At 62.9% G+C, this 121,896-nt stretch overlaps 10 protein-coding genes and 1 long non-coding RNA gene across 15 annotated transcripts in view; 5 read left to right on the top strand and 6 right to left on the bottom strand.

Annotated features, from left to right (window-relative positions):
* Positions 1–455: 455 nt before the first annotated feature.
* USHBP1 (USH1 protein network component harmonin binding protein 1) lies at positions 456–10,910 on the bottom strand. The gene is made up of 15 exons (XM_068997054.1): positions 10,858–10,910; positions 9,981–10,347; positions 9,576–9,856; positions 9,395–9,489; positions 9,175–9,305; positions 8,604–8,813; positions 8,230–8,520; positions 7,763–7,929; positions 7,536–7,676; positions 6,658–6,737; positions 5,998–6,431; positions 5,232–5,423; positions 5,061–5,182; positions 4,460–4,582; positions 456–706 (listed from the first exon to the last, which is right to left on the bottom strand). The coding sequence occupies exons 2-15, from the start codon at positions 9,987–9,989 to the stop codon at positions 544–546; spliced, it is 2,439 nt and encodes an 812-aa protein (XP_068853155.1). The 5' UTR covers positions 9,990–10,347; positions 10,858–10,910; the 3' UTR covers positions 456–543.
* A 2,676-nt stretch (positions 10,911–13,586) lies between these two features.
* On the top strand, positions 13,587–26,490 carry BABAM1 (BRISC and BRCA1 A complex member 1). Of its 3 annotated transcripts, XM_068997276.1 has the most exons (10): positions 13,607–13,627; positions 15,663–15,676; positions 16,261–16,605; positions 17,678–17,736; positions 18,496–18,616; positions 19,777–19,855; positions 20,662–20,686; positions 21,594–21,723; positions 23,568–23,654; positions 25,429–26,490. In XM_068997276.1, the coding sequence occupies exons 3-10, from the start codon at positions 16,285–16,287 to the stop codon at positions 25,627–25,629; spliced, it is 1,023 nt and encodes a 340-aa protein (XP_068853377.1). In that variant the 5' UTR covers positions 13,607–13,627; positions 15,663–15,676; positions 16,261–16,284; the 3' UTR covers positions 25,630–26,490. The 3 variants fall into 3 exon arrangements, with proteins under 3 accessions (XP_068853378.1, XP_068853376.1, XP_068853377.1); XM_068997277.1 differs by lacking the exon at positions 15,663–15,676 and having other exon boundaries at positions 13,587–13,627; positions 23,571–23,654; XM_068997275.1 differs by lacking the exon at positions 15,663–15,676 and having other exon boundaries at positions 13,587–13,627.
* Positions 26,491–30,142: 3,652 nt separating this feature from the next.
* Positions 30,143–33,752, top strand: ANKLE1 (ankyrin repeat and LEM domain containing 1). Its single transcript, XM_068996815.1, has 5 exons — positions 30,143–31,001; positions 31,643–31,805; positions 31,890–32,049; positions 32,817–32,946; positions 33,580–33,752. Exons 1-5 carry the CDS (start codon positions 30,143–30,145, stop codon positions 33,750–33,752), a joined length of 1,485 nt encoding a protein of 494 aa, XP_068852916.1.
* Positions 33,753–37,952: 4,200 nt separating this feature from the next.
* Positions 37,953–50,659, bottom strand: ABHD8 (abhydrolase domain containing 8). 3 transcript variants are annotated; one of them, XM_068997098.1, is made up of 5 exons: positions 50,426–50,659; positions 43,989–44,706; positions 41,133–41,303; positions 38,977–39,193; positions 37,953–38,197 (listed from the first exon to the last, which is right to left on the bottom strand). In XM_068997098.1, exons 2-5 carry the CDS (start codon positions 44,696–44,698, stop codon positions 38,078–38,080), a joined length of 1,218 nt encoding a protein of 405 aa, XP_068853199.1. In that variant the 5' UTR covers positions 44,699–44,706; positions 50,426–50,659; the 3' UTR covers positions 37,953–38,077. The 3 variants fall into 3 exon arrangements, with proteins under 3 accessions (XP_068853199.1, XP_068853200.1, XP_068853198.1); XM_068997097.1 differs by having other exon boundaries at positions 37,956–38,221; XM_068997099.1 differs by lacking the exon at positions 50,426–50,659 and having other exon boundaries at positions 37,955–38,221; positions 43,989–44,702.
* Positions 50,660–53,694: 3,035 nt separating this feature from the next.
* On the top strand, positions 53,695–54,354 carry MRPL34 (mitochondrial ribosomal protein L34). Its single transcript, XM_068996999.1, has 2 exons — positions 53,695–53,759; positions 53,867–54,354. The coding sequence occupies exons 1-2, from the start codon at positions 53,695–53,697 to the stop codon at positions 54,135–54,137; spliced, it is 336 nt and encodes a 111-aa protein (XP_068853100.1). The 3' UTR covers positions 54,138–54,354.
* Positions 54,355–54,811: 457 nt separating this feature from the next.
* Positions 54,812–62,894, top strand: DDA1 (DET1 and DDB1 associated 1). Its single transcript, XM_068997001.1, has 5 exons — positions 54,812–54,910; positions 56,320–56,400; positions 58,073–58,124; positions 60,409–60,470; positions 62,407–62,894. Exons 1-5 carry the CDS (start codon positions 54,908–54,910, stop codon positions 62,515–62,517), a joined length of 309 nt encoding a protein of 102 aa, XP_068853102.1. The 5' UTR covers positions 54,812–54,907; the 3' UTR covers positions 62,518–62,894.
* A 5,707-nt stretch (positions 62,895–68,601) lies between these two features.
* ANO8 (anoctamin 8) lies at positions 68,602–91,811 on the bottom strand. The gene is made up of 18 exons (XM_068997046.1): positions 91,712–91,811; positions 88,343–88,453; positions 86,530–86,662; positions 85,105–85,243; positions 83,878–83,974; positions 82,000–82,116; positions 80,593–80,720; positions 79,230–79,391; positions 78,068–78,220; positions 77,191–77,317; positions 77,036–77,091; positions 76,206–76,280; positions 75,819–75,962; positions 74,226–74,885; positions 72,829–73,020; positions 72,617–72,748; positions 71,442–71,552; positions 68,602–70,643 (listed from the first exon to the last, which is right to left on the bottom strand). The coding sequence occupies exons 1-18, from the start codon at positions 91,809–91,811 to the stop codon at positions 69,981–69,983; spliced, it is 3,300 nt and encodes a 1,099-aa protein (XP_068853147.1). The 3' UTR covers positions 68,602–69,980.
* Positions 91,812–94,417: 2,606 nt separating this feature from the next.
* Positions 94,418–98,935, top strand: GTPBP3 (GTP binding protein 3, mitochondrial). The gene is made up of 9 exons (XM_068997227.1): positions 94,418–94,479; positions 94,778–95,013; positions 95,297–95,383; positions 96,368–96,570; positions 96,686–96,758; positions 96,974–97,117; positions 98,004–98,169; positions 98,255–98,533; positions 98,621–98,935. The coding sequence occupies exons 1-9, from the start codon at positions 94,442–94,444 to the stop codon at positions 98,850–98,852; spliced, it is 1,458 nt and encodes a 485-aa protein (XP_068853328.1). The 5' UTR covers positions 94,418–94,441; the 3' UTR covers positions 98,853–98,935.
* Positions 98,936–99,937: 1,002 nt separating this feature from the next.
* PLVAP (plasmalemma vesicle associated protein) lies at positions 99,938–104,385 on the bottom strand. The gene is made up of 6 exons (XM_068997228.1): positions 103,963–104,385; positions 102,438–102,516; positions 101,374–101,966; positions 100,426–100,546; positions 100,227–100,302; positions 99,938–100,137 (listed from the first exon to the last, which is right to left on the bottom strand). Exons 1-6 carry the CDS (start codon positions 104,338–104,340, stop codon positions 100,131–100,133), a joined length of 1,254 nt encoding a protein of 417 aa, XP_068853329.1. The 5' UTR covers positions 104,341–104,385; the 3' UTR covers positions 99,938–100,130.
* A 2,871-nt stretch (positions 104,386–107,256) lies between these two features.
* On the bottom strand, positions 107,257–109,282 carry LOC138099794 (uncharacterized). The gene is made up of 3 exons (XR_011146767.1): positions 109,204–109,282; positions 108,396–108,476; positions 107,257–107,883 (listed from the first exon to the last, which is right to left on the bottom strand). It is a non-coding gene; the product is annotated as an uncharacterized lncRNA (long non-coding RNA).
* Positions 109,283–121,113: 11,831 nt separating this feature from the next.
* The window catches only part of CILP2 (cartilage intermediate layer protein 2), a 6,522-nt gene continuing 5,739 nt past the window's right edge, over positions 121,114–121,896 (bottom strand). Inside the window, exon 9 of the mRNA XM_068997334.1 lies at positions 121,114–121,896. This exon is cut by the window's right edge and continues 1,610 nt beyond it. Coding sequence (XP_068853435.1) covers positions 121,114–121,896 — 783 coding nt within the window.

Below are 121,896 nucleotides of genomic sequence, written 5' to 3'. Positions count from 1 at the left end.
GGGTTTCTCATGGGGTTTTATTGGGTTCTCCGGGAATTTTTATGCATTCTCCAGGGAGTTTTTGTGGGTCCTCTGTGGTTTCTTTGGGGGGGCTTCTCCTGGTTTTTTTGGGAGTTCTCCTGGGTTTTTTTGGGTTCTCCTGGGATTTTTGTGGGTTCTCCAGGAGTTCTTTAAGTTCTCCTGGGATTTTTTGGTTCTCATGGGGTTTTATTGGGTTCTCCAGGAATTTTTATGCATTCTCCAGGGAGTTTTTGTGGGTCCTCTGTGGTTTCTTGGGGGGGGCTTCTCCTGTTTTTTTTGGGAGTTCTCCTGGGTTTTTTTGGGTTCTCCTGGGATTTTTGTGGGTTCTCCAGGAGTTCTTTAAGTTCTCCTGGGATTTTTTGGTTCTCATGGGGTTTTATTGGGTTCTCCAGGAATTTTTATGCATTCTCCAGGGAATTTTTGTATGTCCTCTGTGGTTTCTTGGGGGGGGGGCTTCTCCAGGTGTTTTTGTGGGTTCTCCAGGGATCTTCCCGGCGTTCTCCAGGAGGTTTTTGGGGGTCTCTAGATGCAGGTCTCGCCGCCCTGCTGGAGGCCGCGCAGTTTGCGGGCCAGCGCCTGCTCCCTCCGGCCGTGCTGCCTCCGCAGCGCTCCCGCCTGCGCCTCCAGGCGCCGCAGCTGCTCCGCCTGCCTGCGCCGGGCCCCGCGGTGCGCCAGGGCCAGCGAGCTGCGGGGACACGGCGGGGTGCGGGGGTTCAGGGATCCAGGGATTCGGGGAGTCGGGGATTCAGGGATTCGGGGGTTCAGGGAGCTGCGGGGACACGGCGGGGTGCGGGGGTTCAGGGATCCAAGGATTCGGGGAGTCGGGGATTTAGGGAGTCGGGGATTCAGGGATTCGGGGGTTTAGGGAGCTGCGGGGACACGAGGGGGGAGCCGGGGACTCAGGGATCATGGGATTCAGGGAGTCGGGGAGTCGGGGATTTAGGGATTCGGGGATTTAGGGAGCTGCGGGGACAAGGCCGGGTGCGGGGGTTCAGGGATCATGGGATTCAGGGGTTCAGGGATTCAGGGATTCAGGGATTCAGGGATTCAGGGGTTTAGGGAGCTGCGGGGACACGGCGGGGATGCGGGGGTTCAGGGATTTAGGGATTCGGGGGTTTAGGGAGCTGCGGGGACACGGCGGGGATGCGGGGGTTCAGGGATTTAGGGATTCGGGGGTTTAGGGAGCTGCGGGGACACGGCGGGGATGCCGGGGTTCAGGGATTTAGGGATTCGGGGAGTCGGGGATTTAGGGAGTCGTGGAGTCGGGGATTCAGGGATTCGGGGGTTCAGGGAGCTGCGGGGACACAGCGGGGATGCCGGGGTTCAGGGGTCATGGGATTCAGGGAGTCGAGGATTCAGGGATTTAGGGAGCTGCGGGGACACGGTGGGATGCGGGGGTTCAGGGATTCAGGGATTCGGGGAGTCGGGGATTTAGGGATTCGGGGATTTAGGGAGCTGCGGGGACACGGCGGGGTGCGGGGGTTCAGGGATCATGGGATTCAGGGGTTCAGGGATTCAGGGATTCAGGGATTCAGGGATTCAGGGGTTTAGGGAGCTGCGGGGACACGGCGGGGATGCGGGGGTTCAGGGATTTAGGGATTCGGGGGTTTAGGGAGCTGCGGGGACACGGCGGGGATGCGGGGGTTCAGGGATTTAGGGATTCGGGGGTTTAGGGAGCTGCGGGGACACGGCGGGGGTGCCGGGGTTCAGGGATTCAGGGATTCAGGGATTTAGGAGCTGCGGGGACACAGCGGGGATGCCGGGGTTCAGGGATTTAGGGATTCGGGGAGTCGGGGATTTAGGGAGTCGGGGAGTCGGGGATTCAGGGATTCGGGGGTTCAGGGAGCTGCGGGGACACGGCGGGGTGCGGGGGTTCAGGGGTCATGGGATTCAGGGATTTAGGGAGCTGCGGGGACACGGTGGGATCCGGGGGTTCAGGGATCCAGGGATTCGGGGGTTTAGGGAGCTGCGGGGACACGGCGGGGTGCCGGGGTTCAGGGGTCATGGGATTCAGGGATTTAGGGAGCTGCGGGGACACGGCGGGGATGCGGGGGTTCAGGGATCCAGGGATTCGGGGAGTCGGGGATTTAGGGAGTCGGGGATTCAGGGATTCGGGGGTTTAGGGAGCTGCGGGGACACGAGGGGGGAGCCGGGGACTCAGGGATCATGGGATTCAGGGAGTCGGGGATTCAGGGATTTAGGGAGCTGCGGGCACACGGTGGGATGCGGGGGTTCAGGGATTCAGGGATTCGGGGAGTCGGGGATTTAGGGAGTCGGGGAGTCGGGGATTCAGGGATTCGGGGATTTAGGGAGCTGCGGGGACACGGCGGGGTGCGGGGGTTCAGGGGTCATGGGATTCAGGGATTTAGGGAGCTGCGGGGACACGGTGGGATCCGGGGGTTCAGGGATCCAGGGATTCGGGGGTTTAGGGAGCTGCGGGGACACAGCGGGGATGCCGGGGTTCAGGGATCCAGGGATTCGGGGAGTCGGGGATTTAGGGAGTCGGGGATTCAGGGATTCGGGGGTTTAGGGAGCTGCGGGGACACGAGGGGGGAGCCGGGGACTCAGGGATCATGGGATTCAGGGAGTCGCGGAGTCGGGGATTTAGGAATTCGGGGATTTAGGGAGCTGCGGGGACACGGCGGGGTGCCGGGGTTCAGGGGCCATGGGATTCAGGGATTTAGGGAGCTGCGGGGACACGGCGGGGTGCGGGGGTTCAGGGATTCAGGGGTTCAGGGATTCAGGGATTCAGGGATTCAGGGGTTTAGGGAGCTGCGGGGACACGGCGGGGATGCCGGGGTTCAGGGATTTAGGGATTCGGGGAGTCGGGGATTCAGGGATTCGGGGGTTCAGGGAGCTGCGGGGACACAGCGGGGATGCCGGGGTTCAGGGGTCATGGGATTCAGGGAGTCGGGGATTCAGGGATTTAGGGAGCTGCGGGGACACGGCGGGGTGCGGGGGTTCAGGGATTTAGGGATTCGGGGAGTCGGGGATTCAGGGATTCGGGGATTTAGGGAGCTGCGGGGACACGGCGGGGATGCGGGGGTTCAGGGATTTAGGGATTCGGGGAGTCGGGGATTTAGGGATTTAGGGAGCTGCGGGGACACGGCAGGGATGCCGGGTTTCAGGGATTCAGGGATCATGGGATTCAGGGAGTCGGGGAGTCGGGGATTCAGGGAGTCGGGGATTTAGGGATTCGGGGGTTCAGGGAGCTGCGAGGGACACGGGGGGATGCGGGGGTTCAGGGGTCATGGGAGTCGAGGAGTCGGGGATTCAGGGATTCAGCGATTTAGGGATTCAGGGGGTCGGGGATTCAGGGATTCAGGGATCATGGGATTCAGGGAGTCGGGGATTTAGGGAGCTGCGGGGACACGGTGGGATGTGGGGGTTCAGGGATTTAGGGATTCGGGGAGTCGGGGATTTAGGGATTCGGGGGTTTAGGGAGCTGCGGGGACACGGCGGGGTGCGGGGGTTCAGGGATTCAGGGATCATGGGATTCAAGGAGTCGGGAATTCAGGAAGTCGGGGATTCAGGGAGCTGCAGGGGACACGGGGGGTTGCGGGGGTTCAGGGATCATGGGATTCAGGAATTCGGGGATTTGGGGGTCTAGGGATTCAAGGAGTCGGGGATTCAGGGATTCAGGGATTTAGGGAGCTGCGGGGGACACGGGGGGATGCGGGGTTCAGGGATCATGGGATTCAGGGATTCAGGGAGTCGGGGATTCAGGGATTCGGAGAGTCAGGGGTTCAGGGAGCTGCGGGGGACACGGGGAGATGGGGATTCGGGGATTTAAGGATTTAGGGAGTCGGGGGATCCAGGGGTTCAGGGATTTAGGGAGTCGAGGGATTCGGGGGATTCAGGGAGTCGGGGGAGGCAGGGAAGCAGGGATTTAGGGAGTCGGGGTATTCATGGATTTAGGGAGCCAGGGGATTCAGGGGATTCAGGGATATAGGGAATCGGGGGATTCGGGGATTTAGGGAGCCAGGGGATTCAGGGGATTCAGGGATTTAGGGAATCGGGGGATTCGGGGATTTAGGGAGTCGGGGGATTCAGGGATCTAGGAGTTTGGGGATTTAGGGAGTCAGGGGATCGAGGGGAGTCAGGGGACTGAGGGGACCCAGCGCATCCGGGTGACACAGGGGACATCGGATCTCCAGAGGACCCAGAGCACCCAGGGGACCCAGGGGATCCAGGGAATGTGGGATATCCAAAGGATCCAGAGCACCCAGGGGACACAGGGGACCCAGAGCACCCAGGGGATCCAGGGAATGTGGGATATCCAAAGGATCCAGGGCACCCACAGGATCCAAGGGACCCAGGGCGCAGAGGGGACATAGGATATCCATGGGATCCAAGGGACACGGGGCACCCATGGCACCCATGGCACCCAGGGGACCCAAGGGGACCCAGGGGACCCCGACGCCCACGCGGTGCCCACCGGTGCGCCTGGCAGAGCTCGGCGGCGGCCGCGCCGCTCTGGGCCCGCTGGGCTCGGCCGGCAGCGCTGCCCCGCTCCAGGGCCAGCGCCAGGTCCTGCGCCCGGCGCCGCAGCTGCTCCGTCCTGGCCACCGCGGGTCAGCGGGGCCACCGCGGGTCAGCGGGGCCACCGAGCGGCCCTGCCCGGCCCCACAGCATTCCCGGCCCCACAACATTCCCGGCCCCACAGAATTCCCAATCCCCCACAATTTCCAGGCTCACACCATTCCCAACCCCACAGAATTCCCAACCCCACACCATTCCCAACCCCACACCATTCCCAGTCTTCCACAATTTCCAACCCCACACCATTCCTGATCCCACACCATTCCCAGCCCCAAAGAATTCCCAATCCCACACCATTCCCAGCCCCACACCATTCCCAGCCCCACAGAATTCCCGATCCCACACCATTCCCAATCCCACACCATTCCCGATCCCACACCATTCCCAATCCCACAGAATTCCCAGCCCCACACCATTCCCAGCCCCACAGAATTCCCAATCCCACACCATTCCCAACCCCACAGAATTCCCGATCCCACACCATTCCCAGCCCTCACCGGGCCCGGATCCGGAGCAGCTCCTCCCTGGTTCTCTCCGCATCCGGAGGGTTCCGTGGAGCCATCGCTGCCCCCCGGCCCATCTGGGCACCCCACAGAGAATTTGGGGGTTTCTCCCACCCCTCGGGAACCCCCAAATCCCGGGGAATGTCCCATGGGAGCCATCCCTACCTCGTCAGAGCTGCTGGAGCTGCCGGAGCTGCTGGAGGGCTCATCCCGATCCCGATCCCGCTCCCACTGCCGGTACTGGAGCACCAGGCGCAGGGCGGCTTCCTGGGGTCCCTGCGTGGCCACCAGCAGGTCCAGGGCCCGCTTCTCCCACTGCGCCAACTGCAGCCGCGTCCGCAGCTCGGCCAGAGCCTCCTGGGCACCGCGGGGGCATCACCGTGGGCCGGGGAAACTGAGGCACGGCCGGGGGGAGCCCGGGAGGGAGCCAGGGGGGAGCCAGGGAGGAGCCAGGGGAGGGATCCAGGATGGGATTCAGGGAGGGAACAAGGGAAGGATCCAGGGAGGGATTCAGGGCAGGATCCAGGGAAGGATCCAGGGAGGGATCCAAGGAAGGATACAGGGAAGGGATCCAGGGAGGGAGCCAGGGTGGGATCCTGGGGGGGGATCCAAGGAAGGATTCAGGGCGGGATCCAGGCAAGGATCCAGGGAAGTATCCAGGGAGGGACCCAGGGAGAGATCCTGGGGGGGATTCAGGGCGGGATCCAGGGAAGGACCCAGGGAGGGATCCAGGGCGGGATCCAGGGAAGGATCCAGGGAGGGACCCAGGGAAGGACCCAGGGAAGGATCCGGGGCGGGATCCAAGGAAGGATCCAGGGAGGGATCCAGGGAGGGATCCAGGGAAGGACCCAGGGAGGGATCCAGGGCAGGACCCAGGGAAGGATCCAGGGCGGGATCCAGGGCGGGATCCAGGGCAGGATCCCAATCCCACCTTGAGCACCACCAGCTCCCGCAGCAGCTCCGCCTTCTCGGGCCGCCTCCAGCCGGGCAGCAGCAGCAGCGCCCGCGCGTCCCGCAGCGCCCGCTCCGCCCGAGCTCGGGGGTCCCGACCCCGGGGGGGCTCGGCGGGTTCGGGGGTGTCCAGCAGGGACCCCTCCACCACCGCCTGCTCGGCGCGGAGCCGCCGGATATGTTCCCGCAGCGCTCCCTCCTCCATGCCCCGGGCGCTGCGGGGTGGGCACGAGGCGGGGTGGGCACGGGGGTACCCCGGGGGTGGCTCAGGGAGGGGACCCAGCGAGCCCCGGTACCTGTGCGCGCTGTCCGCGGTGTCCCCCCCCGGCTTGTCCGGCTCCGGTGGCTCCGGTGGCTCCGGTGTGGCGGGGCCCGGTCCCGGTGCGTGCCCCGGGCTCGGCTCGGTCGCGGTTCCTGGGCACGGGGTGGGCACGGTGCGGGGCTGTCCCCCTGCCCAGGGGTGGCCGCAGGGGCCGTGCGGGGCATTGGGGTCCCCACGCCCTCCCTGCATCCCCTCCTGCGTCCCCCGGTATCCCTCCGAGATAATACCCCAGTGCCCTCCCAGCATCCTCCCCAGCACTCCCAGTATCCCCCAGTTTCCCCCCCGGTCCCGCCGGGCCCTTCCCCCACTGTCACTCACCCCCACGGGTGCCGTCCTCCGGTGTCCCCTTTGCCCGCACCAGCTCCAGGAGGGCGGCGTAGGCCCCCCCGCAGCGCTCGCTGGGGGACGGGGGGCTCAGGGGGGACTGTCCCCATCCCTGTCCCCATCCCCATCCCTGTCCCCATCCCTGTCCCCATCCCTGTCCCCATCCCCATCCCTGTCCCCATCCCTGTCCTCATCTTGTCCCCATCCCAAGGGTCTCAGGGAGACTGTCCCCATCCCCTCCCTGTCCCCATCCCCATCCCCGTCCCGGGGGGCTCGGGGGGACTGCCCCCATCCCCATCCCTGTCCCCATCCCATCCCATCCCTGTCCCTGTCCCAGTCCCTGTTCCCATCCCTGTCCCTGTCCCGGTCCCTGTCCCAGTCCCTGTTCCCATCCCAAGGGTCTCAGGGGGACTGTCCCCATCCCTGTCCCCATCCCCATCCCCATCCCCTCCCTGTCCCATCCCCTCCCTGTCCCCTTCCTGTCCCATCCCTGTCCCCTTCACGTCGCCATCCCGATCCCTCCCATCCCCGTCCCCATCCCCTCCCTGTCCCACACCTGTCCCCATCCCCACCCCATCCCCATTCCATTCCTGTCCCCATCCCCTCCCTGTCCCCATCTCTGTCCCCTCCCTGTCCCCACCCCTCTCCCCATCCCATCCCTGTCCTCATCCCATCCCTGTCCCCATCCCATCCCTGTCCCACCCCTGTGCCCTCCCTGTCCCCATCCCATCCCATCCCATCCCACCCCACCCCACCCCATCCCATCCCATCCCATCCCATCCCATCCCATCCCATCCCATCCCATCCCATCCCATCCCCTCCCATCCCCTCCCCTCCCCTCCCCATCCCCTCCCGTCCCCTCCCGGTCCCACCTGCAGCGCAGCGCCAGGCGCAGGGCGGTGCAGCGGGACTCGCGCTGTCCCAGCTCCATGCTCAGCCGCTCCGCCTCGCCCTTGCACTCGCCGAACGCGGCCGCCAGCTCCCGGTTCTGCTCCTGCAGCCGCGCCAGGCACCTGCGGCCCGCCCAACCCCGCCGTCACCGCCGCCGTGCCTCAGTTTCCCCACCGGAGAGGGCACGGGGGGTGTGGGGGGGACTCACTCCTCCAGCTGCTGCACCCGCTCCTCCTGCTCCCGGCTGCTTCCCGCCGAGGCTTGTGGGGAGAGCGCGGTGTGGGGCTGCATCCCGAGGGGTTGGACATCGAGGGGCTGCGTCCCGTGGGGTTTTATCCCGTGGGGCTGCGTCCCGTGGGGCTGGGAGCCGTGGGGCTGCATCCCGTGGGGTTTTATCCCTCAGGACTGCATCCCGTGGGGTTTTATCCCGTGGGGTTTTATCCCTTGGGGCTGCATCCCGTGGGGCTGGGAGCCGTGGGGTTTTATCCCATGGGGTTCAGAGCCAAGGGGCTGCATCTCATGGGGTTTTATCCCGTGGGGTTTTATCCCTTGGGGTTTTATCCCGTGGGGCCGAGCATCGTCACCACCGCGGGTCACATCCTGCAGAGGGCACAGCCAGAGCCCCGTGCCAGGGCAGGATCCCCCAAAACCCCCGTGCCCCAGCCCCGCACTCACCCGGTGCCCCGGGGGGCTGCTGGGCCCGGGGCTGTCACCGATCCCGGGGCTGTCACGGATCCCGGGGCTGTCACCGATCCCGGGGCTGTCACCGATCCCGGGGGTGTCACCGACCCCGGGGCTGTCACGGATCCCGGGGGTGTCACCGATCCCGGGGGTGTCACCGATCCCCGGGCTGTCACCGATCCCGGGGCTGTCACCGATCCCGGGGGTGCCACCGATCCCGGGGGTGCCACTTCCAGACCCCCCCGGCTCCTCCAGCCTGGCCAGAGCCTCCCGCAGGTCCCGCACCTGAACCGGACACCGGGTTCAGCACCGGGGCCGCCCCGCTGGCACCCCGGAGGTGGCACCCGGTGTCCCCCCCCCTCACCCACCTTGCCCTGCAGGCGATCCCGGTCGCCCCGCAGCGCTCGCAGCGCGGCCGTGGCCTGGCCCAGCTCCTCGTCCCGGTGCCCCAGGGCCGCCCGCAGGCTCGCGTTCCTCGCCGCCTCTGTCGCCACCTCCGCCGGTAGCCCCTGACCCGCCGCCACCTCCGGCCACCACCGGCGGGCCCAGCCCGGTGTCCGGCTCAGCTCGTCCAGGCTCTGGGAATACCAGGCTGGTCGGGCAGTGCCCATCTGCTCGCTGTGGGCACTGCGGGGGTGGTTTTGGGGTCACAGCCACACCGGGAGTCCTCGGGTTTTGGGGTCACAGCCACAGCGGGAGTCCCCCGGGTTTTGGAGTCACAGCCATGCCAGGATCGCCCCCCAGTTTTGGGGTCACAGCCACACCGGGAATCCCCGGGTTTTGGGGTCACAGCCATGCCAGGATCGCCCCTGAATCCCCGGTTTTGGGGTCGCAGCCACACCGGGAGTCCCCGGGTTTTGGGGTCACAGCCACACCGGGAGTCCCCCGGGTTTTGGGGTCACAGCCACAGCGGGACCCCCAGAGCCCCTCCAGGCTCACCTTGACCACTCGGTGCCAAGCCTCTCTGGGCAGTGGCCACGCTGCCGGCGGCTGCCGGTGCCGGGAGAACACGGCGCGTTCCAGGGAGCTCACGGCGTGCTGGAGGTCCTCGAAGGGATCCGGGCCGCGCTCTGGGGACAGGGACAGGGCCGGGATCCGCGCTGGCACGGCACGGAACGGCACCCGCGGGCCGGCGGCACGGGCGGAACGCAGCGCTCACCGTCCTGCCCGGTGCCACCGCGGTGTCGCGGGGCTGAGCTGGCAGCGGGGCCAGCGGGGCCAGCGGCGGTGGCTTGCCAGCCGTGCTCGTGGTCGCTGTGGGGTGATGAACGGCGGAGTGAGGGGGTGGCACCGTCGCGGTGTCCCCGCGGTGTCGCCGGGGGCGGTGCCGGTGCCGGTACCTGGCGGGGCGGGGCTGTGGCCGCTGTTGTGGCCGGGTCACCGCGGCCAGTAGCCCCAGCTCGTAGCGCAGGATGTGCTCGGCGTCACCTGCCACGTCCTCGTCGTCGTCATCCTCATCTTCATCATCATCATCCTCATCCTCATCCTCATCCTCATCACCATCCTCATCCCTCTCCTCCTCCTCCTCCCGTGGGGACCCGCGCGGGGTGTCCGTGCCCTGGCCAGCAGCGGGGTCGCAGCGGGTGGCACCCGCCGGGCTTTCCTGGCATAAGGATGAGCTCTGGCCACCAGCCCGCTCGGCCACGGCCTCACCCCGCTGTCCAGACCGGGAATTCCAGCCGGGAGCCCCGCGCGAGGAGCCCCACGGCCACCAGGGTGGGGTCAGCCCTGCGGTGCCCACTCACCTTCTCCATGCCGGGATGGTCCTGCCCGGAATTCGCTGTGCCCGCCGGGCTCTCGGCACGTCCCGGTGCCACTCGGAGGGTCCCAAGAGGTGCCGGTGCCACTCGGAGGGTCCTGGCACGTCCCAGTTCCACGCTGGGGGTTCCAACACGTCCTGGCTGCACACAAAAAGTCCCAGGACGTCCCAGTTCCACCGCGAAGGTCCTGGTACCTCCTGGTTCCAAACTGGGAGTCCCAGTATGTCCCAGTTGCGCGCCGGGGTTCCAGCAGGTCCTGGTTCCACCCTGGTGTCCGGGCACGTCCCAGTTCCACACCGAAGGTCCCGCTCTATCCCAGTTCCATCCCCTGGGATCCCAGCAGCTCCCAGTTCTGCACAGACAGTCCCATTCTGTCCCAGTCCCACACCGAGCGTCCCAGCACAGCCCAGTTCCACCCCGGGGGTTCCCGTTCTATCCCAGTTCCATCCCTGGGTTCCTGTTCTATCCCAGTTCCACCCCAGGGTTCCTGTTCTATCCCGGTTCCACCCCCGGGCTCCCAGCAGCTCCCAGTCCCACCCCAGGGTTCCTGTTCTACCCCAGTCCCACCCCAAGGGTCCCATTCTATCCCAGTTCCATCCCTGGGTTCCTGTTCCATCCCAATCCCACCCCGGGGTTCCCGTTCTATCCCAGTTCCATCCCTGGGTTCCATCCCAATCCCACCCCAGGGTTCCCGTTCTATCCTGTTTCCACCCCCGGGCTCCCAGCAGCTCCCAGTCCCACCCCGAGGGTCCCATTCTACCCCAATCCCACCCCGGGGCTCCCAGCCCGCCCCGGTTCCACCCCCGGGCTCCCAGCAGCTCCCAGTCCCACCCCGAGGGGTCCCGTTCTACCCCATTCCCACCTGTAGGATCCCGTTCTACCCCATTCCCACCCTGGCGCTCCCAGGTCCGCCCCGGCTCCCCGGCCAAAGGCTCCGGCACCTCCCGGCGCGTTCCGGCCGCGCCTGCGGCCGCTGCCCTCGGCCTCCCCCCGGCCTTGTTCCTGCCGAGATTTCCTCTTCCTTTAACCGTTCAGCTGCCCCGGGCTCGGGGCCACCCTGAGGGGCCCTTTTGGGGTGCTCTGCCCCCCCAAAAATCCCCCCCACAACCCCCCCAGACCCCCACGAGCCCCCCCGCTTTGCCAGGAGGGAGGATGCTCCCAACCCCCCCCCCCCCCCCCCTGGAGCATCCCTGGAACACTTTGGGGGTGCGCAGGGGAATTTGAGGGGGCCGGGAGGGATTTGGGGTGGAGGGAGAGGGTTCGGGGGGGGCTGGGAGAAGTGTGGGGTGCGCAGGGAGGGGTTTTGGGGTGCTGAGGGTGTGTTTGGGGTGCGGGGGTGGGGTGGGGTGGAGCGGGAGGATTTGGGGTGCGGGAGGCGGTGCAGGGGGTGCAGGTGGGTATTCGGGGTGCAGGTGGATATTTGGGGTGCACAGGGTGATGCACACGGGTATTCGGGGTGCAGGTGGATATTTGGGGTGCACAGGGTGATGCACACGGGTATTCGGGGTGCAGGTGGATATTCGGGGTGCAGAGGGCGATGCACACGGATATTTGGGGTGCAGGTGGATATTTGGGGTGCAGAGGGCGATGCACACGGATATTCGGGGTGCAGGTGGATATTTGGGGTGCACAGGGTGATGCACACGGATATTTGGGGTGCAGGTGGATATTCGGGGTGCAGAGGGCGATGCACACGGATATTTGGGGTGTAGGTGGATATTTGGGGTGCAGGTGGATATTTGGGGTGCAGAGGGCGATGCACACGGATATTCGGGGTGCAGGTGGATATTCGGGGTGCAGAGGGTGATGCACACGGGTATTCGGGGTGCAGGTGGATATTTGGGGTGCAGGTGGATATTTGGGGTGCAGAGGGCGATGCACACGGGTATTCGGGGTGCAGGTGGATATTTGGGGTTCAGAGGGTGATGCACACGGATATTTGGGGTGCAGGTGGATATTCGGGGTTCAGAGGGCGATGCACACGGATATTTGGGGTGCAGGTGGATATTTGGGGTTCAGAGGGCGATGCACACGGATATTTGGGGTGCAGGTGGATATTTGGGGTGCAGAGGGTGATGCACACGGATATTTGGGGTGCAGGTGGATATTTGGGGTGCACAGGGTGATGCACACGGGTATTTGGGGTGCAGGTGGATATTTGGGGTGCAGAGGGTGATGCACACGGATATTTGGGGTGCAGGTGGATATTTGGGGTGCAGAGGGTGATGCACACGGATATTTGGGGTGCAGGTGGATATTTGGGGTGCAGAGGGCGATGCACACGGATATTTGGGGTGCAGGTGGATATTTGGGGTGCAGAGGGTGATGCACACGGATATTTGGGGTGCAGGTGGATATTCGGGGTGCAGAGGGCGATGCACACGGATATTTGGGGTGCAGGTGGATATTTGGGGTGCAGAGGGTGATGCACACGGATATTTGGGGTGCAGGTGGATATTTGGGGTGCACAGGGTGATGCACACGGATATTTGGGGTGCAGGTGGATATTCGGGGTGCAGAGGGTGATGCACACGGATATTTGGGGTGCAGGTGGATATTTGGGGTGCAGAGGGTGATGCACACGGGTATTCGGGGTGCAGGTGGATATTTGGGGTGCACAGGGTGATGCACACGGGTATTTGGGGTGCAGGTGGATATTTGGGGTGCAGAGGGCGATGCACACGGATATTTGGGGTGCAGGTGGATATTTGGGGTGCACAGGGTGATGCACACGGGTATTCGGGGTGCAGGTGGATATTCGGGGTGCAGAGGGTGATGCACACGGGTATTTGGGGTGCAGGTGGATATTTGGGGTGCACAGGGTGATGCACACGGGTATTCGGGGTGCAGGTGGATATTTGGGGTGCAGAGGGTGATGCACACGGATATTTGGGGTGCAGGTGGATATTTGGGGTGCACAGGGTGATGCACACGGGTATTCGGGGTGCAGGTGGATATTTGGGGTGCAGGTGGATATTTGGGGTGCAGAGGGTGATGCACACGGGTATTCGGGGTGCAGGTGGATATTTGGGGTGCAGGTGGATATTCGGGGTTCAGAGGGCGATGCACACGGATATTTGGGGTGCAGGTGGATATTTGGGGTGCAGAGGGCGATGCACACAGATATTCGGGGTGCAGGTGGATATTCGGGGTGCAGAGGGTGATGCACACGGGTATTTGGGGTGCAGGTGGATATTTGGGGTGCAGAGGGTGATGCACACAGATATTTGGGGTGCAGGTGGATATTTGGGGTGCAGAGGGTGATGCACACGGATATTTGGGGTGCAGGTGGATATTTGGGGTGCAGAGGGTGATGCACACGGATATTTGGGGTTCACACGGATATTTGGGGTTCACACGGATATTCGGGGTGCACACGGATATTCGGGGTGCAGGAAGCCCTTGCTGAGGGGTACACACCATTTTCGGGGTCCGGGAGAGGCGCAGCGCGCTTTAGAGCAGCATTTATGGGGCGGGGGGCGGCGTTTGGGGGTCTCGGGCTTTGCCGGGGGGGGGGGGATCTCTCCCCACCCCGTGGTGGCCGCCGGGCTGTGCAGGGACTACAACTCCCAGCAGCCCCCGCGCGGCGCCACTTCCGGCGGGACGGGGCGGGGCCAGAGCGGTGGCGAGCGGTGAGCGCGGGGGGCGAGCGGGGGGCGAGCGGGGGCTCAGCGGGTTTTGGGGGGCTCAGGGGGGTCGGGGGGGGCGACACGAGTGGGGGAGGGGGCGTGGGGAAGGGGGAAATGGGGCAGGGGGTGCGGATTGGGGGGGCGGGGCGTGGGAAAAGGGGTCCGCGGAGTGGGGGGGGGGTGGGGAGGGGGCTACGAGGGGCGGGGGGTCCGGGGCCGGGTGGGGGGGGGGCAGAGAGAGACCCCAGAGGGTTTTGGGGTCACGGGCACATCGGGACACCCCCCTGAACCCCCCCGGTTTTGGGGTCACAGGCACAGCGGGATCGCCCTGAGCCTCCCGGGTTTGGGGTCCCGGTTTTGGGGTCACAGTTTTGGGGTCCCAGGCACACCGAACCCCCCTGCCCCCCCAATTTTGGGCTCCCGGACACACAATGACCCCCGTGCCCCCCCAGTTTTGGGCTCCCAGACACACAATGACCCCCGTGCCCCCCCAATTTCGGGGTCCCAGGCCCCCCGAACCCCCCTGCCCCCCCCAATTTTGGGCTCACAGACACACAACGACCCCCGTGCCCCCCAGTTTTGGGGTCCCAGGCCCCCCGAACCCCCCTGAACCCCCCAATTTTGGGCTCCCAGACACACAATGACCCCCGTGCCCCCCCAATTTTGGGGTCCCAGGCACACCGAGTCCCCCTGAACCCCCCAATTTTGGGGTCCCAGGCACACCGAACCCCCCTGAACTCCCCAATTTTGGGGTCCCAGACACACAATGACCCCCGTGCCCCCCCAGTTTTGGGGTCCCAGGCCCCCCGAACCCCCCTGAACCCCCCGATTTTGGGGTCCCAGACACACAATGACCCCCATGCCCCCCCAATTTTGGGGTCCCAGACACACAATGACCCCCGTGCCCCCCCAGTTTTGGGGTCCCAGGCCCCCCGAACCCCCCTGAACCCCCAATTTTGGGCTCCCGGACACACAATGACCCCCGTGCCCCCCCAGTTTTGGGGTCCCAGACACACAATGACCCCCGTGCCCCCCCAGTTTTGGGGTCCCAGACACACAATGACCCCCGTGCCCCCCAATTTTGGGCTCCCGGACACACAATGACCCCCGTGCCCCCCCAGTTTTGGGCTCCCAGACACACAATGACCCCCGTGCCCCCCCAATTTCGGGGTCCCAGGCCCCCCGAACCCCCCTGCCCCCCCAATTTTGGGCTCACAGACACACAACGACCCCCGTGCCCCCCAGTTTTGGGGTCCCAGGCACACCGAGTCCCCCTGAACCCCCCAATTTTGGGGTCCCAGGCACACCGAGTCCCCCTGAACCCCCCAATTTTGGGGTCCCAGGCACACCGAACCCCCCTGCCCCCCCAATTTTGGGCTCACAGACACACAACGACCCCCGTGCCCCCCAGTTTTGGGGTCCCAGGCCCCCCGAACCCCCCTGAACCCCCCAATTTTGGGCTCCCAGCCACACAATGACCCCCGTGCCCCCCCAATTTCGGGGTCCCAGGCCCCCCGAACCCCCCTGCCCCCCCAATTTTGGGTTCCCGGACACACAATGACCCCCGTGCCCCCCCAATTTTGGGGTCCCAGGCACACCGAGTCCCCCTGAACCCCCCAATTTTGGGGTCCCAGGCACACCGAACCCCCCTGAACCCCCCAATTTTGGGGTCCCAGACACACAATGACCCCCGTGCCCCCCCAGTTTTGGGGTCCCAGGCCCCCCGAACCCCCCCTGCCCCCCCAATTTTGGGCTCCCAGACACACAATGACCCCCATGCCCCCCCAATTTTGGGGTCCCAGACACACAATGACCCCCGTGCCCCCCCAGTTTTGGGGTCCCAGGCCCCCCGAACCCCCCTGCCCCCCCAATTTTGGGCTCCCGGACACACAATGACCCCCGTGCCCCCCAATTTTGGGCTCCCAGGCCCCCCGAACCCCCCTGAACCCCCCAATTTTGGGCTCCCAGACACACAATGACCCCCGTGCCCCCCCAATTTTGGGGTCCCAGACACACAATGACCCCCGTGCCCCCCCAGTTTTGGGCTCCCAGGCCCCCCGAACCCCCCTGAACCCCCCAATTTTGGGCTCCCAGACACACAATGACCCCCGTGCCCCCCCAGTTTTGGGGTCCCAGGCACACCGAGTCCCCCTGAACCCCCCAATTTTGGGGTCCCAGGCACACCGAACCCCCCTGCCCCCCCAATTTTGGGCTCCCAGCCACACAATGACCCCCGTGGCCCCGCAATTTTGGGCTCACAGACACACAACGACCCCCGTGCCCCCCAGTTTTGGGGTCCCAGGCCCCCCGAACCCCCCTGAACCCCCCAATTTTGGGCTCACAGACACACAACGACCCCCATGCCCCCCAGTTTTGGGGTCCCAGGCCCCCCGAACCCCCCTGAACCCCCCAATTTTGGGCTCCCAGCCACACAATGACCCCCGTGCCCCCCCATTTTGGGGTCCCAGGCCCCCCGAACCCCCCTGAACCCCCCAATTTTGGGCTCCCAGCCACACAATGACCCCCGTGCCCCCCCAGTTTTGGGGTCCCAGGCCCCCCGAACCCCCCTGAACCCCCCAATTTTGGGCTCCCGGACACACAATGACCCCCGTGCCCCCCCAATTTTGGGGTCCCAGGCCCCCCGAACCCCCCGCCCCGCCATGGACACGTCGGAGCCGGGCAGCGCGGCCGAGGATGAGGAGGAGAAGGCGCCGGAGCCGCGGCCCCGGACCCGCTCGAACCCCGAGGGGGCCGAGGACCGGGGGGCTCTGGGTGCCCGGGGGGCTCTGGGTGCCCGGGGGGCTCTGGGTGCCCAGGCGGCCGTGGGCAACCGCAGCGAGGGCGAGGGCGAGGCGGCCAGCGCTGAGCACAGCCCCCAGCTGGCCACGCCGGGCCACCAGGCCACCCCCTGGGCTGGCCCCGGCGCCCCCCCCGCGGAGGTGCAGGTGAAAACCCCGCGGGTGAACTGCCCCGAGAAGGTGGTGAGTGAGGGACTGGGGGGGACTGGGAGGGACTGGGAGGGAGTTGGGGGGCTCTGGGGGGACTGGGAGGGGGCTGGGAGGGAGTGGGGGGGAGTTGGGGGGGAGTGGGAGGGACTGGAGGGGGAGTGGGGGGGAGTTGGGGGGGCTGGGAGGGAGTGGGAGGGACTGGGGGGGGAGTTGGGGGGACTGGGAGGGGACTGGGGGGGAGTGGGAGGGATTTGGGGGGGCTGGGAGGGAGTGGAGGGGACTGGGAGGGACTGGGGGGGAGTGGGGAGTTATAGGGGAGGGTGCTGGGGGGATACTGGGGGATACTGGGGGATACTGGGGGAATACTGGGATGTTATCATGGAGGATACTGGGGGGATACTGGGGGGATACTGGGATGTTATCATGGAGGATACTGGGGGGATACTGGGGGATACTGGGGGGATACTGGGATGTTATCATGGAGGATACTGGGGGGATACTGGGGGATACTGGGGGGATACTGGGATGTTATCATGGAGGGTACTGGGGGGATACTGGGGGATACTGGGGGGATACTGGGATGTTATCATGGAGGATACTGGGGGGATACTGGGGGATACTGGGGGAATACTGGGATGTTATCATGGAGGATACTGGGGGGATACTGGGGGATACTGGGGGGATACTGGGATGTTATCATGGAGGATACTGGGGGGGTACTGGGGGATACTGGGGGAATACTGGGATGTTATCAGGGAGGATACTGGGGGCTTATCAGGGGGGATGCTGGGAGGATACTGGGGGGTTATCGGGGGGGTACTGGGAGGATACTGGGATATCATTTAGGGGGATACTGGGGTGTTATTCGGGGGGATAGTGGGGATACTGGGCGGATACTGGGGGGATACTGGGGGGTTATCAGGGGGGATACTGGGAAGGATACTGGGGGGATCCTGGGCATACTGGGAGCATACTGGGGATACTGGGGAGTCACCGAGGGGGTGCAGGGGGGTCTGGGGGATATTTTGGGGGTGCAGGGGGATATTTTGGGGGGTCTGGGGGATATTTGGGGGTTTTTGGGGTCCCAGCTGTGCCCCCTGCCCAGATCATCTGCCTGGACCTGGCCGAGGAGATGGCACTGCCCAAGCTGGAGTCCTTCAACGGGTGAGGCCGGGGGGTTTGGGGTGCCAGGGGGGTTTTTGGGGTGCCAGGGGTGGTGTTTGTGATACCAGGGGTGGTGTTTGGGGTGCCAGGGGTGGTGTTTGGGGTGCCAGGGGTGGTTTTTGGGGTGCCAGAGGTGGGGTTTGGGGTGCCAGGGGTGGTGTTTGGGGTGCCAGGGGTGGGGTTTGGGGTGCCGGGGGGGGTTTTTGGGGTGCCGGGGGGGGGTTTTGGGGTGCCAGGGGTGGTTTTTGGGGTGCCAGGGGTGGTGTTTGGGGTGCCAGGGGTGGGGTTTGGGGTGCCAGGGGTGGTGTTTGGGGGTGCCAGGGGGGGTTTTGGGGTGCCAGGGTGGTGTTTGTGATACCAGGGGTGGTTTTTGGGGTGTCAGGGGGGTTTTTGGGGTGCCAGTGGTGGTGTTTGGGGTGCCAGGGGGGTGTTTGTGATACCAGGGGTGGTTTTTGGGGTGCCAGGGGTGGTTTTTGGGGTGTCAGGGGGGTTTTTGGGGTGCCAGGGGTGGTTTTTGGGGTGCCAGGGTGGTGTTTGTGATACCAGGGGTGGTGTTTGGGGCGCCAGGAGGGTGTTTGTGATACCAGGGGTGGTGTTTGGGGTGCCAGGGTGGTTTTTGGGGTGCCAGGGTGGTGTTTGGGGTGCCAGGGTGGTGTTTGGGGTGCCAGGGGGGTGTTTGTGATACCGGGGGTGGTGTTTGGGGTGCCAGGGTGGTTTTTGGGGTGCCGGGGTGGCTGAGGCCGTGCCCGCCGGTGCCAGGTCCCGGAGCAATGCCCTGACGGTGTCGCAGAAAATGATCGAGATGTTCGTGAGGACCAAACACAAAATCGACAAAAGCCACGAGTTCGCCCTGGTGGTGGTGAACAACGATGCCACCTGGGTGGGCACAGGGACAGGGGACAGGGTGGGCACAGGGACAGGGCACAGGGACAGGGGACAGGGACAGGGGACAGGGAGGGCACAGGGACAGGGAGGGGATAGGGAGGGCACAGGGGACAGGGGACAGGGATGGGGACAGGGATGGGTACAGGGACAGGGCGGGGATGGGCACAGGGAGGGCACAGGGTGGGCACAGGGACAGGGGACAGGGACAGGGGACAGGGATGGGCACAGGGAGGGCACAGGGACAGGGGACAGGGTGGGCACAGGGACAGGGACAGGGAGGGCACAGGGACAGGGGACAGGGACACGGTGGGCACAGGGATGGGCACAGGGTGGGCACAGGGACAGGGATGGGCACAGGGTGGGCACAGGGGGACAGGGAGGGGAACAGGGACAGGGGACAGGGAGGGCACAGGGATGGGTACAGGGACAGGGCGGGGATGGGCACAGGGAGGGCACAGGGACAGGGATGGGCACAGGGAGGGCACAGGGACAGGGATGGGGACACGGTGGGCACAGGGATGGGCACAGGGTGGGCACAGGGACAGGGAGGGCACAGGGAGGGCACAGGGGGACAGGGAGGGGATAGGGACAGGGATGGGAATGGGATGGGGGACAGGGGGACAGGGATGGGCACACGGGTGGGCACAGGGATGGGCACAGGGAACAGGGACAGGGAGGGCACAGGGACAGGGACAGGGTGGGGATGGGGACAGGGTGGGCACAGGGAGGGCACAGGGAACAGGGAGGGCACAGGGACAGGGAGGGCACGGGGACAGGGGACAGGGTGGGCACAGGGACAGGGTGGGCACAGGGATGGGCACAGGGACAGGGCGGGGATGGGGACAGGGAGGGCACAGGGACAGGGGACAGGGACACGGTGGGCACAGGGATGGGCACAGGGACAGGGAGGGCACAGGGAAGAAGGAGGGCACAGGGGGACAGGGATGAGCACAGGGACAGGGTGGGCACAGGGACAGGGTGGGCACAGGGACAGGATGGGCACAGGGATGGGCACAGGGATGGGCACAGGGATGGGTACAGGGATGGGATGGGGGCACAGGGGGACGGGGATGGGAATGGGATGGGGGCCACAGGGCCGGTGCCAGCCCGATGCCAGCCCGATGCCAACCCGGTGCCCGCCCGGTGCCCTCTCAGCTGTCGGGCTTCACCTCGGACCCCCGCGAGGTTTGCAGCTGCCTCTACGACCTGGACACCGTCGTGTGCCAGTCCTTCAGTATCCTCCAGCCCCGCGGGTGCCGCCGGCGTGCCCTGGGTGCCACCCTGGGTGGCAGCGACCCAGCGGAGCCGCTGAGGGTGCCCCCTCCCCTCCGTCCCCACCCCCACCCATCAAACCCCCGAGTTTGGGGGGGTTTTGCCCCATTTTCCGCCTCCTGGGAGGGTGCCAGGGTGCCCCTGGGGGTGGCATCGGGGTGACATTGGGGTGCCCTGGGGGTGGCATTGGGGTGTCCCTGGGGGTGGCATTGGGGTGGCATTGGGGTGTCCCTGGGGGTGGCATCGGGGTGGCATTGGGGTGCCCCTGGGGGTGACACTGGGGTGTCCCTGGAGGTGGCATTGGGGTGTCCCTGCCCCTGGGGGTGGCATTGGGGTGTCCTAGGGGGTGACATTGGGGTGGTATTGGGGTGTCCTTGGGGGTGTCCCTGGGGGGGGCATTGGGGTGTCCCTGGGGGTGGCATTGGGGTGTCCTTGGGGTGCCCCTGGGGGTGGCATTGGGGTGTCCTTGGGGGTGGCATTGGGGGTGGCATTGGGGTGCCCCTGGGGGTGGCATTGGGGTGGCATTGGGGGGTGACATTGGGGTGCCCCTGGGGGTGGCATTGGGGTGGCATTGGGGGTGACATTGGGGTGCCCCTGGGGGTGGCATTGGGGTGTCCCTGGGGGTGGCATTGGGGTGTCCCTGGCCCTGGGGATGACACTGGGGTGCCCCTGGCCCTGGGGGTGGCATTGGGGTGTCCCTGGGGATGACATTGGGGTGCCCCTGGGGGTGGCAGCGGTGCCAGGATCAGGCCTTGACTTGGAATTCAGACCTGGAAGGGCTCTTCAACCTCATGTGAGCACGGCCTGGGGGGCAAGGGGGGCACTCTGGGGGTGCCAGGAGGGGTCTGGGGGTGCCAGGAGGGGTTTTGGGGGTGCCAGGAGGGGTGTGGGGGTGCCAGGAGGGGTCTGAGGGTGCCAGAAGGGGTCTGAGGGTGCCAGGAGAGGTTTTAGGGGTGCCAGGAGGGGTTTTGGGGGTGCCAGGAGGGGTCTGGGGGTGCCAGGAGAGGTTTTAGGGGTGCCAGGAGAGGTTTTGGGTGTTCCAGAGAGGTTCTGGGGGTGCCAGAAGGGGTCTGGGGATACCAGGAGGGGTCTGGGAGGTGCCAGGAGAGGTTTTGGGGCTACCAGAAGAGCCTTTGGGCATCCCAAAAGAGCTCCAAGCCGGCCAAAAATCCCTTTTCACCCTCCAAACCCCCCCAAAAAAAGCTCCTTGCTGGGGCTGGGGGTGGCACCCTGAGCCCAGGGGGTGCCAGGAGAGATTTTAGGGGTGCCAGGAGGGGTTTTAGGGATACCAGGAGGGGTTTTGGGGGTGCCAGGAGGGGTTTTGGGGGTGCCAGGAGAGATTTTAGGGGTGCCAGGAAAGGTTTTAGAGGTGCCAGGAGGGGCTTTTTGGGTTCCAGGAGAGATTTTGGGGGTGCCAGGAGGGGTCTGGGGGTACCAGGAGGGGTTTTAGAGGTGCCAGAAGGAGTTTTGGGGATACCAGGAGGGGTTCTGGGGGTGCCAGCAGGGGTCTGGGGATACCAGGAGGGGTCTGGAGAGGTTTTGGGGCTACCAGAAGAGCCTTTGGGCATCCCAAAAGAGCTCCAAGCCGGCCAAAAATCCCTTTTCACCCTCCAAACCCCCCCAAAAAAAGCTCCTTGCTGGGGCTGGGGGTGGCACCCCGAGCCCAGGGGTGCCAGCCCGTGTCCCTTGCCCGGGCACAGCCAGCAGAAGATCGAGTTGCCCGTGACCGACAACGTCCAGACCATCCCCCCCCCCTACGTGGTCAGGACCATCCTGGTGTTCGGGCGCCCGGGCTGCCAGCCCCAGTTCTGTGGGGGTGAGCACGTCAAGGTGGGTGCCACCCTACAAATGCCCGCCCCACCCTAAAATTCTCCACGTTTTCCACCCCAAAATCCCGTTTTCCCCTCCAAAATCCCATTTTCCCAACCCCAAAATCCTCCCCATTTCCCTCCCCAAAATCCTCCCATTTCCCTCCCAAAATCCCATTTTCCCAACTCTAAAATCCTCCCCGTTTCCACCCCAAAATCCCATTTTCCCCTCAAAAATCCCATTTTCCTTCCCAAAATCCTCCCCATTTTCCACCCCCAAAATCCTCCCCATTTTCCCAACCCCAAAATCCTCCACGTTTTCCTTTCCAAAATCCCGTTTTCTTCTCAAAAATCCCATTTCCCACCCCAAATCCTCCCCATTTCCCCCCCAAAATTCTCCCCATTATCCCCTCCAAAATCCCGTTTTCCCCTCAAAAATCCCATTTTCCCAACCCCAAAATCCTCCCCATTTTCCACCCCAAATCCTCCCCATTTCCCTGCCCCAAAATCCTCCCAATTCCCTCCCAAAATCCTCCCCGTTTTCCCCTCCAAAATCCCATTTTCCTCTCAAAAATCCCATTTTCCCAACCCCAAAATTCTCCCCCTTTTCCCCTCAAAAATCCCATTTTCCCAACCCCAAATCCTCCCCGTTTCCCCCCCAAAATCCTCCCCATTTCCCTCCCAAAATCCCATTTCCTTCCCCCAAAATTCTCCCTGTTTTCCCCTCCAAAATCCCATTTTCTTCTCAAAAATCCCATTTTCCCAACCCCAAAATCCTCCCCATTTCCCTCCCCAAAATCCTCCCTGTTTTCCTCTCCAAAACCCCGTTTTCCACCCCAAAATCCTCCCATTTCCCTCCCAAAATCCCATTTTCCCAACTCTAAAATCCTCCCTGTTTCCACCCCAAAATCCCATTTTCCCAACCCCAAATCCTCCCTATTTTCCACCCCCAAAATCCTCCCCATTTCACCACAAAATCCTCTCATTTCCCTCCCAAAATCCCATTTCCTTCCCCCAAAACCCTCCTTGTTTTCCTCTCCAAAATCCCATTTTCCCAACCCTAAAATCCTCCCCGTTTCCACCCCAAAATCCCATTTTCCCCTCAAAAATCCCATTTTCCTTCCCAAAATCCTCCCCATTTTCCACCCCAAATCCTCCCCATTTCCCTGCCCCAAAATCCTCCCAATTCCCTCCCAAAATCCTCCCCGTTTTCCCCTCCAAAATCCCATTTTCCTCTCAAAAATCCCATTTTCCCAACCCCAAAATTCTCCCCCTTTTCCCCTCAAAAATCCCATTTTCCCAACCCCAAATCCTCCCCGTTTCCCTCCCAAAATCCCATTTTCCCAACTCTAAAATCCTCCCCGTTTCCACTCCAAAATCCCGTTTTCCCCTCCAAAATCCCATTCTCCCCCCAAAATCCTCCCTATTTTCCTCCCTCAAAAATCCCATTTTCCACCCCAAAATCCCATTTCCACCCCAAAATCCCGTTTTTCCCCCCAAAATCCCATTTCCCCCCCAAAATCCTCCCCATTTTCCCCTCAAAAATCCCATTTCCCCACCCCCAAAATCCTCCTCATTTCCACCCCAAAATCCCATTTTCCCCCCAAAATCCCCCCTTTTTCCCCCAAATCCCCCTTTTCCCCACCTTTTCCCCCCCTTTTCCCCCTTTTTTCCCCCCAAATTCCCCCTTTTTTCCCCCCAAATTCCCCCTTTTTCCCCCTTTTTTCCCCCATTTCTCCCCCAAATCTCCCTTTTTGCCCCCAAATCCCCCCTTTTTTCCCACTTTTTTTTCCCTTCTCCCCCCCTTTTTCCCCCTTTTTCCCCCTTTTTCCCCCTTTTTCCCCAAATCCCCCTTTTTTCCCCCAGAAGCTCCTGCAGTGCCCCTATTTCTTCTTCGACGTCGTTTACATCCACAACGGCCTGGAGGAGAAGGAGGACGAGAGCAGCTGGAAGGTGAAGGGGACCCTTTTCCCCAAAATTCCCCCAAATTCCCCCTTTTCCCCAAAATTCCCCCGTTTCCCCCAAAATTCCCCCTTTCCCCTCCCCAAAATTCCCATTTTCCCCCATTTTCCCCCCCAAATTCCCATTTTTTCCCCCCCAAATTCCCCCTTTTCCCCTCCATTTCTTCCCATTTCCCCCCAAAATTCCCATTTTCCCCCAAATTCCCCCTTTTCCCCCTCCAAAATTCCCATTTTCCCCCCAAAATTCCCTCATTTCCCCCCCAAAATTCCCATTTCTCCCCCAAATTCCCCCTTTTCCCCCCAAAATTCCCATTTCTCCCCCCCCAAAATTCCCATTTCCCCCCCCAAATTCCCCCTTTTCTCCCCCAAAACTCCCATTTCTCCCCCAAAATTCCCATTTCCCCCCCAAAATTCCCATTTCTCCCCCATATTCCCCCATTTCCCCCCCAAATTCCCAAATGTGGAGGGGAAATGGGGGGAATTTGGGGGAAGTTGGGGGGATTTGGGGGAAAAAGGGGGAATTTGGGGGAAATGGGAGCCGAAAGGAGGGGATTTGGGGGGGATTTTGGGGGGATTTTGGGGAATTTTGGGGTGGGAATAGGGGGGGTTTGGAGGGGAAATGGGGAGAATTTGGGGGAAAAAGGGGAGAAATGAGGGGCAAAAGGAGGGGATTTGTGGGGGATTTGGGGGGGATTTTGGGGTGGGAATTTGGGGGATTTGGAGGGGAAATGGGGAGCAAAAGGAGGGGATTTGTGGGGGATTTGTGGGAATTTTGGGGTGGGAATAGAAAGGATTTGGAGGGGAAATGGGGAGAATTTGAGGGAAAAAGGGGAGAAATGAGGGGCAAAAAGAGGGGATTTGTGGGGGATTTTGGGGGGATTTTGGGGAATTTTGGGGTGGGAATAGGGGGATTTGGGGTGGGAAATGGGGGCTGAAAGGATGGGATTTGTGGGGGATTTGTGGGGGATTTTGGGGTGGGAATAGGGGGGATTAGGAGGGGAAATGGGGGGAATTTGGGGGAAATGGGGGGCAAAAGGAGGGGATTTGGGGGGGATTTTGTGGGGGATTTTGGGGTGGGAATAGGGGGAATTTGGAGGGGAAATGAGGAGAATTTGGGGGAAAAAGGGGGGAAATGGGGGGCAAAAGGAGGGGATTTGTGGGGGATTTGTGGGGAATTTTGGGGCTGGGAATAGGGGGGATTTGGAGGGGAAAGGGGGAGAATTTGGGGGAAATGGGGGGCAAAAGGAGGGGATTTGTGGGATGTTTGTGGGGGATTTGTGGGGATTTTGGGGTGGGAATAGGGGGGATTCGGAGGGGAAAGGGCGGGAATTTGGGGGAAATGGGGGGCAAAAGGAGGGGATTTCTGGGGGATTTGTGGGGGATTTGTGGGAATTTTGGGGGTGGGAATAGAAAGGATTTGGAGGGGAAATGGGGAGCAAAAGGAGGGGATTTGTGGGGGATTTCTAGGGGATTTGTGGGGAATTTTGGGGTGGGAATAGAAGGGATTTGGAGGGGAAATGGGGAGCAAAAGGAGGGGATTTGTGGGGGATTTGTGGGGAATTTTGGGGCTGGGAATAGGGGGAATTTGGAGGGGAAATGAGGAGAATTTGAGGGAAAAAGGGGAGAAACGAGGGCCGAAAAGAGGGGATTTGTGGGAAGAAAACAGGCTGGGATTTGGGGCTGGCATTTGTCGGGGATTTTCACCTCCGGCACCACCCCCTCGCCCCCTCCCTCACGGTGGCCACCCTCCTTTGTCCCCTGGCCAGGACATGTTTGGCTTTTTCGGCAGCCTGGACACCAAAGGCACCAACTACAAGTACGAGGTGCCGCTGGCAGGGCCTGCGCTGGAGCTGCACAACTGCATGGCCAAGCTGCTGGCGCATCCCCTGCAGCGGCCCTGCCAGAGCCACGCCGCCTACGGGCTGCTGGATGGCCCCGACAGCCCCGACAGCGAGGCCACCGTCTGAGGGGCCAGCGCTAGCCCGGCCCCGCTGGCCACCCGAGGCTGCCCGGGGCCGCCCCGGCACTGCCCGGGGCTGCGGAGGGGGGTGGGGAGAGGGAGGGAGGAGATCTCGTGGTGTGGGGGGGCGTGGGCTCAGCGCTTGTGGGCCTGGGTCACCTCTGCTGGGCCTGGGTCATCTCTGCTGGTTCTCGGTCACCTCTTGTGGTCCTTTGTCACCTCTCGTGGCCCTGGGTCACCTCTGCTGGTCCTGGGTCACCTCTCCTGGTCCTGGGTCACCTCTCGTGGTCCTGGGTCACCTCTTGTGGTCCTTTGTCACCTCTCGTGGTCCTTTGTCACCTCTCGTGGTCCTGGGTCATCTCTTGTGGTCCTGGGTCACCTCTTGTGGTCCTGGGTCACCTCTGCTGGCCCTGGGTCACCTCTGCTGGTCCTTTGTCACCTCTGTGGTCATTTGTCACCTCTCGTGGTCCTGGGTCACCTCTTGTGGTCCTTTGTCCCCTCTCGTGGTCCTGGGTCACCTCTGCTGGTCCTGGGTCACCTCTCCTGGTCCTTTGTCACCTCTTGTAGTCATTTGTCACCTCTCGTGGTCATGTGTCCCCTCTCCCAGCCCTGTGTCACCCCCAGGTCTCGGGGATGGACATCGTGGTGTCCCCGGGGTGTCCCCGGGGTGTCCCTGGGGGTGTCCCCAAGGTGTCCCTGGGGGTGTCCCTGGGGTGTCCCCGGGGTGTTTGGGGGTGTCCCTGGGGTGTTTGGGGGTGTCCCTGGGGGTGTCCCCGGGGTGTTTGGGGGTGTCCCCGGGGTGTTTGGGGGTGTCCCTGGGCACACGCGCTGGTGGTGGCTCTGTGGGGAAAGAGAAGACTTTTCCTGACTTGTGGGGTCTGTGGTGTTTGGGGGTCCCCTCTGCCGGCCCTGGGTCGGGTCATGGGGATGGGGGTCCAGTGGGGAGCACTGGGAGCACTGGGTGGCACTGGGAGCACTGGGCAGTGCCAGTTGGTGGCACTGGGAGCACTGGGTGGCACTGATGGCACTGGGAGCCCTGGTGGCACTGGTGGCACTGGGAGCACTGGGTGGCACTGGTGGCACTGGGTGGCACTGGTGGCACTGGGAGCACTGGTGGCACTGGGAGCACTGGGTGGCACTGGTGGCACTGGGAGCACTGGGAGCACTGGTGACACTGGGAGCACTGGTGACACTGGGTGGCACTGGGAGCCCTGGTGGCACTGGTGGCACTGGTGGCACTGGGAGCCCTGGTGGCACTGGTGGCACTGGTGGCACTGGGAGCCCTGGTGACACTGGGTGGCACTGGTGGCACTGGTGGCACTGGTGGCACTGGGAGCCCTGGTGGCACTGGGAGTACTGGGTGGCACTGGGAGCCCTGGTGGCACTGGTGGCACTGGGAGCACTGGGTGGCACTGGTGGCACTGGTGGCACTGGGAGCCCTGGTGGCACTGGGAGTACTGGGTGGCACTGGGTGGCACTGGTGGCACTGGTGGCACTGGGAGCACTGGGTGGCACTGGGAGCCCTGGTGGCACTGGTGGCACTGGTGGCACTGGGAGCCCTGGTGGCACTGGTGACACTGGGTGGCACTGGTGGCACTGGGAGCCCTGGTGGCACTGGGAGCACTGGGAGCCCTGGTGGCACTGGTGGCACTGGGAGCACTGGTGGCACTGGGAGCCCTGGTGACACTGGGAGCCCTGGTGGCACTGGGTGGCACTGGGAGCACTGGTGGCACTGGGAGCACTGGGTGGCACTGGGTGGCACTGGTGGCACTGGTGGCACTGGGAGCCCCGGTGCCGTTACTGGGCGATACCAGCTCGGGCCACTGGGGGGAGCTGAAGGTCCTGGCCCCGCCCCTCTGCGTCTGACGTCACCCGGCGCGGTGGGCGTGGCCGCCCAGGCCGCCTCCTATTGGCGCATTTTCAGCCAATCAGCGGCGGCGCGCGGCGTTTGAACGGGCGGGATGAGCGGAGCGTGAGCGGGGGGGAACCGGGACCGGGATATCGGGATAGGGACACCGGGATATCGGGATATCGGGATTGGGACACCGGGATATCGGGATATCGGGATATCGGGCTTGGGACACCGGGATACCGGGATATCGGGATATCGGGATAGGGACACCGGGATATCGGGATATCGGGATATCGGGATTGGGACACCGGGATACCGGGATATCGGGATAGGGACACCGGGATATCGGGATATCGGGATTGGGACACCGGGATATCGGGATATCGGGATATCGGGATTGGAACACCGGGATATCGGGATATCGGGATTGGGACACCGGGATATCGGGATAGGGACACCAGGATATCGGGATTGGGAAACGGGGATCGAGATCGGGATAGGGATACCGGGATATCGGGATTGGGACACCGGGATACCGGGATATCGGGATTGGGACACCGGGATATGGACACCGGGTTATCGGGATAGGGATACCGGGACACCGGGATATCGGGACACCGGGATATCGGGATATCGGGGTTGGGACACCGGGATATCGGGGTTGGGACACGGGGATATGGACACCGGGAGATCGGGATTGGGAAACCGGGAGATCGGGATATCGCGATAGGGACACTGGGATCGAGATTGGGATTTGGATACCGGGATCGAGATCGGGATTGGGATACCGGGATATCGGGATAGGGAAACGGGGATATCGGGATTGGGATACCAGCACTGGGATTGGGATATCGGGATTCAGGCCGGGGGTCACAGGGACCGGGGAGGAAACCGGGACCGGGGCCACGACACCGGGGCTGTGGAGGGACAGCGGGACCGGGAGGGGACAGCGGGGACACGGAGGGACCGGGAGGGGTCACGGGGGACACAGCGGGACCGGGGGCACTGGGACCGGAACAGGGCCGCCAGCACCGGGGGGGGACACACGGGCACTGCCGGGGGACACCGGGACCGGACTGGGGGACACAACGCGACCCGGGGGGACACCAGCGCTGCCGAGGGGACCCTGGCACCGGGGGTGGCACCGGGGGTGGCACCGGGACCGAGGGCGTCGCACGCGGCCCGCAGGGGGGCTGGGGTGAGGGGGCTGCTGCACGACACTGGAGACCCCAACCCCGTGTCCCGGGCACGCGGTGTCCCCCCGGGTGGTGCCGGTGGCCCCGAGGGGTGGCCGTGGCCCCGGGGAGGTGACCTCTGTCCCCGACGTGGCCGCAGCTGTGCCCGGGAGCTGCCAGCGCTGGACGTGGCCGCGGCCCGGGGGTGCCAGCGCTGCCTCGGGCTCCTGCTGCGGGCACGGGTGAGCGGGGCCAGCGCTGGGGACAAGGCTGGGGACAGCCGTGGGTGCGGGGACAGCCGTGGGTGCGGGGACAGCCGTGGGTGCGGCTGTGGCACCCCGTGGTGGCCCCGGCAGCGGTGACAGCGCTGTCCCCTCCCCGCAGGAGCCGCTGGCACTGGAGAGGGGCGGGACCCCCACCCAGGGTGAGGTCCCCAAAGTGTCCCCTCCTCAGCGGGGACAGTCCCGCGGGGGGAAGCAGAGCCGGGCGCTGACCCCGTCTGTGTCCCCCCAGAGCCGGGCTGGCCCAGGAGGGCTCTGTCCTTCCTGTCCGAGGATGGCACCGATGGCAGCGACTCCTCCGTGTCCCTCGGGGACAGCCCCGAGGCCGGACCCCTCAGCAGCACCCGCAGGTCCCTCCTGGGCGAGCCGGGCGACCGCTGTGTCACCGCGCTGTGGCCCGGCTGGCCCCAAGAGCCCCGCGGGCACCCAGCTGTCCTCCCGCCGCCCCTCGCCTCCAGCACGCTGCTCTCAGAGCGGGACCCCGCCCAGGAGCCACCCCCGAGCGGCATTTTAGGGGCACGGACGGGGGGTCGCAGCCTTGGGGACATGGCTGTCCCCTGTCCCCAGCTGGCTCCCGGTGTGTCCCTCAGGCAGCACCAGCGCGGGGTGTTGGGGACGCGCGCGGTGTCCCCGAGGTCGCCCCTGCTCCGCGGTGGCCTCGGCAGCTGCTCGGTGGCACCTCAGAGCTCCGGTGGCATCCCGGGTGACATCCCGGCTGGCATCCCGGCTGCGGCGGCTCAGCGCTGTCCCTTTGTCCCCATCACGGCGGTGCCAGAGCCGGGGGACGGGGACGCCGCTGGCTTTGGGGACAGCAGCAGCCTTGGGGACAGCACCGAGTGCTTCGTCAGCGCCTTGGAGTCCCCGGAGCGCAGCGAGGCCGGGGGGGCTCAGCCCGGGGGTCCCCAGGGGGGTGCAGCCCCTTCCCCACCGGGGGAGGATTCCGGGGCTACCGACGATATCGGGGGGCTCCTTGCCCGGCTCGGGGGTTGCAGCCTCCGGGGGTCCCCGCCCTGCTCCCCGCGGTGCCTTGGCGACCCTGGCGATGTCACCGCGAGGGGCCGGGACACCCTTGGCGACCGTCACGTCACCCCCAGGAGCCGGAGTCGCCTGCGGGCGGTGGCAGCGCGGCTGCGCTTGGCCTCCTCCTCCTCCTCTTCCTCCTCCTCCTCCTCCTCCTCTTCCTCCTCCTCCCTCTTCCCCGAGTCGCTCCCGATGCCCCGGAGACCCCCGAGGCTCAGAGTCCCCAGGGCTGCTGTCACCTCCCCCTTGGGTCGCCGTGTCAGCCCAGGGGACGGGGATTTGGCCGCTGGGGAGGCGGAGGGGACCGGCGGCTCTTGGGGTGACACCCAGATCCTCCCCGGAGCCCCCGGGTTGTTCCCAGGGGATGGAAGCGCCCCCACATCCGGTCCCACGCTCCTGCTGGGATTTGGGGACAAGGGACACCCCCAAAACTCCTCAGGGTCGGGTCCCACGCTCCTGCTGGGATTTGGGGACAAGGGACACCCCCAGGGCTCTCTGTCACTCGCCCGGGGCTCCCCCAAACCCAGCCCCAAGGTCCGGCTGCTCGCGGGGACCCGGGGACACCCCCAGAAGTCCCCGTTGGTCACTCGGGGTCCCCTCAGTGCCACCGGGATGCTGGAAGGTGGCTCCGGGTGGCAGCAGCGCCCCTCGCCCTTGGGGACATCCCGGTCCCGGTGGCCCCACGGGAGTCTCAAGCACCCCCTGGCCCCGCGGCAACCTGGCAGTGCCAGTGGCGAGCTGGGGACACTCTCCGTGCCACCATCACCCAGTGGCGAGTTGGGGACACCCTGGGTGCCACCGTCACCCGCCGGCTGTGCCACCCCGCGCTCCGAGGGGCACCGGGAGGACGTGGCACGGGCACAGACACCCGCGGACTGTCACAGCCCTGGCGACACAGATGCCACCAGCAGCCCCGAGGGTGGCACCGGGCGCGGTGGTGGCGTGGCCGCGGTGGCCGCGCTGTCGCCCTCCGTCACCGGGCAGACGCGGCCGCTCCAGCGGCGGTGGCTCGAGCGCCCGGCCCGGGGCCACCGCCCGGAGTGGCCCGAGGGTGAGTCCGGGGGGGGGTGACAGGAGAGCCCCGGGTGGCACCGCAGGGATCCCCCCCGGCACCGGCCGGGGATGGGTTTGGGGTCATTGGGATGGGAATGGGGCTGCTCCAGGGGGTTTGGGGTCATGGAGATGGGAATCGGGCTGTGCCAGGGGGGTTGGGGTCATTGGGATGGGAATGGGGTTTTGGGGGCTGTGCTGGGGGGGGGTTGGGGTCATTGGGATGGGAATGGGAGCTTTGGGGTCATTGGGATGGGAATGGGGCTGGGCCAGGGGGTTTGGGGTCATTGGGATGGGAATGGGGCTGCTCCAGGGGGTTTGGGGTCATGGGGATGGGAATGGGAGCTTTGGGGTCATTGGGATGGGAATGGGGCTGCTCCAGGGGGTTTGGGGTCATTGGGGATGGGCAGGGATGGCCACTGGGCTATCTGGGCCCGCAGGGATGGCCACTGGGCTATCTGGGCCCACAGAGATGGGCTATTTGGGGTCTGGGGGCTGCGGGACGGGCATGGGGAGCCGCGCTGGGCGTTTTGGGGTCGCGCTGCCGGGCACGGCCCAACGGGGCCACCGCGGGGCTCCGGGGGCCGCGCTGCCGGGCACAGGGCACTCCCAGCTGTCCCCACAGCTGGCACTGCCCCACAGGCCACAGCCCCGAGCTGGTGGCCGCGCTGAGGACCGGCCACATCCCCGACTGTGCCCAGGACGAGCTGGCGCTGACCAGGGCGTTCGAGCGGCCGGAGAGCGGCCGGCCCTGGCGCGAGGGGCGGCTCAAGTGCAGCTTCAATTACCTGCTGCTGGACCCCAGGTGCGGGCACCCCGCTGGCACCCCGTGCCAGGGCTCAGAGAGGCTCAGACACCCCAAAAATTAACGGGGGTTTCGTCCTTTTAGGGTCACTCGGGACCTGCCCCGGCGCAGCCCCGGCCTGAGCGCGGCCGAGCGCTTCCGGAGCTTCGTGGGCGCCGTGTTCTACGTGGGCAAGGGCACGCGGGGCAGGGCCTGCTGGCACCTGCGGCAAGCGCGGGCACAGCTCCGCCGCGGCACGGCCAGGGTGGGCACGCACGGGGCAACCGCGGGGCAGCAACGGGGCAACCACGGGGTGGGAGTGGGGAACGGGAATGGGGGAGTGGGGGCTGGGAACGGGGGCTGTGGGGTTGGGAATGGGGGAATGGGGGAGTGGGAATGGGGGAATGGGGGATTGGGGGCTGGGAATGGGGGCTGTGGGGTTGGGAATGGGGTTGGGAATGGGGGAGTGGGGTTGGGAATGGGGCTGGGAATGGGGGATTGGGGGATTGGGAATAGGGGAACGGGAATGGGGGAATGGGGGATTGGGGGCTGGGAATGGGGGAATGGGAATAGGGGAATGGGAATGGGGGATTGGGGGCTGGGAATGGGGGCTGTGGGGTTGGGAATGGGGTTGGGAATGGGGGAATGGGGGCTGGGAGTGGGGGATTGGGGGAATGCGAATGGGGGATTGGGGGAATGGGGGGATTGGGGACTATGGGGTTGGGGATTGGGGCTGTGGGGTTGGGAATGAGGGGCTGCACTGGGGGCTGGAGGTCAAGGGAGTGGGAATGAGGGGTTTGGGGCCGCGGTGCCGGGCACGGGGCTGTGCCAGGGATTTGGGGCCGCGGTGCTGGGCACGGGGCTGTGCCCAGGGGATTTGGGGCCGCGGTGCCGGGCACGGGGCTGTGCCCAGGGGATTTGGGGCCGCGGTGCCGGGCACGGGGCTGTGCCCAGGGGATTTGGGGCCGCGGTGCCGGGCACGGGGCCGTGCCGGGGGCTTTGGGGCCGCGGTGACGGTGCCGCTGTGCCCAGGGCTGCCCCAAGGTGCGGCGCATCCTGGAGATCTGGGCGGGCGGGCACGGCGTGGTGCCCCTGCAGTGCTTCCAGCACCGCGTGCCCGCCGAGGCCTTCACCCGCGAGAGCTGCATGCTCGAGGCGCTGGGTGAGCCCCGCTCCCAACCCCACAGAGCCCATCCCAACCCCACAGACCCCATCCCAACCCACAGACCCCATCCCAACCCCACAGACCCCATCCCAACCCACAGAGCCCATCCCAACCCCACAGAGCCCATCCCAACCCCACAGACCCCATTCCCACCCCCCAGCACAGCTCAGGGGGTCCTGGGGCTGACCCCAATCCCCCTGGGTGCTATCCCTGACCCCACGGGTGCTGCCCCTGACCCCACGGGTGCAATCCCTGACCCCACGGGTGCTGTCCATCCCCACGGGTGCTGTCCCTGACCCCACAGGTGCTGCCCTTTGACCCCACGGGTGCTGTCCCTGACCCCACGGGTGCTATCCCTGACCCCACGGGTGCTGTCCCTGACCCCACGGGTGCTGTCCCTGACCCCACGGGTGCTATCCCTGACCCCACGGGTGCTGTCCCTGACCCCCTGGGTGCTGTCCCTGACCCCACGGGTGCTGTCCATCCCCACGGGTGCTGTCCCTGACCCCACGGGTGCTGTCCATCCCCACGGGTGCTATCCCTGACCCCACGGGTGCTGTCCCTGACCCCACGGGTGCTGTCCCTGACCCCATGGGTGCTGTCCCTGACCCCACGGGTGCTGTCCCCCAGGCCTGCAGCCGCTGACCAACGCCCGCCGGGGGCCGTGCTACGGCGTGGCCGCGGCCTGGGCGGCCGAGAGGCGCCGGCGCCTGGGCGTCCTCCTGCTGCACCGCGCCATGGGCGTCCTGCTGGCCGAGGGCGAGCGCCAGCTGCGGCCTGAGGACATCGCCGGGGCACCCTGAGCACCCCAGGGGGACGCTGAGCACCCCAGGGGAGCACCAAGGACATCAGAGTGACACTGAGCACCCCAGGGGGACGCTGAGCACCCCAGAGGAGCACTGAGGACCTCAGGGGGACACCGAGGACTCCATGGGGACACCAAGGACCTCAGAGTGACACTGAGGACCTCAGGGTGACACTGAGCACCCCAGGGGAGCACTGAGGACCTCAGGGGGGCACTGAGGACCTCAGGGTGACACCGAGGACTCCATGGGGACACCGAGGACATCAGAGTGACACTGAGCACCCCAGGGGGACACTGAGCACCCCAGGGGGGCACTGAGGACCTCAGGGTGACATCGAGGACCCCATGGGGACACCGAGGACATCAGAGTGACACTGAGCACCCCAGGGGGACATTGAGGACCTCAGGGGGACACTGAGCACCCCAGGGGGGCGCTGAGCACCCCATGGGGACATTGAGGACACCTGGGTGACACTGAGGACCCCATGGGGACACCAAGGACCTCAGGGTGACACTGAGCACCCCAGGGATGACACTGAGCACCCCAGGGGGGCACTGAGCACCCCAGGGGGGCATTGAGGACCTCAGGGTGACATCGAGGACCCCATGGGGACACCGAGGACATCAGAGTGACACTGAGCACCCCAGGGGGGCACTGAGGACCTCAGGGGGACACCGAGGACCTCAGGGTGACACCAAGGACTCCATGGGGCCACCAAGGACCTCAGGGTGACACTGAGCACACCTGGGTGACACTGAGGACCTCAGAGTGGCACCAAGCAACCCAGGGGACACTGAGCACCCCAGGGGGGCACTGAGGACCTCAGGATGACATTGACGACACCAGGGTGCCACCAAGCACCCCCAGGGTGCCACTGAGGTCCCCAGGGTGACACCGAGCACCCCAGGGTGACACTGAGCATCCCACGGTGACACTGAGGACCTCAGGGTGACACTGAGCACCCCAGGGGGGCGCTGAGCACCCCATGGGGACATTGAGGACACCTGGGTGACACTGAGGACCCCATGGGGACACCAAGGACCTCAGGGTGACACTGAGCACCCCAGGGATGACACTGAGCACCCCAGGGGGGCACTGAGCACCCCAGGGGGGCATTGAGGACCTCAGGGTGACATCGAGGACCCCATGGGGACACCGAGGACATCAGAGTGACACTGAGCACCCCAGGGGGGCACTGAGGACCTCAGGGGGACACCGAGGACCTCAGGGTGACACCAAGGACTCCATGGGGCCACCAAGGACCTCAGGGTGACACTGAGCACACCTGGGTGACACTGAGGACCTCAGAGTGGCACCAAGCAACCCAGGGGACACTGAGCACCCCAGGGGGGCACTGAGGACCTCAGGATGACATTGACGACACCAGGGTGCCACCAAGCACCCCCAGGGTGCCACTGAGGTCCCCAGGGTGACACCGAGCACCCCAGGGTGACACTGAGCATCCCACGGTGACACTGAGGACCTCAGGGTGACACTGAGCACCCCACGGGGACACCAAGGACCTCAGGGTGACACTCAGCACCCCAGGGTGACGCTGAGCACCCCCAGCATGACAGTGAGGACCCCATGGGGACACCGAGCACCCCAGGGTGACACTGAGGTCCCCAGAGTGACACCAAGGACCTCAGGGTGACACCGAGCACCCCAGGGTACCGCTTTTAAGGCCGAATATTCCGATTTTTTTCCTCAATAAATCTTCACCGGGCCGGATCCTCCCGGGAATTTTGGGATCCCGGCCCGGCTCCGACGCGCTCCCGGCGCTCCCAGCAGGGAACTGGACACGGCTGGGATACAGCACGGCTTTACTGGGTGCGGTGGCACGAACACGCGGCGGTGGTGGCAGCGGCGGGGGCACAAGCGGAAGGTGGCTCCCGGTGGGCACAGAGCTGTGACCCCCCCAGCCGGCTGGCGACAAGGGCGGGGGGCACAGCCCTGGTGGCATTTTTGGGGGGCGCGGTGGCGTTTTTGGGGTGCTGGGAGGGGGTGGGTTGAGGCCAGGGAGGGGTAAAATTCTCATTATGAGACAGCAGCGGGCGCGGCTGGCACGGGGACACCTCGGGGACCCCCTGAGCCCCCTCGGTGCGGTGCCAGCCCCGTTTGGGGCGCGGGGACGGGGTGGGGACGAGGGACGGGGGTGGAGGTTTCCATGGGGGCGGCGCTTTCTTTGGTTTAAATGTCGGGAATTTGGGAGCGGGGGGCAAAGCGGGGTGAGGGGGCACGGGGCCACACGGCGGGTGGCACCCGGGACACGCTCAGGTGGCTCCTGGAGCCGTGGAAGCGCGGAAATGATGGGATGCGGACGGGAGGGATGGGATTGGGATCCCGGGAAGGGACGGTGCTGTCCGCCGGTGTCCCAGGGAAAAAGGGACGCGGGGGTGACCCTAAAAGCGATGGTGGCACCGGGCACGCGGCCGTGCCCGCGGTGGCACTGGGGACACGCGGGATGGTGGCATCCCATCATCCCGGCCGTTCTCTCCTCATCCTCCTCATCCTCCTCATCCCTGCCGAATCCCACAAGGAACCCCACAAATCCCGGCTGTCCCACCCTCCAGATGCAAATCCCAAAAACGCGGAGGAACCTCTGGATTCTCCTTAAAAAAAAAAAATAAAAACCACAAAAAAAAACCCCAAATCCCTGCGGGGACACTCCGAGTCCTCCCCGGGTCGCCACCTCCTCTCTGGGTCCCCGGAGCTGTCGCTGCGTGCGGGGGTGGCAGCGATGGGCACAGAAATACACCCGGCGTGGAGCCGGGGCAGCGCCCGCGGGTGGGCACCGCGGCTGGCCGGGGGTGGCCGGGGGTGGCCGGGGGTGAAGTGTCCAGGGGTGGCCGGGGACCGGGGGTGAAGTGTCCAGGGGTGGCCGAGAACCGGGGGTGAAGTGGCCGGGGGTGGCCGGTGGTGGCCGGGGACCGGGGGTGAAGTGTCCAGGGGTGGCCGGGGGTGGCCGGGGACCGGGGGTGAAGTGTCCAGGGGTGGCCGGGGGTGGCCGAGAACCGGGGGTGAAGTGGCCGGGGGTGTCCAGGGGTGACCGGGGGTGAAGTGTCCCCGCTGTCCTGCCGGGCTTGGGAACCGGGGGTGAAGTGGCCAGGGGTGTCCGGGGGTGGCCAGGGACCGGGGGTGAAGTGTCCAGGGGTGGCCGAGAACCGGGGCTGAAGTGGCCGGGGGTGGCCGGGGGTGGCCGGGGACCGGGGGTGAAGTGTCCAAGGGTGTCCAGGGGTGGCCGGGGGTGGCCAGGGACAGGGGGTGAAGTGTCCAGGGGTGTCCAGGGATGGCCGGGGGTGGCCGGGGACCGGGGGTGAAGTGGCTGGGGGTGGCCGGGGGTGGCCGGGGACCGGGGGTGAAGTGGCTGGGGGTGGCCGGGGGTGGCCAGGGACCGGGGGTGAAGTGTCCCCGCTGTCCTGCCGGGCTTGGGGACCGGGGGTGAAGTGTCCGGGGCTGGCCGGGGCTGGCCGGGGGTGGCCAGGGACCGGGGCTGGCTGGGGACCACCTGTGGCATGTCGGGGGCTGGCTGGGGACCAGCTGCGATGTGTCCCCGTTGTCCTGCCGGGATGAGGAACCGGCTGTGCCGTGTCCCCGCTGTCCCCCCGGTGTCACGGACCGGCTGTGCCGTGTCCCCGCTGTCCCCCCGGTATCACGGACGGGCTGTGCCGTGTCCCCGCTGTCCCCCGGTATCACGGACCGGCTGTGCCGTGTCCCCGCTGTCCCCCCGGTATCGCGCACCGGCTGTGCCGTGTCCCCGCTGTCCCCCGGTATCACGGACGGGCTGTGCCGTGTCCCCGCTGTCCCCCCGGTATCCGGGACCGGCTGTGCCGTGTCCCCGCTGTCCCCCCGGTATCGCGCACCGCCTGTGCCGTGTCCCCGCTGTGCCCCCGGTATCCGGGACCGGCTGTGCCGTGTCCCCGCTGTGCCCCCGGTATCCGGGACCGGCTGTGCCGTGTCCCCGCTGTCCCCCGGTATCCGGGACCGGCTGTGCCGTGTCCCCGCTGTCCCCCCGGTATCACGGACCGGCTGTGCCGTGTCCCCGCTGTCCCCCCGGTATCACGGACCGGCTGTGCCGTGTCCCCGCTGTCCCCCCGGTATCGCGGACGGGCTGTGCCGTGTCCCCGCTGTCCCCCCGGTATCGCGGACCGTCTCCGCCGCCTTGCCGAGCTCCTTCTCCCGGCCCTGCACATCCCAACCTGGGGGAGCCTCCTCGCTCCATCCCCAGGGAAACAAACGGGGCTCGGTGGCTCCGGCCGAGCCCTCTCCGCGCTCCGCCGCTCCCGAGGGAGCAGCCCGGTGTCCCGGCGTGGCGCTGGCCTTTATTTGGTGTCGCCGTCGCCTGCGGCCGTGTCGGGCTCCCACAGGACGAACTCGTGCAGCAGCGTGTTCACGGTGTCGGGACACTCCAGCATCACCATGTGGCTGCCCTCGTCGATCACCTTCAGGAAGGCGATCAGCAGGATCTGGGGGTGGGCACGGCTGGCGTGAGCCCCCCTGGGGGGTGCCAGGAGACCCCAGCCCCTCAAAAGTTATTTTTCCCCCTCCCTCAGTGGTGGCAGTGCCAGGATGAACCCCTTGAGTGATGCCAGGAGACCCCAGCGCCTCAAAATGTCCCTCTGTCCTCTCCCTCAGCAGTGGCAGTGCCAGGATGAGCCCCCTGGGTGGTGCCAGGAAACCCCAGCCCTCAAAAAGTCCCTTTACCCCCTCCCTCGGATCCGAAATGCCAGGATGAACACCGTGGGTGGTGCCAGGAGACCCCAGCCCCTCAAAAGCCACCACCTGTCCCCCTCCCTCAGCGGTGGCAGTGCCAGGATGAGCCCCCTGAGTGGTGCCAGGAGACCCCAGCCCACAAAAGTCACTTTGCCCCCCTCCCTCACTGGTGGCAGTGCCAGGATGAGCCCCCTGAGTGGTGCCAGGAGACCCCAGCCCTCAAAAGTCCCTTTGCCCCTCTCTCTCAGCAGTGGCAGTGCCAGGATGAACCCCGTGGGTGGTGCCAGGAGACCCCAGCCCCAGAAAAAGTCCCTTTACCCCCTCCCTCAGATCCGAAATGCCAGGATGAGCCCCCTGAGTGGTGCCAGCAGACCCCAGCCCCACAAAAGCCACTTTGCCCCCCTCCCTCACTGGTGGCAGTGCCAACATGACCCCTTGAGTGGTACCACAAAGCCCCCAACCCCCCCCCCCCCCCCCAAAACCCCCTTGCCCGCGCTGTGCCCCCTACCTCGGCCATCCTCTGGTCCTCCTCGACGGGCACGAACTTGTCGTGCATGCCATGGACCAGCAGCACGGGCACGGCCAGCTCGGCGTGGTACACCTCGTCGCCCTCGGGCCAGTACTGGCCGCTCATCATGGCCCGCAGCACGAAGGACGAGACGTTGAAGGCGTTGCCCTCCTTCAGCAGCTGCTTCTCTTTGGCACCTTGGCGGGCAAAGCCGGCCCTGGCACGGGGAGAAGGGGTGAGCCCAAAATCCGGGGAGAGGGTGAACACCCCATTCCCTCTGTCCACTCCCTTGGCAGTGGCAGTGCCAGGGTGAGCCCTCTGAGGGGTGGCAGGAGACCCCAGAACCCCAAAAATCCATCCCCTGTCCCCTCCCTCAGCTGTGCCAATGCCACCATGACCCCCTGGGTGGTACCAGGAGACCCCAAACCCCCCAAAACCCATCCCCAGTCCCCTCCCTCAGCCGTGCCAATGCCACCATGACCCTCCTGGGGGGCACCAGGAGACCCCAAACCCCCCAAAATCCACCCCAGGAGTGGCCCAGGATGATCCCCAGCCCTCCAACCTCCCCCAAATCCACCCCCTGTCCCCTCCTTCGGGTGTGGCAGTGCCAGGGTGAGCCCTCTGAGGGGTGGCAGGAGACCCCAGAACCCCAAAAATCCATCCCAGTTCCCTTCTTCAGGTGTGGCAGTGCCAGGGTGAGCCCTCTGAGGGGTGGCAGGAGACCCCAGACCCCCAAAAATCCACCCCAGTCCCCTCCCTCAACCGTGCCAATGCCAGCATGACCCCCTGGGTGGTACCAGGAGACCCCAAACCCCCCAAAACCCATCCCCAGTCCCCTCCCTCAGCCGTGCCAATGCCAGCATGACCCTCCTGGGGGGCACCAGGAGACCCCAGCCACCCAAAATCCACCCCAGGAGTGGCCCAGGATGATCCCCAGCCCTCCAACCTCCCCCAAATCCACCCCCTGTCCCCTCCTTCGGGTGTGGCAGTGCCAGGATGAGCCCTCTGAGGGGTGGCGGGAGATTCAAGGCCCCCAAAATCCACCCCAGTCCCCTCCCTTGGCAGTGGCAATGCCACCATGACCCTACTGAGGGGTACCAGGAGACCCCAGGCCCCCAAAAATCCATCCCCAGCCGTGCCAATGCCACCATGACCCCTCTGAGGGGTACCAACCCCCCCAAAACCCATCCCAATCCCCTCCTTCAGCCATGCCAATGCCACCATGCCCCCCTAGGAGGTACCAGGAGACCCCAAACCCCCCAAAACCCACCCCAATCCCCTCCCTCAGAGTGCCAATGCCACCATGACCCCTCTGAGGGATACCGGGAGACCCCAAACCCCCCCAAAACCCACCCCAATCCCCTCCCTCAGCCGTGCCAATGCCACCATGACCCTCCTGGGGGGCACCAGGAGACCCCAAACCCCCCAAAATCCACCCCAGTCCCCTCCCTCAGCCGTGCCAATGCCACCACGCCCCCGCGGGTGGTACCAGGAGACCCCAAACCCCCCAAAACCCACCCCCAGTCCCCTCCCTCAGAGTGCCAATGCCACCATGCCCCCCTGGGTGGTACCAACCCCCCCAAAACCCACCCCCAGTCCCCTCCCTCAGAGTGCCAATGCCACCATGCCCCCCTGGGTGGTACCAACCCCCCCAAAACCCACTCCCAATCCCCTCCCTCAGAGTGCCAATGTCACCATGCCCCCCTGGGTGGTACCAACCCCCCCAAAACCCACCCCCAGTCCCCTCCCTCAGAGTGCCAATGCCACCATGCCCCCTCTGGGTGGTACCAACCCCCCCAAAACCCACCCCAATCCCCTCCCTCAGCCGTGCCAATGCCACCATGACCCCCTGGGAGGTACCAGGAGACCCCAAACCCCCCCAAAACCCACCCCAATCCCCTCCCTCAGCCGTGCCAATGCCACCATGACCCTCCTGGGGGGCACCAGGAGACCCCAAACCCCCCAAAATCCACCCCAGTCCCCTCCCTCAGCCGTGCCAATGCCACCATGACCCCCTGGGAGGTACCAGGAGACCCCAAACCCCCCCAAAACCCACTCCCAATCCCCTCCCTCAGCCGTGCCAATGCCACCACGCCCCCGCGGGTGGTCCCAGCCTCACGCCCCCCTCCCCGAGCTGCCAGCCCGCGGGCACTCACTTGAGGAAGCTCCATGCCAGGCAGGGGGACAGGCAGTGCAGCACGCAGGGGGGGAGGTTGAAGATGGAGCACAGGCTGGGCTCCAGCGCCGTGGGGCCGCCGCCGTTGATCATGATCACCTTGTGCACCAGCTCCGGGTACTCGTGTGCCAGGAAGGTGCAGAAGGACACCCTGGGGGGACAGCGGGCACAGCGGGGTGATGCCAGGGTGATGGAGGGTGATGGAGGGTGATGGAGGGTGATGGAGGGATGGAGTGGGGGAGGTTGGAGGAAGCTTGGGGAAGGGGTGGTTGTGGTTGGGATAAGGTGTGGCATGGTTCAGTGCCATGTCCATGGTTCTGTGCCATGCTCATGGTTCTGTGCCATGTCCATGGTCCTGTGCCATGCTCATGGTTCTGTGCCATATCCATGGTCCTGTGCCATGTCCAGGGTCCTGTGCCATGCCCATGGTCCTGTGCCATGCTCATGGTTCTGTGCCATGCCCATGGTCCTGTGCCATGTCCCTGTGGCATCCCTGGAAGTGTCCCTGGACAGGGCTTGGAGCACCCTGGGACAGTGGGAGGTGTCTGTGCCCATGCCAAGGTGTCCCTGTCCCATGCCCATGTCCCATCCCTGGCAGTGTCCCTTGGAGCACCCTGGGACAGTGGGAATTGTCCCTGCCCATGTCCCTGTCCCATGCCCATGGGCTTGGAGCACCCTGGGACAGTGGGAGGTGTCTGTGCCCATGTCCCTGCCCATGTCCCTGTCCCATGCCCACGTCCCATCCCTGGAAGTGCCCCTTGGAGCACCCTGGGAAAGTGGGAGGTGTCTGTGCCCATGCCAAGGTGTCCCTGCCCATGCCAAGGTGTCCCATGTCCATGTCCCATCCCTGGAAGTGTCCAGGTTGGAGCACCCTGGCACAGTGGGAAGTGTCCCTGCCCATGCCAAGTTGTCCCATGCCCATGCCCATGTCTCATCCCTGGAAATGCCCCTTGGAGCACCCTGGCACAGTGGAAGGTGTCCTGTGCCCATGTCCCTGCCCATGCCAAGGTGTCCCATGTCCATGTCCCATCCCTGGAAGTGTCCAGGTTGGAGCACCCTGGCACAGTGGGAAGTGTCCCTGCCCATGCCAAGTTGTCCCATGCCCATGCCCATTCCCATGTCCATGTCCCATCTCTGGATATGCCCCTTGGAGCACCCTGGCACAGTGGGAAGCGTCCCACGTCCCATGGTCATGCCCATGTCCCTTTCCCATTCCCACATCCCTCTCCCATCCCTGGCAGTGCCCCCTGGAGCCCTGGCACAGCTGAAGTTCTCCCTGCCCACCCCAGGCCTGGCACCAGAGGATTTTGAATCTCCCTCCCAACCCGACCGCTCCCGGCTCCGGCCATCCCAAGGATCCGTGCCTGGGTGCCCGTTTTTGGGGCAGAGCAGCCAAACCCCATTGCAGAGGAGGGGATTTTGTGCCACCCTGCCCTGCCCAGCCCTACTTGGGCACTCTCCAGGTTGCCCCAGCCTTGTCCCGGGCCAATCCCGCCGGGCTCCGAGCCAATCCCGGCCGGCTCCGAGCCAATCCCGCCCGGCTCCGACTAATTCTCCGCCTAATTGACTTTCCTGGCTTTATCCTATTTATAGTCCCTGCCGTGCCAGCTGCACTCCGGGGTTAGCTGGGCACAGGGGCAACCCCAAGGGCACTCAGAATCCCGGGAAAAATCGCCCAGAACGGGAACCCCACACCCCCAAAACTTGGGATTTGTGGCCATTCCCATCAAGGCGAGGTTTTCTGGGATGATCCCATCCCATTCCCAACCCCAAGGGCACTCAGGGGATCTGAATCCTGGGATAAATCCCCCAAAACTGGAACCCCACACCCCCAAAACTCGGGATTTGTGGCCATTCCCACCAAGGGGGGGCTGGGGGATTTTCTGGGATGATCCCATCCCATTCCCAACCTCCTTTCCCATAGGAATGCCCAATTGGGATATTCATCTTCTTGGGGTAACACTTGAACACACCCCAAGGGCACTCAGGGACTCCAAATAACCCCAAAACTGGAACCCCACACCCCTAAAACTCAGGATTTTTGACCTTTCCCACCATCCCAGTTTTTCTGGGATACCCCCACCCCATTCCCACCCTCCTCACCCGATCGGGATATTCCTCTTCTTGGGGTAAAACTTGAACACCCCGCATTTAGGAGCTCCAAATCCTGGGATAAATGGGATAAATCCCCCAAAATGGGAACCCCACACCCCCAAAACTCAGGATTTTTGACCATTCCCACCATCCCAGTTTTTCTGGGATGCCCCCACCCCATTCCCACCCTCCTCACCCAATTGGGATATTCCTCCTCTTGGTGCAACGCTTGAACACCCCGCATTTAGGAGCTCTAAATCCCGGGATAAATCCCCCAAAACTGGAACCCCACACCCCCAAAACTCAGGATTTTGGGGTGTTCCCTACCAAGGAGAAGCCGGAGTTTTTCCTGGGATGCTCCCACCCCATTCCCACCCTCCTTGCCCAATTGGGATATTCCTCCCCTTGGTGCAACGCTTGAACACACCCCAAGGGCACTCAGGGACTCCAAATAACCCCAAAATGGGAACTCCACACCCCCAAAACTCAGGATTTTTGACCTTTCCCACCATCCCAGTACTTCTGGGATGCTCCCACCCCATTCCCACCCTCCTCACCCATAGGAATGCCCGATCAGGATATTCCTCTTCTTGGGGTAACACTTGAACACACCCCAAGGGCACTCAGGGACTCCGAATAACCCCAAAACTGGAACCCCACACCCCCAAAACTCAGGATTTTTGACTTTTCCCACCATCCCAGTTTTTCTGGGATGCTCCCACCCCCTTCCCACCCTCCTCACCCATAGGAATGCCCGATCAGGATATTCCTCTTCTTGGCATAACGCTTGAACACGGCCCTCATGTCCTCGGCCAGCGCGTAGAACGTGTAGGCGGCCGCGACCGGCGGCGCCGAGCTGCAGCCGTGGCCGGCCAGGTCCGGAGCCACCACCTCATATCCCAGCTTGGAAAAGAATTCCAGCTGCTCCTTCCAGATGTCCAAGGAGCCTCCCACGCCGTGGATGAAGAACAACACCACGTCTCCGTGCGTGCCCTTGCAGCTCGTGATGCGCTTCTTGCAGTCGATGCTCACCACCTTCTTCGCTTTGCGCTTCCGACGCTTCCCCGGCGCCGCCGCCGCCCCGTCCTTGCCCGGCATTCCCGTTGCATCCGACATTTCCAGCTCCACGGCGCTGTTGGCATCGCCGGAGGCGTTGTGGCACTGCGGGAGCTCGGAGCGCACGGCGTCGCCCAGGTTCTCGATGAGCAGCTGCCCGTTGCGGTAGAGCGTGATGCGGCGCTTGCAGCGCACCGTGCCGCGCTCCGTCTCCTCCGGTTCCTCCGGGAATTCCGGACGTTTGGGAACGTTGTGGCGGATCCGGAGGATTCTCCCGGGTTTCACTTCCAGGAAGGTGTAGCCGTCGTCGGATTCAACGCTGTCCAGAGGTCCCACGGCGTTGGGGGTCTTGCCCAGCAGGCAGCACAGGAGGCCGTCGGCGATGCTGGTCAGCATCGTGGTGCCTGGGAAAATGGGGGAAATCGGGGATTCCGCCCCAATTCCGGCAGCGGGAGGAGCGGTGGTGGGGTTTGGTGCTGTCCACTTTTGGTGATGGTGGCGGGGGAATCTGGCTGGGGGTGGGTTTGGGGGGCTGGGGAGGGGCAAAAGGGGAGGTCAAAAGGTGCTGTGCACGATCCAAGAGGGATCCGACATTCCCGATCCCGCTTTTTCTGGGTCACGTCCCTGTCCCTGAGCCCTGAAATCCCTGTCACTCAATCACAGCCCTCGGAGAAGGAATTTGCTCCATTTTAGGGAAAAACATGGAAAAAACCCTTTGGGATTGAGGAGGTGCCCCCAAAAGCAGAGCCCAAAAGCTGCTGTGCCCGATCCCAGATGGATCCGACATTCCCGATCCCGCTTTTTCTGGGTCACATCCCTGTCCCTGAGCCCTGCAGTTCCCATCAGGGAATCCCCAGATTTGGAGCCGGGATCTGCTCTATTTTAGGGAAAAACATGGAAAAAAACCTTTGGGATTGAGGAGGTGCCCCCCAAAAGCACAACCCTGCTGCCGTGCCCGATCCCAGAGGGATCCGACATTCCCGATCCCGCTTTTTCTGGGTCACGTCCCTGTCACTCAACCACAGCCCTTGGAGAAGGAATCTGCTCCATTTTAGGGGAAAACATGGAAAAAAGGCATTTGGGATTGAGGAGGTGCCCCCAAAAGCACAACCCTGCTGCTGTGCCCGATCCCAGAGGGATCTGACATTCCCGATCCCGCTTTTTCTGGGTCACGTCCCTGTCCCTCAACCACAGCCCTTGGGGAAGGAATTTGCTCCATCTGAAGGGAAAAACCTGGGAAAAAAACCCCGTTCCGAACAAAAAATTCCCCTTTTTCCAAGCAAGGTGGAGCTGCAGCCCCGGGAATGTGGGAATTCGGGAATGTGGGAATTCGGGAATGTGGGAATGTGGGAATGAATTATTTATTTCTCCTAATTAAATATGAATGCAGCTCCGGTTGGAAGCAGCGCTCCCGAGGCGGGAATGAGATTTAATATAATGAATTAATTAAATTAATTAAATTAATTGAAATTAATAAATTAATTCGATTCATTTCATTAAAATCCCTGCAGGAAATGAACCAGGGAATGCTGGGGGGATGTGGAATTGTCCCCAGAGCTCCCTGCTGGAGTTTAAATCCTTGGATATCGGGATCATGCCGGGAATGCTGGCGGGAACGGGGGCGTGGAGGTCGGGAAGGGGTTAATGATGGATGAGGGGAAAGGAGGGGAATTGGGGATGGCGGCGGGAAAAGAGCGGGATCCGAGGGCTGATCCCGCAGGGATGGGAAAAGAGTGGGATCCGAGGGCTGATCCTGCAGGGATGGGAACTGGGATCCTGTAGGGATGGGAACTGGGATCCTGCAGGGATGGGAACTGGGATTGGGATCCTGCAGGAATGGGAACTGGGATTGGGATCCTGCAGGGATGGGAATTGGGATCCTGATCCCACAGGAACGGGAATCGGGATTGTGATCCCACAGGAACGGGAATTGGGATCCTGACCCCACAGGAATGGGAATTGGGATCCTGATCCCACAGGAATGGGAATCGGGATTGTGATCCCACAGGAATGGGAATTGGGATCCTGACCCCACAGGAATGGGAATTGGGATCCCACAGGAACGGGAATTGGGATCCTGACCCCGCAGGAACGGGAACTGGGATCCTGCAGGGATGGGAATTGGGATCAGGATCCTGCAGGATGGGAACTGGGATCCCACAGGATGGGAATTGGGATCCTGACCCCACAGGATGGGAATTGGGATCCTGACCCCGCAGGATCCCGGCTGCTCCAGGCTGGCGATGCGGGCACCGATTCCCTGGGCACAGCCGGAATGGTTCATCCCGGGAATGCTGCCAGCTCCGGGGGCAGCCGCCAGGCCTGGCCCCTCCCCGAGACTCCCACGCAAACCCCACAGAGGATCCGGGTGTGCAACGGGATCGGGAACGGGCAGGGAGCTCCTGACCCTATGGGGCTCTCCCGAAACTGGCAATGGCAATGCCAGCTCTGCCCGCATCGGTGCCCGAGCTGGGATCCATGAATTCCCGCTGGATCCCAGCCCAGCCATGCGGGATCCGATCCCTGCTGAGCTGGGGGATCTCGGAGCTGCTCTGTGGGGCCGCAATTCCAGCTGGGATCCCGATCCAAGGAATGGCAGCGGCCCCGGCCGGAGTGTCCAGCTGTCCTTGCTCCAGCACGGACACGGGCAGCTCCCGATCCCAAAGCTCCGAGCTGGGAATGCTGAGCAGAGGGATGGAGCAGCCGGAAAACCCAGTGGGATTTGGGAATCCCAGATCCCGCCCGGCTCAGCCTGGGGAATCGGGATCCTACAAATGCCCGGCCTCCATCGCGCAGGGATCCGGGAATGGCGCGGGAATGGGATTCCCGGAGCTGAAGTGCTCGGGATGAGCTCGACCGGCGCCTCCTGGGAATTCCCAAATGGATTTGTGGGGTGGCTCCGGAGGTGGGAGCTCTGGAGGAAGATCCAGGGAATCTGGAGAGCCTCGGAGCTGCCTCCGGCTCCGGATCCCTCGGGAAGGGCTGGATCCGCTTGGATACACCCAGGTGGGAGATCCCGGTCCGGGATCTGCCCATCCCTGACGGATACTGCACAACCAGCCCCGAAATCCTGGAATGAAGGCCAGGAAATCCCTGTGGGATCCCCAAATCCACCCCTTATCCCTAAAAGCGCCGCATGCCGGTGCCTCTCTGGGATAAATCCCGGCGGGAATTGGAGCTTGAGGGAATTCAGCTCCATCCCAGGCCTCGTTCCCGGGATCGGGATGGGAACGGTTCCCGTCTCCCACCTCCCACGCATCCCATGAGCCCGCTCCGGCGGCAGACGGGAACACCCAGGGGGGAAAAGGGCTGGAAAAGGATCCAGATGGATCCCAGGAAGGTGGGAATGGTGCCGGTTGCCATGGAAACGGGATGGGGGGCGGGGGGGGGACACGACATTATCCCAACCCCCCTTCCCGCCTCATCCCGGCTCCTTCCCAGCCCCGCTGCCGGCGGGATTTCGGGAATGCCCGTTATGGAAGGGTGGGCACGGCGGTGGGATCCGGGCACGGGATCTGGATGAGGGATCCGGCTTTGGGATCCGGCTTTGGGATCCTGACATTGGGATCTGGCTTTGGGATCTGGCCTTGGGATCCTGACTCTGGGATCTGGCTTTGGGATCACTGGGATCTGGCCTTGGGATCCTGACACTGGGATCTGGCCTTGGGATCCGGCTTTGGGATCCTGACACTGGGATCTGGCTTTGGGATCTGGCCTTGGGATCCTGACACTGGGATCCTGACACTGGGATCTGGCCTTGGGATCCTGACATTGGGATCCGGCCTTGGGATCCTGATGTCGGGATCCCAACATTGGGATCCTGGAGCCATCGGGATCCTGCTGAAGGGATGGGACACAGGGACATGGGGTGGCACAGGGGACACGGGGTGGCACAGGGGACACAGAGGTGGCACTGGGGACATATTTTCCAGCCTGGAAAAGCGAAGGATCCACAGGATCCGAGGGGTTTTGTGGGGTTTGTGTGGGGTTTGTGTGGGGTGTGTGGGGGGTTTGTGTGGGGTCAGGGAATGGCGGGGCTGGGAAAGGGGAGAATTCCCAAGGGATGCGGGTGGGAAAGGGAGCGGGGAAAGGGAAGATCTGTAGGGAAAAGGGCTGGGAAAGGGAATTGGGGAAAGGGAATTGGGGAAAGGGAATTGGGGAAAGGGAATTGGGGAAAGGGGAACAGGGAAAGGGGAACAGGGAAAGGGGAACATCCCTAAGGAAAAGGGAACAGGGGAAGGGGAACAGGGAAAGGGGAATATCCCTAAAGGAAAAGGGAGCAGGGAAAGGGAATTATCCCTAAGGAAAAGGGCTGGAAAAGGGTCGGGAAAAGGGAGCAGGGAAAAGGGAGCAGGGAAAAGGGAACATTCCTAAAGGAAAAGGGAGCAGGGAAAGGGAGTTATCCCTAAGGAAAAAGGGTTGGAAAAGGAGGAGGGAAAGGGGAACAGGGAAAGGGGAATATCCCTAAGGAAAAGGGCTGGGAAAGGGGAGCAGGGAAAGGGAATTGGGGAAAGGGAGCAGGGAAAGGGGAACAGGGACAGGGGAGCAGGGAAAGGGGAATATCCCTAAAGGAAAAGGGAGCAGGGAAAGGGAATTGGGGAAAGGGAGCAGGGAAAGGGGAACATTCCTAAAGGAAAAGGGCTGGGAAGAAGAGGAGGGAAAGGGGAACAGGGAAAGGGAGCGGGGAAAGGGAAGATCCGTATGGAAAAGGGTCGGGAAAAGGGAATCGGGGAAAGGGGAGCAGGGAAAGGGGAACAGGGAAAGGGGAACATTCCTAAAGGAAAAGGGCTGGGAAAGGGAGCAGGGAAAGGGAAGATCCATATGGAAAAGGGCTGGGGAAAGGGAATCGGGGAAAGGGGAACAGGGAAACAGGGAAAGGGAATTATCCCTAAGGAAAAGGGCTGGGGAAAGGGAATCGGGGAAAGGGGAACAGGGAAACAGGGAAAGGGAATTATCCCTAAGGAAAAGGGCTGGGAAAGGGGAATCGGGGAAAGGGGAGCAGGGAAAGGGAGCAGGGAAAGGGAGCAGGGAAAGGGGAACATTCCTAAGGAAAAGGGAGCAGGGAAAGGGAATTATCCCTAAGGAAAAGGGCTGGGAAAGGAAGCAGGGAAAGGGGAGCAGGGAAAGGGGGATCATCCCTAAGGAAAAGGGAGCAGGGAAAGGAAGCAGGGAAAAGAGAATTATCCCTATGGAAAAGGGAGCAGGGAAAGGGGAACAGGAAAAGGGAGCAGGGAAAGGGGGATCATCCCTAAGGAAAAGGGAGCGGGGAAGGGAACAGGAAAAAGGAAATTATCCCTAAGGAAAAGGGAGCAGGGAAAAGGGAATAGGGAAAAGGGAATCATCCCTACGGAAAAGGGAATTATCCCTAAGGAAAAGGGAATCATCCCTACGGAAAAGGGAATTATCCCTAAGGAAAAGGGAATTATCCCTACGGAAAAGGGAATTATCCCTACGGAAAAGGGAGCAGGGAAAGGGGATCACCCCCAAGGCCTCCTGTCCCCTTTCCCCCCCCGTTTTTAGGAAGCACGAAAACCTCGGCACACAAAAGATCCCGCAGCTCCCGGCCCTGCCCCGACCCCTCCGAGCCACCAAATCCCCCCTCCCTCGGGAATTCCCACCGGGATCGCTCCCGGTTCCCTGCGCCGAGCCGGATCCCTCCGTGGGAAGGAGCCTCTGGAATGAGGCTTTGGAATCTGGAAGCCTCCCAGCCTCTCCCCACCCCCTCCACGGGCAGGTTTATCCCACCCACCCCACCGGGAAATTCCAGCCGAAATTCCAAGGGGATTTAGGAACCTCGCCCAGCGCCGTTGGATCACGAGGGAATCCATTCCTTCCCTTGGATTTCCAGGATAAATCCCTCCTCCCCTCCTCCTCCTCCTCCTCTCTCCTTTCCCTCCTCCCTTCCCAGCTACCTGGAGAAATCCAGGTTCTTCCCAAACGCCTCCCCTCCGGCCCTACAACATCCCAAAGGCCCGCCGCCATCCCAAATCTATTCCCGATGGGAAGAATTCCCGCATTTTCGGGGTCGTTTTGCACTCTCCCCCCCTTTTCCCCTCCCCCAAAAATCACCTTCGGCGTCAGGACATTCCCGCAGCGCCGCAGAGGGGAAAACGCGCCGCTCACCTCATTTATTGCCGACGCTTGCCAGGGGGTCGGGCTGGGAAGAAAAGCTTGGAATTCCCGCAGAATTCCCGATGGAAAAGCAGAGCAGGCGATGCCCCAGGCGGTGGGAGCAGGATGGTTAAAATCCCGATTTTTTTTTTTGGTTTTTTTGGGGGTTTTTTTTGGGTTTTTTTTTTTGTTCTGCCAAAGGCGGGAGGGAGAAAATCCCTTCAGCTCCGCTCAGCCGCCCCAAAATCCCCCCAAATTCCCCCAATTCCTCCCCTTCCCGCTTGTCCCCGGCTCCATGGGGACTCGGGGGGGTTTGTCCTTGGAGCTGTCGCCATGGAAAGCCCCGAAATCCCTCCTAAGGAGGCGGGACCTGGAGCTGATGGACACCGGGAAGAGCCAATGGCTGCCGGGGGGGACGGGAGAGGGACGGGGATGGGATGGGATGGGATGGGATGGGATGGGATGGGAATGGGAATGGGGAGGGGGATGGGATGGGATGGGATGGGATGGGATGGGATGGGATGGGATGGGATGGGATGGGATGGGATGGGATGGGGTGGGGTGGGGATGGGGTAAAGGATGGGATGGGGATGGGATAGGGGTGGGGATAGGATGGGGATGAGAATGGGGATGGGATGGGGATGGGGACAAGGATGGGATGGGATGGGGGTGGGGATAGGATGGGGATAGGATGGGGAATGGGGATGGGATGGGATGGGGTAAAGGATGGGATGGGGATGGGGATGGGGATGGGGATGAGGGTGGGGGTGGGGATGGGATGGATGGCAATGGGGATGGGGACAAGGATGGGATGGGATGGGATGGGAATGGGATGGGGACAGGGATAGGAATGGGACAGGGACGGGACAGGGATGGGGATGGGATAGGGATGGGACGGGACAGGGACGGGGACAGGAACAGGGCCGGGGGTGGCATTTGGCATGGGGGTGGTGACGGTGCGGTGGCTGTGGGGTGGCAGAGGGCACGAGCGTGGCAGTGCCCTGAGAGTGGCAACGCCACAAACGCAGCAGTGCCACAAACGTGTCACACGTGTGGCGGTGCCAGGGACAGTGCCCGGAACGTGGCAGTGCCAGGAAGGTGTCAGTGCCACAACCATGTCAGTGCCAAGAACGTGGCAGTGCCACGAAGGTGACACACGTGTGGCAGTGCCAGGAACGTGTCAGGGCCACAAAGGTGTCAGTGCCAGGAACGTGTCAGTGCCACGAAGGTGTCACTCGTGTGGCAGTGCCAGGAACGTGGCAGTGCCACAACCACGTCAGTGCCAGGATCGTGTCAGTGCCACAAATGTGTCAGTGCCACAACCACATCAGTGCCAGGATCGTGTCAGTGCGAGGAACGTGGCAGTGCCACAACCACATCAGTGCCACGAAGGTGTCACTCGTGTGGCAGTGCCAGGAACATGGCAGTGCCACAAAGGTGACATTCATGTGGCAGTGCCAGGAACGTGTCAGTGCCACAAAGGCATCACTCGTGTGGCGGTGCCAGGAATGTGGCAGTGCCAGGAACGTGGCAGTGCCAGGAACGTGTCAGTGCCACGAAGGTGACACTCATGTGGCAGTGCCAGGAACGTGGCAGTGCCAGGAACGTGGCAGTGCCACAAAGGCATCACTCGTGTGGCGGTGCCAGGAACGTGTCAGTGCCATGAAGGCATCACTCGTGTGGCGGTGCCAGGAACGTGGCAGTGCCAGGAACGTGGCAGTGCCACGAAGGTGTCACTCGTGTGACAGTGCCAGGAACGTGGCAGTGCCATGAAGGTGTCAGTGCCACGAAGGTGTCAGTGCCACAAAGGCGTCACTCATGTGGCAGTGCCCGGAATGTGTCAGTGCCACAACCACGTCAGTGCCAGGAACGTGGCAGTGCCAGGAACGTGTCAGTGCCACGAAGGTGACACTCATGTGGCAGTGCCAGGAACGTGGCAGTGCCAGGAACGTGGCAGTGCCACGAAGGTGACACTCATGTGGCAGTGCCAGGAACGTGGCAGTGCCAGGAACGTGTCAGTGCCACGAAGGTGACACTCATGTGGCAGTGCCAGGAACGTGGCAGTGCCAGGAACGTGTCAGTGCCACAAAGGCGTCACTCATGTGGCGGTGCCAGGAACGTGTCAGTGCCACGAAGGTGCCACTCGTGTGGCAGTGCCAGGAACGTGGCAGTGCCAGGAACGTGGCAGTGCCAGGAAGGTGACACTCATGTGGCAGTGCCAGGAACGTGGCAGTGCCACAAAGGCATCACTCGTGTGGCGGTGCCAGGAACGTGTCAGTGCCATGAAGGTGACACACGTGTGGCAGTGCCAGGAACGTGGCAGTGCCAGGAATGTGTCAGTGCCACGAAGGTGACACTCATGTGGCAGTGCCAGGAACGTGTCAGTGCCCGGAACGTGGCAGTGCCACAAAGGCATCACTTGTGTGGCAGTGCCAGGAATGTGGCAGTGCCAGGAACGTGGCAGTGCCACAACCACATCAGTGCCACGAAGGTGCCACTCGTGTGGCAGTGCCAGGAACATGTCAGTGCCAGGAACGTGGCAGTGCCACAACCACATCAGTGCCACGAAGGTGCCACTCGTGTGGCGGTGCCACCCAGGCGTCACAACTCGGGTGCACCGAACACCCCCCGGGGCTGGGACAGGAGGACAAACACCGAGCCAGGGCTGAGTTTTGGGTTCATTTTCAGCGAGTTTGGGCTTTGGCAGGGTTGAGCCTCATTCCTGACGGGCCAATTCCTGCTGGGACACAAAACCTGGGAGCTGCTCCTGCTCTTGGGGTAGGGCTGGGATAGGTCCAGGAAAGGAACAGTGGGATCCTGGAATGGTTTGGGTTGGGAGGACCTTAAATCCCATCCACTGTCCCAGGGTGCTCCAGCCTGGCCTTGGACACTTCCAGGGATCCAGGAGCAGCCAGAGATGCTCTGGGAATTCCATCCCAGCCCCTTCCCACCCTCCCAGGCAGGAATTCCCTCCCGATATCCCACCCGAATCTCTCCTTTTCCCATGGGAAGCCATTCCCTGCGTCCTGTCCCTTCATCCCTTATCCCAAGCCCCTCTCCAGCCCTCCGGGAGCCCTTTTAGGCCCTGCGAGCACCTTTGAGGCCTGCGTATCGCGCCGCATGTCGCGACAGCGCTGAGCACAACCCCCATGGCGACAAGGCCGCAGCGGGGCTGTTACCACGGTAACTCCGCCACGACCCCCCCACACACGCGAGGACTACAACCCCCATCAACCCTTGCGGCGCAGCGCAGGCTGTGATTGGCTGGGAGCACGGAGCCAATGGGAAGGGGCGTTGTTGGCGGGCGGAGCGCAATGGCGGCGCTGGGCTCGCTGTGGGGCCGCAGGTACCGGAGGGGGAGCGGGGCGGGGGTGGAATTCCAACTTTAACCATTCCAAATCAACCCCTTCCTTCCCTCTCCTCACTCCTTGTTCTCTTTTCACTCTTCCCAAGGCTCCCCTTGCTGCACCGCGGCCCTTTCCCGCTGCTCCCAAAGCCTCTGGAGCCGCTTCCCAGCGCTTCCAACCCGTCCGTCCTCGGCCGCATCCCGGTCCCAGCGTGGAGTTTCCAGCAAATGCGGGGGAAATCCCGAGGGAACGAGTACCAGCCCAACAACTGGAAGCGGAAGAGGACTCACGGGTGGATCAAGCGGATCAGCTCTGCCGGCGGGATCGCCGTGATCCTGCGCCGCATGCTCAAGGGCAGGAAATCCCTGAGCCACTGAGGGAGCCTCGGGAATCCGCCGGGAATCCGCCGGGAATTCGCCGGGAATTCGGGATGATCCCGCCGAGCCGTGGAGGTGGTGCCCGGCCCTTGCTCCCGGAGGGGTTTGGGACGCGGTTGTTGCTTGAGTTGTGAAATTATCCTGGTTTTTTTTTTTTGTGTGTGTGTTTAAATGCCGAGGGTTTGTGTTTATTCCGAGATAAACGTGGGAGTGTGAAGTGTGCTGGAATCGCGGCGTCTCGCCCGGGGGCTTCCCTGCGTTCGTTGTGATGGGAAGGTTAATGAGGAGGGGGGATCTGGCAGCTGCTGGGGAAGGATCTTTGGGGAGGATGGAAGGATTCAGGGGGTGGAATTAGGGCTGGAATTTAGGGTTGGCGGCGCTCTGTCCGTGTCAGCAGCGCCTCTGCGCCTTCGTTGCTCCATCCTGATCCCAGCACCAGCTCTGGGATGGGATGGACGGGAAGAATTCTCCTCCTCCTCCCCCCGCCGCTTAATGAGCAGCCTCTTAATTAACGCGCGAACCCGCCGCCCAAACTACGACTCCCAGCACGCCCCGCGCCGCTCTCCATCCGGGTCCTCCTGCGCTGCACCCGCCCCACCCTTCCGCGCGGGCACTTCCTGCCTCAACCCAACCTTACTGTCCATGATTGACAGGCGCGGCATCCAATAGAAGAGCAGCGTTTCGCTGTGCTGACCAATAGGCGCGCACGAGGCGGGCGGCCATGACAGTGGGCGGGCCGGGGCGGCTCCTCCCGGCTGGCGGCGGCGAAGATGGTACGTGAGCCCCCCGCCCCAATGGCGGCCCCGGGCCGGCCTCAGCGCCCCGGCCGCAGCCCCCGGGCCCCGCCGCACCGGCCGCGGCCCTCCCGGTACCGCAGGGGCCGAACCGCGCCCTCCTGCGGCCTGCAGGGCCCGCGCCCATCGCGGCCTGGGCGGCGGTGGTGGGGGGTGAGGGGTGAGGGGTGCCCGCCCTCAGGGCTGGGGGTGAGGGTGAGGGGGAGCCTCAGGGCGCGGCGGGGCCGGGCCGGACGATTTGGGGCTGCGGGGGGAGCTCAGGGTGGGGCTGTGGGGTGGTCTTGGGAATTTGGGGGTGCGGGGGGGTGCTGGGACCCCCGGGTGGGGTTGGAAGCACCCTGAGGTGAGCCTGTATGGGTGGGGGGGCACCCTGAGGGGGGCTGAGCTGTTTGTGTTGGGGGGGGGGGGTGAGGGGGGCACCCTGAGGTGAGGGGGATATCCTAAAATTGGGCTGAACCATTTGTTTTAGGGGGGGAGGTTAGGGGGGCACCCTAAGATGAGGGGGGCACCCTAAAGCGGGGCTGAACCATTTGTTATGGGGGGGGGGTCAGGGGGGCACCCTAAGGTGAGGGGGGCACCCTAAAGTTGGGCCGAACCATTTGTTTTATGGGGGAGGTTTAGGGGGGGCACCCTAAAGTGGGGCTGAACCATTTGTTTCATGGGGGGGCACCCTAAAGTTGGGTTGAACCATTTGTTTTGGGGGGGTGAGGGGACACCCTAAGGTTGGGCTGAACCATTTGTTTTATGGGGGAGGTTTAAGGGGGGCACCCTAAAGCGGGGCTGAACCATTTGTTGTGGGGGGGGGTTGAGGGGTGCTGGGTGTTCCCCCTTGGGATATTTGGGGGCAGTTTGGAATATTTTGGGATCCCTCTGGGTTTTGGGAGCTTCTCCGCCCTCAAGTTTTTTGGGAAGTGAGGGATTGGAGCCTTCACAGCCCTGGGACGATCCTTTGGGAATTTTGGGATGGGAATTGAAGGATTGGATCCCAGGAGTGCCCCCCCAGCCCTGGGATGATCCTTTGGGAATTTTGGGGTGGGAATTGAGGGATTGGATCCCAGGAGTGCCCCCCCCAGCCCTGGGATGATCCTTTGGGAATTTTGGGGTGGGAATTATTCCATGGGATTGATTTCGAGCCACCATTCCCAGGTATCCCAAGGGTTGGGAATTGGAGCCTTGGGATCACCCTTGGGAATTTTCCCTGGGAAAGGGAAACTTTGTGCTGCCCAAATCCTGGGAATTCTCGGCTTTCCCGCTCGATCCCCTGGAATTTGGGGCCGGGTGTGGGGTTGGTTGGACGGACACAAATCCCTGGGATCTCCGAGCATTCCTTGGGCTCTCCCTGCTCCTTTCCTGAGGTGGTTTTTTTTTTGGGAATTCTGGCTCTCCAGGCAGATTTCCTGAAGGGGCTCCCGGTGTACAACAAGAGCAACTTCAGCAGATTCCATGCGGATTCCGTCTGCAAGGCTTCCGTGAGTGCTCCCGAGCCCAGCGTTCCCAAATCCCAGCGTTCCCAAATCCCAGCGTTCCCAAATCCCAGCGTTCCCAAATCCCAGCGTTCGCAAATCCCAACCGTCCCAAATCCCGCTGTTCCTGGAAGCCCCCAATTCCCAAATCCCAGCGTTCCCAAATCCCAGTGTTCTCCCATCCCAAACCTCGCAAATCCAAATCCCAGCATTCCCGAATCCCGCTGTTCCTGAAAGCCTGCAATTCCCAAATCCCAACATTCCTAAATCCCAGTGTTCTCCCATCCCAAACCCCGCAGTTCCCAAACCCCGCAGTTCCCAAATCCCAGCGTTCCCAAATCCCAGCGTTCCCAAATCCCAGCGTTCCCAAATCCCAGTGTTCTCCCATCCCAAATCCCGCAATTCCCAAATCCCACACCATTCCCAATCCCCACCATTCCCAATCCCACCATTCCCAACCCCAGTGTTCTCCCATTCCCATTCCCACCATTCCCAATCCTGTAATTCCCAATCCCACCATTCCCAATCCCAGTGTTCTCCCATTCCCAAATCCCACCATTCCCAGTCCCACACCAATCCCACACCATTCCCAATCCCATAATTCCCAATCCCACACCATTCCCATTCCCACCATTCCCAACCCCACAGAATTTCCAATCCCACCATTCCCATTCCCACCATTCCCAATCCTGTAATTCCCAAATCCCACAGAATTCCCATTCCCACCATTCCCAAATCCCAGTGTTCTCCCATTCCCAGCCCCACAGAATTCCCAATCCCACAGAATTCCCAATCTCACAGAATTCCCAGCCCCACACCATTCCCAATCCCACACCGTTCCCAAATCCCAGCATTCCCAAATCCCAGTGTTCTCCCATCCCAAATCCCACCATTCCCATTCCCACCATTCCCAATCCCAGTGTTCTCCCATTCCCAAATTCCACCATTCCCAGCCCCACACCATTCCCATTCCCAATCCTGTAATTCCCAATCCCACCATTCCCATTCCCACCATTCCCAAATCCCAGTGTTCTCCCATTCCCATTCCCACCATTCCCAATCCCGTAATTCCCAATCCCACCATTCCCACCATTCCCATTCCCACCATTCCCAATCCCAGTGTTCTCCCGTTCCCAATCCCACCATTCCCAATCCCATTCCCATTCCCACCATTCCCAATCCCACCAATCCCATTCCCAATCCCATTCCCATTCCCACCATTCCCATTCCCGCCATTCCCAATCCCAGTGTTCTCCCATTCCCAATCCCACCATTCCCAATCCCACCATTCCCAATCCCATTCCCACCATTCCCAATCCCATTCCCACCATTCCCAATCCCACCAATCCCATTCCCAATCCCATTCCCATTCCCACCATTCCCAATCCCACCAATCCCATTCCCAATCCCATTCCCATTCCCACCATTCCCATTCCCACCATTCCCAAATCCCAGTGTTCTCCCATTCCCATTCCCACCATTCCCAATCCCGTAATTCCCAATCCCACCATTCCCATTCCCACCATTCCCAATCCCATAATTCCCAATCCCACCATTCCCATTCCCACCATTCCCAATCCCACCAATCCCATTCCCAATCCCATTCCCACCATTCCCAATCCCACCAATCCCATTCCCATTCCCGTTCCTGACGGATTCCTTGGAATTCCCGTTCCAGAACCGCCGGCCCTCGGTGTATTTGCCCACCAGAGAATTCCCCTCGGAACAGAGTGAGTTTTCCCGGGAAAATCCCGCTTTTTCCATCACTTTATCCGGCTTCACTGAGGAAATCCCCAAATCCCAACTTCCCCCTTCTTTATCCCAATTTCCCCCTTTTAATTCCCATTTTTCCCTTCTTTATTCCCAATTTTCTCCTCATTTATTCCCAACTTTCCCTTGATTTATTCCCATTTTTCCCTTTCTTAATTCCCAATTTCTCCCCTTCTTAATTCCCAATTTTCTCCCCATTTATTCCCAATTTTCCCTTAATTTATTCCCAATTTTCTCCCCTTAATTCCCAATTTTCCCCCCATTTATTCCCAACTTTCCCCTTCTTAATTCCCAATTTTCCCCCCATTTATTCCCAACTTTCCCCTTCTTAATTCCCAACTTTCCCCCCATTTATTCCCAATATTCCCCTTCTTTCTTCCCAATTTCCCCTTAATTTATTCCCAATTTTCCCTTCATTTATTCCCAATTTTTCCCTTTCTTAATTCCCGATTCCCCTTCTTTATTCCCAATATTCCCCTTAATTTATTCCCAACTTTCCCCTTCTTAATTCCCAACTTTCCCCCCCCATTTATTCCCAATTTTTCCCCTTCTTAATTCCCAATTTTCTCCCCATTTACTCCCAACTTTCCCCTTCTTAATTCCCAATTTCCTCCTTCTTAATTCCCAACTTTCCCCCCATTTATTCCCAATATTCCCCTTTTTAATTCCCAATTTTCCCTTAATTTATTCCTAATTTTCCCTTAATTTATTCCCAATTTCCCCTTAATTTATTCCCAATTTCCCCTTCTTAATTCCCAATTTTTCCCCTTCTTAATTCCCGATTCCCCTTCTTTATTCCCAATATTCCCCTTAATTTATTCCCAACTTTCCCCTTCTTAATTCCCAACTTTCCCCCCATTAATTCCCAACTTTCCCCTTCTTAATTCCCAACTTTCCCCCCATTTATTCCCAATTTTTCCCCTTCTTAATTCCCAATTTTCTCCCCATTTACTCCCAACTTTCCCCTTCTTAATTCCCAATTTCCTCCTTCTTAATTCCCAACTTTCCCCCCATTTATTCCCAATATTCCCCTTTTTAATTCCCAATTTTCCCTTAATTTATTCCTAATTTTCCCTTAATTTATTCCTAATTTTCCCTTAATTTATTCCCAATTTCCCCTTAATTTATTCCCAATTTCCCCTTCTTAATTCCCAATTTTTCCCCTTCTTAATTCCCAATTTCCCTTTCTTAATTCCCAATTTTCCCCTCATTTATTCCCAACTTTCCCCTTCTTAATTCCCAACTTTCCCCCCCCATTTATTCCCAATTTTCCCCCTTCTTAATTCCCGATTTTCCCCCATTTTTTCCCAACTTTCCCTCCATTTATCCCATATATTCCCCTTCTTAATTCCCAACTTTCCCCCATTTATTCCCAATATTCCCCTTTTTAATTCCCAATTTTCCCTTAATTTATTCCCAATTTTCCCTTAATTTATTCCCGATTTCCCTTCATTTATTCCCAATATTCCCCTTCATTTATTCCCAACTTTCCCCTTCTTAATTCCCAATTTCCCCTTCTTAATTCCCAATTTTCCCCTCATTTATTCCCAATTTTTCCCCTTCTTAATTCCCAATTTTCTCCCCATTTACTCCCAACTTTCCCCTTCTTAATTCCCAATTTCCTCCATCTTAATTCCCAACTTTCCCCCCATTAATTCCCAACTTTCCCCTTCTTAATTCCCAATTTTCTCCCCATTTATTCCCAATTTCCCCTTAATTTATTCCCAATTTCCCCTTCTTAATTCCCAATTTTTCCCCTTCTTAATTCCCGATTCCCCTTCTTTATTCCCAATATTCCCCTTAATTTATTCCCAACTTTCCCCTTCTTAATTCCCAATTTCCCTTTCTTAATTCCCAACTTTCCCCCCATTAATTCCCAACTTTCCCCTTCTTAATTCCCAACTTTCCCCCCATTTATTCCCAATTTTTCCCCTTCTTAATTCCCAGTTTTCTCCCCATTTACTCCCAACTTTCCCCTTCTTAATTCCCAATTTCCTCCTTCTTAATTCCCAACTTTCCCCCCATTTATTCCCAATATTCCCCTTTTTAATTCCCAATTTTCTCCCCATTTATTCCCAATTTCCCCTTAATTTATTCCCAACTTTCCCCTTCTTAATTCCCAATTTTCCCCCATTAATTCCCAACTTTCCCCCAACAATTCCCGACTTTCCCTCCCTCCTCAATCCATGGAATCCTCCTCACCCTGGGATGGTTTTCCCACTTTTTCCTTGGAATTCTTCCCAGTTATCGTGACAGAGAAGACGAACATCCTCCTGCGCTACCTCCACCAGCAGTGGGACAAAAAGGTGACCCTTGGCATCAGAATTCCCAAAGATTTTTCCCGGGAATTTGGGATGGATTCATCCCCAAGAAGAATTCAGATCTTTGGGAATGAAATCCCGGCCTCTGGGAATGGGGGAGGGGGGGGATGGGAATTCTGGGAGAGGGGGAAATTGGGGTTAAAGGGAGGGTTTGGGTGGGATTTGGGATGGGGGATGGTGGGATTTGGGGAATGCTGGGATTTGGGGAATGCTGGGATTGGGAGTGCTGGGATTTGGGGAATTCCTGGGATTTGGGAATGTTGGGATTTGGGGAATTCTGGGATTTGGGGAATTCCCAGGATTTGGGAAATTCTGGATTTGGGGAACTCCAGGATTTGGGAACTCCAGGATTTGGGGAACTCTGGGATTTGGGGAACTCCGGGATTTGGGGAACTCCGGATTTGGGGAACTTTGGGATTTGGGGAACTCTGGGATTTGGGGAACTCTGGATTTGGGGAACATTGGGATTTGGGAACTCTGGGATTTGGGGAACTCTGGATTTGGGGAACATTGGGATTTGGGAACTCTGGGATTTGGGGAACGGTGGGATTTGGGAAATGTTGGGATTGAGAATGTTGGGATTTGGGATCTCTGGGATTTGGGGAACATTGGGATTTGGGGAACTCTGGGATTTGGGGAACTCTGGGATTTGGGAACGCTGGGATTTGGGGAACTTTGGGAATGAGAATGTTGGGATTGGGAACTCCAGGATTTGGGGAACTCTGGATTTGGGAAACACTGGGATTTGGGGAATTCCTGGGATTTGGGGAATTCCTGGGATTGGGGGAACTCTGGGATTTGGGGAATGTTGGGATTAAGAATGTTGAGATTTGGGAACGTTGGGATTGGGAACTCTGGGATTTGGGGAACTCTGGGATTTGGGGAACGCTGGGATTTGGGAACTCTGGATTTGGGGAATTCTGGGATTTGAGGAACTCTGAATTTGAGGAACTCCGGATTTGGGGAACTCTGGGATTGGGGAACTCCGGGATTTGAGGAACGCTGGGATTTGGGGAATGTTGGGATTGAGAATGTTGGCTTTGGGAACTCGGGGATTGGGGAACTCCGGGATTTGGGGAACTCCGGGATTTGGGGAACTCTGGGATTTGAGGAACTCTGGGATTTGAGGAACGCTGGGATTTGAGGAACGTTGGGATTGAGAATGTTGGGATTGGGGAACTCTGGGATTTGAGGAACTCCGGATCTGGGGAACTCTGGATTGGGGAACTCTGAATTTGAGGAACTCCAGATTTGGGGAACGTTGGGATTTTGGGAACTCCAGGATTTGGGGAACTCTGAATTTGAGGAACTCCAGGATTTTGGGAACTGCGGGATTTGAGGAACTCCGGGATTGGGGAACTCCGGGATTTGGGGAACTCTGAATTTGAGGAACTCCAGGATTTGGGGAACTCCGGGATTGGGGAACTCCGGGATTTGAGGAACTCCGGGATTTGGGGAACTCTGAATTTGAGGAACTCCAGGATTTGGGAACTCTGGGATTTGAGGAACTCCGGGATTGGGGAACTCCGGGATTTGGGGAACTCTGAATTTGAGGAACTCCAGGATTTGGGGAACTGCGGGATTTGGGGAACTCCGGGATTTGGGGAACTCTGAATTTGAGGAACTCCAGGATTTGGGGAACTCCAGGATTTTGGGAACTGCGGGATTTGGGGAACTCTGAATTTGAGGAACTCCAGGATTTGGGGAACTCCAGGATTTTGGGAACTGTGGGATTTGGGGAACTCCAGGATTTGAGGAACTCCGGGATTTGGGGAACTCTGAATTTGAGGAACTCCAGGATTTGAGGAACTCCAGGATTTTGGGAACTGCGGGATTTGGGGAGCTCCGGGATTTTGGGAACTGCGGGATTTGGGGATCCCCAGAGCCGTGGGGAGCAGCTCCGCTGGCCTCTCGTTCCCAGAATGCGGCCAAGAAGCGGGACCAGGAGCAGGGCGAGCTGGAGGGCGAGAACTCCGCTCCCCCCCGGAAAATCGCCCGGACCGGCAGCCACGACATGACCGAGGACACTTAAAAATCCGGGAAATCCGGGAACTCCCGAGGCTCTTCCCGCTTTTTTCACCTCTCACTCCCCCCCTTCCCCTCCCCCCTTCCTTCCTCTTCCTCCTCCCCCATTCCCCAAGCGCTCGGATTTCCCGGGATCTGCCCTATTTATTTGGGATTCGCCTCTTTCCCGGTTTGTTTTTTTTTTTTTTGTATTTATGCCACGGGAATTTGGATGGAGAAGGAAAATTTGGGATCCTTAGGGGAAAAAAAAAAAAAAATCCCATTCCCAAAATTCCGCTTTTTTTCCGGGATTGCTGGGATTTGCTCCTTGGAATGTCTCTGGGACAATTCCGGTCTTTTCCTAAAATTCCTCCTTTTTTTTGTTTTTTTTGGGATATCCCAGAATTCCTTATTCCCAGCATTCCATTTTTCCTGGGATTGTTGGGATCTCCTCCTTAAAATCTCCCAGAATTCCTTTGTTTTTCCCTAAATTTCCCAACTTTTTTTGGGGGGGGGAGGGGATTGTTGGGATCTCCTCCCTTCCCAAAATTCTTCCTGCACTCCCTGGGATATCCCGGAATTCCTTATTCCCAAAATTCCCTCTTTTTCTGGGATTATTTGGATTTACTCCTTAAAATCTCCCAGGAGAGCTCCTTATTCCCAAAATTCCCCTTTTCCTGGGATTCCGGACTTCTTCTCCCTTCGATATCCCAGAATTCCTTATTCCCAAAATTCCCCGTTTTCCTGGGATACCTCAGATCTCCTCCTGTGATTTCCCAGGAGAGCTCATTCCCAAAATTCCCCCTTTTCCTGGGATTCTTCCTTCTGAAATTCCAGGAGGTTTTTTTGGGATTTTTTTTTTCCCTTCCCCCCCTTGAAATATTCCCAGGAATCCTTTGGATCTTCCCAATCCAAGCATCCAACTGAGGCCTTCCCATTTTTCCATACAATTCCCAACCCCTTCCCGGGCTCCGATCATGGCTGGAGCCCATTCCCGGGAATTTGGATCCCAGGATTTTTATGGGAAGAGGGGAGGGGGAGGGGCTCGATCCAGGGATTTTCTGCCGGAATCGTTGCTCTTTTCCATCCTTCAATCCCGACTTTTTTCCGGGGTTTTTTTGGGGGTTGTTGGGTTTTTTTTCTTTTTGTGCTTCCCGGGAAAATCACCGGATCCTCTCCGAAGGATCGCTCGGAATTCCAAAGGGACGGAGCTGGGAGCGGACTGGGAGCGGCTCCGCCCTTGGATTTGGGAGAATCCGGGATGGAATTTGGGATCCAGGTTGGAATTTGGGATGGAAGAATCCAGGCTGGAATTTGGGATCCAGGTCGGAATTTGGGCTGGGAGAATCCGGGATGGAATCCGGAATTTGGGATGGAAGAATCCGGGATGGAATCCGGAATTTGGGATGGAAGAATCCAGGATGGAATCCGGAATTTGGGATGGAAGAATCCGGGATGGAATCTGGAATCTGGAATTTGGGATGGAAGAATCCAGGATGGAATCCGGGATCCAGGCCGGAATTTGGGATGGAAGAATCCAGGATGGAATCTGGAATTTGGGCTGGAAGAATCCAGGATGGAATCCGGGATCCAGGCCGGAATTTGGGCTGGAATCCCGGGAATGTGGATCCAATCCAACACTCCGGAATCCCCAAAATCCCTCGGGATTGAGACAATTCCCAGCCGCCTTTCCGGGACGATCCAGAGGCTCGGGATTCCTGGAAAACCTTGGGAAAAGCCCAGAAAGGACGAGCTTAACCCCAAAATTCCGTCTGCTTTTCCAAGAGGAGCCGATTCCCGCGGAAATCCCGGAATTCGGAGCCGTTTCCCCTCCCCCCCGCCGAGAAATCCGCGGGGATTTTTCCGGGAGATCCCAAAAAATTCCCGGCTCCGACGCTCGTGGGGCTCCCTCCGCCTCTTTTCCCAGAAAATCCCGATCCGTCCTCGGAATTCCGGGCTGGGAACGGCCAAAATTCCGCCGGCGCCGGAAGCGGAACCTCGGGAAGAGCAGGACAAAGCTCCCGGTCGGAATTCCCGGAATTTGGGACTGGAATTGAATCCAGAACTTTGGCGCTGCCTCCGAACCTTTTTCCCGGGTTTTTTTTTGGGGGGGTGTTTTTTTTTTTTTTTATGGAAGCAACTTTGGAATTCCTGGAATGCCGAGCGCACGCGGGGGGGGGGGGGGGGGGGGCGGGGGAGGGGGGGGAGGAAAAGCAGAATTCCCGGGAATTTTTTGGGTGGGATTTTCCAGCTGGAAAACTCCGGGCTGAGCCGGATTTGGGGGATCTTTGGGAAGAATTCCGGGATCCCAGGAGAGGAGGGCGCTCGGATCCCGGCATTCCGGAGGCTCGGGAATGTTGTTCCATTAAAAAGTTGGCACTTCCTGCTGGAATTCCCGGTTTTCTGGCCTTGGGAAAAGGGAGCTGGGAGCGTCGGGAATGCGGCCGGAGCGAGGAGGGGGATGGGCAAGTCCAGGGGGGGAAATTCCCGGATTGGCCGGAGCTGGAGGGATTTGGGATCGTCGGGAGTGGCCGGATCCCATCCCGGGATTTGGGATCCTTGGGATTCTCATCCATGGATTTCTTTGGGATCCCTCCACTCTTTCCTGATCCCATCCCGGGATTTGGGATGCTTGGGATTCTCATCCCATCTGTGGATTTGGGATTCCATCCATGGATTTGGGATCTTCAGGAGTGGCTGGATCCCATCCCGGGATTTGGGATTGTCAGGAGTGGCCGGGTCCTATCCAGGGATTTGGGATTCTCATCCATGGATTTATTTGGGATCCCTCCACTCTTTCCAGATCCCATCCCGGGATTTGGGATCCTTGGGATTCTCAGCCCATCCCTGCATTTGGGATTCCATCCATGGATTTCTTTGGGATCCCCCCTCTCTTTCCTGATCCCATCCCTGGATTTGGGATTCTCATCCCATCCCTGGATTTGAGATTTTCATCCCATCCCTGGATTTGGGATCCCTGGAGTTTGTCCTGATCCCATCCAGGGATTTGGGATCCTTGGGATTCTCATCCCATCCCTGCATTTGGGATCCCTCTTCCCATTTTTCCCATCCCTGCATTTGGGATCCTCATCCATGGGTTTATTTGGGATCCCTCCACTCTTTCCTGATCCCATCCCTGGATTTGAGGTTTTCAGCCCATCCCTGCATTTGGGATCGTTCTTTTTCCTCATCCTATCCCCAAATTTGGGATTCTCTTCCATGGATTTATTTGGGATCCTTGGGAGTCTTTCCGGATCCCATCCCGGGATTTGGGATCCTTGGGATTCTCATCCCATCCCTGCATTTGGGATCCTCATCCATGGATTTCTTTGGGATCCCCCCTCTCTTTCCTGATCCCATCCCTGGATTTGGGATCCCTGGAGTCTTTCCTGATCCCATCCAGGGATTTGGGATCCTTGGGAGTCTTTCCTGATCCCATCCAGGGATTTGGGGTTGGGATTCTCAGCCCATCCCTGCATTTGGGATCCTCATCCATGGATTTCTTTGGGATCCCCCCTCTCTTTCCTGACCCCATCCCGGATTTGGGATCCCTGGAATTTTTCCCTGATCCCATCCCCGGATTTGGGATCCTCCTCCATGGATTCATTTGGGATCCCTGCAGTGACTCCCGATCCCATGGATTTGATCCCATGGATTTGGGATTTGCTCTCTTCCCTGATCCCATCCCGGAATTCGGGATCCTGATCCCATCCCTGCATTTGGGATCCCTCATCCCCCCCCTCCTCCAGCTCATTCCCGACTTTCCCTGGAATTTCGGGAGCTCCTCCCGCCTCGACCCCGCATCCGCATGGGAAACAACCCCGAATATTCCCTGGAAAATCCGGCTGCGACTTCCTGCTGCCTTCCAGCCCCAAATTCCCAAAATCCGGCCCCAAATCCCGGGATTTTCCCCGCTTCTCTTGGCACAATTCCCGCCTCTTCCTCCTCATCCCGGGATTTCCCGCAGCACCCAAATCCCGGCGTTCTCCTCTCCAGCACCGCCAGGGCTTGGAATTCTTGGAATTCCCGGAATTCCTGGAGCCCGACCTCATCCCGAGCTCGATCCTGAATTTCTTGGGAATTTTCCACCCAATTTTGGCCATTCCCAAATCCTGGGAGGCTCCGGCATTCCCAACTCCAGGATTTTTCCATCTTTTCCTTTCCAACCTCCCAAATCCCTCCGATTCCGCCCAAAATCTTGGCTCGATTTTCCCAAATTCCTGCATTTTCCCAAGATCCCGGCTCTCCGTCGGAATTCTTTTCCCGGGAATTTCTTTCCCCCCCCCAATTCCACCTGGCAGGATTTGGATCCCATTTTCCGAAGGTCGGCAACGCCGCCGTTACCGGATTGGCATCTCCGGCCATGCAAATGAGATGCAAATGAGCTGTCGAAATAAATTTCTTTTTTATTGCAGGTTTTACAAAAATAAATTAAAACGAAATAAATTAAATCCCCTCCCCCCCCCCCCCCCTTCCCCCTTTTCCTTCCTTTCCCGGAATTCCCACGGAATTCCCACTCCGAGGGAAAAGAAAAACCCCAAAGGAAAAAAACATTCCCAAATTTTTTCCCCCCTCCGAGATTCCAGAGATTCTTTAATTGATTCCTTTTTTTTGGGGGGGGGTGGGAAAGGGATAAAAATTCCCTGGATTTGGGGCTTTTCCCTTCGGGATTCAGGGATGGATCCGGGAATTCTCCGCTCCCGAGGGAAACGGGATCGAAGCCATTCCCGGGAAGCCCAGTGGGGTTTTTTTGGGGGATGGGCAGAGCGGGAAAATCCCGTGGGATGGAGGGGAGGGAAAAGGAGCCGGAGCCTCCCGGGGCTTCCCGAAATTCCCGCTTTTCCCAGGATTTCCCTTGGGATCTCTCCGGGATATTCCAGGTGGGGGGAAATTGGGATTCTCCTGGCCCCGGATTCCCAAATGTCCGTCCCCAATCCCAAATCCCTGTCCTCGATCCCAAAATCCATCCTCGATTCCCAAGCTCCTTCCCGATTCCCAAACTCTGTTCCCACATTCCCAAAGCTCCATCCCCAATCCCCAAATTCCCTCCTCAATCCCAAATCTCCATCCCCAATTCCCAAAATTCCAAAACTCCATCCCCAATCCCAAAATTCCCTCCTCAATCCCAAATCTCTCCCCAGTTCCCAAATTTCCATCCCCAATTCCCAAAGCTCCATCCCCAATCCCAAAATTCCCTCCTCAATCCCAAATTTCCATCCCCAATTCCCAAAGCTCCGTCCCCGATTCCCAGAATCCCAAAGCTGCATCCTCAATTCCCAAATGTCTCCTCGATCCCAGATTTTCATCCCCAGTCCCAAAATTCCCTCCCCAATCCCAAATTTCCATCCCCAATTCCCAAAATTCCAAAGCTCCATCCCCAATTCCCAAATCTCTCCCCACATTCCCAAATCTCCATCCCCAATTCCCAGAATCCCAAATCTCCATCCCCGATTCCCAAATCTCTCCCCACATTCCCAATCTCCCTCCCCCATTCCCAGCATCCCAAATCTCCCTCCCCAATCCCAAATCTCCCTCCCCAATTCCCAGAATCCCAAATCTCTCCCAAAATTCCCAATCTCCCTCCCCCCTTCCCGGGATTTCCCCCACCCCAGAGCGGAACTTTTCCCTTGGGAATCCCGGCCTTTCCCGCCCTTATTGCTGTGGAAAATGGCTCCATTTGGGATCCCCCCCTTCCCAAAAAAAAAACCACCCCGACCCCCAAAATTCCATGGATTCTTCCAAAGAGAAGGAAGGAGCGGGGGGGGAAAAAAAATCCCAAAAAAATTCCAACCTGATTTTTTGGGAAGAGGGAAACCCCCCCCCTCCCTCTTTTCCCAACCCTTCCCTCTTTTCCCAGATTTTTTCCCTTTGGGAATGTCCCCAAGTGCCACCACCCCGCGAAGCGAAGCAGGGAAAGGAGGGAGCGAATTCCCGGCAGCGCATTCCCGATTCCCGGCGGCGCATTCCCGATTCCCGGCGGCGCATTCCCAGCACGGATCCCTCTGGAAAAGCGAATCCAGGGAATCCTTCCCGCGGCAGCAGCGAAGCGGCTCCCACCCCCCCAAACCCCCCCCATATCCCCTCCTTATCCCGCCACCCCTTATTGCGACAGAATTCCAAGGAATTCGGAGCTGGAGCCGGGAATTTCCCGCTGGGAATTTGGGATGAGGGAGAAGCGGCACCGGCGGCGGGGCTGGGTTGGGATTTAGTGCAAGAAACGCTGCTCCATCCATCCATCCATCCATGCGCGGCATTCCCGAGGGATGCGCTTCCCTTCCCGGCTGGAAAAGGGCCGGGGAAGCTGGCAAGGACCTCCGGGATTTGGGATCCGGGATTTGGGATTTGGGATTTGCCAGCCGGGATCATCCAGGCGGGCGGAGGGAGCGGGGCTCGGAGGGCTGAGGCACGGCTGGATCGGGCTGGTCCCGGGAATCGCGGGATTCCAGGGATTCCAGGGATTCCAGGAGCGGGGATGATGTGGCGGAGGGCGCTCCCGGAGGATCCAAAGGTTGGAGCGCGGCACGTCTGGGATAAACCGGGAGCGTGGAAAGCTTTGGGATGCTCCGGTCAAACCGGGATAATTCCGGCGGGTGAGCCTGGAAACCGGGATGCTGCAGCCGGACCGGGATAACTCCTCCCGGTGAACCTTGAAAGCTTCGGGAAGCTCCAGCAAACCGGGATAACTCCTCCCGGTGGGTCTGGAAACCGGGATACTCCAACCAAACCGGGATAACTCCTCCCGGTGGGTCTGGAAACCGGGATACTCCAACCAAACCGGGATAACTCCTCCCGGTGCCCATGGAAACCGGGATAACTCCTCCTAGTGACCCTAGAAACCGGGATGCTCCACCCAAACCGGGATAACTCCTCCCGGTGCCCATGGAAACCGGGATGCTCCACCCGAACCGGGATAACTCCTCCCGGTCACTCTGGAAACCGGGATACTCCACCCGAACCGGGATAACTCCTCCCGGTCACTCTGGAAACCGGGATACTCCACCCAAACCGGGATAACTCCTCCCCCGCCGCGCTACCGGGATTTTCCAGCCTCCCCTCGCTCGCTCCTCCCCCGCTGTCCCCCCGCGGCTCCCGGACCGACGGCGGCGGCTCCGCGCGGGGGGCCCGGGGGGACGCAGCACCGGGGACCGGGAGGACACGGGGGGACACAGGACAGGGCACCGGGGGCACCGGGGGCACCGGGGGGCACGCAGCACAGGCCACCGGAGCGGAGCGCGGCGCTGGCGGCTCCCGGGCCAGCCCCGCGGGCGAGCGGCGGCGAGAGGCTCCCGACGGCCACGGCCGCGCGCAGCAGCGAGCGGGCAGCTCCCGGTGCCCCCGGGCATCCCGGAGCTCCCGTCAGAGCCGGGCACCGCCGCCCTCCCGCTCCGCCTGCTCCTTCCCGTGCCCCCGGAGCCCCGGTCAGAGCCGGGCACCGCCGCCCTCCCGCTCCGCCTGGTTCCTCCCGTGCCCCCGGAGCCCCCGGAGCCCCGGTCAGAGCCGGGCACCGCCGCCCTCCTCCTCCGCCCGGCTCTCCTGCTCCTCCCGCGCCCCTTCCTCGTTGAGATGCGCCTTCCCGGGCACCGCGTCCGCCGAGGGCCCTGCCCGGGGCTGCGGGGACGCGCCGGCAGTGCCCCCGTTGGCACCGAGCCCTTCGGACTTGCCGAAATTAAACAGCTTGCCGGGGTTGAAGGGCTTGGTGGGCGACTGCACCTTCTCGGTGCCCGCGTCCCGCTTAGTCTCGGGGGATTTGAGGAATTTGAAGCTCAGGAATCCCGGCAGTTTGTTCTCGCTGCCCGTCGGTGACTGCGGCGAGCGGGCGGTGGCGGTGCCACCCGCGGCGGTGCCACCGGACAGGAATTTGCCCTGCAGGGGGATGATCTGCTTGAGCTTCATCACGTTGTTGGTGGCCAGCAGCGAGCTGGGCCGCTTGGGCTTGTCGGGGCCGTGCGAGGAGGAGCCGCCGGAGCTTTTCCCTTTGCCCGGGATTTTGTCGTGCGCCGGGTCCTGCCCGGTGGCCTCGGGCTTGGTGGGCTCGTCCCGGCTGGATTCGCGCTCCTTGCGCGCCTGGAATTCCGCGTGGCGCTGCCGCTCCTCCTCCTCGCGCTTGCGGCGCTGCTGCTGCTGGAAGTGGTGCTGGGCCTGCCGCTCGTGCTTCTGGGGATGGCAAGGGGACATCGAGGGGACACCGGGCATGGGGGTGGCACGGGGACATCGAGGGGACACCGGGCATGGGGATGGCACGGGGATGGCACGGGGGCATCGAGGGGACACCGGGCATGGGGGTGGCACGGGGACATCGAGGGGACACCGGGCATGGGGATGGCATGGGGATGGCACGGGGACATCGAGGGGACACTGGGCATGGGGGTGGCACGGGGACATCGAGGGGACACCGGGCATGGGGATGGCACGGGGATGGCACGGGGACATCGAGGGGACACCAGGCACAAGGACATCGAGGGGACACTGGGCATGGGGATGGTGAGGGGACATCAAGGGGACACCGGGCATGGGGATGGCACAGGGACATCGAGGGGACACCGGGCATGGGGATGGCACAGGGACATCGAGGGGACATGGAGCACAGCGGTGGCATGGGGATGGCACACGGACATTGAGGGGACACCGGGCACAAGGACATCGAGGGGACAGTGGGCATGGGGATGGTGAGGGGACATCGAGGGGACACCGGGCACAGGGCTGGCACGGGGACATCGAGGGGACACCAGGCACGAGGACACCCCGGGGTGGCCAGTGGGCATGGGGACACCTCAGGGCGCACATGGAGGGGGACACCGGGCACGAGGACACCCTGGGGTGGTCACCAGCCCTGGGGACACCTCGGGGACATCTCCGGGAGCCCAGCGGGTGCCGGGGACACTTTGGGGACCCCCCCAGGCCCTTGGGGACACCCTGGGGGCACCCTGGGGATGCCACCCGGGCAGGACCCACCTTGAAGGCCTCGCGGCGCTGGTACTCCAGCTTGGCCATCTCCTCGGCCACCCAGGCGGGAATGTCGGGAATGGCCACCTGGATGACGTACTTCAGGAGCAGGGCGAAGTGCTGGGGGACACGGCGGCCACCTGAGCGTCCCCGGCACCGCCACCATCCCAAAATCCGGCCCTTCCATCCCAAAATCCGGCCCTTCCGTCCCAAATCCGGCCCTTCCATCCCAAATCAGCCCTTCCATCCCAAATCCGACCCTTCTGTCCCAAATCAGCCCTTCCATCCCAAATCCGGCCCTTCCATCCCAAATCCGTCCCTTCTATCCCAAAATCCAGCCCTTCTATCCCAAATCCAGCCCTTCTATCCCAAATCCGACCCTTCTGTCCCAAATCAGCCCTTCCATCCCAAATCCGGCCCTTCCATCCCAAATCCGGCCCTTCTATCCCAAAATCCAACCCTTCCATCCCAAATCTGGCCCTTCTATCCAAATCCGGCCCTTCCATCCCAAATCCAGCCCTTCCATCCCAAATCTGGCCCTTCCATCCCAAATCCAGCCCTTGCATCCCAAAATTCTCCCTGCAGGGAATGGGATTGTCCAGGGAATTGAGTGTCCAGGGATGGGATTGTCCAGGGATGGGAATGTCCAGGGATGGGAACGTCCAGGGATGGGAATCTCCAGGGATGGGATTGTCCAGGGATGGGAATTTCCAGGGAATTAAATGTCCAGGGAATTGAGTGTTCAGGGATGGGAATGTCCAAGAATAGGAATGTCCAGGGATGAGAATGTCCAGGAATAGGAATCTCCAGGGATGGGAACGTCCAGGGATGGGATTGTCCAGGGATGGGAATGACCAGGGATGGGATTGTCCAGAGATTTGCGTGTCCAGGAATGGGAATGTCCAGGGATGGGATTGTCCAGGGAATTAAATGTCCAGGGAATTGAGTGTCCAGCGATTTGTGTGTCCAGGGACAGGAATCTCCAAGGATGGGAGTTTCCCAGGATGAAATCTCCAGGGCCAGGAATCTCCAGGGCCAGGAGTTCCCAGGCGCTTTCCAGCCCAGGAACGTGAACTCCCGTGGCCATTCCCACCCCATCCCATCGCTGCCTACGACGGACGGGGCTGAAATTTGGGATCCCAACCCCAAAGCCGGGGGACAACCCTGAGCCCCCGCTCCGGTACCTCCAGCACCACCACGGACACGATGGCTCCCTCGGGACTGAGCCACGGGAAGAGCCTCTGCAGCTGCCCGCACTGGGCTATCAGGTAACAGTTGACCACGATGGCCAGGACGCCCATGGCCTCCATCACCTTCTGCAAGAGCAGCGGGCACAGGGGGTGAACCCCCCAAATCCGAACCCCCCCGACCCCCACGACGTCCCCAAGGTGGCCACCTGCCACTGGCCGATGCTCTGGACACGCTGGCCGAAGGGTCTCTGCAGCCCCGTGCAGAGCTTGAAGGCGTCGCTGCGGATCTCGATGACGTTGTTGACCAGGGCGCACATGGCGGCCAGCGGGAAGGCCGAGGAGAACAGCACCACGTAGCCAAACTGGATGAACATCTCCTGGTAGTCCTGGAAGGTGTCCTGAGGGTGAAATCGGGGAATGGGTGAGCTCGGAAAGGGTTCCCAGGTCGGGGAGTCTTGAGCTGGGCCGTCCCTTCCCCCCAGATTCACGGCTTGGAGGTTCTCGGGTGTCCCTCGGAATGTTGCGGAGGGAAATGGGAGAAGAGCTTGGCTCTGGGAGGGGTTTGGGGTTTGCTGGGGGATTTTTATGGAATGGCAGGTTGGGAAGATCCTCCAAGGTCGCCGGGTCTGACCCGTGGCCGATCCCCACCTGGTTGCCCACGGCCACGTTCCTTGGATGCCTCCAGGGGTGGGGATTCCAAACCTCCCTTGGTAATTCCAACCCCTGAGCACCTTTTCCAGGAGGAAATTCCCACTGATGGCCCACCTGGAACAGCTTGGGGCTGTTCCCTCCTGTCCTGGTGTCCCCTGGGACCCCCCTGGCTGTGCCCTCCTGGCAGGGACTGGTGAGGATTGGGAATGTCCCCCCTGATCCCGCTTTGCTCCAGCCTGAGCCCCTTCCCAGCTCCCTCTGGAATTCTCCAGCCCTTTCCCAACTGGGAATTCTCCAGCCTTTTCCCAGTCTGGAATTCTCCGGTCCCTTCCCAGCTCCCTCAGGAATTCTCCAGCCCCTTCCCAGCTCCCTCAGGAATTCTCCAGCCCTTTCCCATCTCCGGCCACTCTCCAGCCCCTCTGGCCATGGGGGCCCAGAACTGGACACAGGATTTGGGGACAATCCCTGCCCTGCTCCAAGCCAGGTGTCCTTTGCCCACCTGGGCACACCCGGGCTCCTGTCCAGCTGTTGCCACCAGCCCGCAGGTGGCCACGGGGACGCCTCGGGAAGCCAACCATTCCCAGGGATCCTGATGGCCACGGGGACACCTTGGGAAGCCAACCATTCCCAGGGATCCTGATGGCCACGGGGACACCTCGGGAAGCCAACCATTCCCAGGGATCCTGATGGCCACGGGGACACCTCGGGAAGCCAACCATTCCCAGGGACACTTTGGTGAGGCCATGGATCACGAGGACACCTCAAGGAGCCCTGAAGGACACCTTGGGAATCCCGATGACCACCGGGACACCTCAGGGAGCCCCAGGAACACCTTGGCGAGCCCAGCAGGTCCAGGGACAAGGGGACAAAGGGGACACAAAGGGGACACAAAGGGAGCAAAAAGGGGACGAAAAGGGGACGAAAAGGTGACGAAGGCCACCGGGCCACCAACCTCGTACTTCTTCATGCAGCTCTCCACCTCGGCCTGCGTCAGCTGCGTGGAGTAATCCTCCTCGGGGGGGTCGATCCAGGAGGCGCGGTTGCGCTTCCTCCCTTCCTCCTCTCCCTCCTCCTCCTCCCTCCTCCTCCTCGCCGCCCTCGCCAGCCCCGCCGGCTCCGTCGCCGCCCTCGCGGGGCTCCCGGGCGCTCCTTCGGCCTCGTCCTCCTCCTCGCACAGCTCGAACACGGCGGCGGGGTCCATGCCCTTCTCCACCATGGTGGGGCTGCCCTCCTCGAGGAAGGGCTCGTCCTCGGGGCCAGCGGGCTCGGCTCGCCGCTCGCCACGCTCGATGAAGCTCACCTTCTTCAGCTTCAGCCCGCAGTCCAGGGCGCTCTCCTCCTCCGAGTCCGAGCCGCGCCGCTCCTCCTCTTCCTCCTCCTCCTCCTCCGGCACCCCGCACCCTCCGTTCAGACATTTCTTCTCGCCCCGGGACCCCTCGGGAGGGGCTTGCGGGGGTCGCCGCGGGGCGAGCAGGCAGAGCAGGGCGTGGGCGAGCTGGCGGAGGCTGCGCAGGTTGAGGTCGCCGCGGCGGAGGCGCCGGTACAGGTGGGGCTGCGACACCTCCCGCACGTTCTGCAGGAACTGGCGCGTGATCAGCAGCGTGGCCAGCATCTGTGGGGACACGGTGGCCACGGTGTCACCTCCTTCCCTACCTCTCACCCGCGGGGGATGGGCAGGGGGTGGTGTCCCCATGGCCTGGCCCCGCGGTGTCCCTGCTCCTCTCTGGTGTCCCCGCGAGGTTCTTGCTCCTCCTGTGGTGTCCCTGCTCCTCTCTGGTGTCCCCGTGGTGTCCCTGCTCCTCTCTCCTGTCCCCGCGGTGTCCCTGCTCCTCCCTGGTGTCCCTGCTCCTCTCTGGTGTCCCCACGAGGTCCCTGCTCCTCCTGTCGTGTCCCTCCTCCTCTCTCCTGTCCCCACGGTGTCCCTGCTCCTCCTGTGGTGTCCCTGCTCCTCCTGTGGTGTCTCTGTTCCTCTCTGGTGTCCCCGCGAGGTCCCTGCTCCTCCTGTGGTGTCCCCGCAGTGTCCCTGCTCCTCCCGTGGTGTCTCTGTTCCTCCCTGGTGTCCCCACGAGGTCCCTGCTGCTCCTGTGGTGTCTCTGCTCCTCCTGTGGTGTCCCTGTGGTGTCCCTGCTCCTCCCGTGGTGTCCCTGCTCCTCCCTGGTGTCCCTGCTCCTCCCGTGGTGTCCCTGCTCCTCTCTCCCGTCCCCGAGGGGTCCCTGCTCCTCTCTGCTCTCCCCACAAGATCTCTGCTGCCCCTATCATGTCCCCTCTCCTCCCTGTCACCCCCACAGTGTCCCCCCCTCTCCTCCCCCCGGCCTCCATGGCCTCCATGGCCGCTCAGGACACCCCAACCCCGGCGTGTCCCCTCCTGGGTCACCCCCCCCGCCCATCGCTGCCCACTCCCGCTGGGGCGGGGCCGCAGCAGCCCCACCGCCACCCCAGTGGGGGAAAAGGGAGAGGGTTGGGGACATCAGTGTCCCCACCGTGTCCCGGGGGTGGGGAGGGGGGTGGTGGGGGATATTCCCAGCCCGTCCCTCCCCGCTCCTACTTTGGACACTCCCAGGCTCCAGCCAAAGAGCAGGAGGCGCCTGAGGAAGATGAGGGACAGGTGGAGGTGGAGGAGGATGGAGGGGAGCAGAGCCTCCCGGAGCTGCCGCGCGAGGCTCTGCGACAGAGACAGGATGAGCAGGAGCTGCGGAAGGGACACAAGGGACACACGCACGGCGACACACGGCGACACACGGCGACACACGGCGACACACGGCGACACACGGCGACACACACAGAGACACGCCGTGAGCCGCGCTGGGCACCGCCGCGGCACCGAGGGGACACACGCGGGGACACCCAGGGCTGGTGGCGGTGGTGGAGAAGGGATGAGGGGGGCGTTGGGGACACTGTGGGGACATCTGTCCCCCGGGCAGGGTCCCCTCACCTCCTTGAGCCGCTCCATGTCCTTGAGGTAGAATCCGATGTAGAAAAGGCTCAGGTAGGAATTGACGAACTGGAACTGCGGGTGGCACCGGGGACACCGGGGGTGGCACCGGGACACCGGGGATGGCACCGGGGGTGGCACCGGGGACACGGGGGATGGCACCGGGACACGGGGGTGGCACCGAGGACACGGGGATGGCACCGGGACACGGGGGGTGGCACCGGGGACACGGGGGATGGCACCAAGGACACGGGGATGGCACCGGGACACCGGGGATGGCACCGGGACACGGGGGTGGCACCGGGACACCGGGGATGGCACCGGGACACGGGGGGTGGCACCGGGACACGGGGGTGGCACCAGGGGCACCTCGGTCACCTCGGTGTCCCCACGGTGGCAGCAGAAAACTTCCGGTCCCCTCTGTGTCCCCTCTGTGGCTGCCAGGACCCCTCTGGTCCTCTCTGTCCCTCCAGTGCCCTCCAGTGCCCCCCCAGTGCCTCCCAGTCCCCTCTGTCCTCCACCAAGAGCCACTGGGACCCCTTCAGTGCCCTCTGTCCCCGTGTCCCCTCACCAAAAGCCACTGGGACCCCTCCAGTGCCCCCCCAGTGCCCCCCAGTCCCCTGTGCCCCTCACCAAGAGCCACTGGGACATCTCCAGTCCCCCCCAGTGCCCCCCCAGTGCCCCCCAGTCCCCTGTGCCCCTCACCAAGAGCCCCTGGGACCCCTCCAGTGCCCCCCAGTCCCCTCTGTCCCCCACCAAGAGCCACTGGGACATCTCCAGTCCCCCCCAGTGCCCCCCAGTCCCCCCGCCGTGTCCCAGTGTCCCCTCACCAGGACGATTTTGATGATGAGGTGTTTCTCGTAGGCGCTCTGCAGCCGATAATTCTCTGCGGGGCACAGGGAGGCTCAGCGGGGTTTGGGGGGTGCCAGCCCCTGCCAGGGCCACCCCCGGTGTCCCCTCGGTGGCCCCCAGGGTCCCCACGCACCCATGTCATTGAGCCACAAGGCCACTTTCTTGTAGAGCTCGTCACAGGCGGTGACAATGAGGGCCAGGATGATTTTGGGCAGGAAGCGGAGGATGCGCGGCAGCTCCGGGATGCTCAGCACCAGCTCCTGAGGGGACAGGGGTGGGATTGATGGGATGGGATGGGATGGGATGGGATGGGATGGGATGGGATGGGATGGGACGGGACAGGGATGGGATGGGATGGGATGGGATGGGATGGGATGGGATGGGATGGGATGGGATGGGATGGGATGGGATGGGATGGGACGGGACAGGGACAGGGATGGGAACAGGGACAGGGATAGGAACAGGGACAGGGACAGGGATCGGGATGAGACAGGGATAGGGATAGGAACAGGGATGGGGACAGGGACAGGAATGGGGACAGGGATGGGGACAGGGATGGGATAGGGACAGGGATCGGGGCAGGAAAAGGGTGAGGGACAGGAAGAGGGGACAGGATCAGGGAAAGGGAGAGGGACAGGAACAGGGTCAGGGACAGGAACAGGAACAGGATCAGGGCCAGGGCCAGAATCAGGGTCAGGATCAGGATCAGGATCAGGATCAGGATCAGGACCAGGACCAGGACCAGGAACAGGAACAGGAACAGGATCAGGATCAGGATCAGGACCAGGAATAGAATCAGGATCAGGATCAGGACCAGGACCAGAAACAGAATGAGGATCAGGATCAGGACCAGGACCAGAATCAGGATCAGGACCAGGAACAGAATGAGGATCAGGATCAGGACCAGGACCAGAATGAGGATCAGGACCAGGATCAAGATCAGGACCAGTGCCACCATCCCTGTCCCCCAGAGCCGGTGCCAGCCCATCCCTGCAGGGCCAGGGACGCACCTGGAGCTGGAAGCAGCCGAGCATGAGGAGGAAGACGAGGCAGAGGCAGGCGAGGCAGACGGGGAGGCTGACGAGGCTCTGGAACAGGAGCCGCTTCCAGGGGGGATAATAAAATTCCTCCGCGCTGGTCACGGGGCTGATCCGCTTCATCCCCTGCGGGCGGGGCGGCACGGCGGGGGGTGAGCCCACAGCTCCGTGGGACCCCTCTGTGAGCCCCACCTCGCCACGGGGTGTCCCAGCCCTGGGACCTTCCCAAGGAATGGGTCCCCCAAAAAGGATGGGACCCCCCAAGGGATGGGATTCCCCAAAAGGGATGGGATCCCCCAAGGGATGGGATCCCCCAAGGAATGGGTCCCCCAAAAGGGATAGAATATTCCAAGGAATGGGACCCCCTAAAAGGGATGGGATCTCCAAGGAATAGGACTCCCCTAAAAGGGATGGGATCACCTAAGGAATGAGACCCCCAAAAGGGATGGGATCTTCCAAGGAATGGGACCCTCCTAAAGGGATGGGATCCCCCAAGGGATGGGATTCCCCAAAAGGGATGGGTCCCCCTAAAAGGATGGGATCCCCCAAGGGATGGGACCCCCTAAAAGGGATGGGTCCCCCCTAAAAGGGATGGGATCCCCCAAGGGATGGGATTCCCCAAAAGGGATGGGATCTCCAAGGGATGGGACCCCTCAAGGAATAGGATTCCCCCCAAGGAATGGGACTTTTCCCAAGGAATGGGACCCCCAAAAGGGATGGGATCCCCCACAAGGAACGGGATCTCCCCAAGTAATGGGATCTCCCCAAGGAACGGGACCCCCACAAGGGATGGGACCCTCCCCAAGGAATGGGACCTCTCCAAGGAAAGGGATCCCCCACAAGGGATGGGACCCTCTTTAAGGAATGGGATCTCCCCAAGGAACGGGACCCCCACAAGGAACGGGACCCCCACAAGGGATGGGATCTCTCCAAGGAATGGGATCTCCCCAAGGAATGGGACCCTCCCCGAGGAATGAGACCCTCCCTGAGGAATGGGACCCTCCCTGAGGAATGGGACCCCCACAAGGGATGGGACCCCCCCAAGGGATGGAAACCTTCCCAAGCCATAGGAGGGGACCCCCTGAAGGAACGGGGCCTTTCCCAAGGGCTGGGAGCCCATTCCCCGGTGTCTGACCCGGAACTGGGGCCGGGGCTCCTCGATGGACTCCGCGGGGGTGTCCAGCGTGCCCCACTTGTAGGCGAACTCGGCGCCGCGGCGCTTCCACTCCTCCAGGAACAGCGTGGCCCAGATGACGTTGAAGATGGCGAAGACCACGCAGGAGATGTCCTGGCTGGTCTGGGGGACGGACGGCACCAACTGCACCGGGGTTGGTCCCCTCGCGGCCCCGATGTGCCCCAAACCCAGCCCTGTAGGGTTGGGAGGAACCCGAACGCAGCGGGAACGGCGGGGGTGGGGAATCGGGGGAAAAGTTGGGGGAAGAGGGAGGGAAGGAGGAGAGGAAAGGTGGAAACGCAGAAGGAAGGGTGGAAAAGCCTCGAGGAGGGGTGGGAATCCCACAGGGAGGGAGAGGAACCAGCCAGGAGGGAAGCAAATCCCATGAGGAGGGGATGAAAAGCCCAAAAAGGGAGCGAAAAACACCAAAGGAGGGATGGAAACCCTCAAGGAATTTTGGAAATCCACCAGGAGGGATGGAAACCCCGAGGAGAGAATTAAAACCCAAAAGGAGGGATGGAAACCCCGAGGAGAGAATTAAAACCCACAAGGAGGGGATGGAAACCCCAAGAAAGCCTGGAAAGCTCCAGGGAGGGAATCAAAACCCCAAAACAGGGGTGGAAACCCACAAGGAAGGATGCAAACCCTTAAGGAGGAACAGAAAACCCACAAGGAGGGGATGGAAACCCCACAAGGAGGGGATGGAAAACCCCACAAGGAGGGGATGGAAACCCCATAAGGAGCGGATGGAAAACCCGCAAGGAGGGGATGGAAAACCCCACAAGGAGGGGATGGAAAACCCCGCAAGGAGGGGATGGAAACCCCACAAGGAGGGGATGGAAACCCCACAAGGAGGAGATGGAAAACCCCACAAGGAGGGGATGGAAACCCCACAAGGAGGGGATGGAAACCCCACAAGGAGGGGATGGAAACCCCACAAGGAGGAGATGGAAAACCCCACAAGGAGGGGATGGAAACCCCATAAGGAGGGGATGGAAAACCCCACAAGGAGGGGATGGAAAACCCCACAAAGGGAAGAAAAACCCACAAGGAGACACAGAAAACCCCAAGGAGGGATAGGAACCCTCCGGGAAGAATGGAAAACCCACAAGGAGGGGATGGAAAACCCCACAAGGAGGAACAGAAAACCCACAAGGAGGGGATGGAAAACCCACAAGGAGGGGATGGAAATTCCCAAGAAAGGGGGGAAAAAAAACCCCGCAGGGAAGCACTGAAACCCACAAGGAGGGATGAAAACCCTCCAGGAAGGTCGGGAACCTCCCCGTGACCCCAAATCCCGTCCCCTGTGCCCCCGTGCCCTCACCTGGTCGCTGTCGGTGAAGGTGTAGAGGATGGAGCCGAAGACGGCCGGGTACACCATGGCCGAGGTGTAGAAGCCCAGCCAGGCGAAGTACATGGCGATCTTCACCCCAAAATAGTCACAGATGTCATCTGGGGGGGGACAGGATGGTGTCAGCAGGGCCGGGACCCCAAAAACCCTGCTGGTGTTACCCCAAAGCCTCATCGAGGGGCTGGGACCCCAAAACCCCGCTGGTGTTACCCCAAAGCCTCATCGAGGGGCTGGGACCCCAAAAACCCCGCTGGTGTTACCCCAAAGCCTCACAGAGGGGCTGGGACCCCAAAAACCCCGCTGGTGTTACCCCAAAGCCTCACAGAGGGGCTGGGACCCCAAAAACCCCGCTGGTGTTACCCCAAAGCCTCATCGAGGGGCTGGGACCCCAAAAACCCCGCTGGTGTTACCCCAAAGCCTCACAGAGGGGCTGGGACCCCAAAACCCCGCTGGTGTTACCCCAAAGCCTCACAGAGGGGCTGGGACCCCAAAAACCCCGCTGGTGTTACCCCAAAGCCTCATCGAGGGGCTGGGACCCCAAAAACCCCGCTGGTGTTACCCCAAAGCCTCACTGAGGGGCTGGGACCCTAAATCCCCGCTGGTGTTACCCCAAATGGGGCCCCAAAACCGCCCAGGGTCACCCCAAAGCCTGAGGGGCTGGGACCCCAAAAATCCCACCAGGGTCATCCCAAAGCCTCACCCGAACCCAAAAACCCCGCTGGTGTTACCCCAAAGCCTCAGCAAGGGGCTGGGACCTCAAAAACCCCGCTGGTGTTACCCCAAAGCCTCACAGAGGGGCTGGGACCTCAAAACCCCGCTGGTGTCACCCCAAAGCCTCACTGAGGGGCTGGGACCTCAAAACCCCGCTGGTGTTACCCCAAAGCCTCACAGAGGGGCTGGGACCCCAAAAACCCCGCTGGTGTTACCCCAAAGCCTCACAGAGGGGCTGGGACCTCAAAACCCCGCTGGTGTTACCCCAAATGGGGCCCCAAAACCGCCCAGGGTCACCCCAAAGCCTGAGGGGCTGGGACCCCAAAAATCCCACCAGGGTCATCCCAAAGCCTCACCCGAACCCAAAAACCCCGCTGGTGTTACCCCAAAGCCTCAGCAAGGGGCTGGGACCTCAAAAACCCCGCTGGTGTTACCCCAAAGCCTCATCGAGGGGCTGGGACCCCAAAAACCCCGCTGGTGTTACCCCAAAGCCTCACCAAGGGGCTGGGACCCCCAAAATCCCACCAGGGTCATCCCAAAGCCTCACCCGAACCCAAAAACCCCTCCGGGGTCATCCCAAATGGGACCCCAAAACCGCCCAGGGTGACCTCAAAGCCTCACCGAGGGGCTGGGACCCCAAAAAGCCGCCGGGGTGACCCCAAAACTGACCGAGGGGCTGCGCCTCGCACACCGCCTGCACCCAGGACTTCATCAGGCGCTTGAGGATCCTCTGCTCGTGCAGCGGGAAGAGCTGCTGGATCACCCCCCGTGCGGCCAGCTCCGGGACTGCCCGGGGGACAGCGGGACAGCGGGACAGCGGGACAGCGGGACAGGGACACGGGGACAGCGGGACACCGGGACAGCGGGACAGCGGGACAGAGGGACAGCGGGACAGCGGGACAGAGGGACAGGGACACGGGGACAATGGGGACACGGGGACAGGGACAATGGGGACAGCGGGGACAGCGGGGACACGGGGAGAGTGGGGACAGCGGGGACAGTGGGGACAGAGGGGACACGGGGACAGTGGGGAAAATGGGGACACGGGGACACGGGGACACGGGGACAGGGACAATGGGGACATGGGGACAGAGGGGACAGTGGGGACACAGGGACATGGGGACAGTGGGGACAGGGGGGACACAGGGACAGCGGGGACAGAGACAATGGGGACACGGGGACACCGGGACACCGGGACACGGGGTGGGGACAGTGGGGACAGAGGGGACACGGGGACACGGGGTGGGGACAGCGGGGACACGGGGACACGGACAATGGGGACAGCGGGGACATGGGGACACGGGGACAATGGGAACACGGGGAGAGTGGGGACACGGGGACAGGGACAATGGGGACACGGGGACAGTGGGGACACGGGGACAGCGGGGACAGAGGGGACACGGGGTGGGGACAGTGGGGACATGGGGACAGCAGGGTGAGGGACAGCGGGGACAATGGAGACAGTGGGGACACGGGGACAGGGACAATGGGGACAGCGGGGACAGGGGATCAGGGACGATGGGGACAGGGACAGCGGGGACACGGGGTGTGGGACAGTGGGGACACGGGGACAGCGGGGACACGGGATGAGGGACAGCGGGGTTGGGGTCGGGGACAATGAGGACAAGGGGTCAGGGGCAGAGGGGACACAAGGTGAGAGATCCCCCCTGTGACCCCACAGGGGCCCCGTGTGGTGGGGTTGGGGCAGGGACAGAGGGGACGGCTCTGTGCCCATCACGAAGCCACCACCCTCACATCGTCCTGGAGTTGGGGACACGGGGCAGGGACAGTGGGGACACTTCCAGCCCACCCCGGGACCCCACTGCCACCCCACACGTGGTGTGGTGGGGTTGGGACGGGGACAGTGGGGACAGTGGGGTCAGTGGGGACAGTGTGGTCAGTGGGGTCAGTGGAGTCAGTGGGGACAGTGAGGACAATGGGGACAGTGGGGACAGTGGGGTCAGTGGGGTCGGTGGGGTCAGTGGGGTCAGTGGGGTTGGGGTAAGAGTGGCTCTGTGCCCAGCATGCAGCCACCACCCCAGGGGTGGGGACACGGGTGACAAGGGGCTGGTGCCCGCCGGGGCCACCACGGCACCGCTTGGGCAGGGGGTGGCGGGGTGGCGGTGCTGCGGTGTGGCGGTGCCATGGCAATGCCACCGGGTGCCACCGGGTGCCATGGCAGTGCCACCGAGTGCCACCGGGTGCCACGGCAGTGCCATTGGGTGCCATGGCAGTGCCACCTGTTGTCACCGGGCGCCATGGCAGTGCCACCGGGTGCCACCGGCTGCCATGGTGGTGCCAACCGAGTGCTATGGCAGTGCCACCGAGTGCCACCGGCTGCCATGGCGGTGCCATCGGGTGCCACTGGGTGCCAGGGCAGTGCCACCAGGTGCCACCAAGTGCCACCGGCTGCCATGGTGGTGCCACCGGGTGCCACCGGGTGCCACAGCAGTGCCATTGGGTGCCATGGCAATGCCGCTTGTTGTCACCGTGTGCCATGGCAGTGCCACCGGGTGCCCCCGGGTGCCAGGGCAGTGCCGCACTCACTGATGGGCTGTCCCTCGAGGAAGTGGATGTTGTGCAGGGACTCTCCCTGCTTGGCCCGCAGGTTCTCCAGCCAGTACCGGATGATGTTCTGCCGCTCCTGCGGGGACACCCCGGCATCGTCCCTGCCCCCGCCCGGGACTGTCCCCTCGTCCCAGGCCCCCCTTGTCTCCGGTGGGTGCCAGGCGGGATGGGGCTCGCTGGGGAGGGGGTGGTGACCTCCCCTCCCCGCCCCGTGTCCCTGTGTCCCCTCATCCCTGTGTCCCCTCAGCCCTGCATTCCCATATCCCCAAATCCCTGAATCCTTGTCCGGCATCCCTGTATCCCCTATCCCCATATCCCTGTATCCCCTATCCCCATATCCCACATCCCCTATCCCTGTATCCCTGCATCCCCTATCCCCATATCCCATATCCCATATCCCATATCCCATATCCCCATATCCCCATATCCCATATCCCCATATCCCCTATCCCCATATCCCATATCCCATATCCCATATCCCATATCCCATATCCCATATCCCCATATCCCCATATCCCCTATCCCCATATCCCATATCCCATATCCCCATATCCCACATCCCCAAAACCCCATATCCCATATCCCATAACCCCATACCCCATATCCCCAAAACCCCATATCCCATATCCCATAACCCCATACCCCATATCCCACATCCCCATATCCCATATCCCACATCCCTAGATCCCCTATCCCACATCCCCGTATCCCACATCCCCATATCCCGTACCCCATAACCCCACATCCCCACATCCCCAGAACCCCATATCCCATATCCCACATCCCCATATCCCATATCCCACATCCCCACAACCCCATATCCCATATCCCACATCCCCATAGCCCATATCCCACACCCCCATAACCCCACATCCCCATATCCCACAACCCCATATCCCACATCCCACACCCGCATAACCCCACATCCCCACACCCCCATACCCCCACATCCCCATATCCCATATCCCATATCCCATATCCCATATCCCATATCCCATATCCCACATCCTCATATCCCACATCCCACACCCCCATAACCCCACATCCCCACACCCCCATACCCCCACAACCCCATATCCCATATCCCACATCCCCATATCCCATATCCCACATCCCCATATCCCACATCCCACACCCCCACACCCCGACATCCCCAATCCCACACCCCCATACCCCCACACCCCGGTGCCGGCGTCCCCGTCCCACCTGCGAGGTGAAGAAGCCGAGCTCGTTCTCGATGTTCTCGTAGATGGAATCCTCCTCGCACGAGAAGCTGCGCATGCCGCCCCCGAACTCCGCCTTCACCGCCTTCCGCAGCCCGATCTCGTCCGCCCCGCGCAGCAAACTGCGGCCGTGGGCCACAGCGCTGGGGAGGCGGCCCGGCACCCCATATCCCTGCGGCCCCATATCCCTGTGCCCCCATATCCCTGCGGCCCCATATCCCTGTGCCCCCATATCCCTGCGGCCCCATATCCACATATCCTTATATCCCTGCGGCCCCATATCCCTGCGGCCCCATATCCATGTGTCCCCATATCCCTGCGGCCCTATATCCACATATCCTTATATCCCCATATCCCTGCGGCCCCATATCACTGCGGCCCCATATCCACATATCCTTATATCCCCATATCCCCATGTCCCCGTATCCCTGTGCCCCCATATCCCTGCGGCCCCGTATCCCTGCGGCCCCATATCCCTGCGGCCCCATATCCCTGCGTCCCCACATCCCTATGTCCCCATATCCCCGTGTCCCCATATCCACATGTCCCTGTATCCCTGTGTCCCCATATCCCATAACTCCATATCCACATATCCCTATATCCCCATATCCTGGTATCCCTGCATCCCCATATCCCCGTGTCCCCATATCCCTGCATCCCCATAACCCCATATCTCCGTATCCCTGCAGCCCCATAACCCCGTATCCCCATAACCCTGCACCCCCATATCCCCATAACCCCGTATCTCCGTATCCTCATAACCCTGTATCCCCATATCCCCATATCCCCATAACCCCATAACCAGATAACCCCATAACCACGCACCCCCATAGCCCCGTTATCCCCATAACCCCGCACCCCCATAATCCCATAACCCCATAACCCAGTATCCCTGCATCCCCATAACCCCATAACCCCGCACCCCATAACCCCATAACCCGATAACCCCATAACCCCGCATCCCCATAACCCCATAACCCCATAACCCCATATCCCCATAACCCCATATCCCCATAACCCCATAACCCCATATCCCCATAACCCTGGACCCCCATAACCCTGTTATCCCCATAACCCCGTTATCCCCATATCCCCATAAACCCATAACCCCACACCCCCATATCCCCATAGCCCCGTTATCCCCATAACCCCGCACCCCCATAACCCCATAACCCAGTATCCCCGCATCCCCACACCCCCATATCCCCATAACCCCATAACCCCACACCCCATAACCCCATTATCCCCATAACCCCGCACCCCCGTAACCCCGTTATCCCCATAATCCCACACCTCCATGTCCCCATAACCCCATTATCTCCCTAACCCTGTTATCCCCATAACCCCATAACCCCGCACCCCATAACCCCACACCCCATAACCGCGCACCCCTCAGCGGGGGACGCACCTCTCGTAGGTGGCGGTGAGGAAGAAGGCGTAGGCGCGCGTGTGCTTGTGGTGCCGCACCTGTACGATGAGCTCGGGGATGCCCAGGCGGATGTGGTTCAGCAGCCACAGCAGCGTGTGGTCATCCGTGGTGTCTGCGGGGCGGGCAGCGGGCGCCGCGTGCCACCTCGTGTCCCCCATCCCGGTCCCCATCCCGGTCCCCACCCATCCCCGTGTGCCACCTCGTGTCCCTCATCCCGGTCCCCATCCGTCCCCGTGTGCCACCTCGTGTCCCTCATCCCAGTCCCCATCCACCCCCGTGTCCCTCATCCCGGTCCCCATCCATCCCCGTGTGCCACCTCGTGTCCCTCATCCCAGTCCCCATCCACCCCCGTGTCCCTCATCCCGGTCCCCATCCATCCCCGTGTGCCACCTCGTGTCCCTCATCCCAGTCCCCATCCACCCCCGTGTCCCTCATCCCAGTCCCCATCCACCCCCGTGTCCCTCATCCCGGTCCCCATCCATCCCCGTGTCCCTCATCCTTGTCCCCATCCGTCCCCGTGTCCCTCATCCCAGTCCCCATCCGCCCCCGTGTCCCTCATCCCGGTCCCCATCCATCCCCGTGTGCCACCTCGTGTCCCTCATCCCGGTCCCCATCCACCCCCGTGTCCCTCATCCCGGTCCCCATCCATCCCCGTGTGCCACCTCGTGTCCCTCATCCCGGTCCCCATCCACCCCCGTGTCCCTCATCCCAGTCCCCATCCGCCCCCGTGTCCCTCATCCCGGTCCCCATCCACCCCCGTGTCCCTCATCCCGGTCCCCATCCATCCCCGTGTGCCACCTCGTGTCCCTCATCCCGGTCCCCATCCGTCCCCATGTGCCACCTCGTGTCCCTCATCCTGGTCCCCATCCACCCCCGTGTCCCTCATCCCGGTCCCCATCCATCCCCATGTGCCACCTCGTGTCCCTCATCCCAGTTCCCCATCCATCCCCGTGTCCCTCATCCCGGTCCCCATCCGTCCCCGTGTGCCACCTCGTGTCCCTCATCCCGGTCCCCATCCATTCCCTTGTCCCCCATCCCAATCCCCATCCGTCCCCTTGTCCCCCATCCCAGTCCCCATCCCTCCATACAGCCCCATCCGTCCCCACATCCCCCATCCATCCCCTTGTCCCCCATCCCAATCCCCATCCATCCCCTTGTCCCCCATCCCAGTCCCCATCCTTCCATGCAACCCCATCTGTCCCCACATCCCCCATCCCAATCCCCATCCACCCCCACATCCCCCATCCCAGTCCCCATCCCTCCATGCAACCCCATCTGTCCCCACATCCCCCATCCCGGTCCCCTTCCCTCCCCACATCCCACATCCCTCTCTGCATCCCACATCTCTCCCCAATCCCACACCCCACACGTTTTCTCCACATCCCCCATCCCCCATCCCCACTGCCACCCCCCGGGCTCTTCCCACCATCCCCATCCCCACCTGCCCCGGCTATCCCAGATTCTCCCGGTCACATCCCAATCCCAGCTTTCCGGGACCCATCCCAATCCCGGTTTTCCAGAGCACATCCACCCCAATCCCAGTTTTCCAGAGCACATCCCTCTCCCAGTTTCCCCGTGCACATCCCAATCCCGGTTTTCCAGAGCACATCCACCCCAATCCCAGTTTTCCAGAGCACATCCCTCTCCCAGTTTCCCCGTGCACATCCCAATCCCGGATTCCCCGGCCACATCCCATCCCTTTCCCGGATTCCCCGGCCACATCCCATCCCGGATTCCCTCTTTTCCCGGCCACATCCCATCCCAATCCCGCTTTTCCCGTGCCCATCCCTACCCGGGAATGTCATGAGCACATCGCAGTTCTCCGTGGGCACCGTCTTCATCCAGGCCTTGTGGGACATGATGTAGCGCCCGGCCTGGAGCAGCCGCTTCCCGAAGAGTTTATCTGCCGGGAGGAGGCCGGGGAGGGATCAAAAATCCCCCCGGGAAGCGGATCCCAAACCGCCCGGGAGCCACGGGATGAGCGCGGGACACGTCCCCGGCCGTCCCCACCCCGGCCACGGCACAGGTCACGGCCCCGCTGGCGGTGCCACCGCCCTGGCATCGGATTTCTCCTGCGGCAGATCCCAAAATCGGCCCCGACAGCTGCGGGGAGGAGCCGCCAGCGCGTCCTGGCACCGCCGGGGTGCTGAGTGTCGCGGGATGTCCCCTCGGAGAGTCCCCAAAACCTCTCACCTCCTCCCGCTGCCCCTCGGCGGGGCCGGGCTCCGAGGAATGGATGGAAAAGCGCAGGAAAAACGGAAATAGGGGAAAAAAAAAAAAAAAAGCAGCCGGTCTCCATGGAAACCCGGCGAGGCCCCGCGCCGCCGCGCCGAGGTGGGATGGGGACAGTCCCCAAAGCAGCACCCCCCGCGCGGGTGGCAGCGAGAGGACACGGCCACTGGCCCGCTCTGGGGTGGCCGCAGCCCTGGGACGCGCTGTCCCCGTGCCCGGTGTCCCCAGGGACAGGGGGCATCCCAAAAAATTCCGCCCGGGGCTGGCAGGGAGGAGGTCCCCGATGGCGGTGGGGACCCCGTTTGTCGCTTCCCTGCCTCAGTGTCCCCTCCTGCCTCGGTGTCCCCTCCTCGGCCGGGGATGTCGAGGCCTCTCCGGGTGCCCCAGGGCTGGGAAGGGCTCGGGGTGCCGGAAACGGCCCGGAAAAACAGGAAATGCCAGAGCTGCTCATGGCAGGGAGTGCACCCCAACCCCGGGAAGCTCCCGGGAATCTCTGCTGAGACCCCACAAACTCAGCGCCCCGATGGGCTCTGAAAGGCTGCGCTGTCCCCGAGCCGTGGGTGGCAGCTGGGGACAGTGCCAGGCTGGCACCCCCGCTGTGGCACCGTGTCCTGCCCGGCGCTGCCGGGGTACCGGGATGCTGAGGTGCCAGGGTGTGGGGTGTTGGGGTGCCAGGGTGTTTGGGTGCTGGGGTATCAGGGTCTTGGGGTGCCAGGGTGCCGAGGTGTTGGGGTTTAGGGGTGCTCGGGTGTTGAGGTGCCAGGGTGCTGGGTTATCAGGGTGTTGGGGTGCCAGGGTGCCGAGGTGCTGGGGTTTAGGGGTGCTCGGGTGTTGGGGTGTTTGGGTGCTGGGTTATCAGGGTGTTGGGGTGCCAGGGTGCGGGGTGTTGGGGTGCAGGGCTGTTGGGGTATCAGGGTATTGGGGTGCTGGGTTATCAGGGTGCTGGGGTGCCAGGGTGCCGAGGTGTTGGGGTTTAGGGGTGCTCGGGTGTTGGGGTGTTTGGGTGCTGGGTTATCAGGGTGTTGGGGTGCCAGGGTGCCGAGGTGCTGGGGTTTAGGGGTGCTCGGGTGCTGGGGTGCCAGGGTGTTTGGGTGCTGGGTTATCAGGGTGCTGGGGTGCCAGGGTGTCGGGGTGCCAGGGTGCCGAGGTGTTGGGGTGCAGGGCTGTTGGGGTATCAGGCTGTTGGGATGTTGGGGTGTCTGGGTGCTGGGGTACCGGGGTGCCAGGGTGTTACAGTGCAGGGGTGTTGGGGTGCCAGGGTGCTGTGGTATCATGGTGCTGGGCTAGCAGGGTGCAGAGGTACCAGGGTGCCAGGGTTTTGGGGTATCAAGGTGTTGGGGTGCCAAGGTGGTAGGGTAGCAGGGTGCCAAGTTGCCAGGGTGTTGGGATGCCGGGGTATCAGAGCGCTGGGGCGTTGGGGTGCCAGGGTATTGGGGTGTCAGGGTGCAGGGAGGCTGAGGTGTTGGGGTATTGGGGTGCCGGGGTACCATGGTATTGGGGTGTCAACCTATTGGGGTGCCAGGGTGTTGGGATGTTGGGGTATCAGGGTGCCAGGGTGTTGGGGTATCAGGGTGGGGGGGGGTGCCATGCAGGGATTTCGGGGTGCTGAGCTGTCGGGGTGCCAAGTGCCAGTGTTTTAGGGTGCCAGCGTTTTAGGGTGCAGGGCTAGCAGGGTGCCCGGCCGTGCCACCCTGTCCGGGCAGCCGGGTGACGCCGGCGGGCTGAGCTCACCCACCCTGCATTATTCATGTCCTGCCCGCAGCGGTGGCACCCGGCGCGGGTGGCGACTGCGGGCCCCGGCCCGCGGGCACGGACAGCGGCGACACCGACACCAGCGTGTGCAGTGCCCACCCCGGAGCCCCCAAATCCGGGGGCAGGGCGGCTTTTCCTGCCCAAGGTCATGGAAAAGAGGGGTGTCCCCAGCGCCCCCAAACTGGCCGGGTTTGGGGGGGGTGACCGCCACCCTCACCCCACTCCAACCACGCGTCCCCCTCGTCCCGTTGTCCCCGCAGCCCCTCCCGGCACGCGGTGCCACCACCGAGGTGGCACCGCGGGGTCGGCGGGGCTGGAGCGCCGTGTGCCAGCCCCCGGGGCGCGCCGCCGGGTCCCCCCGCTTGTCCCCGTTTGTCGCCGGCGGTGCCGCTCACCTTGGCTCCCGGCCTAAGGTCACCGGAGCTGCGGCGTGGCCGGGACCGCCACTGCCCCGGCCCGAGCGTCCCGGGGGGGCGGCACGAAGTGGGTCACCCACCGGCAGCCAGGAGTCCCGCTGCTCGGTGGCACAGCAGCCACCGGGCCCTGCCACCCCCCCCCACCCCGCCGCGGGGACCCCGATCAGGGGGTGTCACCAGCGCCACGGGGGGAGGGGACCCCAGCGCCAGCGTGGGGACAGCGACACAAAGGCTGCGAGCTGCGCCACCACCCCCCCCGTGGTGCTGGGAGGGCACGGGCCTGGCGGGGGGAGGGGGGGGGACGGCAAAAACACCTCCCTGGGGTGGGGGTGGCACGGGGGGTGCGGGGACACCGCGCTGGGGGTGTCACCGGCGAGCGGGGGACGCGGAGCTGGGTGCGAACCGCAGCCCCGGGGGGGGCTCGGAGCTGTCCGGAGAGGGGGGGGAGGGACACAAAATCAGCCGCGACCACCAGAGAGCCGCAGCCCCCCCCGCATGAGGCGGGACCCCCCCCCCCCCCACGGAGGGGGCGCACGGAGCGGTACCGGGGGGATGCTCAGAGCGCTACCGGCAGCCCCGACCCCCCTCCCCCCCGGCGGTCCCGGGGAGCCGCATCCCGGCCCGCATCCGCAGCGAGCCGCAGGGCCCGGGCCACCCCCCCCGCCCCGGCCCTCCCCGTGCCCCCCTCCCCGACCCTCTCGCCGCCTCCCGCAATCCCCCTCCGCACCCCCGGCCCGGTGCCCGCGCGGTTCCCCCCGTACCCAGGACGCCGGTGGGGGCCGCCGGTTCCGCTCGCTCCTCCGCGGCCGGGCCCCGCCGGGGCCGCTCGCCGTCCTGCGCTGCGGCCGGCGGCTCGGGCATGGTGCGGGGCTCGGCGGCGGCGGCGGCGGGGGCCGGTGCATGGGGCCGCCGGGGCCGCCGGGGCCGCCGGTGCCGCCGCCGGTGCCGCCGGTGCCGGGCGGGAGGAGGGACAAAGGCGGCGGCGGAGCGGAGCCCGAGCTCCCGGCCCCTTTAATGCTCTGGTTGGCCGCGGCTCCCCAGCGCCGGCCGCGCTGGCCACGCGTGTCCGGCCGCGCCCCGTGGGGGGGGTCCCGGGGGGAGCGGGGGGGGAGGGAGGGGGCTCTGCCCGGCCGTGGCACCGGTGTCCCCTCCGGTGTCCTCAGCGTACCCCAGTGTCCCCCCCCGCCCTATATCCCCAACCCCCCTCGCTCTGCCGGTCCCCAGGGCTGTCCCCAAGAGCCCCCCCGTGCCCCCCGGTGCCCCCTCAGTGCCCCCCTGCCCCGGCGCGGTGCCCGCTGAGGCGGCTCCCGGTAACCCGAGCGGGGTGCGCGCCGCCCTCCTGACATTTTGGGTGACCCCCCCACCCCCCAGACCGACCTCCCCCCACACGCACACACTCGGGAGGGGTCCCCCGCAGCCCCCCCAAAAGCCCGGAGGGTCCTGCCCGACCCCGGGCCGACCGTGCCCCCCCTCTGCCCGGGAAGGAGGGGATTGGGGTGGGGGGCACCGCCGTGCCCGGTGCCGCTCCCCCCTCCGCCCCACCCGCGGCTATTTTGGGGCAGGGGCCGGGTGCCAGCGCGGCTCGGTGGTGCCACCAGGAGCTGTCCCCGCCGCTGTCACCTCAGCTGGAGACGGGGGACAGGCTGGAGGCTCTGCCAGGCTTGGGAATGGTGCCAGTTTCGGGAGAGGGAAAAACCGGGCACAGGGTGGGGAGGGGGCCCGGGGTCAGCTGGGGCTGCTCCAGGCCTTGCAAGGAGGGCAGGGCTGTGAATCCCGGGATTGTGAATCCCTCTGGAAGATCGCCTGATGGAGATCTTCGTGGAGAATGGGGGAGTTTGGGGCATCCACAGGGGCAGAGAGGGCGGTGTTGATGGTGTCGGGTATTCCGGGAATTCCGGTGTCCTGGGCATCATCCCTGCCTGCATCCCTGCGTGATTCCCTGCCTGCATCCCTGTGTGATTCCCTGCCTGCATCCCTGTGTGATTCCCTGCCTGGATCCCTGTCTATCCCTGCCTGGATCCCTGCGTGATTCCCTACCTGGATCCTGTGTGATCCCCGTCTATCCCTGCCTGAATCTCTGTGTGATTCCCTGCCTGGATCCTGTCCCTGCCTGGATCCCTGTGTGATTCCCTGCCTGGATCCTGTGTGATTCCCGGTCTATGCCTGCCTGGATCCAAAACCTCGGGTCTTGGGAAGGAGGGTGGGATGGGGACGGGGATGGGGACAGGGATGGGGTTCAGGATGGGGAGGTGGATACAGGATGGAATTTGGGATAAGAAGGGGGATCGGGAGCGGACAGGCAGCGGGCTGGGATGCGGGATGGGGAGGTGGATACAGGACGGGATTTGGGATAAGGGGGATCGGGAGCGGACAGGCAGCGGGCTGGGATGCGGGATGAAGAGGTGGATACAGGATGGGATTTGGGATAAGCGGGATCGGGAGCGGACAGGCAGCGGGCTGGGATGCGGGATGAGGAGCGGGATTCAGGGGCGGGATGAGACGCGGAACGAGGACCCGCGCCGAGCCGAGCCGAGCCGTGACGCGGCTCCCGGATCATTTCTCTGGTTCACGGAGCGCTGCGGGCTCGGGCGGCCGCGGGTCCCTCCCGGCGCGCGCTTTTGGGGGCGTTTTTGGGGGATTCCCCCCCCCCAGCCCCACAACCCAGGGGTCAGTGCCGACCCCTCCGCAAGGGTGGGACCCCCGGGATGGGAGCCCCGGGATTGGGGTTCCCCGGGGGAGGAGCGGCTCCGGTTTGGGCGGGTGCGGAGCCGGGGTTCAGCCCCGGGGGTGCGGGGGTGCCGAGCGGAGGGGACCCCGCAGGGTGGGCAGGGGTTCCCCAAATCCCCCCGGGGGCTCCAGAACGCCGCAGGGTGGGGACAGAGGGACCTCCCCCCGCCCGGCACGGGGACAGCAGTGAGTGCAGAAGGGACGGGGCAGCGGTGGGCTCTGCCATGAGGGGGATCCCCCAATTCAATTGTCATGAGGGGGATCCCCCCAATTCTGAGCTGGGGAGCCGCCAGCTCAGCGGGGACACGGGGACATCCCTGAGGGGCTGGGGGTGATTTTTAGGGTGCAGCAGCTCGGAGCGGGAGCGCAGCGCCTCGAAGGGACGGAGGAGGGGTGGGGTGCAGCCCCGCAGCCCCCTCGGGGTGGGAGTGCGGGCAGGGGGACCCCGAGGGGACGCGCGGGGACCCCCGGGCGGGGCCGGGCGGAACCGCCGCGTCCTGGCGGCTTCAGCCAGCGCGCCGCCATGTTGGCTCACTAACCAATCAGAAGCCGTGTTGAGCCGTTAGACCCGCCCCTCGGCGGATATTGACCAATAGCGTGCTTTAATGGGCGGCGCGCTGAGGCAGGCATTTCGCCGTGGCCGCAGGATGACCAATCAGAAGCGGGATTTCCGCGTTAGCCCCGCCCCTTGGTGAGGATTGACCAATGGCGCGCGGCGGTGGGCGGGGCCAGGCGGGCGCGCTGAGGGCAGCGGGAGGGCGGTGATGGCGCTGCGCGGGGCCGTGAGGGCGGCGCGGGGCAGGTGACGGGGACAGAGGGGGGACACGGGGGGCACAGCGGTGCCTGTGGGGTGGGGAGCCACGGGAATGGCTGAGCCGGGGCGGTTTGGGGGCCGTGGGATGGGGGGTACGTGGGGAGGCGGTGCATGGGGAGGGGGTGTAGCCAGGGAGGGAAGTACCTGGGGAGGGGTCCCACCTGGGGAGGGGTCCCACCTGGGGAGGAGGGGTCCCACCTGGGGGAGGCTCCCTGGGTGTACGCGGTGCCCCTGCCCCCTCTGTGCCCCAGCCGGGGGTGCCCATAAGGACCCCGGCATCCCGCAGGTGGACGCGTCCCCTGAGCTCCGCGGGGGGAGGTGACACCATCTTCGCCTTGTCCTCGGCCCCCGGGCGCTGTGGGGTGGCCGTGATCCGTGCCAGCGGCCCCGGCAGCCGGGGAGCCCTACAGAGCCTCACCGGCACCCCCAAAGTGCCGCCAGCCCGAGTCCTGGCCCTGCGGCGCATCCGCGACCCCGACACCGCCGAGACCCTCGACCGCGGCCTCGTGGTGTGGTTCCCAGGTTTGGGGGGACACCGATTGGGGTCTGGTGATGGGTTAGGGGCGGCTCAGTGCCCCGTGGAGGTCTTGGGGTCTGGCACAGTCAGGGCTCAGCCCCCTCGGCTTAACCCCGGCACCCGTTTGGGGTTGGGGTCACTGCCCGGCCCCTGCGCAGCGATCCTACAGAGCTGCTGCTGGGGAAAGGGTCTCTCCTGAAGCTTCCCAAATCCCGCTTTGGGGTCTAAACATGGGGAGGGGCTGCCTGGGAGGTGCCGGGTGCCCACCCCGGCCCTGTGTCCCCGCAGGGCCCCGCAGCTTCACCGGGGAGGACTGCGCCGAGCTGCACGTGCACGGGGGGCCCGCCGTGGTCAGCGGGGTGCTGCGGGCACTGGGTGAGCCCCCGGTCCCATCCCGGCCCTTTCCCATCGTATCCCGATCCTTTCCCATCCCATCCATCCCCTCAGGGTGCTGCGGGCACTGGGTGAGCCCCGGTCCCATCCTGGCCCTTTCCCATCGTATCCCAATCGTTTCCCATCCCCTCAGGGTGCTGCAGGCACTGGGTGAGCCCCCGGTCCCATCCTGACCCTTTCCCATCATATCCCGATCCTTTCCCATCCCATCCACCTTTCCCAGTGCCATCCATCCGGGGGCACTGGGTGAGCCCCCGGTCCCATCCCGGCCCTTTTCCATCCCTCCTGCCCCTTTTTCCCTTTCCCATCCCATTCTGCTCCTTGGGATGCTCTGGGTACTTGGTAAGGTTCTCCCCATCCCTCTTTTCCCACCTCATTTTGGGGTGCTGAGGGTGCTGGGTGAGTTCCCCAATCCCTTTTACCCCATTCCCTTTGCGTCCTAACCCATCCCATTTCCCCCTTCCCTTTGGGATCCTTTGGCTGAGTTTTCTCCCATCCCTTTTGTCCCCATCCCATTTCCTCCTCATTTTGGGATCCTGAGGATGCTGGCTGAGTTTCCTCCCATCCCTTTTGTCCCTATCCCATTTCCCCCTTCCCTTTGGGATCCTTTGGTTGAGTTCCCTCCCATCCCTTTTGTCCCCATCCCATTTCCCACTTCCCTTTGGGATCCTGAGGGTTCTGGCTGAGTTTCCTCCCATCCCTTTTGTCCCCATCCCATTTCCTGCTTCCCTTTGGGATCCTTTGGCTGAGTTTTCTCCCATCCCTTTTGTCCCCATCCCATTTCCCCCTTCCCTTTGGGATCCTGAGGGTTCTGGCTGAGTTTTCTCCCATCCCTTTTTTCCCCATCCCATTCCCCCCTTCCCTTTGGCACCCCGACGCTTCTGGCTGATCCTCCCCCATTCCTTTTCCCTCGGGACACGCCCACGATTCCCGAGCCTCACCGGGGGTGTCCCGTGGCTCCCTCAGGCCGCTTGCCGGGGCTGCGTCCGGCCGAGCCGGGCGAGTTCACGCGCCGGGCGTTCCACCACGGCAAGCTGGACCTGACGGCGGCCGAGGGCCTGCGGGACCTCATCGGGGCCGAGACGGAGGCGCAGCGGCGCCAGGCCCTGAGACAGATGGAGGGGGACCTTGGGCAGCTCTACCAGCGCTGGAGCCACACCCTCACCCAGGTGGGGCCACCTGCAGGGCCACCGAGCCCTCCCGCCGTGGCCACCGCCTTGTGGGGGGGGAGGACACGGGGACACAGCTCGGGGCTGTCCCCGCTGATTCCCACCCCAACCCCAGGCGCTTGCACACCTCGAGGCCTTCATCGACTTCAGCGAGGATGACAACGTGGAGGAAGGGGTTTTGTCCCAAGGTGAGGTCCTGCTGTCCCCGTGCCACCTCCGTGAGCCCGGTGGCACTGCGGAAATGGGGACACCCGGGGTGGCTTTTCCCATCCGGCCGCTCCAGCTCCGCGTTTGTCCCCCTGGCCTGGACATGGGGCCACTCCCAGGGGGTTTTCTCCCAAATTTTGGGGGCCAGGACGTGCTGTCCCCCAGGTAGGGGTGACCCGAGGCTGTGTCCCCACAGTGGATGGCACCGTGCGGGCGCTGGAGCGGGAGATCCGAGGCCACCTGAGGGACGGGCGCCGGGGGGAGCTGCTGAGGGGAGGGGTCCGAGCGGTCATCGCCGGACCCCCCAACGTGGGCAAGAGCAGCCTCCTCAACCTCCTCTGTGAGTGGGGCGTGGGGGGAGCCAGGAGAATGCCCAGAATTCCAGAGGGAGTCATTCCTGCTGTCCTCAGGTCACCCATGGCAGGGATCGGGATAACGCTCCCAAAATTCCACAGGGAATCATCCCTGGTGTCCTCAGGTCACCCACAGGAGGAACCAGGCATGGAGAGGTTGGGATAACGCTCCCAAAATTCCCCAGGCAATCATTCCTGATGTCCCCAGATCACCTATGGCAGGGACCAGGCATGGAGAGGTTGGGATAACACTCCCGAAATTCCACAGGGAATGATTCCCGCTGTCCCCACATCACCTACAGGAGGAACCAGGCATGGAGGGGTTGGGATAATGCTCCCAAAATTCCCCAGGGAATCATTCCTGGTATCCCCACATCACCCACAGCAGGGACCAGGCATGGAGAGGTTGGGATAACACTCCCAAAATTCCACAGGGAATCATTCATGGTATCCCCAGATCACCCACAGGAGGAACCAGGCGTGGAGGGATCGGGATAACGCTCCCAGAATTCCACAGGGAATCATTCCTGATGTCCCCAGGTCACCCACAGGAGGAACCAGGCATGGAGAGGTTGGGATAACGCTCCCAAAATTTCCATAGGGAATTATTCCCAGTGTTCTCAGGTCACCCACAGGAGGAACCAGGCATGGAGGGGTTGGGATAACGCTCCCAAAATTCCCCAGGGAATCATTCCTGGTATCCCCAGATCACCCACAGGAGGAACCAGGCATGGAGGGCTTGGGACAATGCTCCCAAAATTCCCCAGGGAATCATTCCCGCTGTCCCCAGGTCACCCACAGTGGGGACCAGGCGTGGAGGGATCGGGATAACGCTCCCAAAATTCCCCAGGGAATGATTCCCGCTGTCCCCAGGTCGGCGCCCGGCCGCCATCGTGTCGCCCACGGCGGGCACCACGCGGGACGTGCTGGAGGTGGCCCTGGACATCGGCGGGTACCCGCTGGTGCTCGGCGACACCGCGGGGCTGCGCGCGGCCACCGACCCCGTGGAGCGCGAGGGGGTGACCCGAGCGCGGGACCGGTGAGGCTCGGGGTGGCGGGGTGGAGAGCCGGCAGGAGGTTTTGGGGTGACCCCGCAGCTCGGTGACGTGGCCGCGTGTCCCCAGGCTGTGCCACGCTGACCTGGTGCTGGCCGTGCTGGATGCCACCTCGGTGTCACCCGCGCCGGGGGCTCTGCGGGCTGCGCTGGCCGCCCTGGAGCCGCCCCCGGGCACCCCCTGCGTGCTGGTGCTCAACAAGGCCGACCTGCTGGGGGGGCTCAGGGGGTCCCTGAGTGCCGCCTGTGCCCGGGCACCCCCTGAGCCCCCTGCCACCCTCCTGTCCTGCAAGACGGGCGAGGGGCTGGAGTCGCTCCTGGAGCTGCTGGCGCAGCAGCTGGCGCAGCTGTGAGTTCGGCGGGAGGGAGGGGGAATCCCAAACCTTCACCCCGGGTTTTTCGGTGCGCTCCAGGCTGGGTGATGCCGCTTTTCCAGGTGCGGGGATCCCCTTTTGGGGTCTCCCAGCCTGACGCAGAGCCGGCACAGCCGCCACCTCGGTGCCTGCGCGGCGGCGCTGGCGCGGTTCGGCCGCGGGGACAGCGGGGACCTGGCGGTGGCAGCGGAGCAGCTGCGCTTGGCACGGCGAGAGCTGGGCAGGATCACCGGGCACGTGGGCGCCGAGGATGTCCTGGATATTATTTTTAGGGATTTTTGTGTTGGGAAGTGATGGGGGATGAGGGGGGTTCGCTGTGGGGTCCCCCCCTCCGGTGTTGTTGTGGTGTCACCGGGATTAAACCGTGGTGCCTTTGGTGCCTTTGGTGGTGTCGCCTCGCTGGTGGCCGTGTTTGGGAGCGTGGAGCCAGCCCCGAATGTGAGGAAAAAAAAAACCCGGGAAAAGCCCCATTTCCTGGCCAGAGGGACAAACACGGAGCGGGAGCAGCTGGAAAGGAAAAGCCACCCCGGGTGTCCCCGCCTTGGGGTGTCCCCATCCCCGGTGTTGACGTGGGGCACATCCCTGTGCCCCAAACCCCCCCCCCTCACACCCTAAAGATGCACCGTGGGGGGAGTTTGGGACCGCCGGGATCCATCCCAACCCATGGAATTCCCCCACGCCGTGGGAGATGTGGGGTTTTACTGAGCCCACCCCAAAAGCGGCCGCTCCTTGGGGACACCCCCCGTGTCACCCTCCGCGCTCGGGAAGCGCCTGGTGCTCCGAGATTATCCATGGAGGAACTCCAGGAAATCCTCTGGCGGTGCTGAGTCGCTCCCCCCGCCCCGGACCCTCCGTGAGCCTTTGTCACCTTTGTCACCTTTGTCACCTTTGTCACCTCGACCCCATCCGGCCACGGGGCGCTTCCCGGGGCCGGGCGGTGGCATCGCCATCCCTTTTGGGGAGGGTGGCAGGAGGTGGCAGCGCCCTTATCCCGGCATGGACGCGGCTTGGGGGGACACTTGGCATGGCGCAGGGGGGCCGGGGAGGGGACAAGGGACACTCCGGGAGCCCTCGGTGGCGCCGAGGCGCTGGCAGGGAGCGCCTGGCGTGCGGGCAGAGGCGGCGGGGCAGGAAAAGGATTTTCCACAGGAAGCGCGGCCATAAATCCCGGAGTGACGGCCGGGAATGAATCCCTGCCCCGCTCCGGGGAGGGGGGGGGGGTGTTGGGGGCCAGCTCAGTCCCTCGTCCTTGGGGACAAGGACATCCCTGTCCCTCGTCCTCGGGCGTTTCCCACCCTTGTGCGGAGCCGGCATGGAATTCCCGCTCGCCACGCCGGTTTTTCCATGGATTTCCATCCACACGTGCGGCGAGTTGTCCCCAAATTCGGGGCCGGCTGTTGTCCCGCTCCAGCCAGAAGGCGGGGATACATCTGAGGGGGGGACACGCGGCGGGGCGGGGGGTTTGGGGACACGGGGACAAAGGGAAGGTGGCCCTCGGGCCGGGGGTTGCCATCCGTGCTGCGGGAAGCACCTCCTGGGCGGCTCCTGGTTTTTCCATGCGTTTTTCCAGCGTTATCCGCTGTGGGAAAATGGGATCAGGTCTCTGGTACCCCCAGGACCCCTGGGCAGCCCGCGGGGGGGGTCCCTGTGTCATCTCTGTCCCCTCACCTGGGGTTCTTCAGGGTGGCCGTGAACTGCTCCATCACCTGCAGCATCCGCTGGAGCTCCTCCAGGTTCTTCTTTCCTGGTGGGATGGCATTGGCATTGGCATTGGCATTGGCATTGGCATTGGCATTGGCATTGGGATGGGCACCCAGGGGGACACGGTGGCCCCGCAGAGTGTCCCCCAGTCCCTCCAGGGACTCACCCATGGTGCCCAAGGTCGCCGGGTTCCTTAGGATTTCCATGTAGGAGCCGGTGCCAGGGAAGGAGCTCAAGCGGCCGGCGCTGCCCGGCACCCGCGAGCCCAGCAGGTCCAGGTGGGGCATCTGGGGGGGCAGCGGGGGCAGTGGTCAGCGGGGGCAGTGGTCAGCGGGGGCAGTGGTCAGCGGGGCACCGGGCAAGGGTGGCACCCTTCAGAGTCAAGCAGCAGTCACTGGTGGCACTGGTCAGCAGTGGCACAGTGCCCATGTCCCCGGTGCCCCAATGCCCCGTGTCCCCAGGGCCCCATGGAAGTCCCTGTGTCCCCATAGGTGTCCCCATGTCCCCAAGGGTGTCCCTGTGTCCCCATGGGTGTCCCCATGTCCCCAAGGGTGTCCCCATGTCCCCAGTCCCCATGTCCCCGTGCCCCCAAGGGTGTCCCTGTGTCCCCAAGGCTGTCCCCATGTCCCCATGGGTGTCCCTCTGTCCCCATGGGTGTCCCCATGTCCCCAAGTGTGTCCCCGTGTCCCCAATACCCCATGTCCCCATGGGTGTCCCCATGTCCCCAATGCCCCATGTCCCCAAGTGTGTCCCAGTGTCCCCAAGGCTGTCCCGGTGTCTCCAAGGCTGTCCCCATGTCCCCATGGGTGTCCCTCTGTCCCCATAGGTGTCCCCATGTCCCCATGGGTGTCCCCATGTCCCCAAGTGTGTCCCCGTGTCCCCAATACCCCATGTCCCCGTGCCCCCAAGGGTGTCCCTATGTCCCCAGTACCCCATGTCCCCATGTCCCCAAGGCTGTCCCCATGTCCCCAAGGGTGTCCCCATGTCCCCAGTGTCCCCAAGGCTGTCCCCATGTCCCCAATACCCCATGTCCCCGTGTCCCCAAGGGTGTCCCCATGTCCCCAGTGTCCCCATGGGTGTCCCCATGTCCCCAAGGCTGTCCCCACGTCCCCACCTTGGCTCCCATGCAGACCCCGAGCTGCTCCCTCAGCGCCTCCGCCTGCGCCTCCGCCGCCCTCCTCTTCTCCTCCAGCTCCTTCCCCAGCTTCTCCTTCTCCGCCTCCAGCTTCCTCCTCTCCTCCACCCCGTCCCTCTCCCGCTTCTCCAGGCCCTGGATCCTCCTCTCCAGCTCCTGCATCTCCCGGGAGCAGTTGAGCTGGCACTGCTGCACGCTCAGCTCGCAGGTGTTCTTGTGGATGTAGCGGGCGTCGCGCTCCTGCTGCCACCGGAACAGCCCCTCCGTGCGCTCCTGCAGCTGCCTCAGCTCGTCCTCGGCCTCTCTGCACCGGATTTGCTTCACCAGCTCCGTGACCCTCTGGAATTTGTCACCCATGTCACCCTTGAGGGAGCGGCACTCGTGTCTCTGCAGCTCCAGCTCCGTCCTGCTGAAGTCCCCCATGGTCTTGGCTCTCTGCAGGTCCTGCTGGCATCTGTCCCTGTCCTGGGTGGCTTTGGCCAGCGTGGCCTCGCTCTGCCGGCCGCTTTCCTCCAGGTTTTTCTTGGATAACGTGGCCTGGTCCAGCTGCCGCTGCAGCTGCAGCTTCTCGGCTTGGGGGGGAGCGCACGGAGAGTTGGGGGACGGGGGTTTGGCTTCCCCCCGGGTGCCACCCCATGGCTCGGGGTGACGCCTCTGCCTGGCACAGGGGTGGGGGTGCCCAGGAGGGTGGGAGGGGAGAGTTGGGGGGGGTCCTCAAAGGGTGGGAGAGGGTCCTGAAGTTCCGAAGGGGGTGGGAAGGGGATGCTGGGAGTGGGAAGGGGGTGCTGGAGGTCCCCAGAAGGGTGGGATGGGAGAGTTGGGGGTCCCCAAACGGTGGGAAGAGGGTTCTGGGGGTCCCCAGGAGGGTGGGAATGGGGTTCTGGGGGTCCTCGGGGGGTGCTGGGGGTCCCGAGAGGGGTGGGAATGGGGTTCTGGGGGTCCCCAGAGGGATGGGAATGGGGTTCTGGGGGTCCTCGGGGGGTGCTGGGGGTCCCCAGGAGGGTGGGAAGGGGGTCCCCGAGGTTTTCGGGGGGGTCTCTTACCGCTGCAGGAGGTGTTGATGAGGGCGCTGGTCAGGCGGCACTCGGCCAGCCTCACCTGCAGGTACACGACCTCCTGCAGCTGGGGGGAGGAAGAGGAGGAGAGGGGTCAGAGCATCCCAAAACCACCCCCTGGCATCAGCCAGGACCCCCCAGAGAATGGAGAAAACCCTGGGGGATGAGGAGGACGAGGAGGAGGAGGAGAAGAGGGGTCAGAGCATCCCACAAAGACCCCCCAGCATCACTTCGTGGGCTCTGTGAGAATTCCGGGGGCTGGGGGGGAGGAGAAGGAAGAGGAGGAGGAGGGGGGGGTCAGAACATCCCAAAACCACCCCCCGGCATCAGCCAGGTCCCCACAGGGAAAGAGGAGAACCCTGGGGGATGAGGAGGAAGAGGAGGAGGAGGAGGAGGAGGAAGGGGGGGTTGGTCAGAGGATCCCACAAAGATTCCCCTGGTATCACCTCGTGAGCAGCAGGGGCTGAGGAGGAGGAGAAATGAGGATGAGGAAGAGGAGAGGGGTCAGAGCAACCCAAAAGGAACCCCCGGCACCATCTCAGGGGCGCTGGGAGAGCTCCAGGGGCTGAGGAGGAGGAGGAGGAGGAGGAGGGCAAGGAAGAGGAGGAAGAGGGGTCAGAACAGCCCGAGAACATCCCCCGGCCTCATCCAGGTCCCCACAGGGAACGGAGAGAGCGCCGGGGCTGGGGAGGAGGAAGAGGAGGAGGAGAGGGGTCAGAGAATCCCAAAAGGAACCCCCGGCATCACTTTGTGGGCTCTGTGAGAATTCCGGGGACTGGAGAGGATGAGGAGGAAGAAGAAGAGAGGGGTCAGAACCTCCCCCGAGGATCCCCCATGTCACCTCCCGTGTGCTGCGGGAGCTCCAGGGGAACGGGAGGGTGAGGAAGAGGAGGAGGAGGAGAGGGGTCAGAGAATCCCAAAAGGGACCCCCGGCACCACCTCACGGATGCCAGGAGAGCTCCAGGGGCTGAGGAGGAGGAGGAAGAAAAGGAGGAGAAGGAAGAAGAGGAGAGGGGCCAGAGAATCCCAAAAGGGACCCCCGGCACCACCTCACGGATGCCAGGAGAGCTCCAGGGGCTGAGGAGGAGGAGGAAGAAAAGGAGGAGAAGGAAGAAGAGGAGAGGGGTCAGAGAATCCCAAAAGGGACCCCCGGCACCATCTCAGGGGTGCTGAGAGAGCTCCAGGGGCTGAGGAGGAGGAGGAGGAGGAAGAAAAGGAGGAGAACAAAGAAGAGGAGAGGGGTCAGAGAATCCCAAAAGGGACCCCCGGCACCACCTCACGGATGCCGGGAGAGCTCCAGGAGAACGGGAGGACGACAAAGAGAAGGATGAGGAGGACGAGGACCCCGAGATTGAAACCCGCTCGGCCAAAACCCCCCGTGGGGATTTGGGGCTGGGGGGGGGGGGGGGGGGTTTCACATTGGCACCACCCCGCCGAGACCCGCGGGGCACGAGGAGGGGACGACAGCAGCGTTGTGCCAGCCCCAAATCCCTGCCCGAATCCCGGGGTTCACCTGCGGGACGCTGCTGGAAGCCTGGCTGCTGTTGCACTTCTCCAGCTCCCTCTGCACCTTCAGCGCCAGCCCCTGCAGCTTGTCCTTGTCCTTGAGGGTGGCGTTGAGGGCGCGGCTCAGGTTGGCCTTGGTGGCATCCAGGGCGACGATCCTGCGGTAGTGGCTCTGCACCTGCTCCTCCAGCAGCCTCAGGTGGGTGTCGGTGCCCGCCTGGGCGTTGCCGTACACCATGAAGAGCACGAGCCCCAGGATGATGAGGAATTGGATCAGCGAGGTGAAAAGGAAAATGTACTTGACGTAAAACCCGCAATCCCGCTTCGGGATCGCCTCCTTGCGCTCCAAGCCGAATTTGGCCATGGCGAAGCTGCTCTTCTCCATCCTCGCTTCAGCTCTGGCCGCCCCACCCCGCCGCGACCCCGCTTTTTAGGGGGGGTGGGGGGATCGTGGCGGGGCGGAGCTGCTCCCGACGCGGTGTTTGTATCCCGGGATTTAATATTTCCTCCTGCCGGGCTCTTTCCTGCTGGGCCGGATGCTCCCGAGGACCCGCCGGGTTATCAGGGCGCAGCTTCTGCTGGCGCGGGGATTGTTGTTCCTGGAGTGGGGAAGGAAAAAAGGAAAAAAACCCACGGGATTCTGTTCCCCCCATCCCGTTTTCGTGCCCGGCGCTCTCCTGGAATTGTCTCCTGCCCCGAAATTCCCAACCCGGCGGGAGAATTCCAGGGAATGGTCCCGCCAGGTTATCAGAGCGCTGGGATTGTTGTTCTGGAGTGGAGAGGGAAATAAACCTGGGATCCCATCCCTTCACCCCATTTCGGCGCCCGGCGCGCCCCTGGAATTTTCTCCCGCCCCAAAATGACGGGATCCCACTCCCCCCATCCCATTTCTGTGCACAGGACATCCCTGGAATTTTTCTCCCGCCCCGAAATTCCCACCCCCGCCACGGGAATTCCAAGGAATTCGATCCCGCCGGGTTCTCAGGGCGCTGGCGCTGGGATTGTTGTTCCTGGAGTGGAGAAGGAAAAAAAAACCCCGGGATCCCATTCCCCCCATCCCATTTCGGTGCCCGGCGCACCCCTGGAATTGTGTCCCACCCCAAAATTCCCACCCCCGGCACGGGAACTCCAGGGAATTCGATGCCGCCGGGAAGGCAGGGATGGGACGATGGAGGGGACCCCGATGGTGGCCCGGGGGTGGCACCGAGTGACGCGGGCACGAAGCCACCGTGGGAAGGCAGCGGGGACAGGGATACCGGGAGCTGCTCTGCCGCGGCTTCCCAGCATCCTTGGATCCGCTTTGAAGCGGGTTTCCAGGAAAGTTGGATTTTCCTGCGGCCGTATCCTGTGCAAAGGGCAGCGCCGCATCCGGGCCCCCCCTCCCCGAACCCCCCCTTCCCCTCGGGGGGATCCCCCCGTGCCCCCCTGACCCTGGAGGGGACAGCGGTGACATCCCAGTGTCCCGGTGAGGCGCTACCGATCTCTGGTAGGTGACACTGAAGATGTTTCCCACCCCCCCAAAATTCCAGCATTTCCCCCAGATTCCAGCATTTTCCCCAAAATCCCTGGGTTTCCCCTCAAATTTCTTGTCCCACTCCGAATTTCGGCGCCTCACGCCCCAAAATTTCTTGTCCCCTCCTGCAGATTTCAGCAATCCCAAACCCCAAATCCGCGTGGGCCCAGCGCAGCCCCACAAAGGTTTGGGATGGGGCGGGGAGCTGGGAATAGCGTTCCCACGGTGGGGGGGCGGGTTAATTACAGCGGGGGGCTAATTACAGCGGCGGTTAATTGGGGATGGCACAAAGGGGGAACGGGACCTCTGTCGGGATCCCGGGAGGCTGCGAGGAGCCCTCGGGATGGGATCCAGGAGGGAGCATCCCAATGGCGACAGCGGCGGTCAGGGGTCCGGCAGTGTCCCCTCGGTGGGGATGGGGGTGGCAGTGTCCCCTCGGGGGGGTCCAGCAGTGTCCCCTCGGGGGTCCGGGGGTGGCAGTGTCCCCTCGGGGGTCCAGCAGTGTCCCCTCGGGGGTCCGGGGGTGGCAGTGTCCCCTCGGGGGTCCGGCAGTGTCCCCTCGGGGGGCCGGGGGTGGCAGTGTCCCCTCGGTGGGGATGGCGGTGGCGGTGTCCCCTCAGGGGTCCGGCAGTGTCCCCTCGGGGGGCCGGCAGTGTCCCCTCGGTGGGGATGGCGGTGGCGGTGTCCCCTCGGGGGGTCCAGCAGTGTCCCCTGGGGGGGATGACGGTGGCGGTGTCCCCTCGGGGGGTCCGGCAGTGTCCCCTCGGGGGGACCGGGGGTGGTGGCAGTGTCCCCTCGGGGGGACCGGGGGTGGTGGCAGTGTCCCCTCGCTGGGGATGGCGGTGGCAGTGTCCCCTCGGGGGGTCCGGCAGTGTCCTCTCGGTGGGGATGGGGGTGGCAGTGTCCCCTCGGGGGTCCGGCAGTGTCCCCTCGGGGGGCCGGGGGTGGCAGTGTCCCCTCGCTGGGGATGGCGGTGGCAGTGTCCCCTCGGGGGGTCCGGCAGTGTCCCCTCGGTGGGGATGGCGGTGGCGATGTCCCCTCGGGGGGGGTGACTCACTGTTATTTGCAGCTCAGGAAAAGGAAGCGGCGGTAGCTGAGCGTGGCTCCGGCAGCGACACCGGCCGGGTCACCGCAGACACTTCCCTGTCCCCAAGGGACGCGGCGCAGCCAGGGCAGGAAGCAGCCACCGGCCCGGGGTCAGAGCCCGGCGGGGCCCCACGGCTCGGCCCCCCCCGGGCATCCTGCGGGGCTGGGAGGGGGGTCGGGCACAGCCGGTGCCGTCTCCGCGGGATGGGGACAAGGGGACAGCGGCCGCGGGCAGGGTCTGGACACCGCCGGCCGCCCCGCTTGCGGTGGCACTGAGGGGCAAAGGGGCAGAGTGTGTCCCCCCGCCCCCCTTCAGCCATCCCACCCCAAACGCCACCTTCGTCCCTTCCCTCCGTGTCCCCGGGGTGTCCCCAAGCCAGCCTGGGTGACCCGCGGGGACCGGGATGGGGATGGGGACACTGCTGCCAACCCCCGGCTGGGTGGAGCCGCCGTGGCAGCGATGTCGCCGTGAGGGGACGGACACCGGGAGTGGCCCCGCGCCAGGCGGGTGGTGGCTCCGTGTCCCCCAGTCCCCCCTCGGGGTGTTTTGGGGTCCCTGGCAGAGCCATTGGGATCCGGGGGTGGGAGAAATCCCTGGAGTTTGGGGAGATATTTGGGTTTGGGGAGGGGCCATATGGGGTCAGGGGAATAGGGGACAGCGGGCTGGTGGCACAGGGAGATGTCCCGGAGAGCAGAGCATCTTTTATTACCCAGTCTTCCCAAAATTCCCGGTGTTCCCAGTTTCCGGAGCGCTGCGGATGTGGCGGTAACTCCCGGAGCGGATCCCAGAGCTCCGGTGGGAAAACGGTGCCCGGGATGAGCCGAAACTGCCCCAAAACTGGGAAAGGGACCCCTCAGTCCCATGTCTGGCTGCGGAGTGGGACGGGGACACCGCGGGAGTGGGACACGCGGTGGCATCGCAGAGGGATTGGGGGATGTGGGATCGGGACACGCGGTGGGATCGGGATCAGGATTGGGACACAGCGGGATTAGGACGTGCAGTGGGATCGGGACACCGCGGGATCAGTGGGCAGGATGGGATCGGGACACCGCGGGATCGGGACACGGGATGGGATCAGGAGCCACAGTGGGATCGGGACACGGGATCAAATCAGGAATCTCCGTGGGATTAGGGCACACAGGATGGGATCAGGAATCTCAGTGGGATCAGGACACGTCTCCCACCCCCATCGCTCCCCGGGCTGCGCTGGCGGCTCCGGGGTCGGGAATGAGCCCCCGCTGGTCCCGGTGTTGGGGACACCGCGGGGACACCGGGAATGTCGCGCTCAGCGGGGCGGGACCGAGGGGGCTGCGGGGCCTCAGCCTTTCCTGCAAGGGGGGGGGACAGGGAGTGAGTCCCCCACGGGGTCCTGCTGCCCTGGGGACACGGGTGACAACGGCACTGAAGCCGCCACTCCTCGCTGTGCGCCGTCCTCGGGATGTCCCCTCTTCCCAGGATGTCCCCCATTCCCGGAGTGTTCCACTCCCTGGGCTGTGCCACCTTCCCATCCCCTTTCCCAGGATGTCCCCCCTCTCCTTGGTGTCCCCCCTTTTCCCCTGGATGTCCCCTTTTCCCCTGGATGTCCCCTTTTCCCCTGGATGTCCCCCCTCTCCTTGGTGTTCCCCCTTTTCCCCTGGATGTCCCCTTTTCCCCTGGATGTCCCCTTTTCCCCTGGATGTCCCCTCTCCTCCGGGCTGTCACCTCCTCCAGCTGTCCCACTTCTCGGGCTGTCCCCTCCTCTCCGGGATGTCCCCTCTCCTCGTGATGTCCCCTCCTCCCCGAGCTGTCCCTCTCCCCCCTTCCCCGCCTGTCCTCCTCCCCGGCTCCCCCCAAAAAGTACCGGGACAGGGGACACCTGCGCCCGGTGGCTCTGTCCCTCCCCCGCCGCCGCAGCGCCTCCACCTCGGCCGCGTAGTCCCGGCTGCGGGGACAGCGGAGCCACTGTGGGGGTGGCCCCGTCCCCGGGGTGGGGACACGGGGGGTCCCCAAGGGCAGGGAAGGACCGGGAAGGGTGGGGGCACAGGGGGTCCCCATGGGGAAGGAGGGACAGGGGAGGGGGGGACCTGGGGGGACACACGGGGGGTCCCCATGGGGAGGGTGGGACAGGGAAGGGGTGGCGGGACGGGACAGGGGTGGGGACCGAGGGACAGAGTAGGGGGGGAGGACAGGGAGGGGCGGTGGAGGGGCTTGGGGGACACACGGGGGGTCTCCATGGGCAGGGAGGGACAGGGCAGGGGGGGACCTGGGGGGACACACGGGGGGTCTCCATGGGCAGGGAGGGACAGGGCAGGGGGGGACCTGGGGGGACACACGGGGGGTCTCCATGGGCAGGGAGGGACAGGGCAGGGGGGGACCTGGGGGGACACACGGGGGGTCCCCATGGGCAGGGAGGGACAGGGCAGGGGGGACACACGGGAGGGTCCCCATGGGCAGGGAGGGACAGAGCTGGGGGGACACACGGGAGGGTCCCCATGGGGAGAGGGCAGGATGTCACAAGGGCTGGGCGAGGGTGTGTCCGATTTTTGGGGCTGACTGGGGCTCTGGGGGTGGCCCATCCCGCGGAAGGCGACAGGGACCTTACAGGGGGGTGTCCCACGGCGACAAGGACCTTACAGGGAGGGGGATGCCGCCGGGGACAAGGACCTTACAGGCTGCTCTCCAGGTCCCTGTGCCGCGCCTCGCAGCGCTCCCGGCGCTCCCGCAGCTCCCGCTGCTGCTCCAGCGCCTCCTGCAGCCGCCGCCGCAGCCCCCGCGCCTGCTCCGCGCCCCGCGCCACCTCCTCTGGGGACAGCGGCGACACCGGCGTCACCCCGGCTCGGGCTGGCGCGGAGCCCCGGCCGGCCTCCGTGTGCGGGGCACAGAGCTGGGGACAGAGCTCACCTTGCAGCGCCGCTTTGTCGCCGGCCAGCTCGGCCCGCTCTCGCCGCAGGGCCACCAGCGCGTCCCCCAGCGCGGTGACATTGGCCTCCAGCCGGGCCTGGGGAGAGGGGACACGTGGGGACAGCGGCGGGCAGCGTCCAAGCCCCCGAGCCTTCATCTGCTCCCTCTCTGCCTCACTGTCACCCCATGTCCCCGAGCTGTCCCCATGCTCCTGGTGGCCTTGGGTGGCTGTCCCTGAGCTGTCCCCCTGCTCCTGGTGGCCGTGGGTGGCTGTCCCTGAGCTGTCCCCATGCTCCTGGTGGCTTTGGGTGGCTGTCCCCCTCCCACCATGTTCCTCCAAGGGGTGGGGACAAGGATTTCATGGGTTTGGGGACAATCCTGAAATCCCTGAAGGAATGGCTCGGCCTGAGCGTTGGGATCTCGGGAGAGCCTCAGGTCACCCGTGTCCCCAAGCTGTCCCCACTCTCCTGGTGGCCTTAGGTTGCCCCTAAGGGGTAGGGACACGGATTTCATGGATTTGGGGACAATCCTGAAATCCCTGAAGGGACGCTCATGCTGGGGGCGATGAGAGCAGGCCGAGGTCACCCCGCGGGTGGCATCGCTGGTGCCGGGGCGGGGACGGGGCTCTCCAAGAGCCTGCCCTGCCCTGCCCGGCTCCCGGCGCCAGCCCCGGGAAGCGGGAGCATTTTCCAGCCTCTCCGGGCCATTGTTCAGCCGGATGAGCCCAAGAGGGGCGGCGGGACCCGGCTCTTCCTCCGGGCTGCGGCTGCCGGGCCCTTTCCCGGCTGGAACCGCAGCTAAAAATACTCGGGAAGGAGAAACCTGGGAGCTCCGGCCCCGGCTGCTGCCTGGGATGGGGTAATTATAGGGATGGACAGTCGGGAATAGCTGCCCCCGCCGGGAGTGGGATGGACGGGATGGAGCCGGGAGCATCCAGGGCTCCCTTTTTGGGGTGTCGCCTGCAGGGATGTGGCGGCCGTGCCCCCCCCAGGGTGGCTCTGCCCCTTATCCCAGCTCATCATCCCGGCTGGAACATCTTTCCCGGGGTTCTCCTGGTGGGAATTCCCACAGGGATGCAGCAACGCCCTGATCTCGGCTGCTGGGACAGGGAGGGAGGGACAGGGGACGGTGGTGACGGGACAGGGGGTGTTGTCCCCGTCCCGTTTTCCATCCCTAAGTGGCCAGCACCTCCTTGTCCCCATCCCTCCATCCACCGACGGGGACTGGAGACCGTGGTGAGGGGACAGGGGGTGTCATCCCCATCCCAGAACCCCATCTCCCATCCTGGCACCCCAAAGCGACCAGGGACCGCCCTGTCCCCATCCCTCCGGCCACCCACCGCCCGCGGACGCTGATGAGGGACCGGATGGGAGAACAGGGGGTGTTGTCCCCATCCCGTTTTCCATCCTCAAAGTGACCAAGGACCACCTTGTCCCCATCCCTCCGGCCACCTACCGCCCGCTCCCGGCAGGACACGAGGCTGGCATTGCCCCTCCTGCTGTCCCCTCGTGCCCGGGCCAGCTCCCGGCGCAGCGCGTCCTCGTCCCGCTCCAGCCGCTCCCGCTCCCGCTCCAGCTCCTCCAGGCGATTCCCGAGCTCCCGGCTCTCGTTGGCCGCCCTCTCCCGGCACCCCCGCAGCTTCCCCACGGCCTCGGAGCGCCACACCATCACCGCCACCGCCACTGTCACCGCCGCCACCAGCACCAGCAGCGCCGCGCACAGCCCCAGCACCTTCAGGGTGGCCCTGGGCACCGCGGGGTCCATGGCGGAGGGGACGCGCGGGGACACACCGGGACAGCCGGGGACCCACCGGGACAGCCGGGGACCCACCGGGACAGCCGGACCCGCGCGGGGACCCACCGGGACAGCCGGGGACCCACCGGGACCCACCGGGACAGCCGGAGCCGCGCAGGGACACACCGGGACAGCCGGGGACCCACCGGGACAGCCGGGGACCCACCGGGACAGCCGGAGCCGCTCCTCCGGCCGTGGCTGTGCCAGGATGTGCCGCTGGCGCTGCTGGCCACGCCGTAATTGTCGCGTGTGGGCTGCGGTTTGTCGCAGGTCGCAGCCCAGAATAGGTTTTGTTTGTGCTGGAGAGGGGACAGGGCTCTGTCGCAGCTGCGGGGACAAGCCGGGGTGAACTTGGTGGCCGGAGGTTTCCGTCCGTCCCCACCACGGAGCTCTGTGTCCCCTCAGCAAGAAAACGCTGGGTTTTGGCGGGTTTTTATTGGAAATTGGTTAAAAAGTGCGGAGTTGTGGAATATCTACAGCAGCCTTGTCACGTCCCTGTCCCCTCCAGCCCCCGTCGCTGTCCCCTCCCTCCCCCTGTGGTGGCCGGAGGCCAGTGGTCACTCCGGGATGTCCCCACGGAGCTGGGGACCCTGGGACAGGGCTGAGCAGGGCACAAGGCACCCTGAGGCCACTGCCACCCCCAGGCCCCGCCAGGCCGGGTGGGGACAGGGGGTCCCCGGGGTGCTCCGGGTCACGGAAGGAGCATCCGGAGGAGGAGGAGGAGGAGCACGGGGACACCGGGGGACACCGGGAGCCTGTCCCCTGCGGCTCGCTGGCTCTGCGCGTCCTGCAGCTGCTCCTGCAGGAGCCGGTTCTGCCGCTGGAGCTGGGCCCTGCTGGGGACAGGGACAGGGACAGGGACAGGGACAGTGGGTGACAGAGGCGGGGGTGGCGGTGGCGATGGGGGAAGGGTGGGGGACGCACCTGAGGCTCTGCTCCTGCCCCAGCTGCTCCCGCTGCCGCGCCAGCTCCGTGCCCAGCGCGAGGTTCTGCTCTGAGGAGGGGACGGGGACAGGGTGGCCCAGGGGACAGGGATCGGAGTGGCCCAGGGGACAGGGATCGGAGTGGCCCAAGGGTCGGGGATCGGAGTGGCCCAGGGGACAGAGTGGCACAGGGAATGGGGGTGTCCCAGGGGACAGGGATTGGAGTGGCACAGGGGACAGGGATCGGAGTGGCCCAAGGGTCGGGGATTGGAGTGGCACGGGGGACAGGGTGGCCCAGGGAATGGGGGTGTCCCAGGGGATGGGGTCAGGGTGGCACAGGGGACAGGGAGAGGGTAGCCCAAGGGTCAGGGAATGTGGTGGCCCAGGGAACGGGGTCAGGGTGGCCCAAGGGATGGGGAGAGGGTGGCCCATGGGTCAGGGAATGGGGTGGCCCAGGGGATGTTGATCAGGACGGCACAGGGGACAGAGATCAGGGTGGCCCAGGGGACAGAGACTGGAGTGGCCCAAGGGGCTGGGGACAGGGTGGTCCAGGGAATGGGGGTGGCCCAGGGGACGGGGACAGGGTGGCACAGGGGACAGGGATCAGAGTGGCCCAAGGGACAGGGTGGCCCAGGGGACAGAGATCGGAGTGGCCCAAGGGAAAGGAGACAGGGTGGTCCAGGGAATGGGGGTGTCCCAGGGGACAGGGATCAGAGTGGCCCAAGGGACAGGGTGGCCCAGGGGACAGAGATCGGAGTGGCCCAGGGCTCAGGGGACAGCGTGGCCCAGAGGATGTGAATAAGGACAACACAAGGGACAGTGCCCAGGGCGACCCAGGCGACACTGGCCACCCCTGCCCAGCACTCACCCTCCAGCCGGGTGACGTTGGCCAGCGCCTGCTCCAGCTCCAGGATTTTTCCCTGCAGCGCTCCCTGAGCGGTGACACGGTGACACTCCGGACCCTCCACCTCGGGCTGTCCCCTCCCCATGTCCCCAAAGCCCCCCCACCCCAAAATCAGGGTGGTCCCCGTGTCCCCAACACCCACCAGCTCCTCCCTGCAGCGCTGCCACCGCCCGCGGGCCTCGGCCAGGGACCTGTTGGTGACATCCAGAGCCTCCAGGGAATTCCCGTCCCCCCCTCGGTGACACAGCAGGGTGGGCACCGTCACCGCCACCACCACGGTGGCCACCGCCAGGGTCACGATGGCCACCTCCTTCCAGGAGCACCTGGAGAACGCCATCCTGCTTTGGCCAGGGAGTTGCGTTCCCAAAATCCGGCAGTTTCGGTTCTCAAAGGATTAAAAAAAAAAAACCCAAAGGGGTTTTCCTGGAAATCACGTGCTTCCCCCAAACCCTCCACGGGACCAATCGGTGACTCCCGGCCGGATTTGGGGACATTCCCAGGCCGGATTTGGGGACATTCCGGCAGCGGGGGGGATGCGGGGAGAATGGGGGTGCGTGGTGGGGTTTGGGGGATTCATCCCGAAATTAAGGATGGGAACCCCAAAGCCGCGTGCCGGGGCACCCCGTGGGGCTGGCGGGGGGTGGGAGGGGTTGGGGGGGTTAATGGGGTACGGGGGAGTGGGGTTTGGGGGGTCTGGGGGGTCTGGGGGGTCTGGGGGGTTTGCGGTATGGGGGATTGGGGAGTTTGGGGGATTTGGGGTATGGGGGGGGTTGGGGTATGGGGAGGTTGGGTTTGGGGGGTTTGGAGGATTTGGGTTTGGCGTATGGGGGCCTTGGGGTATGGGGGGGTTTGGTGAGTTTGGGGGGTTTGGGGGATTTGGGGGGTTGGGGGGATTTGGGGGGTTGGGGGGTTTGGGGGGTTTGGGGTATGGGGAGGTTGGGTATGGGGAGTTTGGGGTACGGGGTGTTGGTTTTGGGGAGTTTGGGGGATTTGGGGAGTTTGGGGTATGGGGGGGTTTGGGGTGGGGGGTTTGGGGGGGTTGGGGTTTGAGGGATTTGGGGGATTTGGGGGGTTTGGGGTATGGGGGGGTTGGGGGTTTGGGGGATTTGTGGTACGGGGGGTTGGGTTTGGGGGATTTGGGGTACGGGGGATTTGGGGTTTTGGGGTACGGGGGATTTGGAGGGTTTGGGGTACGGGGGTGTTTGGCCTGGGGGGTTTGGGGTACGGGGGATTTGGGGTTTTGGGGTAGTGTTTGGGGGATTTGGGGTGCGGGGGGTTGGGTTTGGGGGGGTTTGGGGTACGGGGTACTTGGCTTATGTGGAATTAGGGATACTCGGGATAGGGGGTACGGGGGTATTTGGGGTATGGGGTACCCAAAGAATGAGGGGGCTCTGGTTTGGGGGGTTTGGGGCACGGGGTCCCCGGGACAAGGGGGATCAGGGAGAGGGGGGTCAGGGCTATGGGATATTTAGGATCCGGTGTACCTGCAACACGCGGGACCAGGAACATTCCTCCTATGGGGCGCCTGGGCTATAAACCAACCGGGATTTGGGGGTTTTCCCTCCGGGCGTGGCACCCCCCAGAGTGCCCCAAACCCGAGGGGGGACCCTGGGGCACCCCAAACCCCGGCACGGGGCGCTGCCACCCCAGGGATGCTCCAGCAGCCGCCGCCTCACCCCCCCCCCTCCCTCCCGATCCCAAAAATAACCGCTCCACTTTTAGGACTTTTTCTCCTCCATGTGACCGAATTGAAAAAAAATCAAAAAAAAAAAAAAAAAAAAAAAAAAAAAAAAAAAGAGAGAGAGGGAAAAGCACCAAATATTTACCAAAACTTCCAGGGGTTTTTTTGGATTTTTTTTTTTAGGGTATTTTTCCCTTTTTTTTTTTAATATTTTGAGGCGGATTTTCGCCATCTGCGGAATGAAAAGGCTCTGGCAGGGCCGGTGAAGTGTCAGCGAAAAGGATTTAAAAATGTTGTTATTATTATTATTTATGGGTTGGAGCCCGAGAAGGGGAAAAGAAGCCAAAAAAAAAAAAAAAAAAAGGTTCAGAAATAGCTGGAAAAAGGAAAAAAACAAAAAAAAAAGAAAAAAAACCAGAAAAAAATGTTTTTTCCAGAAGCGGCTCTTTTTGAACGTTTGGGATGCGAAAGCTGCGAAAAAAAACCCCACCAAAAATAAAAAAAAAACAACTTGGAAAAGGACAAATAAATTGGGAAAGAGAGGAATGTGCAGTTCACGTGGAATTCCGAGTCGGAAAAAAAAAAAAAAATCAGTGATCCCACAGCCCCTCGGGCTGTTCCCAAAAAATTCCCGGCTTCTGGAAGCCCCTTTCCCAAGGGACACGGTTTGCGAGGCGTGGAGGTTGTGGATTTTTAGGATCGGGGATTTTTTTCCCTGCTCCCGGCACGTTGTCCCAAAAAAAAATTGAAACCCCTTTCCCAAGGGAGACCCCGCCCCGCGCAGGGTCGGAATTTTGGGATCGGGATTTTCTTCCCGGCTCCTGGAGACTCCTTTCCCAAAGGAGCGGGATCGGATTTTTAGGATCGCGGGTTTTTTTTCCCGTCTCCTTTCCCAAGGGAGACCCCGCCCCGCGCGCGGTCGGATTTTTGGGATCAGGATTTTTTCCCGGCTCCCTGCAGGTTGTGCAGAGGATTCCCCAAAAATTCCCGGCTCCTGGAGACCCCATTCCCAAGGGAAAAACCCCTCTTTGGGAAGGGTTGAGATCTCGGGATTTGTGGGATCGGGTTGGTTTTTTTTCCCGTCTCCTTTCCCAAGGGAGACCCCCCCGCGCGGGGCCGGATTTTTGGGATCGGGATTTTTTCCCGGCTCCCGGCAGGTTGTGCAGAGGGAACGGCGGGAGCAGCGGAGCGGCTCCTCTTGGCCAGACGGGCTGGAATTCCACAGCTGGATCCCGGCTGGAATTCCGCAGCTGGAGGACAGGAGGAGGGGAGCTGGCACCTGCCGTGTCCCCGCTCCTGGGAATGCTCCCGGTGGCCGGGAAAGCTCCAGGGATTCTCCGCTTTGGGGTCCCCAGGGATGCTCCGATTTGGGGGCTCCGGGAATGCTCCGGATACCTCGGGATGAGCCGCTTTGGGGTGCCCTGGGATGCCCCAGTCCGGGATTCCCAGGGGTTCTCTGATTTGGGATCCTCAGTTTGGGGTCCCCAGGGAAGCCCCGGTCTGGGATTCCCAGGGATGCTCCGATTTGGGGTCCCCAGGGAGGCCTCAGTTTGGGGTCACTGGGGACACTCCGGATACCCCGGAATGCTCCGGTTTGGGGTCCCCGGGAATGCTTTGGATACCCCGGAATGCTCCAATTTGGGGTCCCTGGAGATGCTCCGGTTTGGGGTCCCCAGAGATTCTCGGATTTGGGGTCACTGGGGACACTCCGGATACCTGGGAATGCTCTGGATCGGGGTCCCCTGGAATGCTCCCTTTTGGGGTCCCCAGGGATGCTCCCATTTGGGATCCCCAGGGATGCTCCGCTTTGGGGTCCCCAGGGATGCCCCATTTGGGGTCCCCAGGGATGCTCCCATTTGGGATCCCCAGGGATGCCCCATTTGGGATCCCCGGGGATGCTCCGCTTTGGGGTCCCCAGGGATGCCCCATTTGGGATCCCCGGGGATGCTCAGGGTCCCCAGGGATGCTCCGCTTTGGGGTCCCCAGGGATGCTCCGATTTGGGGTCCCCAGGGATGCCCCATTTGGGGTCCCCAGGGATGCCCCATTTGGGGTCCCCAGGGATGCCCCATTTGGGGACAGGGGCTGCAGGAGCCCCCTCTGCACCCCCTGGGCGGGAGCAGCGGCAGGGAGGGGACACAGGGGACGCATTTTGGGGTCGTTTCCCCCCCTCCCACCCCTCACCCCCTTCCTCGCCCCCCCCTAAGGCAGCCCCAAACCCCTCTATGGGGTCGCAGAAAGGGATCCCAATCCTTCCCTTCCCCTTTCACCCCCTGTTCCCTCTCACCCTTTTGTGGTTTTGTGGGTTTTTCTCTATTTAGGGCCTTTTCAGCTGCTTCCTTTTGTTCTTTTCAGCCAGACCCTGTCATTACATTTTCCATTCTTCCAAAGAAAAAAATGAAAACAACCCAAAAATCCTCTTCCTGAGGTCCTTTCCCAGCTCCTTATTCCGGGCTGCGCTCATGGATTTGGGATCACGGGGTGCTGGAACCCCCTTTTCCCCAGTTCCCGCTTCCCTGTGGGATTTTTAGGGGTTTTTTGGGGGCGGATGCTGTGGGAGGAGAGAGGGAATATCCCAAAAAAAGCCTCTCCATCCCTGCTCGTGCTGGCGCATCCTCTTCCCATCTTTTTTTTTTTCTTTCTTTTTTTGGGATCTGGCCATCCCAAATTACCGGGGCGGGCCGGGAGCTGCTGGCTCCGGGCTCCCGTTCCCTTCCCTGCTCTGCTATTCCCGCTTGGAATGGGGCCTGGAGCGGGGGGGGAAGGAGCAGCTGAGCCTTTCTCATCCCAATTCTCATCTCCCCCTTTTCCCCCTCTTTTCCCCCTTTTTTCCCCCTTTCCCCCCTTTTTTTCGCCTTTTCCCCCTCTTTCTTCTTTTTTTTTTTTTTTTTTCTTTTTTCCCTTTTTTTGGCCTTTTTCCCCCCAGTTTTCCTTCCCGGCGCCAGGAACAGCAGCGGGAGCCGCTTCCCTCTGCCCCGCCCCAAGCCAAGCAGGTGGCGGAATGCATTCCCGAATTCCCGCATTCCCACAGGATCCCGCATTCCCGCAGGATCCCGCATTCCCAGATTCCCGCATTCCCGTATTCCCGCATTCCAGCATTCCCACAGGATACCATATTCCCACAGGATCCCACATTCCCGCACTCCCACAGGATCCCGCATTTCCGCATTCCCAGATTCCCGCATTCCCACATTTCCACATTCCCGCATTCCCACATTCCCACAGGATCCCGGATTCCCGCATTCCCAGATTCCCGCATTCCCAGACTCCCGCATTCCCACAGGATCCGGCATTCCCAGATTCCCGCATTCCCAGATTCCTGCATTTCCGCATTCCTGGATTCCCGCGGGATGCCGCATTCCCACATTCCAACATTCCCAGATTCCCGCATTCCCGCATTCCCACAGGATCCCACATTCCCAGATTCCCGCATTCCCAGATTCCCGCATTCCCGGATTCCCACATTCCCGCATTCCCCCATTCCCACAGGATCCCGCATTCCAGGATTCCCGCATTCCCAGATTCCCACATTCCCGCATTCCCAGATTCCCGCAGGATCCCGGATCCCGGCCCTGCCTCTCCCGCTGCCTTGGGAGCATCCCGCGGGTTTCCCTGGGAATGGAACGTGGAGCCCGGTGGGGAAAATTCCCGGCACCCGGGGAAAATCGGGATGCGGGGAAAAGCAGCACCCAGGGAAAAACAGCACCCAGGGAAAAACAGCACCCAGGACAGGGAAAATCCGGGATAAGGAACACCCAGGACGGGGAGAATCCAGGGATAAGGAACACCCAGGACGGGGAGAATCCAGGGATAAGGAACACCCGGGACGGGGAAAATCCGGGATAAGGAACACCCAGGACAAGGAGAATCCAGGGATAAGGAACGCCCAGGACAGGGAAAATCCGGGATAAGGAACACCCAGGACGAGGAGAATGCGGGATAAGGAGCACCCAGGACGGGGAGAATGCGGGATAAGGAGCACCCAGGACATGGAAAATGCAGGATAAGGAGCACCCAGGACAGGGAAAATCCGGGATAAGGAACACCCAGGACATGGAAAATCCGGGATAAGGAACACCCAGGCGCAGGCAGCACCCAGATTTTGGGGAGGGGGGGTTGGAATGGGACCCCGCCATGGAATCTCCGCATTCCAGGTGCCTCCTCCCTCCCTCTCCCCCACGCCGTGCCCGCATCCGCCTGCGGTGGGATCGGGATCGCGTCCCGGAGGGATGGGGCTGGGAGAGGGGCCGGGATTTGGCCGCGGCTTTGGCCAAGGTCCCATCCCCCACCCCCACCCACCCCCGGAGGCCCCCACCCCCCCTTTGATCCCGCGAGAGGCCGCGTCCAGCGAAAAGGGTGGGAAAAGGGTGGGAAAAGGGTGGAAAAGGGTGGAAAAGGGGTGGAAAAAAGGTGAAAAAAGGGTGGGAAAAGGGTTGGAAAAGGGTTGGAAAAGGGTTGGAAAAGGGTGGGAAAAGGATGGGGAAAAGGGTGGAAAAAGGGTGGAAAAAGGGTGAAAAAAGGGTGGGAAAGGGGTGGGAAAAGGGTGAAAAAAGAGTGAAAAAAGGGTGGGAAAAGGGTGGAAAAGGGTAAAAAAAGGGTGGGAAAGGGTGGAAAAATGGTGGGAAAAGGGTGGGGAAAGGGTGGAAAAAGGGTGGGAAAAGGATGGAAAAGGGTGGAAAAATGGTGGGAAAAGGGTGGGAAAAGGATGGGGAAAAGGGTGGGAAAAGGGTGGAAAAATGGTGGGAAAGGGGTGGGAAAAGGGTGAAAAAAGAGTGGAAAAAGGGTGGAAAAAGGGTGGAAAAGGGTAAAAAAAGGGTGGGAAAGGGTGGAAAAATGGTGGGAAAAGGGTGGGGAAAGGGTGGAAAAAGGGTGGGAAAAGGGTGGAAAAGGGGTGGAAAAAAGGTGAAAAAAGGGTGGGAAAAGGGTTGGAAAAGGGTGGGAAAAGGGTGGGAAAAGGGTGGAAAAAGGGTGGAAAAGGGTGGAAAAGGGGTGGAAAAAAGGTGAAAAAAGGGTGGGAGAAGGGTTGGAAAAGGGTGGAAAAATGGTGGGAAAAGGGTGGGAAAAGGATGGGGAAAAGGGTGGAAAAAGGGTGGAAAAAGGGTGGGAAAGGGGTGGGAAAAGGGTGAAAAAAGAGTGGGAAAAGGGTGGAAAAAGGGTGGAAAAGGGTAAAAAAAGGGTGGGAAAGGGTGGAAAAATGGTGGGGAAAGGGTGGGGAAAGGGTGGAAAAAGGGTGGAAAAAGGGTGGAAAAAGGGTGGAAAAGGGGTGAGAAAAGGGTGAAAAAAGGGTGAAAAAAAGGTGGAAAAAGGGTGGAAAAATGCCGCAGCGGGGCCAGGGCGAGTCGCAAAAGGGAAGCGCCGTCCCGGGTTCGGCCCCATAAACGCCGCCTGTTCCATTACAGCATCCGCGGCCGGGACGGGGGGCGGGGGTGGGCAGCACCCAAAAAACCGCGGCGGGGACACGCGGGGGGCAGCGGGAGAGACCCCCCCGCGCCCCTCGCCCTGCCGGGGGTTGCCCAGCTCGGGGCTTGGCACATCCCAGTGCCAGGGGGGCTCCGGATGGGGCCCCCCCGCCCCGTCTGCCACGTCCCGCTGGCCGCGGCGAGCTGGCACGGGGCCCCCCCCGGCCGCTGCCAGCCCGGCTGAGCCCGGCCCAAGGCAAACAGGAGCGGCCGGGATGGAGCTACTGAACGGGGGCAGGGTTTGGGGACAGCGGGGGACACGGGGGGGACACGGGGGGGACACGCGGGGATGGCCTTTCCCCCCCCACCCCCACTCGCCCGCCCCCCACCCCGGAGAAGCCCAGCAGCCAGGCGGGTGTACAAGAATTGTATATTTTGTAATAAATAATGTACAAATCCGCCCAAAATCTGCGCCGAGGTGCCGCGGGGGGGGAAGAGGGGGGTGTTGGCACCGGCTCCCGGCGCGGGGGTGGCACCGCAGGGAGGGCGTTTTATCCGCGTTTTATCCTGGGGGTTCCCCCCCCGCTCAAAAAAAAAAAAATCCCGGTTTTTTTTTTTTTTTGTGGGATTCAGGGATGCAATGGGTGCCCCCAACTCCCGGGGTTCCCCCGGCGGCACGGGACCCCCTCCCCATGTCCGCCCCTTCCCCTGTTTGCTCCCACCCCCTCTTTGATTCCTTTTATTTCAATCCCCTCCGCGGCACCTCCGGGGGTCGGGGCGGAGGCTGAGCACCAAGAGGGGGCAGCGACAGCACCGCGGGGGCGGCGGGACCCCCTCCCCACGTCCCCGCTGTCCCCCCGCCCCGCTGTCCCCCCTGCTCCGCCTGTCCCCTGCGCGTCCCCCCCGCCTCGGGCGTTACAAAAGCAAAAGCGACGGGGAAAAGGGAGGACAGAAGCCGGGAAGGGGCAGCGGGGGGGACTCAGGGCTGTCCCCGGAGCCGGCCCGGTCTCCGCTGGCTGCTGGGGGTCCGGCGGGTGGGCGTGGGGCCGGGGGCTCGGGCACCGGAGGCGAAGTCCATCACCTCGGGGGGAGCGCGGCGCAGCTCGCTGCTGCCCATCTCCCTGCGGATCTCGGCCAGCGCCTCGGCCGGAGCGGTCAGCAGGCGCTGGAAGAAGCTCTCCCTGCCCGGCGGCCGCTCCTGGCAGCTGAAGGTGACGGCCGTGCCCTCGGCCGCCCTCATCTCCCGCGAGAAGCCGTCCGAGGTGCCCGCGAAGCAGCGGCCGATGGCGATTTCCTTGGCCAGCCGCGGGTTCTGGTCCGTCACGGTGTAGATGCCGTAGTTGTGGCCCAACGGGTCCAGCGGGGCCAGCATGGAGAAGGCTCCGGTGTGGTTGTTGTCGGCCAGCGGCGGGTGGCGGCTCAGGTAGTCCCGCAGGAGGCCGTTGATGGCCGTGCGGCGACAGCTGCCCTGCGGCACGACGGACACCAGGGTTCTGTCCACCAGGCTCTGGTCGAAGAGCATCCCGCCGCACTTGAACTCCACGCAGGCCCCCGAGGTGTTGTCCAGCAGCGCATCCCGCACGCTCCGGCTGTCCCGCAGCCCGTAGAGCTGTCCCCGCGTGCGGGGGTGGCTTCCGCCGACGTTGCGCGACCTCACCATGTACTCCTGCGGCCCCTCCAGCCGCACCTTGATGAAGCACGCCCGGAACTCCTGCGGGTTGGGCCACCACGCCAAATAATCGCCGGTCCAGGAGGTGACGTC

The sequence above is a fragment of the Aphelocoma coerulescens genome, chromosome 28 (assembly GCF_041296385.1).
Source record: "Aphelocoma coerulescens isolate FSJ_1873_10779 chromosome 28, UR_Acoe_1.0, whole genome shotgun sequence".
NCBI classification, from domain to species: domain Eukaryota; kingdom Metazoa; phylum Chordata; class Aves; order Passeriformes; family Corvidae; genus Aphelocoma; species Aphelocoma coerulescens.
Note: the sequence above shows the minus strand (reverse complement) of the source record. Positions and strands in the feature narration are given on the sequence as shown.

Bases quoted from the DNA above. Each gene is read 5' to 3' on its own strand.
- USHBP1 (XM_068997054.1), bottom strand. The intron at 7,677-7,762 runs GTGAGTCCCCCC...GGCGGGCCGCAG, and splicing joins CGGGTGCAGCAGCTGGAGGA to GTGCCTGGCGCGGCTGCAGG. The intron at 5,424-5,997 runs GTGGGATTGGGA...CGCGGTGCCCAG, and splicing joins GGGAGCTGGTGGTGCTCAAG to GAGGCTCTGGCCGAGCTGCG.
- BABAM1 (XM_068997275.1), top strand. From the start codon at position 16,285: ATGGACACGTCGGAGCCGGGCAGCGCGGCCGAGGATGAGGAGGAGAAG. The intron at 16,606-17,677 runs GTGAGTGAGGGA...CCCCCTGCCCAG, and splicing joins TGAACTGCCCCGAGAAGGTG to ATCATCTGCCTGGACCTGGC. The intron at 23,655-25,428 runs GTGAAGGGGACC...TCCCCTGGCCAG, and splicing joins AGGACGAGAGCAGCTGGAAG to GACATGTTTGGCTTTTTCGG.
- ANKLE1 (XM_068996815.1), top strand. From the start codon at position 30,143: ATGCCCCGGAGACCCCCGAGGCTCAGAGTCCCCAGGGCTGCTGTCACC. The intron at 31,002-31,642 runs GTGAGTCCGGGG...ACTGCCCCACAG, and splicing joins CCGCCCGGAGTGGCCCGAGG to GCCACAGCCCCGAGCTGGTG. The intron at 32,947-33,579 runs GTGAGCCCCGCT...GCTGTCCCCCAG, and splicing joins CTGCATGCTCGAGGCGCTGG to GCCTGCAGCCGCTGACCAAC.
- ABHD8 (XM_068997097.1), bottom strand. From the start codon at position 44,698: ATGCTGACCAGCATCGCCGACGGCCTCCTGTGCTGCCTGCTGGGCAAG. The intron at 39,194-41,132 runs GTGAGTGCCCGC...TCCCCGTGCCAG, and splicing joins CTGGCATGGAGCTTCCTCAA to GGCCGGCTTTGCCCGCCAAG. The intron at 38,222-38,976 runs GTAGGGGGCACA...GCCCACCCCCAG, and splicing joins AGGACCAGAGGATGGCCGAG to ATCCTGCTGATCGCCTTCCT.
- MRPL34 (XM_068996999.1), top strand. From the start codon at position 53,695: ATGGGAAGGGGCGTTGTTGGCGGGCGGAGCGCAATGGCGGCGCTGGGC. The intron at 53,760-53,866 runs GTACCGGAGGGG...ACTCTTCCCAAG, and splicing joins GGCTCGCTGTGGGGCCGCAG to GCTCCCCTTGCTGCACCGCG.
- DDA1 (XM_068997001.1), top strand. The intron at 58,125-60,408 runs GTGAGTTTTCCC...AATTCTTCCCAG, and splicing joins AGAATTCCCCTCGGAACAGA to TTATCGTGACAGAGAAGACG. The intron at 60,471-62,406 runs GTGACCCTTGGC...TCTCGTTCCCAG, and splicing joins ACCAGCAGTGGGACAAAAAG to AATGCGGCCAAGAAGCGGGA.
- ANO8 (XM_068997046.1), bottom strand. From the start codon at position 91,811: ATGCCCGAGCCGCCGGCCGCAGCGCAGGACGGCGAGCGGCCCCGGCGG. The intron at 77,318-78,067 runs GTGCGTCCCTGG...CTGTCCCCTCAG, and splicing joins TCGGCTGCTTCCAGCTCCAG to GAGCTGGTGCTGAGCATCCC. The intron at 76,281-77,035 runs GTGAGGGGACAC...TGCCACCCGCAG, and splicing joins TCATCATCAAAATCGTCCTG to TTCCAGTTCGTCAATTCCTA.
- GTPBP3 (XM_068997227.1), top strand. From the start codon at position 94,442: ATGGCGCTGCGCGGGGCCGTGAGGGCGGCGCGGGGCAG. The intron at 94,480-94,777 runs GTGACGGGGACA...GGCATCCCGCAG, and splicing joins GTGAGGGCGGCGCGGGGCAG to GTGGACGCGTCCCCTGAGCT. The intron at 98,534-98,620 runs GTGAGTTCGGCG...CCGCTTTTCCAG, and splicing joins GCGCAGCAGCTGGCGCAGCT to GTGCGGGGATCCCCTTTTGG.
- PLVAP (XM_068997228.1), bottom strand. From the start codon at position 104,340: ATGGAGAAGAGCAGCTTCGCCATGGCCAAATTCGGCTTGGAGCGCAAG. The intron at 101,967-102,437 runs GTAAGAGACCCC...CTCCCCCCCAAG, and splicing joins CATCAACACCTCCTGCAGCG to CCGAGAAGCTGCAGCTGCAG. The intron at 100,547-101,373 runs GTGGGGACGTGG...CTGCCCCCCCAG, and splicing joins GGGTCTGCATGGGAGCCAAG to ATGCCCCACCTGGACCTGCT.